The sequence below is a fragment of the Triplophysa rosa genome, linkage group LG23, assembly GCF_024868665.1.
Source record: "Triplophysa rosa linkage group LG23, Trosa_1v2, whole genome shotgun sequence".
NCBI classification, from domain to species: domain Eukaryota; kingdom Metazoa; phylum Chordata; class Actinopteri; order Cypriniformes; family Nemacheilidae; genus Triplophysa; species Triplophysa rosa.
Genome location: NC_079912.1, coordinates 17,641,336 through 17,763,231, shown reverse-complemented (window position 1 = coordinate 17,763,231; position 121,896 = coordinate 17,641,336). Strand labels below are relative to the sequence as shown.

General features: G+C 38.6%; 11 protein-coding genes and 1 long non-coding RNA gene across 24 annotated transcripts; 5 read left to right on the top strand and 7 right to left on the bottom strand.

Annotated features, from left to right (window-relative positions):
• Positions 1 to 578: 578 nt before the first annotated feature.
• Positions 579 to 8,254, top strand: chodl (chondrolectin). The gene is made up of 7 exons (XM_057322704.1): positions 579 to 898; positions 2,611 to 2,956; positions 3,107 to 3,264; positions 4,097 to 4,147; positions 4,253 to 4,342; positions 4,427 to 4,523; positions 5,546 to 8,254. Exons 1-7 carry the CDS (start codon positions 808 to 810, stop codon positions 5,628 to 5,630), a joined length of 918 nt encoding a protein of 305 aa, XP_057178687.1. The 5' UTR covers positions 579 to 807; the 3' UTR covers positions 5,631 to 8,254.
• Positions 8,255 to 8,353: 99 nt separating this feature from the next.
• On the bottom strand, positions 8,354 to 9,381 carry lyz (lysozyme). The gene is made up of 4 exons (XM_057322706.1): positions 9,178 to 9,381; positions 8,918 to 9,073; positions 8,715 to 8,790; positions 8,354 to 8,576 (listed from the first exon to the last, which is right to left on the bottom strand). Exons 1-4 carry the CDS (start codon positions 9,311 to 9,313, stop codon positions 8,507 to 8,509), a joined length of 438 nt encoding a protein of 145 aa, XP_057178689.1. The 5' UTR covers positions 9,314 to 9,381; the 3' UTR covers positions 8,354 to 8,506.
• Positions 9,382 to 9,509: 128 nt separating this feature from the next.
• abcc13 (ATP-binding cassette, sub-family C (CFTR/MRP), member 13) lies at positions 9,510 to 19,148 on the bottom strand. Its single transcript, XM_057322038.1, has 24 exons — positions 19,143 to 19,148; positions 18,971 to 19,044; positions 18,745 to 18,822; positions 18,547 to 18,661; positions 17,880 to 18,052; positions 17,550 to 17,727; positions 17,155 to 17,409; positions 16,876 to 16,941; positions 16,562 to 16,699; positions 16,066 to 16,212; positions 15,727 to 15,778; positions 15,551 to 15,596; positions 14,767 to 14,827; positions 14,462 to 14,681; positions 14,226 to 14,380; positions 13,818 to 13,973; positions 13,540 to 13,718; positions 13,187 to 13,307; positions 13,007 to 13,120; positions 12,669 to 12,812; positions 12,040 to 12,198; positions 11,629 to 11,795; positions 10,942 to 11,136; positions 9,510 to 10,853 (listed from the first exon to the last, which is right to left on the bottom strand). The coding sequence occupies exons 1-24, from the start codon at positions 19,146 to 19,148 to the stop codon at positions 10,769 to 10,771; spliced, it is 3,084 nt and encodes a 1,027-aa protein (XP_057178021.1). The 3' UTR covers positions 9,510 to 10,768.
• On the top strand, positions 19,143 to 22,564 carry zgc:112408 (uncharacterized protein LOC550260 homolog). The gene is made up of 7 exons (XM_057322705.1): positions 19,143 to 19,858; positions 19,933 to 20,039; positions 20,353 to 20,422; positions 20,514 to 20,596; positions 20,850 to 21,053; positions 21,222 to 21,356; positions 22,037 to 22,564. The coding sequence occupies exons 1-7, from the start codon at positions 19,771 to 19,773 to the stop codon at positions 22,223 to 22,225; spliced, it is 876 nt and encodes a 291-aa protein (XP_057178688.1). The 5' UTR covers positions 19,143 to 19,770; the 3' UTR covers positions 22,226 to 22,564.
• A 944-nt stretch (positions 22,565 to 23,508) lies between these two features.
• lipib (lipase, member Ib) lies at positions 23,509 to 28,436 on the top strand. Of its 2 annotated transcripts, XM_057322584.1 has the most exons (10): positions 23,509 to 23,585; positions 25,752 to 26,128; positions 26,236 to 26,344; positions 26,440 to 26,541; positions 26,640 to 26,729; positions 26,960 to 27,127; positions 27,275 to 27,364; positions 27,444 to 27,552; positions 27,636 to 27,809; positions 27,913 to 28,436. In XM_057322584.1, exons 1-10 carry the CDS (start codon positions 23,534 to 23,536, stop codon positions 27,986 to 27,988), a joined length of 1,347 nt encoding a protein of 448 aa, XP_057178567.1. In that variant the 5' UTR covers positions 23,509 to 23,533; the 3' UTR covers positions 27,989 to 28,436. The 2 variants fall into 2 exon arrangements, with proteins under 2 accessions (XP_057178567.1, XP_057178568.1); XM_057322585.1 differs by lacking the exons at positions 26,440 to 26,541; positions 26,640 to 26,729.
• A 545-nt stretch (positions 28,437 to 28,981) lies between these two features.
• zgc:112982 (uncharacterized protein LOC503771 homolog) lies at positions 28,982 to 36,684 on the bottom strand. Its single transcript, XM_057322583.1, has 11 exons — positions 36,464 to 36,684; positions 35,512 to 35,555; positions 34,864 to 35,409; positions 33,799 to 34,500; positions 30,682 to 30,851; positions 30,472 to 30,601; positions 30,220 to 30,277; positions 30,014 to 30,144; positions 29,719 to 29,815; positions 29,522 to 29,625; positions 28,982 to 29,402 (listed from the first exon to the last, which is right to left on the bottom strand). The coding sequence occupies exons 2-10, from the start codon at positions 35,547 to 35,549 to the stop codon at positions 29,527 to 29,529; spliced, it is 1,971 nt and encodes a 656-aa protein (XP_057178566.1). The 5' UTR covers positions 35,550 to 35,555; positions 36,464 to 36,684; the 3' UTR covers positions 28,982 to 29,402; positions 29,522 to 29,526.
• Positions 36,685 to 39,163: 2,479 nt separating this feature from the next.
• On the bottom strand, positions 39,164 to 54,319 carry map7d2b (MAP7 domain containing 2b). Of its 6 annotated transcripts, none has more exons than XM_057322780.1 (17): positions 54,074 to 54,319; positions 53,158 to 53,226; positions 52,701 to 52,864; positions 48,649 to 48,751; positions 47,431 to 47,523; positions 45,678 to 45,770; positions 45,432 to 45,562; positions 44,536 to 44,657; positions 44,215 to 44,438; positions 43,137 to 43,269; positions 42,877 to 43,057; positions 42,372 to 42,476; positions 42,120 to 42,170; positions 41,940 to 42,006; positions 41,187 to 41,298; positions 40,797 to 41,050; positions 39,164 to 40,399 (listed from the first exon to the last, which is right to left on the bottom strand). In XM_057322780.1, the coding sequence occupies exons 1-16, from the start codon at positions 54,114 to 54,116 to the stop codon at positions 40,798 to 40,800; spliced, it is 1,944 nt and encodes a 647-aa protein (XP_057178763.1). In that variant the 5' UTR covers positions 54,117 to 54,319; the 3' UTR covers positions 39,164 to 40,399; position 40,797. The 6 variants fall into 6 exon arrangements, with proteins under 6 accessions (XP_057178763.1, XP_057178764.1, XP_057178765.1 ...); XM_057322781.1 differs by having other exon boundaries at positions 45,684 to 45,770; XM_057322782.1 differs by having other exon boundaries at positions 45,501 to 45,562; positions 54,074 to 54,318.
• Positions 54,320 to 54,567: 248 nt separating this feature from the next.
• Positions 54,568 to 58,241, bottom strand: eif1axb (eukaryotic translation initiation factor 1A X-linked b). The gene is made up of 7 exons (XM_057322549.1): positions 58,078 to 58,241; positions 57,308 to 57,391; positions 57,104 to 57,207; positions 56,754 to 56,804; positions 56,456 to 56,537; positions 56,214 to 56,305; positions 54,568 to 56,037 (listed from the first exon to the last, which is right to left on the bottom strand). The coding sequence occupies exons 1-7, from the start codon at positions 58,091 to 58,093 to the stop codon at positions 56,032 to 56,034; spliced, it is 435 nt and encodes a 144-aa protein (XP_057178532.1). The 5' UTR covers positions 58,094 to 58,241; the 3' UTR covers positions 54,568 to 56,031.
• A 368-nt stretch (positions 58,242 to 58,609) lies between these two features.
• si:dkey-226l10.6 (zinc finger protein 850) lies at positions 58,610 to 61,464 on the top strand. The gene is made up of 2 exons (XM_057322303.1): positions 58,610 to 59,080; positions 59,166 to 61,464. Exons 1-2 carry the CDS (start codon positions 58,784 to 58,786, stop codon positions 60,279 to 60,281), a joined length of 1,413 nt encoding a protein of 470 aa, XP_057178286.1. The 5' UTR covers positions 58,610 to 58,783; the 3' UTR covers positions 60,282 to 61,464.
• A 1,664-nt stretch (positions 61,465 to 63,128) lies between these two features.
• rps6ka3b (ribosomal protein S6 kinase, polypeptide 3b) lies at positions 63,129 to 94,471 on the bottom strand. 6 transcript variants are annotated; one of them, XM_057322288.1, is made up of 22 exons: positions 94,112 to 94,471; positions 92,364 to 92,423; positions 73,910 to 74,026; positions 72,638 to 72,719; positions 71,054 to 71,134; positions 70,880 to 70,959; positions 70,629 to 70,735; positions 70,045 to 70,082; positions 69,645 to 69,787; positions 69,361 to 69,431; positions 68,272 to 68,360; positions 68,113 to 68,177; positions 67,914 to 68,016; positions 67,556 to 67,680; positions 67,281 to 67,406; positions 66,852 to 66,941; positions 65,849 to 66,007; positions 65,585 to 65,746; positions 65,422 to 65,498; positions 65,227 to 65,344; positions 64,682 to 64,822; positions 63,132 to 64,484 (listed from the first exon to the last, which is right to left on the bottom strand). In XM_057322288.1, exons 1-22 carry the CDS (start codon positions 94,172 to 94,174, stop codon positions 64,362 to 64,364), a joined length of 2,220 nt encoding a protein of 739 aa, XP_057178271.1. In that variant the 5' UTR covers positions 94,175 to 94,471; the 3' UTR covers positions 63,132 to 64,361. The 6 variants fall into 6 exon arrangements, with proteins under 6 accessions (XP_057178270.1, XP_057178273.1, XP_057178271.1 ...); XM_057322287.1 differs by lacking the exons at positions 92,364 to 92,423; positions 94,112 to 94,471 and adding an exon at positions 74,251 to 74,622 and having other exon boundaries at positions 63,129 to 64,484; XM_057322290.1 differs by lacking the exons at positions 92,364 to 92,423; positions 94,112 to 94,471 and adding an exon at positions 75,924 to 76,302 and having other exon boundaries at positions 63,131 to 64,484.
• Positions 94,472 to 94,880: 409 nt separating this feature from the next.
• On the bottom strand, positions 94,881 to 97,470 carry LOC130546832 (uncharacterized). Of its 2 annotated transcripts, XR_008961832.1 has the most exons (5): positions 97,357 to 97,470; positions 95,953 to 95,987; positions 95,716 to 95,793; positions 95,555 to 95,622; positions 94,881 to 95,459 (listed from the first exon to the last, which is right to left on the bottom strand). It is a non-coding gene; the product is annotated as an uncharacterized LOC130546832 (long non-coding RNA). The 2 variants fall into 2 exon arrangements; XR_008961831.1 differs by having other exon boundaries at positions 94,881 to 95,622.
• Positions 97,250 to 105,884, top strand: ythdf3 (YTH N6-methyladenosine RNA binding protein F3). Its single transcript, XM_057322294.1, has 5 exons — positions 97,250 to 97,597; positions 98,172 to 98,196; positions 98,925 to 99,004; positions 99,281 to 100,906; positions 104,368 to 105,884. The coding sequence occupies exons 1-5, from the start codon at positions 97,574 to 97,576 to the stop codon at positions 104,389 to 104,391; spliced, it is 1,779 nt and encodes a 592-aa protein (XP_057178277.1). The 5' UTR covers positions 97,250 to 97,573; the 3' UTR covers positions 104,392 to 105,884.
• The last annotated feature ends 16,012 nt before the right edge of the window (positions 105,885 to 121,896 follow it).

The window sequence follows — 121,896 nt, the reverse complement described above, 5'->3', positions numbered from 1 at the left end:
CCCAAAATTGGAGAAGCTACAGAATTGAGACAACATGAAATATGGTGCTATAAGTTGATCATCTGATACATTCATACTGATACATTTGGGTTCATGTTTTTATAATATTGGCTGTAATGCTTTTTTAAGCTCCGTTTGTGAGGTGCGGTTGGATTTTGGAAAGGCTCCAAGGACTCTGTGTCAAAAGGGTTGCCCAGTATGCCCATCAAACCTTGCTTTTTACTGGAGATAGACCTACAGACCATCTTACCAAGGCCACATCATGCAATTTCCAGAATTCAGCAAAACAGCAATTGTGTTTCCCAGCTGTGAACACAAACCTCACACAATAAATTATGGTAGGTCTGCTTGCTCCGTTAAATTGGATGCATAATATTCAAGAGCGTTTTCACTTCGGGCCAATAAATCACTTTCATAAACTCAAACACTGTGTTTGTGACCTGTCCCATCATCCACCTTATAACAGAAGTGCGCGTGTCGACCCCGAGACGTGTTTCTCGCTTAATAAAAGAGGTGATGAACATCTGCGCCCTGTTCGATCACCTGCAGTACAGCCCAGCCAGTCGCGCCGCGACGCGCGCTCCCGCGTATTGACAGCCCACTCGAGTGGAGGCGCGAGACGAGTCACTCTCTCTCTCTGTCTCTCCAGAATTCAGAGGCTTTGCAAAGTGTCCAGTTCAGCGTGGTGGAAATCATGTCTTTACAAACTGTAGGAAGAGGCACTGCCCGTAAACGATAGAAAAAGGCGCCCGAGTGGGACACAATTCACTTTTGTAATTCACTCCATCATTTTATTCAAATGCGAGTATGAAGCAAGCGAGAATGCGCGTGGTACTCCGGATCCTTTGTGCTTTGACGTTCCTCGTCTCGTGCGCCTGGGGCGCGAGAGTTGTGAGTGGTAAGTTTGAATATATTTGGTGGAAAAATGGATTCATTATTATCAGGCACAACAAATTTTAGATATGTTTTCTTTTTCAGTTTTAGAGTGATAATAAATGAGTCCAAATGTTTCTTTCTGTGTTTTGTTTTTGTGATAAATTAAATTCGCAAAAGTAGTTTTTATAGCCTAAGGGTTTTTTCTCGTGCTATTAAACTTCTAAAGATTATCTTTAGGTCATTTGTTACGCAGTAGTTTAACAAAAAGTGTTAATTTATTAAGATAAGTAAAATTGTATTTATTCTGCCTGTGAAAGTCTTTTGACATTTTCTTATTTCTGTTCTTGTAAGCCTACATAAATTCTGTTTTCTGTGCTCCCTATTCATAAATAGATAAGATGCAATCCTGTGGTTTTATGGGCGTGTGAAATCCATCACTAATTCTTCATGGGTATTTTTTGGAGAAAAATAATTTGGGTCATGAATTTTGACCGATTTTTTTAACTGTTGTCTTAAGATTCTTTGTTTTGAACAAATTTGAGCTTTCGTGAAATGTTGTGCAATCACACATTAAATTACTTAAAAACAGGGAGATGTAATCGTATGATAGTTTGAAAATACTATGAGAGAGAAAGAGATCAACAGAGAGCTTAAAGATGTGTGCACCTGAACTAAAATGATGTGCCAAGGGAAAATTGAAATACAGTAAGCAGTTCTATGTGAGGTGATTTGGGTTTATTGAAGGTGACAAGGATATAGCACTTTTGGAAAGCATGCTTGAAGGAGTAAAACTGTGTCACAAAGACAGGAATTGAGGATGAAAGCTACGGAAGTTGGTTGGGAAAATGCTGAGTCCAGTTTTCCCCCAGTTAATCTGGCCCATTACTGAGCTTAAATTGATGATATAGCAGATCTGGACCAAGCAATTATTTAAAGTACCTCCCGGGCAGGAAGCTAATGTTATTATTAGACTTTTAACAGTTTGTGTATTAATCACTGTTACAATTCTCCCCCTTGGACCCACAAGTGTATCTTAAGTTTATATGATGAGGATGAAGATACTTCTTTATGATTTCTTTCATATTTTCATTCTTTGCTTTAGTTTCCTCTCACCATGCAAACTTGTATTTGATCATTTTATAATTTTAACTGACCAAAAAACTGTGAACATTGTGTGAGCTCTTAAATTGTTTAAGTCACTGTAAGATTATGAGCGTCCGATTCTTAAAAATATTATAAAAAGTGCTCTGCTGACTACTAGATACAGTAACCCTGTTGATTTATAGATTCAAACCTACATGTGGCATATCAATTCATCCACAATGCATACAGGGAATAAAAAATACAATTTTAACCAAGCTCAATTTATAGTTGTTCAATATGGAAGTGCAATTATATGTACAGTATACAATATTTGTACAATATTTGAGTGATGATAAATGAGTCCAAATGTTTCTTTCAGTGTTTTGTTTTAGTGATCAATTCAATTCGCAAAGGTAGTTTTTGTAGCCTGAGGGTTTTTTCTCGTGCTGTTAAACTTCTAAAGATTATCTTTAGGTCATTTGTTATGCAGTAGTTTAACAAAAAGTATGAATTTATTAAGATAAGTAAAATTGTATTTATTCTGCCTTTGAAAGTCTTTTGACATTCCCTAAACTAATATAGTTTAGGGAATGTCAGTTAAACTGACAGTATAGTCGTGAAAAACAACCCAATATGTTTTTGTCTGTTCAGGTCAGACCGTGTGTCAGGGCAGTCCTGAGCACCCATGCTATAAGATTGCTTACTTCAGAGACGTGTCGAGCCGTGTGGCGTTCTGGGAGGCTCTGGAGGCGTGCAAGATGGACGGCGGTTCGTTGCTGAGCATCGAGAATTCAGCAGAGCAGAAGCACATCGAACATCTCCTGAAAGAACTGAGCGTTTCATCCTCCAGCGGTGCTGTCAGTGGATCTGGCATCACAGACGGAGACTTCTGGATCGGCTTGACACGTGTGGAGAACGAGAGCGCGCAGGAGCCCGGCAGTTTCGCTTCGTGTCCTAACCTGTACAGGTGGACAGATGGATGTGTCTCACAGTTTAGGTATAAGAAGAGACAGAATTTCGTAGCTTGTTGTTTTATGTTTCACGAGCAGTTTTACTTTACTTTTGAAATAATATGAATATTGAATATATATTATGATATGTTTGATTTTTGTGTGATTTAACCTACAGCATTCTGTTTGTTCTATAGAAATTGGTACGCTGATGAACCATCCTGTGGAGGAGAAGCTTGCGTGGTGATGTATCATCAGCCCACAGCTCTGGCCGGGCCTGGTGGGCCATACCTTTACCAGTGGAATGATGACCGGTGCAATATGAAGCATAATTTCATCTGCAAATATGAACCAAGTACTGGGTGATTCCCACATTCATTTCTGAAAAGAATGGCTTAGATCATTATACATTTTTAGGCTGGTTTAAGGGATAGTATCTGTTATCACTTATTCACCCTCTTGTTATTTTAAATCTGTATGACTTTCTTTATTCTGCAGAACACAAAAGAAGATATTTTGAAGAATGTTGGTAACCGAACAATGATGGTACCCACTGATTTTGTGTCCATACAATAGAAGCGAATGGGTACCACCGTTGTTCGATTACCAACGTTCTTCAAAATATCTTCATTTGTGTTCTGCAGAATAAAGAAAGTCATACAGGTTGACAAAATGTTGAGTAAATGATGACAGATGTTCCATTTTTGTGTGAACTATCCCTTTAAAGTTGTTAGAATTTTTTTAGTCCTTAGCACCTTTTCCAATATGCATTGTTGCAAAGTTCAGAAAACATACAAGTAAAGGAAAATGAGGAAAAAATAAGTTTTTAAAATAAAGTTGCAAATGCATAATGCTAAACTAAACTAGCTGGCTTGTATTCTGTGGAATACAAAAGAAGATATTTTGAGAAATGTCACAGTGGTTTTGTGTACATACAATGGAGGTCAATGGGGGCCGATGTTGTTTGCTTACCAACATCCTTCAAACAACATCCTTCATCCAATCTTCTTTCGTGTTCTGCAAAAGAAAGAAAGTCATACAGGTTTAAAATGACATAAGGGTGAGTGAAATGTTAAGGCTTTATGAAAACTAGTAGTAACAGGAATAGTGGTCTTGTTTAAACACGCCGTTTTCATATACTTAAGTGGATCAACTTAGAACTTAACAATGTTTGTTGTTGTGAGCAGAGAGCTATCTGGTTAAAGAGCAGGGAGACAGACCTGCAGGACGTGATTCTGGTAAGTGGCCAGGTGTCAGATCCATCATCATTTGTCTGAACTACTGACTTAAGACTGACGTAACGTCGACACATCACCAGACACCCTATTCAATATGCCCTCCAGATCTTTCCACTGAAGACCAGGAGGAGAGAAGAACGCCTCCCGCCAATCACGACGACGAAAACCCCCAATTTATAACGCCGGGACCCTCAAGTAACCTTTCCTTTAAAACTTACCTACACTACATCAATAGCAAAACATACTACTGAAAAAGATAACTTTGATGTTTCTTTCAAGGTATGCTGCTAATCTATGTGATCATTCCCACCATTCCTCTTCTGTTGCTGATCCTGGTGGCTTCAGGCACTTGCTGTTTTCAGATGTTGAGCAAGAGGTGAGCCATTAAGACCACATCACTGTTAAAGCTGACAGACTGATGCTAATGCGCTGTCCTATCACGCACAACATCATCCCTAGTGAAGATCTGACACGGTTTTGCTCTCGCTAACCTTAAGACTTCGCTATGATGAATTATATTCAGCTGTTTGTAACTGTGCCTTACAAAGCAGTTTAGTCCGTATTAGTCACCATCAACGCATTTTTATAGTGTGCTTTTGGCATATCTGTGAGTGAGGGGAGGGGAGGGGTCTGGGGTTGACTGCCGCAATACGTCACACTGCATTGAAGATAAAAATCAAGTTCAGCTTCTCGTACCATCAATGTCCAGATGGGCAGGGAACAGGCCAACAGAACTGCTGAAGCAAGCCTTTCCTATCCTCCGCTTCCACACCAGCACCTCAAAAGAGAGGAGACACAGTTCATCTCCCTTTAGCCTTCTTGGCATAATATTACATAGGGCTTTATTTCTTTAATTTATTATGTTTATGTGGCACTCCCTCCCACAGAGTGATGTCTTTTTAACATATGTTCGATCGCCGAGGCAGACTGAAGATTCACAGACAATGCATTTAATCGCTGGCAATGACTGAGTGTGCAGTATTCAGTAAAAGGCTTGCTGGAGTGGGTTCAAATCTTTTGGATAAACGTCTTAACTACTTAACAGATGATGCTTGTCGGTTTTACGATGTTTGCCACTTCTTCTTGTGATTAAATACGATCTCAGAGAATGCATAGCCTATAATAACTGCTGCTTCTATTTTCGTCTGTTCATTGAGTTTAATCTGTAAATGTCTAGTACATTACGTTTTGTGCTATAAAGTTCTCCAATAGCACATAAAGAAAGAAATTATAGCAGTAGGGGGGCCATTGCTTTTGAAAATATGTCTTTTTACTTTCTTTACTAATACAGTAAAGAATTGCATAATATTATTTTTTCACCATGGTCGCATTTATCAACAACCTGAATGAACTCGTTGATAAAGAGAGCTCGTCTGATATTCAGATTTGTTTATACAGCACACCACGGACCAAAACAAGCATCGACCAATCAACTCTCTGGATCTCCAAGACGCCAAAGGCAGATAGCGGCATGGAGGTTTAAGGAACCACGTGTCACCTCCATCATCCAAGCAGCTTGGTTTCTGGCATTTTTCACCACGTTACTCAGTAAGAGTGTTGTCTGATTGTCAGTTGTGTGTAAATCATAAGGCAAACTAAAACGTGCGGCAATGCCTGCTTAGTCACACATACAGTATTTCACTTTGCTGTACACGTTCGAGATGCTTGCCATTTTATTTCAGTGTACTCTGATGGTCTTTTTCTGCATTTCATGTTCCTGTCTGACCCGAGGGTGCTGAGGGGAGGGGGAATGCTAATTGGACACAAACACAGCGAGCAATTAAATGACTGTAATTAAAACAAGTGCAAGTGGGAAACACATAAAGAGGAATTAAGAGTTCCCACTGACAGCGAATAGGGTCACACAACTGAAGTCGGTGACACAGAAATGAATCACTAAAAAGCATCAATAACAGAAAATATCATACAGTATTAATACTTCAAAAGACTTCAGATGATTCAGTATGATTTTTCCTCATATAATGCATTCGCAATGATGCCACAATATCACATGCAGTTACATACAACTGCTCATAATAGCGTTAATCACATTAAAACGTGAAATTACAGAAATGACTGGAAGGATCGACTTGTACAGCATCTGTTCTGTAGCTTAAGCTGTTAAAAGAAACTTGAGGGATATAATCAAAAATGTACACACTTTTGTATGATTCAATTGCGAATCTTTTTTTAGCCGCCACTGTTATGCAGTTTTGTTTCGCATGTTAATATTTTATCATCTCAACATTTTACAATATTGCACATAGTGAATAAATAAGCAGGTTCTTGTGCTGTCAGCTTTAAATAGCTGGTTATGGTAATAGCATTAATGGTTTGCTTTAAAGTGATATTGTATCTGAAGTAACTCAGATGACTGGTTGCACAGTCTTCACTTTCTGAGTGTGGGTCTCTTGTGTGTTTGGATTTGAAACGTTCTATTAATACTTTTGTATATTTTTCGAGACCGGTGAATTGTGTACATGGATAACAAAATATATAAATGCGAAGACGTTTTAGTATGTTTGTTTTACTTGCATTGTGTAAACAGAAAAGCTCCATTGTTTTGAGTGACTAGAGAGATAGAGGGAATTAATTTCAAATGTAATATTTAGTTTTGCGATTTATCTCAGAATAAATGGTTTATGTGATCTTACTGATATGCCGCTTTTAATGTAAATACTGTAACAGAAAATTAAAGCATCAAGGCATACGAATAATTCACATCCTTATCTCTATTTTGCAGAAATAATACATTTGCTTACTCTGAGCAGTATCAAAGCTAAATCTACAATAATATCAAAGCGTTTGTTTTTATGTTTATGAGAAACACCTTAAGCATAATGGCTATACATTTCAATAGAGATAAAGATCTAAATGCTTTCAGGGGATCCAGCTGGTTGACAGAGTTATACTGTATGAACTGGACCATATTAACACCGAAAAGATGTGGTACCTCGTATGCGATTTACCCTGGCCTACAATTAGTGACAGCGTAGACTTTAAAGCACACTGCTAATTACAGAGCCAATTAAACGAATCAGTCCTCCGCTCCGACAGGAGAACCCACGTCACACACTCAGGATCTGGTAATTATAGATATGACTGTAATCACTAGTCTGCAGGCACAGGGTGGAATTAAAGAAACAAACCCATTTCCATCTGGAGGAGGGTGATTTTAGCTTATTAGCGATACACAACACAAGCATCTCATCCGACTAGATCCAAACACAAATTTGTATTTCTCTATTAAAACTGAAGTACAGTTTAATAATGATGAAAACCGACTGAGGTGAACGCTGTAAATCTTGACTGCGCTGTAAATGTCAAAGCCATCAAATGCTAATCAATGGGGTTATGGTAATGATAATCAGTGTAATTGCGTTCAGGTGGGGTTGTGAATATTTGTGATGGCGGATGGATATCATTGATTAAACTGATGTCTTTGGCTGCCAGTGCAACACGTGAGGCAGAGAATTAAATCCTATATTTAACCATCAACAAAACATTCCCTGGGATTCAAACCCATGACCTACACTTTAAAGCAGGGGCGGACTGGCCATCTTGCGTTCCGGGCGTTTTCTCGGTGGGCCGCTATCGTTTGGGGCCGGAACGGACACTTTGGTCGCTCAGACGGACGTATAAATGTGAATGCACGCAACGCGAATGCAAAAGACACGTATGCATTTCAAAGCTCCACTCCATACTTTTAAGCTGCGATATACTGTAAGGTCAAAGAAGCTTTTGTGACACCTCTGTATTAATCGCTCGACCTGATTTTGCCAAGTGGTTGATGTCCTCAGGACAACATATTTATAAATAAAACCTAAACCCACACCAAAGCCCAACCCTAACCATAACTTACCCCTAAAATCAGAGGGAAATGATAAGTGAAAAACAATGGTCTAGAAGCACCTAATCCTGGTTGGAAGATTAAATTTAAAATAAACTGCAAACTTATTTCTGAAATCTGATTGGTTGATTTAAATGTTGTCCCAGGGTCAACATGATGTTGCCTTAAGGATATCAACCACTTGGCAAAAACAGGAGAGCCGTATTAATATCAGTGCAACAGTCCTTATAACTTGTGAATTTATCTTTATGGATAATGTAAATAAAATCACACACTAATCACAAACATATCATTAACATATTGCATTTGACCCAACACTGTACAGATGGAAAAACATTACAAGCACAAATTAAAACTGAATTTGGGAAGATACTTTAATAAACTCAGAACAAAACAATGCAAGGTTACATATCTTATTGAGGACAATTTAGGTTTTAAAATTTAGCCAAAGAGCAAAAATGCATGATTGCATACTCTGAGGGCATTAATAAAGAGACACTAAGATCTTGTTAGTGCACACCACAACCTTTCACCCAGCGTGTCATCTTACGGCCATTACAGTAACTTTCCCAGGTGTCCCTGCAGACACAGATCAGAAAAACCTTCAGTGAAAATGCACACGCATAAATACAAAAAGAGCTTGAGGTCAAACAGCAAGTAACCCTGGTTAATGTTCATGTGACCCATAATATGCATTATACATATTAACATAAATACCATGATTTCAGTCCTTCCCCCTTCACAATCATCTTTGCACAGTCGATCGAAGCCTTCAGGTCATCATTGAGCAAGTCTATCAGAAACAAACGTTTACATACGATTGAAAGTTTTACACCAAGCATGTGCTCAACATATACTATCTCAATAGAAAAAAATTCTTCAGTATGTTTTGATCACAATTGTATTTGGATTTAGAGTACCTGCGCAGGACACTTTACACAGGTTCTTTCCGCCTGGAGTTCCATCATCACACCATTTGAAACTGTTTATCTGAAAGATTCCATAGTCTTTCCCAGTATCAGCCGTCCTCACTCTGTGGGTCTTAAACCTGCTTTCCCAGTAGGACATGCAAACATCTGTTGAAACATGGTTGAAAGTAAAAAAAACCCATAATAAATTAATACAGTATTACCAGGGACTTGACAAGCACAGAGCAAATCAGTGTGAGAGGTGAACTTACAGTTGCCAAGCGAGAATCCCTCGTAGCCATCCAGTCCCTGTTCCTTGAAGATCCGGGCAACAGAACATCGATCCAGTGTGCGGCTTTCACATGATGACAGCCACATCACACACAAGACAACAAGAGCCACCCTCATATCTGCACTGCTGCTCTGAAAGACACTGGTAATATCTGTCTGAAGAGGAGTTCAATGCAAGGAAGATGCTGGGAGGTTATTTATAGGCGAAGTTTAAGACTTGTGTTGCAACCTGTTTTCACAAGTGCATGCTGTTAGATTTCTACAGTAGGTGCTGTTGCTTCAAGTAGGGTGCTGAGGCAATAACCGACTTTGTATTAAGCTCTGTTTTCCTTTGCAAACTACACACAATACATATACACTTGTCTATTTGCAACGTCAACAGTAAATTGGGTGTCATTACCTTTGTTTTAAACAGGCATAATAGTTTAGGAAGAACAGGACACGATTATACATGACTAAATCTAAGTGTCTCACTTTACTGGTTATCATAGTCAACATTAATCAAGGAAACAGTGGAAGCATGTCAAGAACCTCTTAGTCATGAAATTTAACCACACCACTACCAGTATCCTATAATAATAGCATTACAAAAACATTCAGAGCAAAAAGCAGATCATTTTGTTTATATACATTTTCTATTAAAGCACCTTTTATATTCCAAGCACCTGATAGTCAGTCTAATGGCTAACATATATACAGTATATCAAACCAAATTATGTTTTTATTTTAGTGGTCAGCTATTGCCTGAACAGAGCACCAATGGAAAGATGTGGTGACGGTTGCAACTTGTGAAAGAAACTGCCTCGTGATGCAATTAAATAACAACGGTTGAGGAAATTGAGAGCATAAGGATGTGACAACAGAGCGCTCAAACACAACCAGCCCCTATACAGCCCTCAGAGAAAAGTACCTAGTAGTCCAGTGTGGTGGTTTATTTAGTTAAGAATATTGCTTGTGCACACCTTACATACAAATGATGTTTCATCGTAAAACATATTTAACAGCTTCAAAAGTATTGAAAATATGTTTTTCTTAATAGCCCTTTTCAGATTTTTTAAGGTAACACAAAATACAAAGTTATTGTGGCAAACTGTAACACTCTTGGAATGCGTGTATACATGTTTACACAATTTTTTGCTTCCAGCTTAGTGAAAGTGTAGAGAACTATTTCTGAAATTGTTTAAGACAACAATACAAATATTTAACCTTTAAAATGTAACCAAATTTAAAAAGCTTTCCTGTAGCTCAGTGGTTAGAGCATGGCGCAAGGTCATGGGTTTGATCCCAGGGATTGCACATGCTTGGAAAACAAATGTATAATATAATGCAATGCAAGTCGTTTTGGATAAAAGCGTCTGCCAAATGCTTAAATGTAAATGGTCCATAAACAGATTCTCATGTAATCTAGCAACGTTTGTTCTAACTTTTCATAGTATGTAACATTTTTATTATTCATAATATAAAATGTATATAAAACCTTCCATCATTTAATGTCTGAGTCAGTCCATAAACTGTACATTAAAAATCATAAAAAACACGTTCAGGTTGTAAAATCGTCTCCATTCAGAACTCCTATTGACTGAACAGCGACCCCTGCTCGAGGACAGTAGAAGTGGCGTCAAACGTCACAGCTTGGCCCTTGTTCAACACCAGCACCCTAGAGCAACAACAGGTCATAAATAACTTGAATACTTGACATTGAATGACAGAATGACTCACAGACTGCATAAATGATAGTTACGGACTTGTCTGTGTGCATGACAGTGGCTGGGTTCTGACTGAGCCACAGCACAGTGCAGTCTTTAAATCCTGTGTGGACCAACCGCTGGACCAGCTGCTCAGTTTCCAGGTCCACAGAAGGAAGTGCCTCTTCAACAAGGAGGATTTTGACCCTTGCAAGCCGTGCTCTAGCCAAACATAGTAGCCTCCTCTGCCCAAGGCTTTCACACAAAAAAAGATAAATATTTTATCCATAATTCTTGTGCCGATACATAAAAGGTTGCTATAGAGACATCTATATTGACTACTTTTATTGTGAGTGATTAATCACATTTGATGAACAGTATATGTTCCAATATTTATTAGCATTGCTACCAATAAGGTTTTGTGACTTGAGATTTCTCTCCGTTTACAATTTTGATTGAAAGTGGTGAATACCAAATCGTTGGCAGTTGAAAGACAATCCATGTTATTACTGTTTTAATCATCACCACGATTTCAGGAGTGACACCTATATTCCGTACACACGGAGAACTTTATTTAAATGCTTGTACAGACTTCCTGGTTTTTGGATGCACATAGCCACTGTTGCATAAACCATAATCCCTTAATCAAAGTTCAACTACATTTGGTTAATTATAACGCTTTGAACATTACATAAATATGCGAAATTGGCCGGAGGCATAAAAAGATTTACAATATTTCCCACACACCTCAGAGCGATGGACGTCCTTTGAACAGGGTGCAGCAGCTGAGCAGGCAATTGTCGAACCTGCTCCTTCAAATGGCAGAGTTCCAGAGCCAGCCACACCTGCGTGTCAGTATGCCGAGCAAACGGGTCCAGGTTGGCCCTCAGGGGACCCGAGAACAGCACGGGGACCTGCAGCACATGGTACACAGCAACTCAATGACTACAATAAACAAATAATCCCAGTTACTGGTGGAGCCTCGGTTAAACCAGTCTTGAATAGCGCACGATATTCTTTAACATTCTTTATACCACACCTATTGAAATTGTGATGTTACCTGTCAACACTCCTTCCCCTCCAGTCTTTGATCAGTTCTGTTCTGGCTGGATCTTGCAAGTTTCTTCTGTTTTGCAAATCTAATGTTGCTTGACAAACCTGAGAAATGATTTGCAGATGGCTCCTGAGGTTGTGCAGACCGACGCGGGCGATGTTTACGCTGTCGATCAGCACGGCACCATTGCTGGCCTCCGCCACCCGGTACAGACAGTTCAGAAAGCCTTCAGTGTCTGCCTTCTGTCTGCTCATAACCCCAATCTATGAACACAACAATTATGAGCAGAGAATATGACAAATGGGTACGAATAAATAATGTATTACACTACATTATTTATATTTTTAGCCTCATATTTTATATTCTTTTCGATTTCTCGTGTTATGTGTATACTGTGTGTTTAGGAGCTCCTGTCACCAAAACAAATTCCTTGTGTGTGCACGCTTGGCGAATAAAGCTTATTCTGATTATGATATAATTAAGTCTACGTGAAATTATGATAAATTAAATTTATATAGATCATATTTTGAAATTCTATTCGATTCATATTTTTTTATATTCTGAAAGGCGAGTTTGCATGCATGCACTAAAAATCTCTTCTGATGATAAAACGTGTAATAAAATCACTAATCATTTAAGTCAATAAAGACAAAGCATCTTCACTAAAGGCCTATTAAAAATACACTGTATAAAACGTATGCATCCTCACATAAAAAAAATACACTTAAAGTACCCTTTCTCCTTTTAAAATGGTAAGATTAAGACCCCTGAGAGCTGGTGAGAGGTTGTACAAGGCATCGCAATCATAATTTCTAAACACCACTTCCCCTCGCTGGGGCCAGTCAAATGGAGGTCTGTGGCTAACTATCCACGCGGCCTGTGGTAAAGACAGGAAGCCAAAATTAGTATAATGCATTTCCAGAATACTGTGTAAAATTCAATGACACCAAACAAATCGCTTTATATCATTCTTGCTACACAATGGCTTTGGCCATTATGGGTTAAGGGTGGAGTGACACAAACATACACACACAAAAGAAGTGCCTAAAAAAGTATTATGTTACCCCGTACCTCCTTCTCAATTCTGGCAATTTCACAAAGTCTTTGCATGCTCAACATGCCAGTGTTGACATCTGAGAAAGCCTGGGTGTACCGGTGAAGAGGTGCTGTGATCTGTAACAAAATCTTCAGTAATAAGTCAATAAGAGTTCATTATAGAAAACTCAGGGAAGGTCTCAGGACAGAACTCACATTTTGAGCACATATCAAAGCCAGAGCCACAATACCCGAGTCCAGCTGGGTCTCAAGCAGGATCAAACTAACCAGGAAGAGCAGAATCCCAGCAATAGCATCTAACCGCAGTGCAAACCAACTGCACATAGCGAAAAAGTGACAAAATCAAAACTTTAATGCAGAGCAGAAAAAAGATACAAAAAATAAAATAAGCAGAGTTACATGATTTGTCACAGTTCAGCCAGAGATCAAAAATGCATTCATATGGCGCCCCCTTGGGGTAAAATAATAAAATTGCACCAATGCTGCTGTGACACTAACAAAACCCTGTGAGCGCTATAATAAGCCTGTAGGTAAGCTGCATTATTGACCTTTCAGTGATGATTCTGTTGTACTTGACCAGCAGGTTTTGATTCAAGGCTTGGAGGTGGTGCTTCACACACACCTCCTTTGGCCCAGAAAGTGGATCTTCAACACACTCCTGAGAAGAAACTGAAACAACAGGGTTTGACTCCATGCGTCTCGTTTTCATGTGGGCCGAAAACTGACACTAACAAAGGGAAGAAGAATTAAAAAGGGATTTTTAATAAAACGAGCATCTACAAACGTAGCCTTGTGTAGAGGTGATGATTAGCAGTCAAACATCTACCTGAACACCGAGGAATAGCATTACGAGAGGACACACTGCCAGGCTGAAAACCGGCATAATGAAAGCGATCACAGCTACGGCGCTCAGTATTTCCAAAAGACTCTTAAGCCAGCCATGCAGATGTTTAGGTAGTTCTTCGTCAATCACCTGCATATCCTGAAAAAGGATGGATAAAAGATCATGGGTTTGATTCCATACGGATTAAAATGTTCGAATGCATTACAAGTTGCTTCGGACAAAAGCCTCTGCCAAATGTGAAATGTAATGTAAATGTCCAGGGTATTATGCTATAAGCTGGTCTTCTCAGCAGGGTTGCAATTGTATTGGCTTTGATGTCTAGCAGAAGTAATATAGGATTTAAAGATTGACATCAGACTTGCATTCAAGTAACATGAAAATGACATTCACCCTAGTAAAGGTCTGCAGTAGCTTTTTGAGATCTATCGTCTGGTCTACGCGCACAGGCAGGTGAAGTACATCTGACAGCAGCTCTGAGTGTAGAGCATCAGAAGCCCTGAGAGAGCCGCATGACTGACAGTAAGCAGCGCAGCACACAAGCAAGACTAAAACACATATACAATTATTAACAAAAGCACACAAACAAAAACACACACAGGATCTCAAATTTATAAACGGCCAATAACCTTGCACGAGTCCTAGCAGGGCGTACGCAGCGAGTCGTGAGTCCCGAAGTTCTCTCCACTCCTCCAGACCCTGAACTTCTTTGGCTTCCCTCGTCCAGACGCTCAGAACCACATACTGAGCCAAACACACCGCACACACACTCAGGTAGATCAGCGTGGACTCTGCTGCCCAGTGCCAGCCAAAAGCCTCGAGATATAGCCTGTGGGCCTCTCCATTGCTCTGAAATAACAAACCATGTCACGAGAAGATCTAGAGAGCAAAAAAGCCTTATTTAATCCATTAAATCATATTTAGTGGTGCAAACCTTTTGGAATAGACCGTGATCCTTTCCATCATTAAAATCACAGTGCTTGTCATCTACACACCTGTAAAATACAAAACAAACATTTCTCTTCACATACAATATTTTGTATCTCACAATAATAGTCATACATTCCAAATACTTTAAATGCCAGTGCATGCATAAAAGGTGCGTCTGCATTGCACACATTATTGCAAGAAAACCATACACAGGGTGGAGAAACAAGTTGATGTTGCCAAGCTCATGAATGCTGGATATAAAGAGAACGTCTTTAGCCCCGTTTTGTCAGTACAAAGAAACAAGCTTATGATTGTCCTTTCCAACAAAACTGTACCCAACCTTATCATCCTGTGACCAATGGCCGTCTTTCAAGCACTAACCCTTATCGGCCATAACACACTTTAGAACATTGAAGACGGAAAGAAACCCATGTTTTCTCACAAACAGATCAGGTGGATATTAAAAGCACAACTAATCTTCTTAAATGCACTGATGTTTGTCTTCGTAATTGTAATACATTAAAGCTGCATCTCCACTGCACGGGACAACAGTGACCTGGGGGTCAGATCACAGGCAAAACTCACTGTTCTGGACGCAGTATAATCTAATAACGTAACAACAAAAAACATGTATTCAATAGGAGGAAACAGTATTCCAATCTTTTAACCAAATCAGCTGCAGGGCAGATGTGAGATATAACCAGTCTCTTAGTCAATATAAAAACAAACAGACATCTGTAACGGCTTTCTAAGACTGTAAAAGGCAAAGCAAAAAATACAGAACTTGCCTGTCATACTTCTGAAAACTGTCAGGTAAAAGCTTTTCCACAGATCCTGAGAGAGAATGGGAATTTATAAGACTTCTTTTTCACAGTTATGTTTACCTATTAACTTATAATATTTATCGTGATCTTTGTTAGGAGAAACAAAAAACAGACCACCTTCTGTTAGACTAGAGCCCTACCTGGATCCTTTGTAAGAAACAACTTCTCCAGATGGCATAGAGACTGATATGCCTGTGTAGATCATTTTCAGAAAGAAAAACGCAGTAAACATCAATGTATCATAACTGCAAATTAATTTTATAATGAATAATACCACCAACCAAAATAATTGATGTTCCTTCCAGCATTGTATAATTGAACATGTCTTTGGTTTAATTAAAATTCTAAGTTTAAGATCATAAGTCTTTATTTGGGGGGGGCACAAAGCAATGCGACCCTCACAACGAACAAGTTTGAGAACCACTGAACTATGATTTATATAATAATTATATATAAATGTCACTTAACAAGAATATTACCTGTTCCAGGCCTGAAAATAGCCAACAGAGATCCATCACAGCGGGACGAAGCAAACTGAAGACAATGAGTGAGGTCAAAATCTGAGAGGCTGTGAGGACGTTTCCGTCATCTCCCAGGACAAACACGCCGAGGCTAAAGAACAAAACCTGCATAGACAGAATACACGCAGAGACGTCCATCTGGTTACATAAGGACTGATGCAGAGATCCACATAGATGCCCGTTCTGATGAGAGTAGCATCATAAGGACCTAGATGTTCCGACCTCAGGTTGTAATCTAAAATACACTTTCAGGTTTTAATCTCAAATCTCTGTGGATTTGTTTTGCTAGTAAGCCCCTCAGCATCTGGAGTAGGGAGGTTAGGTAATTTGCAGTCAAAATCATTGAGAGGATATTTAAGATGGAATTTTAAGGGTTGGAAGAGAAATACCAAAACACAAGCTTACAAAAGTAAATACATTTCTGGTAGTAATATTTATAATATCAAGCACTTACCAGGAAAGGCATACAGATGGAGTCAAGCATTGAAAACGCTGTCGGATATCCCAGAACCCTTAGCATCTCAAGCTCCCTGGCCCGTGACTTGGTAACTCTTTGATGGAACCACGGCTCCCACGCAAGAAGCTTTAGCGCCTACACGAAAAGGGATTATACGGAGAAGATCGAGAATGCATGAAACATGTTGGCTTTAAATAGAGGGAATGAATTTTACATTTGTGAATCTGGGCGAGATAGAAGTTCTACGTACTCTGAAATGTCCGACACTTTGACTATAAATAAAATGATCACTAATTTGGAACAGAAAAGACCTGAAATTTATGCAGCATTTCTTTGACTAGCTCTTCAGTATTTTCCCTGATGACCTGTTGAGTTGTCTGAGGGGAAAAGAAAGATATTATGAACCACATCACAAATAATCTGTGGGGGGATCAAAAATACAAATAATCTGAATGTAAATATCACATTCCGCCCTTGAAAAACAATAGATCTATTGACAAAGTGAATTGTCCTTATCGATTTTTACGGCATTGTAAATTTAAATGAACGCACACATCCAGGCAACGCTGCGGGCGACTGTCCCTACTGACCTGAAGCAGTTTGACTTTGCGCTGCACTGCTGAGTTGACAGGAATTAGAATCAACATCACGACCACCCCCACCAGCGCACCAGGGCCCAGTTCTCTCCATAGTAAACCCAGATATAGAGCAACTCTCAGGGGGGAAGACCAGAAACAGGCCAGTGAGACCACCAGCCCCCCAACACACTCAGCCTCCCGTGACGGTAGAGGGACTGTATCTGGGAGCTTGGGCTGCCGCTGAGAACTATGGGAAAGAGACAATGTCTTTCAAATGTAAAGGAGGGGAAATGGGGGGCATATGAACCATGGAAGACATGGACATGGAAGAGGTTTCAGTTTGATGGGATTATATTTAGAATCAGAACAAAGGCTTTCCGAAAATGTTGTAGATCCGTGCAAACTACCTTTCTGTAGAGGACACCAGCCATGACTGTCTGGATATTGGCTGTTGTTACCCCACCATGTCTCTCAAACTGCTGCCGAGAAACAGCACAGCAGCAAATTGCACCCAACACCACCAGGGAATACATGTATCCTGCCCAGTCAAACACAGGCTGACTCTCACAGAACAGGACGATCCACCTGATGTTAAAAGCACCATTCGTGAATTACATTTCTGTTCATTTACATTAAGGCATTTGGCAGACGCTCGTATTCAAAGCAACTAATAGTGAGGAAAACAACAAAGTGATTCATCTTTGAATATGGAATATTCATTAAAATAACGGTCATACCTGAGGGTCAAAGGACCGAGAATGCTTAGAATATCAGTTGTCAATCTCAGAAGCACAACTTTGACAAAGGCTGGACGAAAGGTCTTCCATATTGCATAGAGAAGACTGTAACCAGAAGTAGTTTTACTGGAGACCAGCAGTGCCTCTCTTCCAGAATCCTCCAGGTCTGATCCCTGTATTATTTAAATAATAACACTATTACACTTCAATCACAGCACAGCAATCCTTCTATAAAAAGCATGATGAAAATCAAGTCAATCCAGAATTAAATCATGTGAAAGACAGTCCCTACTTAAGAAACGGCATAATGGTTGAGGAAGAATTTCACTGCGATTAATCTAGAAAAATATCTTCATGTTGTTTCAGTTTTAGTTTTGTGGATGACGTCAGATTTGTAAAGGTAAAATGTAGAATTCACATCCCACATTTATGTGCATGTTTTTAGATTTCTTGCATTGATTTCTCTTTTTTGCATTTTGAATTGATGACTAGTATTTGTCTGCTGCAAAAGCTTTAGGCTAGTTTTTGTTCTGCTTCACCGTAACGGTTGCAGCTTCTTAAAAAGTTTAACTGAACATAGTAAGCTGTGAGATACCCCAGACCAGATGTCTGGCCATTGTGGAGAATAAAATAAAATTGTAAACTTGTTTTGTATCTTCACCATTACCTCACGGTATTTGTGTTGTTTGTTGAACTGGTGCTCAAACACTGAACACAGGGTCTGGAGTGAGTCCTCGTTATACAGTTTACAGAGATCACCCTTGTGGCCCATGACTGGCACCCTGTACACATGAAACAATGCAACTCTTAAAAATGCTTTAGTAGATCATGTATCATGGCTTTAACAGATGTACAAATGACTCACCTTTTAATATCCCAGCAGTTTATTCGGCTAAAAAGGCAAGATCCTCCTGGCACTGAATGCAAACCATTTTCATTTAAGCTTTCCGTATAACAATTGGTTTGAAACAAACGAATGGCGTAGTTTGCATGTTTTTTTATTCGAGTCTCGCGACATTTACTTAACTCGAGTGAACAGTAAGAGAAATGTAGATTGTAAACCCTAAAGGTTGTTGTTAACGTTAACTTACCTCAGTTCAGTAAGACTTGCTGCCAGTGAAACCATGCACGACTCAGTTTGCGTCTCGTGGCACTCCGCATACGGCTGAAACAATAACGGCGTAACGTTAGAGGAAAACAAATAAAGTACAGTGGCGATAAAGAAAACAGATAAATTAACTACATTCTCGTCGTTAAACTTACCGTCATCGTTGGTTGACTGGTAACTCTCCCTTTTGTGTGCCTGGCAACAAACAGAGTACGTTTTCTCCTCAAAAATTATGCGCATCTGGCGCGTGGAGCGTGAGCTCATAGCCAATGGAAGAGGCGCGTTTGGCGAGGGGCGTGTCTCACAGCTGTCAACGTTAAATATATATTTCTAAGGAATTTAAACTAGTGATTAAAACGTGTATATTTGAGTTAAACACGTAACTGTGGTTATATCACAAGGTTACATAAAGGTAAAAACAAAGATGCATTTTCAGGGGAAATTAAAAGAATGAAAGACTTCTGTCTTTGAGTTTCTTGTTTTTTTATTACATTTATTTAGTCTACTTTCTCTCACACTCTCATCCACACACACTGTAAACATATTCAGAAGGAAAACAATGTAATATGATGATGTTTGAAAGGACACCACAAGCCGAGATTAAGCAAACAAGCGATTGGCTTTCTGAATTGACACGCTCAGTTGTGTTGCTTAGCGACGTGCCACACAAAGTTTTACGTCGTGTTGTGTGTGAAAAGGGGGAAGGTTTTTCAGAGCCTATTTAATTTACCGTACCTCGCTAAATATTTCACAAAACAGGAAACAAATAGCCTAACGTCTATTATGATGTCTTCTCAGACAGAGATTTTCAGCAATAAAATTGATCCTGTAGCAAACGAAGAGAGTGATATGAATGACGTACTCAATTCAGGTAATTTGCTAACTTCTCCTGCATAGTTAGAAGCGTAATAAACAGAGATTAACATTGTATCTGTGTTTAATCAGATTCAGATCGTTCTGGCAGCTCTGGGATTTGTGGACACCTTCTTACTTTCTTTTCATTCCTTCTTATCCTACTTACATTTCCAGTCTCGGTGTGGAGTTGCATGAAGGTAAGACAATAAGATATTTTTATTATAGGTATTTACCTGCTATTTGATCCTTTAATGTCTTTTAACACGATAATTTGTAACATGATCATTGACATAGTGTGGATTAATAAATTTAGATATAATTTTAATATCTATATCTATTTGCAAGTAAAGTGTCAAATTAATATAAAATGAAATAAAAATCAATCAAGATTTCTATGCAAGCAGCCAACTTGGTTTATTAATTTTTAGTTTTTTGTAAAATGTATCAATCTAGATCAGATCCAACCAGATTATTATGCAAATTATCACCTTTTTGTCATTTTCTTAAAAGATTGTCCAGGAATATGAGAGAGCAGTTATTTTCCGGTTGGGAAGGCTCATTGGTGGTGCGAAAGGACCTGGTAAGTAAATTGTTTTATAATCAGACCATTTGTTAATGTTTGTTTAGGAAAAGCGTAACCAGAAGGACTGATTATTTGATTTGTTTTAAAGGTTTGTTCTGGATTATTCCATGTGTGGACACATTTCGTAAGGTTGATTTGAGGACAGTGTCTTTTGACATTCCTGCTCAAGAAGTGAGTAATTTACCTCACGCTATGAATCTCAGATACTGCCATTATCATCTCGTCTACTATCTGATTTATTTAATTTGTTTGTTTGTGAAAATGGCGTAATTTGGTAATATCACAACAACACCAAACGTTAACATCAACACACAATAAATGGCCAAATGTGACCATGTCGGCCAACAAATCACAGAACTATCCGATTTAAAAAGCAAATATCTTTTTAATCCTCATTTACCAGATTTCTGAAATTTCTCCTCAGGTGCTGACCAAAGACTCTGTGACTATTATGGTGGATGCTGTGATCTACTACCGAGTCTTTAACCCCACTGTTTCAATAACCAAAGTAGAGAATGCGACTCACGCCACACAGATGCTGGCACAGACCACTTTAAGAAACATGCTGGGTACCAAAAGCCTAGCAGACATCTTAAAAGACCGTGAGGAGATGTCAGATCAGATGGAGGTAGAAGCACATCTACTAAACAATGAATATCGCTCGTCCCTTTGCTTTAATGTAGTGCCAAAATACAATAGGCCTACGTTTTAAGTAATCAACTGTTTTGAAAATGTATGTGGGAAACTATTTGTTAAACAAAATGCATATGTCTGCTTTTCATTTTCTGCCTAACAGGCTGTCCTGTATGCTGCATCCAAGAATTGGGGAATCAAAGTGGAAAGGGTAGATCTTAAGGATGTCAAACTGCCCACAACCCTGCAGAGAGCTATGGCAGCTGAAGCTGAGGCTGCCAGAGACGCACGGGCTAAGGTGGGTGTGTCAACGCTGAAAGAATGCTATTACTCATTGACTATAGTCTGTCTGTGATGAGGAGTCTGCCAAGTGCAGTCTTATCAGCTTTTCAGCTTTGTGTTGTGTCTGAGAAGAAATGGTGCTCTCTGATTGGAGGGTGAACACCCGCAGCCCCCCGCACACGCTCAATGGGATAGATGGATTGTAAACCCCCTATAATTTCCATAGCAAGACCTGCAGACCAAGAAAGCATCACAGCCTTTGTTTTCAAAATGCCTTATTTTAATTTATTGGTTATGATTGGATGCATATTGCTTATGTAAATACATTTTTATTGAAATGTTTTTTCAATTACTTTGATAAAAAACCTTCATAGACAATTTGTACGTCATTATGAATTAATTTTGAATGCTTGTGTTGCTAATGATTACATGATTTTGCATAGGCATTGTTTATATTGTTGACTGGAAACCAAAACTTGCATGCAGTGGAAAAACAAACTGGATTTGTTGAATGGAAATTCCAGTAATTAGACGTGCAAGCCGACTGTGAATTGGAAGCGTGTTTGTGTGAAAAGTGAATGGAAATTCAATTCAGATGTCCACTGAACGTGTTTTGCCTGTGTAATTTGAGCACATTTAAATTTGTAGACGCTTTGATGTGCTCACCTGTAATGTGTGTGATGTTTTTCTTTGAAGGTGATAGCAGCAGAGGGAGAAATGAAAGCCTCTCATGCTCTGAAGGAGGCAGCGAATGTGATGTCAGAGTCTCCATCAGCTCTCCAGCTCCGCTATATGCAGACGCTGACGGAGATCGCCTCAGAAAGGAACTCCACCGTAATCTTTCCTCTTCCTATGGACCTTATCTGTCATTTCATGAAGAGGTGACCTCATTCTTAGAGATGAACTATAAAAATTAACAATAAAATGAAACGTTATTTCATTATTATTATTAATCCCAACGAACACCACACTGTCAAAAATATGTCTTGGGTGCACTATTAGTTTGTTTTGGATAAAAATGTCTGCTAAATGCATAAATGTAAATGTAATTATTATTGTTTAACTTACTGTATAAAGTAAAATGAAATATTTCAAATTCTGTACTGTTTTTAAGTCAATAATCAAATAAGATAATTTGTGTCATGTGAACTGTCCATATTATTTTGTTCATTCATTTCTAGATTATGTGTACTTTGCCTTAAATATCTCACTGTCTACCTCTAATCTGTCTGGACATTTTTATACAAAAGAGTAATCAATAAAAAAAGCAAAAAACAAAATGAAGTGTATTGATGTAATTGTCATTTGAGTAAAATATTTATATTTATATAAATATATTTAAATATATTTTATATATTTAAATATGTAAAGCTGAATATCATCATTATTGTTTTAGCAGAGCGTTGTTATCCTTCATCAGATAATCGGAAGTGATCTGAAGTGATCTGAATACTGGAGGACTGAACATCACCCATGCTATCTTAAACTGCACAACAGTCTATAGAGTATTTATTTTAAGGTTCTTTTGTTTTTTTAGTTTAAAAAGAAGTATTAAAAACAAAAAATACTGTATGTTTTCATCTCAGGCCCAAAGTGATCACAGCATATTCTGATTAATTTGCCTCAAATATTTTAAATGGTCAGTTCTTATTATCATTCGACAGGACACGAGGTTTCAAGGCACTCAGCAGGGTATCGGGAGAAGAAATACAAGCTTCCTGGTATAATGAAAACTTGCTCACAGGGTTACAACAAACCACAAGTAATGCCCGGTGTCCTATAAATATCTTCACTGATGTGGCTCTCTCGCAAAATTCGGAAAGTGAACCACTCCTTAAGTGACTTTTTGCCCTTGATGAACAGAAAGACTTGATGGCAGAAAAATGCTAAAATGAAAACAAACAAACAGAAGTATTCAAATAAAAGCTTGAAAAATATTGAAGAATTTTGAAGATGGATATGCTGTACCACTATTTGATTTAAACGTTTATGTTTCTTCTACTCTTCTGGAAAAACCCATAAGCTGCTCTACTGACTTACCACTCGGCTGTAGTAACCACAGAGTAAACACTATGATCTCGCCCAATCTCCTTTACTCCGCCCATCTTCCATTGCAGACATTTGCTTGTCAGTCTTATCAAGTCCTCAGTGTCTCTCCATCTCTCTACCTCTCCATCACTTCCTGTGCTGAGGATGTTACTTTGGCGTTTCCTAGGGTTGGTGAGCATCTTTATGCTCTGCGAAGGTAAGATGGGTCTCTGATCAATAGATAAGATTAAATGGCTAACTGTCTGATACATTGAGTATATCCTGGTCTGTTGAAGCTGTCTTGTTTTTAGAAAGATGTCTTTTATTTAACTAATGATAAACAAGGTCTGAACCATCATTTTCCAGTCAATTTAATAGGTTGTGAAACAATACTCTCAATTGGACGCAGTGCAGATAACCTTGATGGTAAGCGGGTCTCGCTGGTCGGTTGGCTCGTGGGCGGGCTTTTTCTTTCGCCTTGCCGTGCTTTTCCGGGAGAACGGAAAATAAAAGGAATATTTCGGAAACTTTCGGAAACAAGTTTGAGTGCTGCATGGGGGAGTGTATCAAGTACAGAAATACTACGTCATACATCCAACTACGTCTGCTAAACCAGTGGTTCTCAAACTTTTTTGTTGTAAGGTCCCCTTTGTGTTAAGTGCATCGCTTTGCGGCCCCCCATATAAAGACGTATAATCTTAAACTTAGAATTTTAATGAAACCAAAAACATTCAGTTATACAATGCTGGAACCTCAATTAGTTTGGTTGGTGGTGTCATTTTTCTGATGTTTGATTGCATAAAATCTATGATAAATTTCTATATTTCATAAAATGCCACAAAATCTGAGGCCCCCCTGGATCCATCTTGTGGATCCATCTTGGGGCCCCCAGTTTGAGAACCACTGTGCTAAACATATGCCTGCTAAATGACTATGTAACTAGGTTTTTTAACAAGTTGACCATGTTAAGCATGAGAAGCCAGCACGTTAAACAGTGTAAAGAAGTCAGAATGCATGACATAGCTTGATACCTGATCTTTAAACAAATTCAAAGAGAAAGAAAAGGTTATTTAAAAAGTTACTTTTTTATCATTTTTGCACATACATCCTTGGACCCCAAACATGAAGTCAGTAAAGTCAATCACAACACATCCTGAAGGTTAATATGTACATTAAATCAACTAATGTAATTGCTAGAGAGCTATGTAATCATTAACTCTTCAGATAGCAGACAAAACACAACCGTCAGACTGTATATACAGTGGCGGATTGAGGTCAAACATAGTACACCCCATCCACCTTATCTGACTTACAGCTATAATCATCTCACGTCTTTCTATTGGGGAAGGGGGACGGGAAGGAACGCAGGAACATTTGGAGTGGGATGATCTGCCTTTTTTAAGCATGATCCAATTGTGGCTGGGACACGTATGCCAATTATAACACAGATCACCTCTGCCGTAAAATCTCAGAGGCTGTGTGGTTGATTTTCTACAAAACAATGTCAGGTGGACAATTGAGACACAAATTAAGATCTGCCAGAAGACCCAAGAGGAGGTTTTGCAGGTTGATATATCAAATCTAAAATCCAAAAGCTAAATCTTTGACAAATGGTAGGAACAAGATGAAAACTGGGTCACTAGCCAGGCTTATTTCACTGCATCAGTTAGTGCATCCTAACACAAGCACACAAACTCCTGAATGTGCCAAACAAATAAATTATTCTCACATTGTGCAATCGAATAAGTGTATAACTTAAGTTATCACAATACATACTAGGAATCAAGACAGCAGTTTCATACAGAACAAGTTACATTTTATTCCTGTAGCACATTTGACAGTTTTTGCATTGTTGCAAAGTAGCTTTACAGAAAGTACATTTTATAACAAACTGTAGACCTAAAAACACTGTGAAAATAAATGAAAAAAGAAACAATAAAAAATTATAAAATGAAAATATAAAATACTTTTCGAACACATAGATAAAACACCAGTTTAAATGTATTGTAGAAGCAATATAATTTATAGATATACATTTATCAAACCAAACACAAAACTGTATCTAAAAAGACAAATATAACATACCATAATAATTCATCTTTTACACGGACCACAATCACCTATAGATTCATCAGACGCACACGCCTGGCCCGAAGTTAACTTTCGATCAGGGTTTGGTTATTATAGAACAATTTATTTTATAGTTATATTAATATTTGATTGTATATTAATTGTATTAAAATTAAATGACAACTACTTAACAGTTATAGATTCTTTGCGGAGGTCTACCAGACGTTAAGTTTGGTACAGACAACAAAACACAGAAAGTAAACAAAATACTAGAAAAGTCAGTCAGTTTCTTCTCTCTGTCATCTTCTGTCAGGTCAAGACAGTGAATGTGACAACTTCACCGATCTGGATTTCCACGAGTCGTTCATGGGAACCAATCTGTACGTGCGTCTGCTCCTCTACACCCGTGCCAACCTAGACTGCGGTCACAAGCTGCCCCACCATAACTTCACTCTGGAGGCGCTGTTCGATGTGACTAGACCAACTACCTTTGTCATACATGGATACAGACCCACCGGAGCATCACCTGTCTGGATCAACCACATCGTTCAACTGCTAGCAGCACAGGAAGATATGAACATACTGGTCGTGGACTGGAACAGAGGGGCAGCTAACCTCAACTACTTCACAGCTGTGGCCAACACACGCCGGACAGCTGCCAACATCACCGGCTTCATAGAGAGCATGGAGGTGAGCCCGCATACGCTCCATTCTGGGAGAGGGATGCGTGTCATTTAAATGTATGGAGCACATGGATTGTAAATGATGAATGACTGTGATGTTGGGGGTGTTTTTAGAAAGAGGGAACATCTCTTGACTCCATCCACCTGATTGGGGTCAGCCTGGGTGCGCACGTGGCCGGGTTCATCGGTGCGATGCTGGGAGGAAGGGTGGGCAGAATCACAGGTGAGACTTTGGAAAACCTATGAAATGAAAACCTATAAAACGAGTTAATCTTGTACTATAAATGTTTTTTTACTATATTTGCTGGATGACACTAGGTCTGGACCCAGCCGGGCCAATGTTCGCAGGCGTCCCCCCCGAAGAACGTCTTGACCCAACTGATGCCCAGTTTGTAGATGTGCTTCACACAGATATGAATTGTAAGTATTACAGATGTGAAAACACGCTTTTGTGTTATCACACAATAAAATAAGGATTTGTAGCTTGCCACTTGAACCATGAATGTCTCTTGTGACAGCCTTTGGCCTCAGAGGAACTCATGGACATATAGATTTCTATGCCAATGGAGGATTAGATCAGCCTGGCTGTCCAAAGACCATCTTCTCAGGTCAGTATGTTACAAGATTCAGGAGACATTGGGCTATGGAAACTTGTTAATGCGATCCAATAAATACCGAGGTTGGCACCACGAAACGCTGCCAGTCACAGTCTCTCTATATACTTGGCTTTGTAATACAAGTTCTGTCTTAATTAAATGATGTAATCTGCACAACGGGATTGATTTCATAACAAGGTTGTGTTAATATGATTTTATCTCTTTTGCTCTTTCCTCCACAGGGAAATCTTATTTTGTGTGTGATCACCAGAGGTCCGTTTTTCTGTACCTGTGTGCTTTGAATCACACCTGTAACCTCACAGCATACCCATGTTCCTCTTACGCTGACTTCCTCAATGGCCAGTGTTTGCAATGCGAGACTTTCAAACCCGCTTCATGCCCTGTTTTAGGTAAAAGCAAGTCCCCAAAAACAGATATAAGATTTGTTGTAAAAGTCTGTAAGAGTCATTTCCAAACAAAAAAGATTCTAGACCTTTGAATGATTTCAAACATATTCTTGAACACATGAACATATTCTTGTGCATGTTCTTCTTCAGGTTATAACATGAGCCTGTGGAGGGATACACTCTTGAGATTGGGTCAAACAAGGGTCTTTTTCTCAACTACGGCCGAAGCCCCCTACAGCAGTGAGTTTCACTACCTTTCATTACAGAAGAGATTTCTCAAAGACAGTTTGTGGAATATATTGATTTCTCACATTCACAGAGACAAGCTACCGAGTGGACATCGTAACCTGGAACCAGTTTCTACGCTGGGGGGTGGTCATACTTCGATTACACAATGGAAAAAATGTAATAGAGTCCAGGATAGACCAGTAAGTAAACTTTTAACCCACTGTCGTCATTGATGGCATTACATACAGTACAATCCACTAACAAATTTGATTTTTATACACAGCAAGCTGTTGCGCTTTGAGCAGTATACATCAACTCGATTACTGGCCCAGTTTGACATGGATCTATATCCAGTTCAGAAAATCTCTTTACGGATAGTCACCGGGAATGTTATCGGACCACGCTACAAGATAAGGCTGCTCCATATTCGGATAACACCACTGGAAAAGCCAGACAGGTGAATAACCACACACAACATAAAAATTATAATTATTGGGAACAAATGCTCGATCCGGAAATATTTGTCTAACGCTCATGTCATCTCTTTCTATCCTCAACAGGCCACTAATGTGCCGATATGACATTATTTTGGAGGAGAATGCCGAGGTGTCCTTCAGACCATTGCCTTGTAATTAATCTCGTCTGTGAGAAATCACTTTGAAACGCCGGTCACTTTAAAACAGCCATTTGAGTAGGTTTAACTAATTTCAACTCATCCGAGGTCTGTACTGGTACGGACTATGATGGAACAGACACATACTACTAGAAACATACTTAAAGGGATAGTTCACCCAAAAAATAAAATGATGTCATCATTTACTCAACCTCAAACCTGTATACATGTCTTTGTTCCGTTGAAAACAAACATAAAAAAACAGTTCTGGGGCACCATTGACTACCATAGTAGTTTAATTTGCTACTATGGTTGTCAAATAGTGACCAAGAACTGTTTGGTTACAAACATTCTTCCAAAATATGTTTCTTTGTGTTCTGCACAACAATAAAATATATACAGGTTTGAAACAACTCGAGTAAATAATAACAGAATTTTCATCTTTTGGTTAACTTTTCAAAGATACTTTTAGTGCCTTTGCTGTGAGATGATGTTTTTATGGGAAGGTGATTTTGATTTTTTTAAGCCGTAAACTAACTACTGGGGGTCTGCTGAAGTCCTCTATGATATAAATCTACTTTCTTGGTTATGGGACAGAGAGCCCACAAAAAAAAATTCTGGACCTTGTCAATTTTAAACAATTGCCTTGCAGACAATAGGGCTTTTTAGGGTAAAAGACCGTTTTCTACTTTTTTAACAATTTTTGAATAAATGTATAACTCCTATTAGAACTGTTAACTGCATTGTCTGTGTATGTCTTACACAGTACAACAAGATGAACCAAATGTTCCATGTAAAATGTTTTAAAATACAATAAACTGTGCAATAAGCCATTTTGGCACACAAAGGTTTTATTTAAAGGTGACATTACAGTCTGAGTTTAAATCAGCATTACAAACAGTATATGAATTTAATGTGTCATACCCAAATTACAACAATATAACCTGCATAATGTAAAGAAAACAGCTGACAATGTGCTATGAAACAAAATATGTACAGTATAGAAAGGACAGATCTTTTTGAATCAACACTTTATTTTTTATATTTACCAACAATGTGACAAGCTGGATGATCGGGAAGATAAGGCACTGATGTTATTTCTGCAATAGTTCATTAACTGCCACATTCATTGTGATAACTTGAAGTACACGTGAATCAAAATAATGTGCCTATGAAACAGATGTATTACAATTGATAATTATGAATCGTATTGCTGCCACAGACAATGAAGTGTGTTGTATTAACATGTTCCAGGATGACAGTTGGAAAAAAAGAGACAAACTCTTAATTTACATCATTCTCATACGTCCTCTTCTCAATCCTCAAAGCATATGAGCTTATGAATGAAAATCATAGTGATTCAAATGTTAAGTACAAAACCATGTGCAAGTGACCTCAGAATTAACCAGATCTCTCTCTTGACAAGCATGAAACCACCTGCAAGTGAAAAGATATCTTGATTTGCAACATAACGTTAAAAATCAAAAGCAAAAGAATAACTTGAACGGCTGCCTATGGATAAAAGATGTTTTCGAAGGTCACATCATTTTCCTCACCTGTTTCAAGTCCTCCGGTCACCTGCTCTGTTGTTGCGATTGAAATTGCCCCTCTGATTGAAGTTTTGTCTGTTAGGGGCTGGTGCTCTTTGACGGGGACCATTCTGGAGAACCGAAGAGTCATAAACATCACTTGAGCATCTAACTTTTCACAAAAAATGATGCATCCCACTTCACTAAAAATGGACAAAACTCACCCACTGCCTCTGTCTTTCAGGTTGCTGTACAGACCAGCCAAAGTTTCCTTCTGATCGGTCAAGATTTTCATTCGCATAAGGACGCTCACTTCCTTGGCTTTGAAAAGGAAGCAGTCATTTATATGACATCACTTATTTTAAAGGGAAATGCGGTTATAACTTAGCATCCGTTAAATGCGGCTAATGGTGATTGAGTGGCATGCAAACAATTCATTGTCTGAAAGTTTACCTGCTTAAAAAAACATTCAAAATGGTCTCTAAGAACAACGCTAACAGACACGCATTCAGTTTGTACCTCTTAGGAGCAATTTGAGTGAAGCTGCCCCCAGCTATGGTGATCTTCACGCCCTCAAGTCTCTGCTGTCTTCTGCGCTCCAGGTCGTATCTTAGGTCACCAGGGTCAGGCACAAGCTGCTGTGTTTGAGGCTGGAGGAAAAAACAAATGATTAAATATTAAAACAATTTTTTAAAAGTTTTTTTTACTGATAAGCATCTACTTACAGGCTCTGCACCTATCTTACAGAAGATCTGCGTTTCTGATAAAGGCCCTCCTAACTGCCTGAAGTGTACAAAAAGACAAACGTATAATTAGACCTTTCAAAACATAGACTTCTTAAAAAAAAAGAATGAAATGAATTTAAAATGAATTGTCCAAGAAATGAACAAGCCACGCTCTTCAAACTAAATCATTAGGACTCGCTGCACAAATATGCACAAATAAATTATGTATTGCCACTGGTGATGCATTTGTACCGATTCATGACTGGTCTGAGACTTTCCATCTCTTCATCCTCCTCGTCCTTAAACTCATTCTGAAGTGAATAAAACTGTTCACTTGCAAACCGTTCACTTAGTGTAATGCCTTGACCCTTAAAGTAATTTTCTGCAGAAGAAAAATAGATATTCTAATAATAGCATTTATATTTGATACAAAATATGCAACCAAGCAAAATCAATTAGTACCTTTGACCTGATGCACAAGCGTGATGATCTCCTGTGCAAATGTCCCAGAATGCACTGCCGATTCCCTATACGTCCCAGAATGCTCCAGCATAGGCAGGAAGTCAAGGCGCTGTCGACCCACATTGACCAAGTCCAGTGATATCTGCCTATCTGAAGAATATCCTGAATAGCTGAAAATATGGGTAACATGGTATAAAAAACAATTTCAGCTTTAAAATTCTCCATTAAAAATTCATAAGACTTAATATTCTAGAAAAGCGGATTATGTTTACACGCCCTGTGGAATGATGAATAAAGAATAACGATTAAAATAATAATCTGTAAACATATATTTAAAACAAATTTCAATGTTTTTTTAATTAAAAGCAATGACCACTTCTCACTACAATATTACCAGCGCACTTACATAAACTCAAGACATCTACCTAAGGGAAATTAAAGGTGTTACAATTACGCGAAAAACAACCTTATTGACTGGGAAAATGGTTGGTTTACCATGACGCAGTATATATTTAAAAAAACTCAAGATACTAGAATATAAATGTGTTCCTGTATCTCAATTGGTACAGCATTGTGTTAGCGTCATGAGTTTAATGTCCAGGGAACACACATACTAATGAAAACTATATCATATAAAATATTACATATGGAAAGCTGTAACTTATAGATTGAATGTAGTGCAAGTCGCTGTGGTTAAGTATCTTACAACCGCATAAACGTAAAATCATAATAATTCAAAACTTAAATCTGGGTCTTCAAAACAAAACGGCACTAAAACGAACATTTTCTTTTCGTAAGTGATTTTACCTTTCCTGGTATTCACTTTTAAATACCACGACGTAATATCAAATAACGGTGAATAAATATGGCAGGTCAAAGTTCATGCCTCTCCTCTCACTGTCATTAAGTGTTTCCATCCATCAAAAATCTTCACCCATACCAGCAAACAATCCAACGGGTGTTACAACCAAACTGATTGCATTGCAAAATCTTGATTGGGGATCTTGAGAAATCAGTGAGAAAAGCATGAGATGCTCTTAACCACACGATCAATGTAGTGAGTGTTTTCCCAATGGTTTGTCAAAGTAGAGGTAAGCCTGATTCCACAGTTCCTAGACTCTTCCGGGTGTAAGTACCTTAACAGCACCCACTGTTTTTTGATGAATAAAATATCCAATCTTTACATTCAATTGTGGTCACAAACGTTGCCTTGGTACTTTGCTATTTAAACCACTTTTTCTTCTGTTGTCAACGGATGAAAAAGCCAAAAGGCACATACCCTCTGCAAACAGTTCTGTACGGTTCAAATCGTACACATTAGCTGAACACCCATCCTTATATTGTGAAATCTGACAATGCAGTTTGATGTCCTCCATGTTCTCCAGTAATGCGCTTGCTCCCACCTTCAAATCCATTTTGCCACGTGTGCATTGGTTACTGGGAGAAATCCAGCAGGTGACGGCAATAAACAACTAGTCATGAACCATTGTCAGATAACGCGGCAATTTCAGACTGAACTTTCATCATTCAGTATATTGAGATGCCGTGAATTCATCAAATCCGAATGGAAATATAAGGCTCCCAACATCCCAGTTGCTCCATTATTTGAGGAGAGCATTTTGGAAACAAGCAGGTTGTGCTGTCATGCAATGGAAATGATGCTGTGCGTTTCCTCTTCAGCAAAAGGATCTTTGCCACATTGCTTTGCTTCATTCCACAGACCTTGTTCAAACCGTTGTCGATCAGTGTGTTGCAATGAAACTCACATCTGTGTCTGCATGGAATTCGCACATGACATCTGTGTCGCAAATAATGCTGAAGAGTAAAAATCAGGGGCATCCATGAACCTTCCAGAAGTGAAATGCCAAGACTGAGGACCACATTCCTTTCATCCATCCAATATTTTTTCTTCCCATTTCCTCATAAAATGATTTTGAATTTCCTCATGACTTTCTGGCTTCTTTCTGCTATAATCCTTCTCAAAATGAAAATGTGACTTACCTTTAGTCAACAAAGAAAGGGAAAATCAGAACTTTGACCCTGTGGGGTACTGGTATTTTGGTGGAGACATTGTCCTTAAGAGCAGAAAATTGGCTGTAAATTACTTTCAGCAGAAACAGAAACTGAGCCTTTTGCCCAAGTTGCCTTGATGGAGCCATTCTCCTCAAATCCTCAAAAACAATTCAAGATCCATGTGCTATGTCTTGATTTTACAAAAATCCAATGATTGATATGAAGCCAAGTAGGAGACCTTACTTTCAGTCTGGTTATTTAGACAGCATCATGAACTCTTCAAATGAAGAAGTGAATCCAAAGAGCAATTGAAAGCATGTCTTCCCCCGAAGATCTACTGTCCAACGCATGTCTGACACAGAAGGTCCAACTCCCAGATCAATGAAGAATAACACTGTATCTTGCGTCAATATCTTCACCAGGCTTAAATCATGTGATTCATCTTCTAAAATCATCTGTGGTTTTCAAAGTGTTTTAGGTTCAAAAGCAGGACTTCTTGGTTTAAAGGAACTCCAGTGTTTTAAAAGCGGAACTTCTTCAGTTGGTGTACTAGCCATAGATGGACGTCAGAGCCTTGAAGTCCACCTCATAAATTGGGAGCTTGGCTGGTGGCTTTTACGTTCAAAAGATTTCCCATGGACTGACATGCAGATTTTGTCAACACAAAACTCAGTCAGATTTATACAGAAGAAGAGTCAGGTTCATCTTAATTCCATTACTTGCTCCTTTGGGTAGCATGGTTGACTGAACTCCAAAGAATGTATCTTTAGAAACTGTAAATCGTCCTCTATTCAACACGAGTAGGATTTCTCCTTAAGAACGTAAGAATTCAATCATTCCATCAGATGAATAAAGCAGGGCGAAGTCCATTCTTGGGGTAAACTTATCCTGGTGTGGTCTTCAACACCCATGCGTATTAAAATGTGTAATAACATCTCCATGACCATTGCTCTTCATTGGAATTTCTGCATGCACTGTCACTCTTCTTGATGTTCTTCATTTTCATAGACTTTAGGTTTTTCTTCAGGATGTAGAGACAGTGGACAGAAAAAGAGGCATGAACATTTGACCAGAACCAGAAGTTGCACAGCAAAGATACTATACCTGCTATTCCCGACGTGACGACTCATGTCCACCTTGATCTTCAGGGTCTCCTGTTCACCAAAATCCATTCTAGACACATGACCACCCTTAGTGTTTGGATTCCTTTGATACGGAGCTCTTTGAGGAACCTCTGCTTGTTCCATCATTCTCCTATTATTCCCTCGAAATTCCTCGGCGTCCCAATCACGGTCTCTTTCTCTGCGACTCCTTTCGGTTCGCAAATCAATATCATTTATACCGTCCTCCTCCGTTTCCCGTCGTCCATCCAAATCTCTTGAGTGTGACTCCGTTCTGGTATGATCCATGTGACGTGATCTGTCTCTCACCTGACTTTCTCCTACATACGATGCGAAGTGTCTTCTTGAGTCTTCTCGGACGTTACTGTTTAGTGCTTTGCTGTGCCTACCTTGTAAGGTATGTGCGTGATGACCTTGATCTCTCCTATCTCGTTGAGGTTCCCGCTTCCTCTGGGCTTCATTTCTCCTAGGTGGATCTCTGCTCCTTGGACGGTCATTCGTTCTTGGAGGATCTCGGACCTGGTTTCTTGGCTGACGTTTTGAAATTCCGTGATCATGCTCCACGATGACAGGTGGGCGACGTTGGCTTAAGCCCCTGTGATCTTCACTGTACTCATTCTGCTGACCCAAGTGCGTAAAACTTTGAGAAGACAGTTGATGCTCCCTAAAATCTGACTTTGACGACCTGTTTTAAGAAAGCAAGTAACATTTGTTCAAGATCAGAATGAAATGACATTACAACCTAGTAACTAGCCAAAACACTGCAATTATCAGGAAGTAGAAAAATACAAAATACTTTTTCAAAATGACAATGACAACACACACAAACTAATTTTAAAGAATAAAAAAATTATCATTAATAAGTTACTGAATTACTAAATTGACTAAATTACTGACTGCCACGTGCAGGGAGGTTTACAACAAAACTACACCAGCGAATTAAAACGCATTTAGAAAATTTGTATCCATGATAGAAAGTGATGGAATCTTCTCTTCTTCGTTCTCTCCTTTCCATGTCAGGTGTATAGCATGTATGATATTCTTGTACCTCTCTGAAAAGGAGCCTCTTTCATGAAACTGATTGCCATGTTCTTCATCACAAAATTCAAATTCTGTCCTGTCGTATCTTCTTGCTTCTGAATGTCCTGGATGGGACCTGTCTCTTGATTCTCTTTGGTTCTGCTGTAAACTGTGCTCATGCCTGCCAAGATGTTTGTCTGATTCTTCACTTCTGTTCCAGTCTGGTGTTCCTGACATCCTATAACGCTCTTCCATATCAAAACGTGCATGATCAGGGGACGGTAACCTCTCCCTAGGCAGTCTTCTTGGAGAGCTGGGTGGCCTTTCTTCATTACCCGGCATGTGGGATGTAGACATAGGCAAAGCCTCTCTTTGTTGAGCATGCTCTATCGCATCAATAAATTTGGCCCAGTGGTCAACGTGCTGGTCTCCCTGAAATGAATCTTTGTTCCACTGTGTGTTACTTTCAGCTCTGTTGTCATATTCCGTGTTTCTCCATGCATCAGCCGCTACTGATGAATGTATCTGGCCACCAAAGAATCCATCTGCTCTTCTACCATGAAGGGTTGGTATTCTGTTGATATTCAAGAGGTTTAAGAAGCTGTTAATAACTACAACAGCAAACACAACTTAATTAACTTTTGAAGTGCAACATCAACCTAAATGGCTGGAATACCTTGAATATACTGGAGATCTCGATCGTGGACGTGACATTGTCCCCTTAAAAAACAAGAAACTGTTAGCGATGAAGCTGCTGAAGTCTTTTATTTAATTTACAATAGGTGTTATGTAACAACACATGTTTTTCCTTTGGCTACCATCATGAAACAACAATGTAATGGTATTTCTTAAAGTAGCCTGGCTATACACATTAACACACCATCACACTGAATAATTTATATAATTAATTATGAAACCTTGTAATCATGTACTTACTGTACAACTGCTTTGAAATTACGCAAAATTGTAAAAGCAACAGAATTAAATTTGAATTGAATCAAGCTAGGGTGTAATGGCATCAAAACAAATACAAACAATCCTTGGGAAATAAGCCATGATTTTATTATAATAAAAGTGTAGTAACCATGTTTACTTCTGTGTGGTATTACTATAAATAAAACAAAAAACAATTGATACTAAAGTTAAACCGTGGCTCATTTACATAAGAGCACTGATGCATTAAAACTGCACGAATAGGTGGTAAAAAAAAAGCTGCCGTAAAGAAATTCCGTTCAGAACCGTGTTATATGTAATTTAGCATAGCAGTCACACACACCACAGGACATGTAAACTGCGTAAAATAATTTATTTAACGAAGAGATACCCCATCCTAAACACGATATGGGGGGCCCATATTCCATATTTCTCTATGGAACGAATGCTCATATCAAATAAAATTATTTTTCAAAACGTCTCAACCTTGAACAGAAACTAATTTGCACACGTCCACTAATAATTAATCTTCTTTAGCAACTCCGTGCAAGGCCTGCGCAACACGACAAGCATGAAAGAAATGATTCAAGAGCACGTAGAAATGAACATACATTTCAAACATCACATTCAAAACAAACTTAATAAAGTAAAAGTGATACAAAAATAACGTTATGATTTGCGTAATCTGGACATACCCACGCGACGGCCTCCTCACACTGCTAGACAACGCGTCCACCAAAATACCAGTTTTTCTCAAAAGGAACGGCAAACTGTCATAAAATGAATTATATCACAGATTAAATGTCTATGAAAATCAATGCGATGAATCAAATATTAATAAACCAATGATGATTTTGTTATTCCACACGTCCAACTTGACCAAACGCGTCGTACACAAGAGCGATCCGGAAGTAAATCATCGTAGGATTCTTCAGTTACAGCTGCGTCGCTACCAATGCGCGTCACTGCCCCCTACAGGCCATCTCTATACTGTCGGATTATTTCAGTGTTGATTCCAGTCAAATTATGCGTTTGTAAAAATTGTACATACATAAATGTACAAATATGCATTAAAAAATATATAATAAAATAAATGTCTTACATATTCATATATAGATCTGTATGCTGTTAATACAAGCAAACATGGTAAACTTATTAAAGACAGTAATTCTGTGAAACAGAATGCCATTTCAATTTAGTTATAAATGGGATTTTGGGATATATTAGACTTTAGACAGCCCATCAAACAAAAACATTAGGTGATTTGCATTATCAAGCAAGTTATTAAAAAACAGATGTTTACTTTATATAACATGGAGGATGTTAAATTGTACAGTTAATGGATACAGAGACATTATTCTATATATTTCTGCACAGTTACGTTTTTTTATACTAAAATATTTTAAATATAATTTTTATGACTGGCCACACAGACAAATAAAAATGTATATACTTTATATATACTTAAGTTTGTAATTAACATGTTGCATTTCAAAAGGTAATTTTCATCTTTTTTAAACACAAAGTTTGTGATGCTACACACAGACAGGGTCATACCCTTGATTTAGTTTTATCAATGGGTCTGTCCATTAGTAATGTGATCATAGCGGACAACTGTATATCTGACCATAGCTCTGTTATGTATATATATTGATCTGCCAGCTGTTATTTGAAGAATTCATCTGTTGACTGTTATGTCCGTCCTGTAAATGAGAGCACAGCAAAGCGTTTTGCTGAGGCCTATGAGGTAAGCCCAGGGCCTGCTATCATTGAGGGTTCAGGGTCTTCTCTAGATACAGAGCAACTAATTGCTGTGTTTAATTCTGTATGTTTGGACATTATGAATGATGTCGCTCCACCCAGATTTAAAAGGGCTAAACCTCAGCCTCAGCCATGATTTAATGATGAAACGCATATTCTCAGGGGAAAGCTGAAAGCAGATGGAGAAAAGACAGATTACAGATTTCATATGAGATGCTAAAAGATACTCTTAGCACTTAACCAGCGGGTAGTCAAATTGGCAAGAACAAAATATTTTTCAGACTTAATTAAACAAGCCATGGCTTCTCCTTTAATGAAAAAAAAAACGGGCCTAGAGGCTACAGAGTTGAACAATTTCCGTCCCATCTCTAAACTTACATTTCTATCTAAAGTTTTAGAGAAGGTGGTTTGGACTCAGATCACCCCTTTTTGCAGGAAAATTGTCTCCTGGACAAATTCCAATCTGGTTTCAGAACGGGTCATTGTACGGAGACCGCTCTGCTAAAAGTGTTAAATGATCTATTGCTAGCGGCTGTTTCCGGGATGGTTTCGGTTTTAATTATGTGAGATCTCAGTGCCGCTTTTGACACTGTAGATCATTGGATTCTGTTAAATCGGTTGGAGTGTGAGGTGGGGTTCGGGGGAATTGCCTTGCAATGGTTCCAGTCCTATATTAAGGATAGAACATTCTTTGTTAATTTGGCAAATGTTTCATCCTCTATGGCTCCCTTAAAATATGGCCTGCCTCAGGGCTCGATTTTGAGTCCTATACTATTTTCACTATATATGTGCCCGTTGGGATCCATTTGCCGTCGCCATAACATTTCTTATCACATGTATGCAGACGACACCCAGATCTATTTTCCGCTTAAGGCTGGAAATGAACAGTCTTTGCAGGCCCTATTGCAATGTCTCGTGGAGGTTAAAGGTTGGCTCTCCAATAATTTTCTTCAGCTCAATGGAAAAAAATGATCGGAAATCATATTATTCGGCTAAAGAGAAGATATCCAACGCTCTTGCTCGCTTAAAAATGACAGTGTGAGAAATATTGGCATCATAAAAGATTCATCAGTCAGTTTTGACAGACAGATAAATAGGCGAGGCTTCCGACTGGCAGAAAAAAAGGGAACGTATTACCCCGGTGCTATCATCTCTCCACTGGCTTCCAGTCAAGTATAGGATTGATTTTAAGATTTTATTATGGGTTTTTAAAGCGATACACAACTTGTCCCCAAACTATATTAGTGATCTATTAGGGTCTTATACACCAGCTCAGTCGTTGTTGACTGTCCCTCAGTCAAAAAAGAAGTCAAACCGAGCCTTTTCAATAGTAGGGCCACAGTTACGGAACAGTCTTCCCCTGTATATTCGGAGGTTTTTAAGTCCCAGCTGAAGACACATTTCTTCAGTCTGGCCTTTGAAGTATAGGGAAAGTTTGATGTGGGAATCGTTTACAAATGCTGTCATACGTGTATGTTGTTTATATGTGTATTTTATTGGATTTTACATTTGTGAAGCACTTTGGGCAACAACGTTGCGTTTAAATGTGCTATATAAATAAATGAAGTGAAGAAAGGCAACGAAGTACAAACAAATGTTTAAAAAAATGGTGGCTCTCATTGAATGACTCAAGCTCAGGTTATGATACATCTTTTATTGTCATGTCAATAGTTCAGGGTTCTGCAACTTCAAAGCAACTGATTCATGCACCTTCTCTCAAATGTTATTTTGAAGTGCTGAATTACCAACTCATCACCCCGTTTCATCTAAAATGTGATCAATTTCCCAAGTTTTGTGACAGATCGGTCCGGAACCAATCTAGTGCATCAGGAGTTTACACAACAGCATCTACTTGAGACCACTAAAGAACACCAGTACTGACGCATTATAAATAAATTGAACTGAGCTCACATGCAATGCTCACCAGCACCCTGAGTATACAAGATGGTCCTTTTTTCTCACAAGGTAAGCAGATGGGATTATGAATGGGCATATTCGGCAAGTACAGATCTTTAGTCGATAGTTTCTGAAACGCCGTCCTTTATGTTACATTATTAGACTTTACGGTCGCTTAGTTTTCTGCATAGAGCACTGTGCAGTGATGACATAGCCACAATAGTGAACAAAACAATACAGAGAGAGTCAATGAAGAATTAAAAGCACTATACTATGTAAACGCAAAGAAGTGCTGCACTTTTTAACTTGCACACAGATTTCTTTAGAAGTACAGGCTTTTTATGTGTACACGCCCACAACTTCTAAATGCGTTTGACTAATAACACAATGATGCCAGTTTAACAGTGTTATGATAGAATAACATCACACTTTACATCTGTACTAAATATTCATATCCACTTTCACACTACAAAGCTCTGATTGCTCAGACAGTGTAAAGATGTGTTAGACTTATACAATATACTGTTTGCACACCCCAGCCATATAATACAGCACATTTAGAAGACTCAGCACATAACTGCGTGGTTTGCTGGTCATTTACGCTACCCAAAACAATTTACACGATGGAGCTGCTACAACTGTCACGGCGTATCACTCATCGATGCTACAGGTGTGAAAGACAGGATTAAGAAGACCACTAAGAGTGCGCAAATACAGTTGCTTTGTCTGGTGATAATACAGTAAAATCGTGTGATATATATCAGGCAAAACTTTCTTTTATGTGTAAGAAAAATCATCTGTCCCTTATTGACACATTTTAACATTCAGTGTGTGTTCTCCTGTCGAGAAGATGTTGTGGAAGAGGAGCAAGCTAATGAAACAGCTCTACAGAGATTGGACTGAGGCACACAGGGTTGGTTTCAGCATTCAACTTCAATTCATCAATTCAGTCCGGCCCCATTCTTCAGCAGTGTCTGAAATAGAAAAGACAATAATAATAAACTTAACATCCATTTTTTTGCGAATCCAGTGTTATGTTGCAAGGGATGAAATGAGATGCATTTCATGGTCAGACAGTAGAGTCAATATAAACATTGTTGTATGTCTGAAATGGTCGCCGTAGTAACGACACAAAATGTGGAATGGGTGAAGATCCAATAACAATCATGAATAAAATGAAATAAAGAATGATTCTAAATCACATGTGGATTTGGTTTAGACTGGGTTTATAATATATCTGGTTCTATGAACAGATTCAAATAAAATGTCACAAAATCTCCACAAATTCAATCAGTAATCTCGCTGTTTTTCGTTTTTTTCTGCCTATCTGAACAATTTTTTTTCTTTATTTCTGTAGTTTACAATATTCACCTTAGATGTTGAGCTTGTCTGAGGTTGTTCTAAGACTATGAAAAAGCGATGAGTCAATAGCAGCGCTGCTGCAGTCCTGGATCAGGTTCTTGTTGCAATCACCAAATGCTGGAGCAGCAGAGACTTTGGGATGTGAGACCTGCCCGGTCAGAACAAGGAAATCACCCAAAGCTACAGAACTCACGCTGTTCTGTGACGTCTCGCTGACGGGGGAATATTCGGCAACGGAGAGGAGCTCATCTCTGGAGACAGGACTGGAAGGAAAAGCGTATTTTAGGGATTGCCAGAATTTCAGTAATGCTGCATGTGCTCTAATGTTCTCCTATCAGTTATACTGTAAGTGGAGCATTTGTATTTGTATTTCATAAAAAAATTGAATGACTAGCCAACCTGACATCCATGGACTGGACCCCATCAGAAAGATCATCTGCTCCATTTCCCTTTGTCTCCAAGGGCTCGAGGCATATGATTGGAGATTCAGACATCGCCTTTGATGGAACACCTGTTGAGCAAGGTACAAAAACCTTTTAAGTAGTTTTATAAATGCTTAAGAGGATCACCTTTCTATTATCGTTGAAGAGAAACACTGACTTCAGTTCTTAACTACACCACATGGTGGCGCTTTTACATTATTTCCAAAACATTATGTACAGTCCACATGCTGAGTCATTGAGCAACAACAACAGTGTGTGTGTGTGTGTGTGCGTGCGTGCGTGCGTGTGTGTGTGTCTGTGTGTTCATGTTTGTATATCCCGGTGGGGACCTAAACCTGAATACACACCAACACATGGGGACTCGTGTCACCGTGGGGACCAAAATTGAGGTCCCCAGGGGCAAAAGAGCTAATAAATTGTACAGAACAATATTTTTTACAAATCTAAAAATGCAAAAAGTGTTCTATGATCTTTAGGTTTAGGGGTAGGGTTAGGGATAGGGGATAGAATATACAGTTTGTACAGTATAAAAACATTACGCCTATGGACTGTCCCCATGGGGATAGTCAACCAAAGCCTGTGCGTGCGTGTGTGTGTGTGTGTGTGTGTGTGTTGTGCGTTTTTCCAATGAAAAGAAAGGTTAAGTGTTTATATATTAAAACATCCCCACTGTAGAACTGGTGATGCGATTCACATCGTGAGTCAATACCTCCAGTTTCCAAGGAAGACGGTGAGACAGAAGTGTGGGGTGGAGCGTCTGTTGAGGGCTCCTCTTTCTATCCAAACACAAGACATGCAACATTATTTGCTAGAGTCTGTGTATGTTTGTCATCTGATATGAAAATCGGTCGGTCAGCTATTTCGTTTCGACGGACTGTATCAGCCTTACCTTCGATTCTCCGTCTGGTTTCCTTGTTCTTTTCATTATCTCTTCAATACGCTGATAAAATCACAAATGCAAACAACAACATTCAGTTTAATGACAAACATTACATTGACTTACCCTGAAGACTTCTATAATCATAATTACCACTAATCTGTCCTCTCTTATAATGCACATTACAAATAATTGAATCCTTTGTTACTACATTTTTCATTTGTTGTTTGATTGTGATTAATAAACAGACAGAAAGAGATCAACCTTCTTCCTCTGCAGCCTCTCCTGCTCCTCCTGAATTTTCAGCATCTCCCTCTCCTGACTCTTGCGTTCGGCCTCCCTGTGAACCCTCTGCACGGCCTCCTCTCTCTGCCAGACACCATGACACATCACATCTCTATCCACACACACATTCACAACTACAGAATGACAAATTTGTGCTGCACGTGCATTAGTGACTGGATAGATAATTGTTCTAAATGCGCTTTTATGAGTCCTGTGTGTCATATTGTCCTTTTTGTATTTATATAATGATGTACTTTGTGTAATTTCTGCTTTTTTTATACAATGGAATCCAAAGGAAGCATATGTTAGTATGTGGTATGTTTCCTTTTGCATGCAAGCTGGCATGGATGCCACTATTTTGGGCAAAATGGCCATCCATTTTTTTTTATCACGACACCCATTAAAAAGACACATAAATGACTCTTGGTGTGCTTCTCCTGGTAAAACTACTTTCATGAATAAATTATTGCACAACCCCTCTGACCTGTCTCTCCAGATCATCCTGGAGCTCCTTCCAGCGTTGCTCCTTTTGATGCTTATCCTCTTGCTCTTTCTGGCAGCGCTCCGCCTCCTGCCTCTCTCTTTTCTCCTCCGCCTCTCGGGCTGCCTGCTCCTGCCGCTGTCTCTCCTCTTCCTGCTGTCTCTGGAGCTCCTCAGCCCTGAGACTGAGATCAATGGAGAAGATGATGTATGATTCAAAAGCACACATAAAGATGACGCAGTGGAGACATAGAGCATCTGTACCGCTCCTCTTCCTGTCGTTGCTTTTCCTCCTGGTCCTTCTGTACTCTGGCCAGGCGTCGTCTCTCTGCCAGCAGCCTGGAGGCCTCTTCAGCATCAGTGGTACCTGCTTTACCAGTGGGAGTCACTGGAGACTCTAGGGACCGAAAACATGGTCATTTTATCTTTGTTTAATACTGTAATGATCTTATTTGGCAAATCTTCAGTCTTTAATAAAGGTGCTTCATGATGTGATGGAAGAACCATTTTGGCTGAATGGTTCTATAAAGAACCTTTAACATACGAAGAACCTTTCTGTTTCACAAAAAAAGAAAAAAAGGTTTTATGCTAAAAAAATGAAGATGGTTCACCTTTGAGCGAATGGTTCTTTGGGGAACCAAAAATCGCTGTTTTTTTAAAGAATATTTTTAGAATATTTTAAGTGCTTTGAGGAATCACATTTTAAATAAATAAGATAAAAAGATGATCCTGTTTGGCAAAAAAATTTTGTATCACAAGGAATACAATTTTCCTTGATCTATTAGGATAAGTGTCCATTGTATTATCTTTCAGAATTCAAAACTTGCTTCCCAGAAACACCATTTAATTGAAAGCTGTAAATTAGCCATCTGAAATCCTAGGTTTCCTATAAGAATGCTTATAACCAGACAGATTTAGCCTCCATTGACTACCATAGTAGGAAAAAATACAATGGTAGTCAAAAGTGCCCCAGAACTGTTTGCTGTCCTACATTCTTCAAAATGTCTTCTTTTGTGTTCAACAGAACAAAAAAAAAACAAAGTAATTTTTCCTACTATGGGAGTCAATGGGGGGCAAGATCTGTTTGGTTATAAGCATTCTTCCAAATATATTTGATACATATATTTCTTGTTCATCAGAACAAATACATTTATACAGATTTGGAAGAACTGGAAGGCGAGTAAATGATGACAGAATTTTCATTTTTGGGTGAAGTATTCCTTTAAGCACAAAAAACTTCACCAATATTATGCAATAGGCTACCTACTGACATTATAAGTGGATTTCAAGGGGAAAATGTATTGCATGACATATGATCTCTTATACTAAAACTTCTCATTACCTGCATTGTGTCCCAGTTCCTTGCTTGCAGATTTTGGCATTCTCTCTGTTCTAGAGGTCTTTTTCTCTAAAGTGCTGGTGCCTTTGCTCTCCAGAGAGCCTTTCTCCTCTCCTTCCAACATTTTGTTTTCTTTGCATGGAGTGGTAGCTCTGTGCCTCATTGGGGATGGGGGGTATTGCCCCGGAGAGGCTGGAGATTGGATACGGCTCTTACATGACCTTGATCTGAATTACAAGAGGAAGTCATAAAGCAGGTGTCAACCTCTAAACTCGAAGTGAAATGACAACATCCAGCTGTTTTTATATAACACAATAGTAAAACCTTTTCGGCGTGCTTGGGTTCTTGAAAGCAGGGTAACTTCGGGTGGGTGTTGTTGGAGACTCAAGTTTTTTCATTGGGGAGTCAACCAAGGCTTGGATGATGCTCTTTTCTGTTTTTTCAGTCTAAATATCAAAACAGAGATCAAATTAGGTTTAGGATCAACTTTAGGTTCTTTATGAAACTATGCAACCAAAAATGGTTCTTCTAAGGTAGTGGTTCTCAAACTTTTTCGTTGTAAGGCCCCCTTTGTGTTAAGTGCATCGCTTTGCGGCCCCCCATATAAAGACGTATAATCTTAAACTTAGAATTTTAATTAAACCAAAAACTTATTCAGTTATACAATGCTGGAACCTCAATTCTTTTGGTTGGTGGTGTCATTTTTCTGATGTTTGATTGCATAAAATCTATGATAAATTTTCATATTTCATAAAATGCCACAAAATCTGTGGCCCCCCTGGATCCATCTTGGGGCTCCCCAGGGGGCCACGGTCCCCAGTTTGAGAACCACTGTTCTATGGCATCGTCTACCATCTTTATTTTTGTGTCCCCTGTCATTATTATAAATTATAATGTATCATAGTTAGATTCTTTGAAGTATTATACAAAAAATACTATTTTTAATAACACCATATATAAAATAGAAGTAAAGTATATAAAAGTAGTAATAGAAATATAAAATCTCATGTTTTATTAAACTTTAGAGACCCTGGGTTGAAAACCTTGCTGTAAGCTATAAATCTATGACTAGACAACTGCACAGATTGGAGAAAATCTGTGTTGCTAGGAGACCAGCTCCTGTAAGGGCTGTGTCCCACAGTGCTGTGCACCAAAAATAAATGTCTGAGCTATCCAACGAAATTAATATTGACAAAAATGTTCATCACATCCATGCAGACCTGAGGGGTTTTCACAGTTGTGGCTACTCCTCTAGAATCATCCAGCGGTCCACAGAATGATGCACTAACCTTCTTCCGTTCAGCTCTACTAGGAGATGCTCTGTAAGGAGACCTATGAGGGCTGGAGGAGGCTAATCGAGAACAAAGACAAGAGACTGAGGGTCGGAGGTCACAGGAAGACAAAGGAGCAAATAGGAGCGGGGCAAAAAGTGGAATGAATTAAATAGCGAATCTAAATGCACGTACACTTGCCTTTTTCTGTCATATTGGATAAAGTAGCAGATGAAAAATTCCTGCTCAGGGAGTCTGGAGACTCGGGCTGGATCATAAAATCTTCGACTGCAGTGAAATGCATTTTGAGAGGTTCCAGGAAGAGATAAAACACAGGATACATGAACAAGCGTTTAGACAAGATGGAAATGATAGACATTAACCAACAGAGATACAGATACACTGCTTAAAACAATCATCAATCAAGTTTAGTTTTTCAATAATAAGTAAAAAATAAAAATATGAATATCCCCCCCAAAAGATGCATTTATTTTGCTTAAAACAGGAAGAAATGTTGCCAAGCAATACAAAGAACGCCAACGGGGTAAGAAAAATATTCAATGTTTTTTAAATTAAGTGAAGTTTTCTTTTTCTTTGCCATATTACTTTGGAAACATTTAAAACTTAATAAAACGTAAGCTTTTTTCAGCACATTTTAAAGATCAACACCAGAGGCTTTTTCTAATAAATAATCCATGCCCATTTGGGTATTACTATTTAAAATGATCAAAAACTTCATTTGTTAATCTCAGTACAGATTAAATAATGTATGAATGTAGGTGTGTGTTTTTGCATTTGCATGAGAGTTTGCTAAACTGGGATGTGGACCTGCATATCAAATCAGGTAACAGATGACACCCTCCTGTGCATTCTTTAGCATCTGTAATGCAGCTCCGGGCTGATCCTGACTACAGATGCTACCTAATGTGCATCCGGATGCGTTACTGTGAGGAGACTCCCCGGATGATAAATGTAACTCTATGTCCTGTTATGGGACCTGTGATAGGATCTAAATCCAAACACCATTTTCCTAAAAGAAGACAAACTAAAATTTATTAAAAGCTAAACATTTTTTTTTCAAGAAAATGTATTTGCCTATGGGTAATGTTATACCAGGGCATTGCTATATGGCTGCTATAGTGTTTAAGGGTTTTTATTGCATTGCTATGTTGTTGTTAAAGGAACAGTTCACCTTTAAAATGAAAATTCTGTCATTATGCCCTCTTGTCATTTCAAAGCTGTATGACTTTCTTTCTTCTGCAGAACACAAGAGAAGATATGAATTTGAAGAATGTTAGTAAAAGACTTGCATTGGTTTTGTGTCCATACAGTAAATGTCAATGGGGACCTTTTTTCAAAATATCTTCTTTTGTGTTTTGCAGAAGAAAGGAAATCACACAATTTTAAAATGACAATGGGTGAGTAAATGATGACAGAATTTTCATTTTGAATGTGAACTATTCCTATAAAGGTTCTGGGTTGTTGCTTATAGACAAATGTCAAGAATCGTAAGTAGTGTCACATTAATAATATTCTCTTAAAGGGGTTGTTTTTAGGTTTTTCACCTCCAGTTTTTTATTCTCAAATGTCAAAATGAGCCCACCCCAAGTCTCTAAGATATGGCTCGAGTCCTACTTCAATGCAGCTATGGGATTTAGTTTTATTGCTCACCTTGCAAAAAATGCGTAGAACACCTTCGATAAACTGTTCACTTTTATGTGTCAATAATATCGACATAACATACAATGCAGGTAAGTTACATGGTAAAGTGAAATACTTGGAATACCAGACAAACTATTTAAAAAATCTGGAAAAAAACAGCTTTCGGAGAGCGAGCATACAATTCACAACTTCATGCACATGCAAAACATCACAACATCATAATCACTGTCATGTAATCTTTAGGGAAGTGAAAGGGATGACAAACAAAGCTGCGTGATGTCAATACCGTTCTTAGATTTGCTTGCAGAAGGGAGAGCAGCAGGATCATTGGCTAAGGAGACAGAAGCAGGAGGAGAGGGCGGGGCTACCTTAGGATCACCTGCACGACAGGTGATGCAAAGCAGAGAGAGGATAAGTGCGTGAGCTTGGCACAAAGTATTTCACAAGATCACAGACTGTACAATCTAAAAAACGCCTCAAAACATTGTGTCCCTGTGAAATACTGATACACTTAGTCGGCAGTTTCGGTTTGATGGGGAAAAGCATTATTTCCAGCAGGGAGTTGAAAAATGAATTTAGTTGTGCTAATAAAAGCTGGATGGAAATATGAACTGCTGAAAGATGAAATAACCCAGAGCGCAGCATGCAGCTGATGACCGTGATCATATCAGGTTCTCGGAAAGCCTTACGCTCTCCAAGGGCAGATATAAGATGATTCTTAATCCCACGCCCTAACCCGCCACACAAAATCAAAGCATATTGTGCAGTTTTTCTAACCAGACATGTTACTAATATACCCTGGAAAGGGTCTGAAACATGATTACGGGGTGCCGTCCTGCTCTTGGACGGTGTAAATAATAAATGTAGTTATGAATGCACCACAGAATCTGGGTAGTGATTTTGCATGTCATTTAGGCCAAAAACAAGCCAATTTATCTGAATACCAGATTTAACTCCCAAGAGGCCTGTTATAGACTCGTATAATTAAAATGATGAATAAAAACACATTAAATATAGCACTGACACAGCAGAAAGCATCTACGTAGCTAGCTAACAGTGGCAGTACAGTTTATGGTGTTTGTTTCCAGCTAAAACAGCCCAATTTGCCCCTTGCTCCAAGCGACAGAGATATTGCCCGGACGATTTATAGACCCTCTTGGTCTTTGATACATATCAGTCAGCACTAACCTTGAGACTAAGCTTCCTCGCAGCTGGGGCGACTCCTTTAGCCGCCCACCCCAGTCAGGCAGATAACAGCAACAGAACGACGCCTTTGTGACACTGCAGTGGCCACAAGCAGCATCTGCATCTAATACAGATTTTCATCTCATCCTGTACATCCCTCGCCCCACTGCTGTTGTCAATATCCGTCCCTTTTCTAACAAAAGGGCTGCAATGCAGTTTCCACACCCTGTTTCTGTATCTCTTCATCTAATTCCCCTCGCCTCTGAGAACTCACACAAGGCACCCTTTCACACCCGCCCAGCATCTCTCCACAACTCACCCTCGCAGACTCCAGGAGGTCCGCCCCAAGTCCATCGTTTGGGCCTGTGGTCCGCCTGCAGGCTGCGCTCCACGGAACGTCGCATTAGGGCCTCCAGCCGCTCCTGTTCGTTGCGTTCCAAAACAGGGAAGAAAAGAGACTCTCTGACCGAGCTGTCGCTACGGCGCCTAGAGGATGGGGATGAGGCTGGCTGCTCCATGGCGACCACCTCGCCTATCCGTCTCTGACTCCCTCTCTCTTCCTGCTGTCCTCCTCGTATGCGTGCAAGCAAAATAAGAGGGCTTCACCCTCTCTTGCACTCAGTGACTCTCTCGCTCGCTCTCTCTCTCTCTCTGAGTATCTGTTTCTCTGCTTCTCCCAGGTGACTCTGTGTTTTAGAGCATATAGCCAGACAGAGGAGAGAACAGTCCGATCTAACTCCACCCACACCCTCCCCCCCAGCCGCTGACACAACTGGGTGAGCACACGCGCACACACAGCGAGTATTATAATGATACAGGTTGCATCAGTGATATCAGGAAGCTTTCATTAATTTTTCCTTTCCGCTTGCTCTCTTTTTTTTCCGTTCCACCCCGCCCCATTTTCTCCTTCATTCTCCTCTCTCCATCTCTTCTACAACCTGTACTGTAACCATGCTTTCAGCCTGACGTAACATCTTGATTGATTAAAGATAAATAGACTTAACCCTTTAAACCCTAAAGTGTTGTTGTTTACAAATAAAAATTACACAGCTTCCCAGAATGCAACAAATCTATATGAGCAAGCGAAATAACACAATCACTACGGCTCTCAGAAATACTTGATTCTGACTGGTCAGTCGCCTCATTCTGCAGTCAAATATTTTCAGATGAGATGTTTTTTGAAACAATTATGTTTGCATTTAATATTTATGTTTGCTATTATTTATATAATAATATAAATATTTCCAAAAAATAAGGGCCACTTTTCAATAAAATATTAATAATTAAATTAAGGATACACCGATATGTAAATTTTGGCCGATAACCAATAATTCTTTAACATTTGAAGCGATAAGCGACATATAGGCCGATATACAGTATCTAAATATTAATATTAAATTCCCTAAGACTGAAACAAAAGGCAAAAAGACAACTGCTTTTATTTGAAAACATATGTAATGTAAGCAGCGTGCAGCTGAAGTTTAATGATTTATCTGCTATAACATATCGGCCTAAATTCTATTATACCGATAACATTAAAAATGACCATTTATCGGTCAATAATTTATCGTGCATCCCTAAGTTAAATACAATAGTGATCATTTCAGTAACAATTTACATTAAGGTTGTATTTGTTAACAGTTTGTTAATGCTTTCGCTAACATGACCTAACAATGAATAATCCTTAGTCCATGTTAATTTCACTATTTACTAATACATTTTAAAATCAAACGTTGTAACTGTTAACATTAGTTAATGCATGCTGAACTATAAAATGAACAATTGTACTGAACTTGAAGATGCTTTGCGTAATTCTTTGGAGGATCTATTGACAGAAATGCAATATAATATACATAATTGTCTTCAGAGGTGTAGGCCTATAAAGACCTTTGTCTACATAACAAAATGCCATGTTGTTTCTACAGTATCCCTAAAACTGCTATACAGAGCGCATCTCGTAAATATGTTATCCCTTCAGCAAAGAAGTGAAAACGTAACAACGTCTTAGTTCTGTGTCAGCCACCGTAGTGCTTCAAAAGGGAGGGGTGTAGTTTCAATAGTGTACAACAATAAATGTACAATAATGTAGCTACAACAGTTTAGGTGCCATAACACCAACAGATCTTGCTCATAATAAAACTAGCTTTGTCGTAAGCTGGATACTATGTTGTCATCATTGCAAAATAAGACAGCCTCCTCTCTCATCTCATTATTTTCTTATTTGAACAATCTGATGAAAAGATTTAGCTGAAGGTGATAAATGGTTTCAGAGCTGAGAGTATGCTTCTTTATAAAACTAGGAGGCTTACACTGCAAACTGTCTGTGGGTGGATGTAAGGAGGGCAGGCTGATCCACATTTGATTTTACTGCAGATACAGAGGCGCAGAATTCTAACAGGCGATATGAATCAAGAGGATTGACACATGGCATGCAACCACACCCTGCACACAAAATCCTCCTCCATTGCTTAACAGCAGTAGGCATTTTAACGTCAGTATTATGCAGCATAATGACAGTTCCATTTTGGCTTCCTTATATACACCATTACTATGAAACACTGTCTTTGACAAGGTAATTTGATTTAGAATGGATATCGGGAATTGTGAGGTCATTCGACCACCCCAGAGAGAGTCACCAATCATTACAGCATCTGAACGGGGGAAGCTAGTTTACAATCAATATGGGCAAAGACTTTTCTTTCCTGTTGAGAAAAAGCTAAATGTCACAAAGGTAGGAAGTCTAGGAGGCTAATTACCACACATGCACAAATAACTAAAACTTCCTTTTATAAAAGAGACACAGTATCCAACCACACTGTGTGGTAATGGCATTGTCAAATATACATTAATGCATCTGATAGAGTTTGCTATATTGTTAGCATCATGCTCTACCATTTGAGCTACATGAATACTCATGTATCACCCAGTATGATGACACAAAAAATAGCAGGACATCTAAAGGAAAATTAAGCAGCTACTGCCTGCCTTTACTAAAAAAAGTACACTTTGGTACAGTGATGATATTAGATGGTAATGCCGTGATCCTTTGAGACAATATATACCACTCATGCCATGGATGACATCAGCCATAAAAGTAATTAATTTCATACTGTATATGTAGTACAGCAAGACCAGGAAATTTGACTTAATGTTGACTTTAAAAAATCTAAACAAACAATAAATGCTTCATATCTGTGCTAATGATGGACACTCCAAGAAACTTAAAGGTCTAGAGTGGGATTTGTAGCTGCCACTAGCGGTGAGTTTGAGAAACGCAACCAATCTCTCAGTCCAAACACAACGGTGGCCACCACAGTACAATAAGATGTCGTCGGCTGCGACAGCGTGTCTTCGCATGTTGACGCAGGGAAGAGATCATGCAAGCATTAGAAAGACTGTAGAAAGAGCGATGTCTTGTTTATTACATAAAATAAAGGGTCAGTGGATTTTAAGTATAAAAAGAAGGGTAAAAGTCTGGCAGGAGCTATGACCTGCGTTAATATTATAAAGAATTTCCAGCAGAGATGCGTTTGGACCCGCAGTACTAAGGTTTTTAGCGGAGATACTCGGAGCTATCTATGGAGATACTTTCCAGCAAAGAGACGTTAGAGAGAAAGATCGTCTCAAAATCACAACCGAGGAGGATGCTTTGATTCGGATCAGTATGTGAGTAACACAGTAACACACTGATCTTACAGCAAGAAAGCAGTTAGGAGTCATTTAGTAAATGTTTTTCCCCCCTTTGTAAAGTCAGGGACAACCGGACTACGTACCTCAGGGTAGAGGAAGAGGAAACGCGCTTTGTAGAGTTGATTGTCCTTTTAGGGCTACTGTACAAAACATGGCGGCTAATTCAATGTATGTAGGCCCGCTCTGTATGTAGATAGAAATAGTTTATTCTACGGTAATACAAACATAACGGTTCATTACGTAAGCTCTTTATACACCTCTGAAGAAATAGTTTTGTATCGTATATAACATTTCTGTCAATAGATCCTCCTAAAAAACCCACATTGCTCCTTTACCAAGGGTTCACCCAAAAATGAAAATTCTGTCATCATTTAGGCTACTCACCCTCAGATTGTTCCAAACCTGTATAAATGTCTTTGTTCTGCTGAACACATAGGAAGATATTTGGAAGAATGTCAGCAACCAAACAGATCTCATCCACCATTTGCTGCCATAGTAGGGAAAATAAATACTTTGGGAGTCAATGGGGGATAAGATCTATTTGGTTGCTTCCAAATATCTTCCTTTGTGTTCAGTAGAACAAAGAAATGTATACAGGTTTGGAAAAATCCGAGGGTTAATGATGACAGAATTTAAATTCTTTGGTGAACTATTCCTTTAAGTTCGGTTGTAACCCCTGACCTTTTCGTCCTCCTCACGCTGCCTCCTTTTCTCCTCCACGGCTGAGCGGCGGAGCATCTCTTTCTGCCGCTGCTCCTCCAGACGCCTGCCTCGCTCCTCTACCGAGCGCACATACTGCTGCTGGGCGCGTCTTTGCTTCTCCCCAAGAGCTTGTTCGCGCACAGCTAGAGACATATAGTGGGGGATGGACATGAATGACTCTAAAGATTGCCCTGATGCTGTAAAGGCCAAGCCATTCCCTGTCTGCTGACAATACTGATTTTGTTACACTAAGCACTTGGACATATTATAAGTAGTATGCTGTCCAAGTGCCATTGGATTCAGTGATGCATGAGCCTGCAGTCTATTGCCCTGGAACAACCCCATTCTTTGAACGTATCCAGCAGGAAGTGTCAGGGAAATCGCTTACAACTTTAATGCAAGCAATGTTTTTTTACAGATTTCACAGGCAGCTTACCTTTGCTCTTGTCTTTTTCCTCTCTCCTTTCTTTGGCCAGTCGAAGTCGGTCCTTCTTTGAACAGCCATCTTGCATGAGAAAGGAAATGAAATTTTAAAAGTGCATAAATATGAAGACACCCTAAACATGTGTGCAGTCATCTCACAAGTCAAGGTACTGAGCGAAAATGAAGACTGAAGGGACAAAATATGAGAATCTAAAAAATGGTCTTTAAATCATTTGTTTTAATTGTGTAATTGGGTATGCAAATACATGCAAAGTCGAAACGCTTGAGCAAACACCATCCTCTGATTTTCTGCGATTCTTGGTGGAGCCTACGGCACAGACTGTCTGTTCCTCACAAATCTACATCTAAAGCATTTTTAATGTAGCTGTTGGCAAAAATGATGAAGAGATATCATATATATTTATAGAAAACATCCTAATATTTATACCAGACAGCAGAGACTGTGTGTGGTAAAATCTTAAACAATGATCTTTGATATCATAAGGCAGATAAATATTGCCTGACCACAAAGAGTGCTAAATCAGATGTAAATCCAAAAAGGTAAACATATAAACATTAAAAGTCATACAGAATAAAAAGAACAACGCAACAAAACATTTCACTGCACCAGTTTGTTTTAATGGGTGGGCATAGATGTTGGCAGCATTACTTGTTGTGGATGGTGATATATTATTGGGTATTCAGATGAACAGCTTTAGAAATCATAAACAAAATATAATTATCTAACAAAATATCAATTTCCTTTTAAATGTGCAGCTTTGGTCACCTGCACAGGTCAGTTTTGTTTTACCCACCCTCCTCTCACCTCAGTTTCCATGCCAACGGTTTAAGATGCTCGTTTTTCCCATTTCTCAACCCTGTGATTTATGTGTGAAGTCGACAAAAGCAGAAATATGACAAAAACCTACCTGTCAGGTTTTCCACGACTGTTGCCATCTCCACGTTCTGCATGATGTAGTCCTGATAATCAATGTCCAGATAACATTCCGACTCCACAACAAACGGTTCCAGGATCAAACACAGACTGCATGAAAATCAAAAACGCGATGAGGGATAAAAATCCGTTTAGCCTCAAATGTATCTCACCAATGTGTATTAAGGCATACCGACAGTGAGGGCAGAACCAAAAGAGCGCAAGGCTCTAACGTGCAGAGCGCAAGCGCGCGCAAGCAATGCGCCTACGAGCAATGCATTACGTCATTGTGTATACAGTTCTATATATGGAAACAGGACAGCTACCCACGTGATGAAATTATATCATTTACACTGACTAGAGACGTTCAATTAAGTGAGCAATGCTTAGAAATGTATAAAGTTAGCCTTGCTGCATTTGTAAATACAGAATAAAATAAATGTCATTACTAGCATAACATAATGAGTTTGGCAAAGCATTTTAATTGTGGTCTTTATAATTTACATGTTGTTCATAATCTACACACAACTAACTAAAATGTATTACCTCTACATGCAGATTGTGCAGATTTAATATTTCTATTGGATTAATTTTATACTAAGTTGCTGATACACAAATGTGATTTGGTTTATAATGCACAATACAGCTGTTCTTACTTATAATAAAAGTAGTCTCATAAAATAATTATATATTTAACACAAAGAAAAAAGACTGCCAGGATTCCAGTGCTTATGCAGTATAGTTTTTAACAACAAACCAAAGATAAAATGCTATACAGGACCTGTGGGCTATTTTCCACACCACTCTTACTCCAAATCCTTTAAACATCTGTCGGAGCATGCTGACACACGTGCTATAGGCTACCATTGTTTTTCACAGAAACACACCATGGAGAGACTGAAACATACAATGACTAATTTTGTCAGGCCAGTGGCTAGACACACACACACACACTTACAGTAATTATAGCACTTTTTTGCTTGTCATAACCTGGAGTTTTAAATATAATTGTAATAAAAACAATTTCGGACAATTGCAGATATTTCCAAGGTTAACAATACAAATATTTGGAAGTTTGTCTTAAAATGTTTGATTTTATTTCAAAATCACAGGTTTCTGATCAGCAGCAGCAAAGGACAAAATCAAGAGCAACCATCATTATTTGCTCACCAAAATAATATATGTAAAATGAACCAACTTTAACCATCAACTGCTATGCAGCTAAGGACCAGTTTAGCGAGAATACAATTTATAAGCTCTCATAATTCTTGCATTGGTCTGTCAATTTGCATACAAAAATACTTCCTGGTTAATTGCTTTGTGAGCTATCATATCAGAAAGTTTTAATTTTAATTTTACAAACATTTCAGGCACTGAAAAACGTTCATAAGTTCTGCAGCCCTGTAAAAATGATGAGTATTCATTCATTCATTCATTCATTATTTTAAGTAGGCTAAAACAAAAAAAAAACAAGAACATGATGGATTTGTTTTAAAAAACACAGTTAAAAGAACAAGGAGCTAACGAGAGAGAGACTTCAAGAACAACAGATGCATTGGCTAATGCAATATTGTGTGATCGGTAAATTATTAATGGCGATTTGGGAGAAAAAAAACATTCAGAAATACAGAGGCATTTAGTATTAACTCCCCCACTGAGTTTCGCTTTACTCCACAAAACTTTCAAACATTTCTATTAGGATACAGACTGCAAGACCAAACATAAAATTGGTTATCTTTTTATTGCGAATCCAGAGATTCTGTTGTAGCTAAATTCCACTTGATGTGAAATCAATATAAATACATTAAAAGATAACAAAATTAATTGAAGATGACAATGCAGTCATGTGGTCAAGTCAAAGAAACCTAAAACTTGAACCTGCGTGTACATATTGTTGGAGATGTGGCTTCGGGGATGCTGCAGGCTGAGAAACGTTGTCTTCCCAGCATGATATTAGATCTGGAGAAGGGATGAATCATTGTTGACAACAGACATTACCACAACATTTATCAACACTTAATTCATATCCTTGCTTTACGGTGACAGAAGGCAAGGAAAACCTTGTTTTTAGCCTCCAAAGTTCTCTAAAAAATACACACCCTCTTCAAACGTCACACAGAGGTTTAAGCACTTACATCATCAATGTCCTCATCATCATCACCAATGTCATCAAACTGAATCTCATCATCATCACCAGGCCCGAAGGTATCAGTCTCGTTGATTTTGGCTGCAAGGTGCCAACAGTAAGAATTTAAAGTGACATGACATTTAATTCAGTGCAGCAAAAAGACTCACATTTTGCAAGTCAAGAACTATCGTCCATTAGGAATTGTCTATTACAAGTAACGTTTCCCAGATAGGGATCAAATATACTGACCGTGTTCTGGAAGCTCTCCATAGGCTTTCAGACTCCGAGCCTCATCAGCGTTATACTTCAAAATGACATCTGCTTTGTTATCCTGACAATACAGTTCATAATTAAATCACAGATATTCACACTTAAACACTTGCATAAAAGAAATTAGTTGTTTCAGAAACAGCATTACTTTAAAATGAAAAGACTAAAGGTTTTGAGTCCCACTGTATATTGTGTCTAGGCAAACAAAAGAATATAAATATCTCGAAATTACATAGAAGTAAAACAGCAATTTGTAAAAAATATTTAACAGACAAACCTGGTAATCTCGTAATCCAATGAGTATAATGTCTGATGTGTTAATCCAAACCTAAATTTACAAAAAGGTAAAAAGTGTTAAAAAAATATTTCTTAATTTCAGAGCTTTATTCTGCCCTATGCAGAACATACTTAAGAGAAAAACTGAGTGGTAATATTAATTACATAAAATTGAGTGGTAACATTAATTACATCAGTTAATTAGTTTCATCAGATGATATTGAATAATTGATCTAAATCCTTCCAATCACTCTCTTAAAATACAGCATTCAGCTCATTCACATAATGGATTACAAAATGCTGAATCTGCATTCAGCCTGGAGCTTTACAGACGGGAGCTGTAAATTGCACCTTTTTCCGGAGCTTTCCTCGAATGTGACAAAGCCGCTTGACTCCATCGAAGCACATGGCCTCTAATCTCCCATTTCCCAACATTTTAATGACCTGAGCATATTCTAGGAGATAAAACAAACAACAGATTTAAAGGTGAAATATGTTTGAGATAACTGTCCTACATCAAGAAGGTTTTGTATTAGTACAAGTCTCATTATGTACCTTGTCCGTCCTCTTTAAACACCAGCTCCCTCTTCTCCGATTCATTTTCATTCTTACCACGTCGCCGATTCTTTCCTCCCTTACCTGTACACACAAGAATATTGGATATGCCACCATACACATTTACATTATCATGGGGATAATCATAAACCAACCATGAAATAATTGTATGCACAAATATCCAATCTAGTCTGAATGATGTTCAATCACTTGCCACAAAACATGTTTCTTTAGTTGGTTTAAGGTAACATTACACTATTGTTAACCAATTGTTACAGCAGCCTTAGGCTAGAGATTCTTTCCCTTTATATATTTACTGTGATACAAAGTGAATAAAAAATGTAGTCAGCCTGGTTCATTGTAACCTATTGGGTGAGCAAAATACATCCATCCAGAAAAGAATAATTTCACTTTATCCTGTTAGTTCAGTAAATCGAACAAACTAAAACGTTGAACCTTTAAAAATGAGCTGTAACTGTTACGTCAATACAATAAACCCCATATCGTGCCATTATTACTACCAGTCCGTAACTGCGTAACTTAACATAATGCAGTAGCGGACAACATTCTTTTCTACGAGATGTATTTAGTATATCTACAACTTATAAGCGACAAGTCATGTTTAAAAGCAAACATATCAAAGGTGAAACTAAAATACTTACAATAAGCTGCTATCCTATTCCTAAATATCACCCTCACCAGCTCACGTTACCTTGTTTGCTAAATCCGAAGCTAACATCGCACACGCTTGTCATTAAACAACACCTTACCTTTGTTTTTCGGCATATTTTTTTCTGTAGGTCGACTGCTCTATGATATTGTTGAGAAATCACAGTGAATTATAACCATATGTTAAATATTTCACTTCTTAAACGAGCAGCTGTGAACTGACCAAAGCCGCAAGACAGAAAAGCTGCAACTGAGACATGCGCAAATCGCCACATTCAATATCACAAAACTTTATTCGCAAACGATACAAGAACAAAACTGATCGAAAACGTTAATTATATGCTTTTGTAAACATTATTTGTAATTTTAAACAGAATTATATGCAACGACGTATACTACTTTTTATAGTAATATGTTTAAATGACAACTTTACTGTATATAGCTATATAAACAGCAAACAATGATAGGTTAAATAATTACCTAAAAGAAAAGTCGAAGAGTTACACATTATTAAACATATTTAAATGTATTTATGTTCAAACAAAATGCATTTTATTTTATTTGGCCCGCTTCTATGTCCTCCTGTATAATAGGGGGCGCCAATTGCTTCACGAACACGAGTTACATCAGAAGAAGACAACATAGGGTATTGTTTTGTTTTCAGCATGTTTGCCTGAATGAAGTATTTTATTTAAACGTGAGATTGTCTAGTCTGATCAACCCACCAAGTGCAAATTAGTTAGCATTTACTAAGTAAATATACATACATTGAATACAAAGCACAGGTTCTGTTACATCGCAAACAAAATGCTTCATAAATGTGCTGTTGGCGGTTGTCCAAACAGATCGGACACGATTATACATTATATTTTACCCGAGGATCCAAAAAGACGCAGCGCATGGATGAAGTTTATGGAAGACACTAAAGCAAATGGGGAAAACGTGTCGTCTTCGTGTCGTGTGTGCGGTGATCATTTCTCTGAGGACTGCTACTTTAAACTGGATCTGGGTTACACCACTTGCAAGATATTAAGCGTGGACGCTGTGCCTACAATCCACTCTGTTAATCGATCATGTGAGACGGTAAACAGCATACAGAACGAGGTAAGACGGTTGTAAAAAAAAAAAAAGCATTTGCTGTGACTACAGTTATGCGCTTTGTTAATCCCTGTGTTGCTTTATTTGACAGGAGACCGATGACACATGTGCGATCACCATTGCTGAGACCATTTCACTTGCGTGTGTCAAAGAGGAACCTCTTGATCTTGATTTGAATTGCAGCATGACACCCCAAGATGACCAAAACTCGTCGCTGGAGGATAGTGTTAAATGTGAGGAAAGTGAGCTGAGCATTACTGAAGATATGGACATAAAGAAACGTGACCAAGGTCAAGATGTGAAAGTAAAGAAAGTTAGAAAAGGTGGTAGACTCAGAACTTTCAATTGTTTAGCTTGTGGGCAGAAGTTTCGCGGTAGGGGTGCACTTATGCAGCATCAACGGGAAAAACACGTGAAGCAAAAAAGCGAATCAGTGACTGAAGAGAAGATTATTGTTTGTTCAACTCCTGCTGAGACGTTTCCTAAAATGGGTCTCTCTATGCAACATAGTGCTACACACACTGCTATAGACACTGAAGGGATTTCTGATAAAAAGCACTTGTGTGATCAGTGTGGAAAGCGCTTTGCTTATGAAAGTTTTTTGAAAGCTCATCAGAAAGTTCACGAGTATGGTGAGTCCATACTGCCATATGTTTGCCACTTATGTCCCAGACGCTTTGGCTACAAAGTAGCCCTCGTCGCTCACCTTAGACAACACATGCGGAAAACTGCAAGCCCTTGCCCAATCTGTGAAAAGAGCTTCCCGTCCAAGAGTTTCCTCGCTCAGCACATCAAAGCATTTCATGCTACAAAAAAACTCTTTTGTAAGACTTGCAATAGTAGTTTCAAGCTCAACGGCTATATGAAACACATGGACATGCACAACAAGGTGACCCCGTACTACTGTGAAATCTGCAAGATCTATCTCACGCAGAAAGACCACCCAGGGCACATGCTCAACCATGAAAAAAACAGTGTGTCTGAAGAGCCTGTTGCATCCTTCAAAAACATACCAAGAAGAGGCAGAAAGAAGTGTGCAGGTGTATCAGAACAACACAACAACTCTGAAGAAGGTTCAGCGCCTGGAATCGGGCCAGACGGCGAGCCTGTAACCGTCAGGCAGGAGGAGGCCGAAATGGAACTGTCTGGTGAAGCCAACATTCTGGTTAAGAGTGCAGCAGATCCATCAGAAGGCGGTGGAATCTGAAGAGGCTCAGATTGTTCTGGAAAAGGAACTTACCCAAGATAATCATGAAGAGGAGAAAAGTATGGATGATGCTCTTACTCAGTGAGCCAATGAGATATCGGTTTCATTACATCATCATTTATTTCTTCTAGAAACATAATGTATGAAAGGTTAAAATGTCTTTTTATAGTTTGAACTTCAGTTTTTTTTTATTGAGGTTACTCCATTTGAACACTGTTTGTCTTTAGGCAGATTTGTAGATGAACCTTAAGTTACTCTGTCAAGTAAACGAAATATTGCATATTTTAGGTAGACTTCTGTTTGTTACAGAACACATTGTGTATACATACATTTTGTCTTTTTTAATCATGGTAGGAAAGGTAAAGTGTTAGTATTGTGTTGCCGAGTTTAAAGATAAATGTGTACACTGAAAGAGGAATTTCATAAAAATGATGTATTTTTATTACTGTAATGTCTGATGGTTGTGTTTCATTTCCCTCTAAGCTTCAAAAATAAAAAAGGCAGATGCATTCGGGTAATGATGGCTAAAAATCCATTCTCTGATATATCAGTCTTTCTATATCTTAAAGGAACAGTTTACCTCAAAATAAAAATTCTGTCATCATTTACTAGGAGGGAAAATTACAATGGTAGTCAAAAGTGCCCCAGAACTGTTTGCTTTCCTACATTCCTCAAACTATCGTATGTGTTCAACAGAACAAATAAATTTATAAAGCAATTTTTCCTACCATGGTAGTCAATGACAGCCAAGAACTGTTACAAGCATTCTTTCAAATATCTGTATTGCGTTCAGCAGAACAAAGAAATGTACACAGATTTGGAACAACCTGAGGGTGAGTAAATGATGACAGAATTTTCTATTTTTGGGTGAACTGTTCCTTTAAAGTTGGCATGAAATAAAAAATGATCATTCTAATTGTTTTACACCATGGTGAAGTATTTATTATAAATGATTTATCGCTGCACATCATTATTAAAAAAAATATTTGCACTTGTAATCTTTAATCAAAAACATTAACCTCCTCCCCCTCGAAAGATTGTTGCTAAAAGTGATGCAAAATCTCGCCATAAAATTACAATAAATTACATTAGCTACTGCCTAAACCTAACCTTACAGTAATAAAAAATCGTAATTAACTGTTGTTATGGTGGTTTTTCCATTACAGTATTAAGTTTTTCTATTATTTTTCTTACAGTATTTAGTTTTTCTATTATTGATTGAGTTTTTATATGAGACAATGCATTTAAACTAGTTATAGGTCTCGCACACTTCTCTAACACAGAAAAGACTATGAGTCTCATGGCAAAAAGACCATGATCTCATGAGTCAAAGGTTACAGGCCAAGTTGAACATCAAACAGCACCATAAGACATCCTTTGCACTCAAACGCTTTGAGCACACACACAATATGTACTCTTCACACGAGATCTGGTCAAAAGTACATGGTAGTTTTTGAAGTACATGTAAGCTAGGGGTAGTAAATGTCAATATGACATACATTCTCATTTCAGAGATGGATGTGTTTGTCTGTCATACAGTAGCAACTGACAAAATGACATACATCTACATTGTAAAGATGGATGTATGTACATATATTTTTTAATCCTTTAAAAGGTTTCGCCACAGTTAAAAGTTAACGTAAGCAGTTTGATATATAACTGTGGAAAGTCAAAAGAGGATGGGCAAACAAATATAAGTGAGGTCATGTAGAACCTGATTGGGAGAAGATGATGTCAGGTAAATATGATTGGTTTAAACTGTGATAACGACTTGAGAACAGTGTATAAAAGATGGAGTCAGAAGTGTAATTGTTGGGCATCTACAGATGAACTCTGTGTGTCTCACTTTGCTTGCTCGAGCAAATAAAGATTGAAACCTCTTGAAACCTGGCTCTCTGGTCTTCGTGAATTCTTTCAACATTGGCTGATCAACTTTTCGCCACGACATTGTCAGCGTGACAAAAAAATTATACGGTATTGAAGTGCGCATGCCCAGTGGAGGTAGCTGTAAACGACCTCTATTCACTTCTGGTCACCAGGAATGGTGCGACGGCGGTGCTGCAACGGACAGATTGCAAACTGGCGTTCAAATCTTTCACCTTTTAACGATCCAATCAGTTGTCGGTCGGGAAAAACTATATACATAAATGTAAAGTTATAGGCTCTAGCCCTAATATTATTGTTTTCTGTATTGAACTAAAATGTTTTAAAGAAATCCTTTGTAAAATGAATAAAAACACACTGCTCCAGGTGTGCGTGTGTTCACTACTCTCTGGATGGGTTAAATGCAGAGGTCACATTTCGGGTATGGGTCACCATATCTGACTAATAGGTCACTTTCACTTCACAAAACTCTCAAAATATTGAATGTAATTATTAACTCGCCAAGGAACAGTAATACTATGTTTAATTGACTCTGTCAGAAACCCACTATCTGCTTAAAAGCAAAGCTGGTTTGGTTATAATTTCTTTCTCCGTTTGTTTTTTTCTCGTGTTGTTTATTATTTTATTTGGGTTTTATGTTATATTGAAATGTCTCCATGATAACTGAAATTTACGCTGGACAGTTCGTGAACGTAATGTCATTTACTAAGAGATATTATTCTTTGTACTAAATTACTGTATTTGCATATATTATTTGTATTATGTGTGAAGCAACAATAAAAAAAGTTGTCGGTCGGACATTTTTTTCTCATTTCAGAAGTCGTTTACCTCGGGGATACCCCACGATACGGAAAAACACAATCGCTACATCCGTTTCATGGCGATTTTAATATCTGTACTGTGCCATTACCTGCTAAACCAACACAATACACCCAACCTATTAAATCTAAACGTACGGCAGATTAGCAAATATATTTTTGTAAAAATGGCAAACCTTTATTTTCTATCTGTACAAAAAGAAAGAACAGCATAGCAGCTCGTTTACATGGACAGCAACATTTTTCCAGCACTCGTCCGAGACAACTGAGATGAAAAGAAAATGTACAACAAATGAAACTTGATCAGGAAAAACAACCGTAAGCCTGCAAGGAATAAGGTTCAAAAAGAAGGGTAAACATCCTCAATCATGCTCACTTCCACAGCGCTAGTAGCTAATACAGCATCTTGGCCATGCACATTTATAAAAAAATTGTCAAGGCTATAAGTAGTCACCTGATAGTCACTACATATCTCTGAGCAATTCAATACTTTTCTACGTACAACAAATACACAGGTCAGCAGGTAATAGGTGCGGGGATGCAGCTGTATATATATATCCCAGGTTATGGTTTGTTTTGTATTGCATTTCACCTGAGTTCTCAGTTAGACATTCTGTGCAGCTTATATGTGGGCCTCCACTGCAATGTTGTGCTTTGGACCTCTTTCACGTGTAAATGTGTATAAAGAATGTAGGGCTAACACTAGCAGCTACAACCATTAAAACCATTTAGACGTCAGCGGTTGCTCTCATAGTCTTGTATGAGTTTTTTTTTCAGATGGTTCCCAGTTAAGAATGACTGAAAAAAAATTCCCAGGTTTGCTGAATAAATGGTTCAGCGTATGTAATCTTTGTACAACATCAGCGTATGATGTTGGTGGCTTTCCAGAGTTTAGATAAGGGGACAAGTGCAAAAGACTTAAGTTAAGAACACAAAGTTTTAACATTCAGTGTTGACCTGAAATCACAGAACTTATACGTTATGTAACAACCCCATACAACTGGAGCTTTATTCAACTAGATCCACACTAAAAAGTGTGTCAAAGATCCCCCACGTTTCCTAAATGCACAGATTTCCTAGCTTTACAGAACAATTGAGATACAGTATGTATACATGTTTATTATCACGCATCATACTGTATACTCAAAAGTGTTTGATGCTCATTCTTCAGCCGTTTGTGTTTGGAGACAGCAATGATTGTACTGGTGTTCAACGTTTTCGGTGGCCCATGTAGAGAAGGAAGATTTTCATTGTCCACCAGGGGTCCTCAGAATCAACGCTTGGCTCCGGGGCCTTGACGCTAGGTGGGCAGCAAGCAAACCGAGGCTGTGCTCGAACCAAGCTGGAGGTCACAGGGTTGGAGGTGGCAGGTATGTGTTCATAGAGCAGTGGAGGTCAGTTTTTTCACCCCTCTGCGTTGGGCAAGAATAGAACAACCCACGGGTTCCAGTACTGGAGGAATATTCCTATTCAAGGCAGAGTAGGTAGCAGCCATCGCCCCCTGCAGGAGAATAAAATAAAGTAACACAAACTAATATTTAGAAATAACAGATAAAACACAACTTGAATAGCACTGTAAGATACATCACATAGCCAAAATTTTTATGCAAAGGCATACATCGACATTCTAGACAATTGAATTTGTGGCAACAGTTTCAACAAGACCCTGTGTAGTATTTAGGATTAACAGGACCAAACCTTAACCAGATGAGGGGCGTCCTGTCTATTGAGCTGGTATTTGGGGAGGAGCTCTTTGTGAACAATCCAGGGATGTCTTAACACCTGTGCAGCTGTTAGTCTCTGATGGGGGTCTACGTGCAACATCTTAGACACCAAGTCCTGTGAAAAACATAAACAGTTGCGTGGTTTCACAATTTGATCATTTTCTTTAGCCCTCAAGGAGATGGTCCTATGTTAGAGTCAAGTGGTGAAAACGTGAACATTTGCAAGCCATTCACTTACGGTATATTCTTATGTATATAAACACTGTTTTAGTTCATTCTGACCTGCAAACTTATATGATGAATTATATAATACATAATTATATGATGACACGATTTTTTGACCTTATGCGAGCACTGAGCAGGTCTGAAAAAGGGGCAGGTGGAATTTTGAACTAGTGATTTGTTTATTTAACATTTAACACAGTGCCACATCATATCCTGTTAATTGTGGCGTCTACAAATATTTTGCATGTTCGATCTACCGAAACGGCTAAAACATTTAGGATGCTCCACACACACCTTGGCTTCAGATGAAACTGAATTCCAGTATCCTCCTGTGAGGGAAAACTTCCCACTGCCAATCCGAGCCAGAATCTCCTCAGGTGTGTCTTCTGGTCCGTTCGCAAATGGAGTAAATCTGAGAAAAAAGCTCAGCATCAAAAACTTGAACACGTTTTGAAAACTCCCAATGTCAGACCAAACTTAAATACTCACCCAGTCAACATTGTGTACAGCAGAACACCTAAACTCCAGATGTCACAGGCAGCATCATAACCTTGTTTCTTCAACACCTAAAGACCAAAGGGATTTGCATGAGAATGAAGAATCTGCTTTTAAAGAACTGTGACATCATCACATGAAAAACAGAAAACTGTACCTCTGGAGCCACAAAGTTAGCAGTGTAACAGGGCGTCATCAGTAGACCGTTTTCTGCTCTCAGCTGCTTAGCGAAGCCGAAGTCACAGATTCGGATGGATTCTGGATTCCCAGATTCATCAACGTAAAGAATGTTACTGGGCTTCAGATCCCTGTGAACCACCTGATGAGGAGATGCATAGAATCAAAATAAACTGACGCTGATGCTGAAGCTTAATTTTATATCTCAAAGATATGCTGGTCTCCACCACAGAAGGTTACGTACGCCTTGAGCATGCAGGTATTCCACAGTTTTTGTGATGGTATAAAGCACAGCGCTGGCTTCTCGCTCGGAGAAAAAGTTCTGTCTGAGAATCTTATCCAGTAGCTCTCCGCCCATTAGCAGCTCTGTCACCAGATAGACTGAACGCCCATCATCGTAAACCTGCAAACATTGCCATAGGGAATAGCGAGTTAGTATAATAATGCTATCCTAATGCTACCATACGTGGATGTTCATGTTTGCGATGAGATGCATTTTGTATCCAAGCCCAATCAATACGGCCAAGGAACATGGATGTTTTTCTTTTAGGCAATCCTTTCTAGTGTTTGGAAACACAATACTAATACAGCGCTAAATGAATAGCAATGATGGACATCCTGCTCAGAGTCATTTTCAAAAGACAACAACAGCAGGAACTTATTAGGGTATTTGCTCATTCTAACAATGGAAACGTCGGAGCAGAATCGGTTTCAGGTAAACGCATCGATGCTCTTTGGAAAGAACAAGACATTACGTTAATATAATTGTGTTCAGCCAAAAGGACACTGGCAGCACACAATGTTGTCCGTCATCCTTAAACAGTTGCGCTTATAATATCACATACACCTTGCAGATGTTTTTCATTAAACAATGAACATTAAAATATAAGAAGCATCATAACAATTGCATTTATTTAGTCGTGTCCCGAATAAGCTATTCAACAGATGTATGCAGAACATGCTGGACAACTTCATACTGTAGCCTATGTCGTACCAAGAGGATTCTTCTTAAAAACATCAAACAGCTTCACTGCTCCAGACAAACCAAGGTTTCATGCACAATAATCTTAAAATATAAATGTTGATCATGGAAAAACACACATTATTTATACCAAAGGGGATGTAAATATTGAAATAGCTTGTTTCTGGTAGTAGTAATGCAATTTTTGTGATGCCTCTTGAAGACTCTGCGATGTAAACTGTAGATGATAATGAACGTGACTGTGACCTTGTTTGAAATGACTCACGTCTTTCAGTGTGATTATATTTGGATGTTGTCCATAGCGTAACAGAATTTCCACCTCCTCCGTTGGGTCCCTTTTAGCTTTATTGATTATCTGTACATCAAATAAATATAGATACATCACAGGCTTCCAGGAAATTCACAGGACAAAAAAATCAGTAACGAAATTATCCTAGAAAATGCAAGAGACAGTCAAGTTAGAGTTGAAAATATGCACTCAAAAGTGAAACTAAATATAAGACTCGAAACGAAAACCAGCCTAGATTTTTACATTTTCTAAAGGAAATAAATGTCAATCCGGGGTGTTGCTATGCAGTTGCTTATTCTAAGCGGTTGCTTACTGGCCCAAGACAGCCCACTCTAATTCTCCATGATGTTCAGGGGGCTAGATGTGATTTGGCCCTTCCTTATGATTTCTCCCATCCATCCTCACCTTCACTGCATACTCCATGCCTGTGCTCTTCTGTATACAGCGTTTGCAGACAGAATACGAGCCAACTCCGATATCCTCCCTTACCTCGTACGCATCATTGAACTGATTCACATTTCTGTGAAGCTGCTGTAATATAGAGAGTGGAAATACCCATGTAATGCTGATATAAATCCTGACCAACAGACATTGGCAATGCAGCATGCATTATGTGGAAAGACGCTTAATCTGCAGTTTAAATGCATTAACAATGGGTTTGGGTTATACGGTGTATATACCTGAACTATTGAAGTCATACTGTTGCTCTGCAGGGGCTGAGACTCCTCCTCTGAGCTGATAGCCACAAAACTAAAACCTCTGAAGAGTTGATTGGCATTGGCACTGGGGGGTACACCTGGCGAGTCTAAACAAATACACACACGGTGTTTTTGATCTCATCCTTAAACACACCATCAAATAATCTAACACAGATTTCAAAAAGGCCTAGCGGCATTTAATTAAACAGGTTTTCTATTCAGCAGGCATTTAATTCAATAGACACATTGTGTGTTCGTCTGAATGCGGATTAGTGAGGAGGTCTACCTGATCTAAAATCAGACATAGCAGGTTATACAGAACCGTAGGTGGCTGATGTACCTTTGGGAGTTTTTGCTGTGAATTCTGGGTCGAAGTAGAATGTGTCATCTGGTCTGCCAGAGGCTGGTTTAAAGGGTGGATAAATCTCTCTTCTGAATAATTTCTTCAAGAAAGAGGGCATAAAGAACATGTTTCAACTCGCATGTAATGATTAACTCTAATTGCTACATTGAGAATGAATGTTTATTTGCATACTCACATTCCAATCAATGGTAGCATAAAAGGGATGTCTCTTAATCTCTTCAACACCATCTGGACCAGCACCTGCGGTTACCATTTTGAAAGCGTTTCATTTAAAACAAATAAGTCAATATACAAAAAGCATTCATTTAGACTTGTGTGTGTGTTTTCTGCTTACCAAATCTATTGGAAGGATTTCGTTTGAAAAGACTCCGGAGGAGACTCTGAGCTTCGGCACTTAGGAACTGTGGCATTCCAAGCTTGGCCCTACAAGAGAAGAGGTCAAGAATAAAGCTTCATTTGGCACGAACAGTTGACATACCGCCAAACGCATATCAGAATCAAAATGGGAAGCCCCAGCCTCCCATACAACAAAGAAATGTATACAGATATGGAACAAATAGAGGGTGAGTAAATGATGACAGAATTTATATTTTTGGGTGAACTATCCCTTTAACATAATATCATATGCGTACTGTATATTTTAACATGACCATGTCTATTTTTCTGCCAAGCTAGATGCAGCTAACTAAGCACATACATAATGCTCATTTAGTTTCATCAATTTTCTGTATGCCTTTCTTTTACTGTAATTACTTTTGCATTACATCAACCTCATATAAGACAATCAGGTTAATTCCTTTCTGTAAAATCTATATTGGCCATTAAAAAAACTCATATCGGTGGACCACTACAGATTTCATAGAGCCATTGTCATGCCAAATGTAAAAAATCTCTCTACACAAGTGTAAAGGTTAGATAACAGAGGGGCAAAGACCACATCAGTTACTGTTGTCTACAGGGATGTCTCTGGCCATGGCACAGCCCTTATCAGCCTCTCCAGAAGCCTCAAATGACCTGTGTCGACAATTACAGTGTTCAAACTCTCATCTCGTCTGAGCTCTGAAGTACCGCCGTCCATTGAAACCACATTACCACAGCTTATCAAAGCTGTCACAGTCTATGCAGACCTTTGATTATTATCATCCACCACAGAAGAGAGCCACTGTGGAACGCCAGGCTTTATTCACGGCACAGCAGGCTGTTTTATGACATGAAGGGTGTTTTGTGTGGTTCCTTGTTTGCCCAATGGTTAAGTGGTTAGTCTTAAAGCTCAACAGCACTGTCGGCTGAACCAAGGGCACATCCTAATCGCTACGGCACTTACAGCATCCAGATGTTTTGCAGACCTACTCCGCAAGCTCTTCTAACTGCGTTAAGATTATAGAGTGAGGTGAAAGCGGAAGGATCAGGCCCTCATCCTTACTTTAGAATCATGGTCATGGTTTCCTTGCGGTCCTTGCCTTGGAAGGGCAGCGTTCCGGTTAGCATTTCAAACTAAGAAAACAAAGAGATTTTCATGAGGCTGGTTCTTCGTATTTAAAGGTGCAGTTCAGCTGAAATGTCTTCATGTCTCAAACGTTTTGAACTTATTGCGTTTGGATTGACACGAGGGTTATAAACAGATTTTATTTTTAGCTAAAATATACATCTACTGGAATAAATGGAGAACGATCAATGAAAATAAAGCAGGAAGTGCCACTCTCTCACCATAAGCACACCATAGGACCACCAGTCAGCGCTGTATGTATGTCCTCTCCGGTTCACCACCTCTGGGGCCATATACTCCACCGTCCCGCAGAAAGAGTATGCTTTGTTTTCATGATCAATCGACTCCTTACTGAGTCCAAAATCTGCACAAAATACAAACGGTCAGATATCATCACTACCTTCCAAAGCAAAACTTCCTTTCACAAACATTAATTCTGTCACGTCAGCCTGTCATATATTAAAGTGTGGTTTACACGGTCATAAACCTCCACAGAGGGAAGGTTAAATCGTCCGTCTGGCCTCCCATGAGGCTGCAGCCAAACGGCATCGACACAAAACCCTAAATGGTCAAGGTGGCACAATGCTGACGCAGCTATTCCAACAATATGAAATTACCTACCTGTCAGCTTTATGTGGCCTTCCTCGTCCAGGAGTATGCTGAAATGACATAGATCCTCAGCATTAGAAAGACATTAAACAGAGCATGAACACAGTCACACAAGGGTCTTCCTACTGTCTGAAACACAAGGACATTTCGGTCTTTTCCACCGTTACCACTACAATCATTATTTCCTAATTCTCTCCAGACATAAATGTGATTCATGGAATACCATCGGTGTGGAAAGATGAATGTGACAGAAACAGTGTGATAAAAATTGAGAGCCCCATACTGAACATACAGATCAAATACACGTTCTTATAAGTAGTATATACTGTATAAATGCAACATATGTACACCTAAGTCTTCATTAATGAACAATAATTGTATTTATTTTAATTAGGGTAAATTCACCTCAATTACAACACTCTGAGTGTTCATTGAGATCAATGTCAAAAGAGTTTTAATAAACCTGAATTCACACTATATAGCTGATGTAACGCCATCCCTATAATCTATAATACAGAAGGTCATATGTCCTTCTGTAATCTGACTGTGTTTTAAAATGTACTCTAAATTGGGTTTATATTGGGAACATTCTGTACTTCTCTGGTTTCAGATCTCTGTAGATGATGCCGAGTCCATGCAGATGGTCCAAAGCCAGAGCAAGTTCAGCCAAATAAAACTTCACGTCCTCTTCTGTGAACATCACCTGAGGGAGGACAAAACATGCTTACCGCGTAATCCACAAAGTCACACATACACGGGTCCCAAATGTTTGTGGGCACTTGAATTACCCCAAATGGCTTTCGTGTAAAAAAAAGTTAGTTTTGAAAAAAGCAGACAGTTTTTTTACCTCTTTTGACAAGCGAGTGAAAAGATCCCCTCCTCTTAAAAAGTCCAAAATCAGATAGAGCTTTCCTTCGGTCTGGAATGCTGCGAGAGAGAGAGGGAATTGTGGGTAATTAGTCTACAGGACATTAAAATGACAGCTGTTCTCAATTCTGATTGGCTGACAACCAGCACTCACCATAGTGTAGCTTCACGATAAAGGGATGGTTAACCTCCACCAAAATATCTCTCTCCATCTTAGTTCTGACCCGATCCCGTACTAAGAACACACATGCAAATAAGAGCACATAAGTAAACAGCATTTCTATTTAGATTACATTAACTGAGTTCAATAACAACACTTTCTCTCCCCTCCAACAACACTCCCCCCGCCAAGAAATCTGGCATGACAAAATCACGCAGATGGCAGCGAATGACTAATTAAATAAAGAGGGAAAAATGCAGCGCAAAAGAGGCAAGCATGTTCACTCATGTGGACATAGATGTGTTTATTATACAGAGGTACTGTTTTCTCATTGCTGAATCTATCTACATTTAAAAACAGCTACATCTGGGAATTAAATAACCAAAATACTGGAATACACGGATGTGGTTGCTGTGGAAAGAGTGAATGCATGGGGAAGATTTCCGAGTCATTTGGAGTCCCATGTGATCCTGGGACTTTTTGAACTGCCTACAATATCTCGCCTCGCACACCTGCAAAACTTCCTGTCGGGGGTAAAAACAATTCATTAGCTAATTCAGCTACAGGACTTAAGCCAAAGAAAATGAAAACCATACTGATGTAAACATCAAGCCATGTATTGCCTGTGTTTTGACACACAGGTTAGTCTTAGACCGACTAATATATCAACATAGTTTGAGAGCACCAGTGGAAGAATATGTCTAGGTTTTAGTGCCATTTTAAATAAAAGCAATGTTATACTGTATATCACAATTTAAAATGATTCTTGGCATAAATTCAACCCAAATATGCTTTAAATATTACATAACAATCGATTTTTGGATAATCCAATAAAAAATAAATAAAAAATGTATTTTATTAATTCCTTTTTATTAGGATAACAGCTCCTGCATATTTTACAAGAAAACTTGGTTTCAAAATATTATAAAACATAATAACTCCGAAATAATCATGCACCAAGCTGTGATGTTGCTTGGCAACCGTAAACAAGCAACAGTTACACTGTGGCTGCGACTCAATCTCACTTCACATTGCGACACCGTTCACTTATTTTCCTGTGACGTGACTGCGTGAGCGCATTGTGATACTTCACTCTTTTTAATAATGGTTGAAATACATATGAGAAACACTTTAATTATTTTGTTACACAAATTTGGTCTAATATTAAATTCAGCTGTTAAGTAAATTGTGTTCCCTGCCTGTCTAGCAATGTGTGTTTATACATAAAATACTGTAAATGTATTTTTAAAAGTTCTGTCAAGTTTCATTAGGTTTATTAAGTTGGCTCGTGCAATTTCGGTTAAACGGATTCGAAAAATGTCACGTGATTTCCGGTAAGGGAACATAGTGAGCATGGATGCTCCCTGACTTTTGCGTTGCATTGTGGGAATTTATAGGGAACGTAATCAGTGCACGGGAAGGATTTTGCGAATGAGACAGTCCTTAAAATGGCCGACTCCCTGATCTGTGCCCTGACAGAACAAGGGAGCTGACTGAGACGCACCCAAAGTCTACACTAGATGTCTGTTTGTTGTTGTATGCTACTGTCATACTTCCCAGTCATCCATAACTTGATACCTTTCAGGGTGGCTTTCTTCAGCACTTTCATTGCGTACAGCTGTCCTGCATCAGGGCCTACAGTTTTCTTCACCAGAAATACCTGTAAGGGTACCAGAGAAAAACAAAATCAAGTCTTTGTCAACAACATCAAAACCCGTTTGAAACAGGATGTATTTCACCTCAAGTCTTCCTGGAAACACAATTAGTTCATTTGTTATACCAAGCAGAGCTGATGAGGTAACTATAGTTACCGTGACCTATGAGTGTTCTATGCGTAATTTTACAAAGATTGTCCTTGGAACATGAATGACTGTTTTGTGCACGGGCACCTACATTTACTTACCTGTGCTGATTACATCGCAAAAAAAGGATAAAAATACACCTGTGCTACCATCCAAAACCTAGCACGCCGACTACAGAGGCAGTGTTTAAAAATATCGTAGGCACGTTCCTCACACAAACACTGCTCTAACAGGTCTGAATTTTAGTTCTGCATCCTGAGACACCTAATTTGGGGCAAATTATAGGGATACAATATTTTTATATATAAAGGTATAAAAAAGAATAGTACAGACGGTTTCAAAATGACAACATAAACAAACGTTACTGCGCATGCAAGCGTTCATAGACTGCCCTTAACTTCCGGTACACATTTGCAAGCAATAAAGCGCCTGTAGATTATTTCTGATAACAATCAAAAGAAACCGAGAAGAACCGTTACTTGGCTAAACTTGTCTCTCCAATATTTTGCATTTAGACTGTGATACCAAGCTCAATCGCTAGATGTCAATGTACCACACGGTTTCTTTAAATGCGACCAAACTACAGGACCCATTCGACAAATTGTTTATTTAATAAAATGAACATACAACAAAATTCAACAAATGGTTTATTTAATAAAATTATTATACAATAAAATAATAATACAAATTAATATTAACATCAATTAAATCAAATATAAACAGTTATATTATAAGACACTAGCCAAACACAGAGCGGATGCAGACCACTTGCGCGCGTCCAATGAAACGGTCTACAGGGAAACCAAAACTTTAAAAATGGAAAAACTATCAGAAAATTAGCATAAATTAGCATAATTGAGCATCACATCCTTTCACATCTTTTCAAAATGAAGTGCATTGAGTCTCTTGTGCGCCTCATGCGGCGAGTTATATTTGACAGCACGAAGTTAATGTCCATGTGAAATGTTTCTATTTTATTTAGAATGCTAGGATGACAGCTGCGTATGTAGCACACTAGGTTTTCGAAGTGAGCTTAAATGTAACATACCTTTCCGAAAGAGCCCTGTCCGAGCACCTTACGGAGCTCAAACTGTTCTGGGTCTGCCTTTTCTGAGCCCTCTTTAACATGATGTGTGATGCTGATCTCTTTGACAGACACTTCTTCCTGGAAAAGAGATCAAAACAAAAAATGACTTCAACAAGACTCGTGCAAAACCTAAAGTGCACCGCAGTAACATGCAAAACAAACATAATCCGAAGGAGGTACTTCAGATACATTTTACAACCCTAAACTTATAAGCCTGTAAACACACCGTAAAAGTACACATATGGAACATTTCTGCATGCAAACGGTGAACTCCAAAGCGGTCGCAAACGCATCACTCTCACCCACGCCACGCACATCACAGCAGCACCAGGTTTCGTCCCACGTGCTCCCTGGCTTGACCTCGGGCTCGGCGCCCTGCTCCATGCCTGAGGGAGGAGGGGTTGAGCCCCAGCGATCCCCCCGCAGCGCACGCCTGCTGCTGGGTTTGTGATAGAGACAGCAATACCACAGTCTGTAGAAAGCTTACGTGATGGACAGCTTCCCACATGGTTGCCATGACGCCGCCCCCAATCCTCCTGCTCCATCACAGCATCGGTAGGCGTGGAGATGGGTGACTAAAGACTCAATGCTCCTCGTTCCTCACTCTCTTCCTCCTACTCTCTCTCTCTTTCCATCCATTTCACTTTGTCTCCCCCTCTAATCCTTCAGCTTCCTATCTCTATATTGTGAGATGATGTCATCCTACGTTGGCTTACCGACCAAGTGGCTCAAAAGTGATGAAAGTTTATGGGCACAGACACACAAAGTCCTTCAATACTCAACGTACAAATGAGAATGAAATGAAAATAAACAAACCCCTCATGTGTTTGTAGATTCTGCAAATGCAACAAGTGACAAGCAAAATTGTCTGTTCACAATGCCGCAGAACCAATGTAGGATGTGACACACTCACAGCGTTACATGAAGGGGGACTCTGGACCAATACGCTTTTAAAAGGGGTGGGGCTAACTGGTGTGACACTGCAGAAATAGAAGATATCAACAAAATGTTCTGTCACCATTGACTACCATAGTAGGAAATATTACAATGGTAGTGCCACAGAACTGTTTGCTTTCCTACATTCTTCAAAATATTTTCTTTTGTGTTCAACAGAACAAATCATTTTTTCAATGGTGGCCAAGAACTGTTGGTTACAAGCATTCTTCCAAATATCTGTCTTCACAAAGAAATGTATACAGATTTAGAACAACTCGAGGGTGAGTAAATGATGACAGAATTGTCATTTTTGGTTGAACTGTGTTTTTGTTTTAGATAATTAAAGGGATAGTTCATTCGAAAATGAAACTTCTTTCATCATTCACTCACCCATGCCATTTCAAAACCGTATGACTTTCTATCTTCTGCAGAACCCAAAAGAAGATATTTTGAAGAAAGTTGGTAATTAAACAACACTGGACCCTATTGACTTCTATTATATGGATAAACAGAGAGACATTTCTCAACATATCTTTTTTTGTGTTCCAGAAAAAAGCACACAAGGGTGAGTAAATGATGACTGAATGATTTTGATACTTTTTGGGTGAACTAGAAAAAAACAACAATTTAAAGAAAAAAAATGTCTGCATGAAATAGCTAAACAACTTACTGCTAAATTCCACAATGCAACAAAGTCCTTTTGTGATCTCGACCTACTTCATGGCTGATTTGGTTAGATTTCCAAAATTCAGAACCTTCTTATTGAAATTCTGATCAAAATGACTCTTTTTTTTTTTTTAGGTAAGTGAAACATTACAGTACTATGTTGTTGCAAACTACATTGTTCACAGCACATAGTATGTTAGTAATCCACTCCAAACAGACATACAATTCCTTGTCTAAAGGTCACTGATGTAAAGATCCCTAAAGTCCACCTGCATTAGAATTACGATCTACAACAGTACACGTGGATCCCCATCGTCCCTCCCACCAATCACCAGTGTTGTCTCTACAGTAAATCCGACAGAACCATAAATACCTCAGAGTCCCATGAAAAGTGATGTGGAACCGAGGCCAGCGAACAATCCATCATCATGGTCCAGCCGAAATCAGTCTGGCATTTTTTCAGTCTGGGCTCTCTCAGAGCAGAAAGCATCCCGCCAAGAGGTGCTAGATCTCAACCCAGGCAGTGTTTCTAACTTTCCAGTCACTTCCTGAAGCCCTGATGGTTTAACATACGACAGCGTGTCTGCCTCGATCCAGCCCAGTCTGACGAGTTCGCTTCTAGTATGCGATCTACAGAAACATGGTTCTGTTGAGGCAGACCAGGAAACAATGAAACCAGTTGCCCTGCACATCCAGAGCTGTCACGCAGAGAGCGCTTCTGAACCAAAAGCAAGAGGAGAGAAAAGCAAGGATGATCTACTGATCACCTGTGGCACATTAAGCACATACGTAAATGCAAGCAGAAGCCCCTCCCCGCCTCTCTCCTCAGCACTCGCTGAGCATAATTCACACCTCGTCTCAATGTCGCCAAGAATGGAAACGGATTCTTCCAAATTAAACGAGGCTCTTACGCTACTGGGTTTAGTTGAACGTCAGAGGAAGATACAAGACAAGAGACTTGGTCTGGATGGTGATCGATATTTTTATTCATAAAAACATGACTGTAAAATAGAACTAAATAGTTAAATGTGTAAAGGCCAGATTGTAAAGTTCAAGTTCACTGTGTGAGAGCAGAGTGTGCATTATTCTGTCTGATGGAGATCTGAAGTCCAGTGTGTGTGTGTGTGTGTGTGTGTGTGTGTGTGTGTGTGTGTGTGTGTGTAGTGGCGGAAGTGTTGGTGGTGGTATTTTTGAGACTGTGATTCAGAGTGCAGATGGTGGTGAAACAGGATGAACATGAACATGAAATCACCCATCTAAAAAGCACCTTTATACATAACACCTTAAAAATGAATGACATCTTTACTAAAAAGCATCTTTATTTTCGTATTTTTAATGCATACCTTTAACACAACATTGCAGACTATTTGTAATGCATACTTTAATTAAGCAACACATATCACAACTTGTGATGTAGGCCTAATCTAAGTTTTATAGTGCATACTACTAGACTTAGTGCATACTAGCTTTGCAGTGCACAGAGTTAAAGGCATAGTTCACCCAAATTCTGTCATCATTTATTCACCTTCAACACCTGTATATGATTCTTTGCTCTGTGGAACACAAAAAGATATTAAAAAAATGATCTGTGGTTTTGTCAATGCATTGGAAGTCAAGGCGAGTTTGGTTGTTTGGTAACATTCATGAGAGTATCTTCTTTTGTGTTCTACAGAAGAAGTGAAGTCATACAGGTTTGGCATGATGGTGAATAAATGATTAAAAAACTGTCACTTTTCATCCTCAGGAAATGTTTTTTTCATAAATGTGAGGCACCAATCTACAAAATAGAGAGGACATAATGACACCAATATTAGCAAATCGGTTACTTTAAACTGAAATTGAATGAAAATCCCCAAAGGATGATCGACACGCTGACATCTCAGAAAGTTCACCAGACAATTCACATCAGAAAAATCTTCATTTACTCACGCGAATACAATGCCCTAGATTACAGCGTTAGTCTTACATATTTATTCAGATTGGAAGAAAAACAGAAAACCGAGATGCAAATTAAAAACACCATTATGTAATAACCTACAGGATAAACAAATAACAAAACTCCTCCAACAATAATAATCCTTCTCTGTTGTCCATAACCCCAGTGGCTTCACATGCCGCACAGTGAGTGAGTGTCTAATACATGCCTTCCGGAGATACACGTCAGCTTTAGAGCCAAGCGGAAACCCGATCACCATCCACGGTGCGGTACTCACAGTTTTGAAGGGGAATCTTTCCGGCTCCCTTTGAAAGAGCCTCCGCAGAACCTTCAGGCTACGCTGTAGCGCCCGGATGATTGGCTCACCGAAAACCAGAGTCCAGGCCTTGGTAGCCGCCATACCTCTCTGATGCCCGACTTCTGCCTCCGATCTGGAAGAGTGCTATCCGATCTGGAAGAGTGCTATCCAAGTGCGTGTTTGTGCCAGGATGTGCAAAAAGCTGTGTGGAGTGAGTGTCAGTACAATCGCTGAGGGGGATGCCCAGTTCGGAAGGAGGCGAGTGCTAACCCTAACCGGGAGATTCCCCTCTACGAACCCACCAATCGCTCCAGTACAGATTCCTAAAAATCCCTACACACTCCTACAGCTGACCACTCACAGAGAAACACATACACTCGGACAGAGCCTTGCTTCAGGATGTCAGGCTGCAGATGAGATTAACAACACCTGTTGTGTGAAGTTTGTAATGCAATGCAAGAACTGTCCATACGAGATCATAGGTGTGCAGAACACAATGAACTTCCACTGAACTTCGTAAACACATACGCATGCTTACATTATAATAACGGTCAACCAGTTATGGGTTTTTCATTGCCATATGTAGATCATGGGGGTCACCATAATGTTAGGGTGTTGTGGGTATTTCCAGTGCTAAAATGGCCCGAAATTCACTGGGGGGACTCTAGTTGGGGACATTTTTTATATTTTTAAATTTGCCACTTTATGCAAGTATGAAATTTGCATAGCATTTTGAGTTTTTTATGCATAAAAGATGGAAACCCTCTACATGTCCCCCCTTAAAATTCACTCCCTGGACCCAGTCCCCCGTACTGCCCCCATTTCCAGCTCTGGGTATTTCCCAGGATTATGCAATGGATAAACGGTATGGGATTTTTTTGCAATTTTTTATCATCCTCAGGTGCAAAAAAAAACCTGTACAAAGCTTCACATACAAGAAATCCAGATAAAAATCGAATTAAATGTTATATAATTAACAATACATATATTATTTATTTATAGGTGTATATAAAAAAAACATTATACATATAATATAATATAATATAATTTACAAAAACAGATACAAATTTTCAAAATTCATGTTTTATTGTGCATTCCAAGTAATATCAATCAAACTGCAGTTGGGTTTTGATTAAGTAATACTAAAAAATGTAGCTAACTAACACAATAAACCACAACAAAAACATTATAACGCAATAAAAACATGATTTTTGAATAAAAAAATGTAATTTTTCTTGCAAATATAATAATTAATGTAAAAATAATCAAATTGATCCATTCCAAAAAATTACTCAAAAATTTACTTCTTTTAAAAATTATTTTTTATAAAAACAGAAGATTTTCCACATCCATAGGCGAGGTCAGTAGATTTAGAAATTTAGAAAAGAGACAACCAAATCCATGTGGACACTGTTGTTAACCATCATTAAAAAATTTGTCCAAATATAATTTATATCATCATCTGATGTATTAGTTTGTCTCTACTTTAAATTACAGTCAATATCCTCATTATGTCACTGATTACTAGAGAGGACATTGCTTAGGGACAATACGGCCTCCAAAGAGGAACACACAATCCCACCCTAATTGTATTTTCCACCTCTTCATGCTGACAGATCCGCCTGCATGGAATTCTGGGACAGGGCTGTATTAAAGCCACTTGCGCAACACAATTAACAGCTCGACTGGCCAGGCTTTGAGGTCCTTGAGTCAGAATGGTAAACTCAAGCTATGCACCTTTAACCGGATGCCACACTCACTATTTTCCACTCAGATAACACAGGGTCAACAAACAGTCCCTAAAAGAGATTATTATCAGATGATGAGAGTATCCTGAAACAATAAGTCAGGTGCTAACAAACGGAAACAAAGTGTGGCGAACTCTGTCTGATTTGGACTGTTTGAGCTTTTGTGTACGTGTGCCAGTGAGTTATGCAACTCAACAGAGGAGATGTGAGGGCCTTTGAGGATCCAGTTTCTCTCTCTGTACTGATGCATTTCAAAGTCAGTTGGGTTTAAGGATACATATGTGAATCCGACACTCTATTCTAGAACATCCCAATCAGACATTTTGACCACAACTGTCTTAAAACTCAAACACATCAGAGGTCAGGTGCATTACGGGAGTTTGAAGGAGGTCCAACCAAATGCTGCTTTGGAGCCAAATAAAGCACAGCGTGACAGTCTGAGCATTTCAGACCTCTGCCTTAGCAGTTAGCATACATGCTCACACACATTGAACTGAGTACACATACTACACATGACTTATTTAAAATGATTAGAAGCTAAAAACAAAATTCCAAAATTCCAGGAAATATTGTAAACGTAAAGATTCGAGCTTAACAGACATATGGCTTAAACGCACTACATGATATTCAACAGGAACCAATATGCTTAAACCAAAACAAAGCGTGTGCTTTTATTGGAGACTAAAAGAACTCAAAATGGACGCAAATGGAAAAGAGATGGAGGCATAATTTATTCATTCATTTCCGAGGAGGGACAGGAAGATCAATAGAGCTAATCAATTATAAGTGAGCTAGTGTACTGTCCTCAACACGGTCCGACTCTGTTCCTCATAGATTTCTCCATTTTTGCAACTGAGCACAACATTGAATAGCAGAATATCTAATCCGTTTGAGGACCTCCTAAGCTAAGGACAATCAGACCATATGTTTTAGGTTTGCTTGTTCCTGCGGTCTAATTCAACAAGATTTCGAACCAGACTCTGTGCCTAATATACAATAGAGTAAATCAATTAAATAAAACTGAACTATTTGCATATTTTATTTTTGTTTGTCCTATTATAATTCACACGTTTCAACTAGCACTCTTAAGTAAAGGGAACTTAAATATATCAATTTACAAACTATAGTTCATCAAAAACGATTTATTTTGTTTAAATCCCTCATTTTTAAAGCTACAATCCGCGATAATTTTGGGGTAAAAACCATTAGAAATCAATTATTGAGTACATGCATAGACAGATCAGTGTTCAAAACTTAACTTGTCTTATTTCATTTAATTTTTGATTCACAACGGTAAGCTTATAATAATGATTTATAATTTGCGCTGTCGGGTCTCCCATGCAGCAAATTTGAATTTGGGGGAGAATCTCTTTGGGTCATTACATCACGTCTGTATACACAGAGGAGAGGAACCGGCTAGTTTATCACGTGTGTGGATGGTGCTGCAGCGACACGGCTGCGAGTGACACAGTTTTGTTCATTCTTATAAAAGTAGTTTATAATCATCATTCTCTAGATGGCTGTGTTTAAAAGCGATCATCTAGGGAATATGTCATGTAAACATCTCAATTTATTAAGTTCTGAATCACGTGTTGTTAATAACAAAGTATCCTCACGCTCCGGAGAGCTAGAGTAACGGCTTCGTCCTAAAGCAAAAGCTGATATTAACAGGGATTTTGAGAGTTGGCTCCGACAGATTGCATTAACAGGTAGGACGTCACTATTGTGATTTATTTTGTAAATTCTTTGTTTTATTTAGTCAGAAAAAACGCGGCAGATATGGTATGTGTTCAGATGACATGTTTCAGATATATTACTTGTAGGACGTAAGGTAGGCGGTATTTTCTATGTTATTACGAGTTTTTGTCTACTTCAGGAGGCGCGAAGCGATAACCAACGGTACAATTGATTCTAAATGAGTGATGTTTTAAATGTTTCGCGTTCCGGTCATCTGTTACGGTCACGTTGACGTGACAAAGCACAACCCACGTAAAGAAAATAACTCCGCATATAACTGCAATTTTATGTTTCAAACTGAGAACAAAGAGGCCAAACTTAAGGACTGCAGCTTTAAGTAGTCTAATATTTACAATTTCACATTTCAGGCCTGGTCCATTGCAGATCACTCACAAACACAGAAGGACGAGCTGACCACAGCACAAGCCTTTCCGATTTTACACTTATTTAATTCATTTTTACACTTACACATAAAGCAATATTCATGATTGTTTCCAAAAAAAAAGCAAAATAGTAATCTCTTGAAACCACCAACATAACAAAAACTCTTTTAATAACCATCAGAACAGAATACTAAACATAAATACGTCTCCTCCTTTTGTTTTGATTAAAAAACACATTAGTAACACTTTAATTAAACATTTACTCCTATTATTCAGTCCCAAAGCATTCTGGTTACTCGAAATCCTCTGCCCAATCATGTCTTTGCATCTGATTAGTCTTATTAATAAATTTAACATAAATAGTAAGGTACAGACCTAAAAAGCCTTGCCAAGTTTACTCAAAAGGTGTGTGCAACCACAGATATTAAGTTACTTTTTTTTATATAAGTTTTTTCTTTTTTTTACCAGTGAAGTCACAAACGAAAACCTGATCATCTGGTTTTAAGGCACCGCCGGGGTCATACGCAAATCACAATAATGTTGACTGAGTTCACACAGGCTATTTTTAAAATGTTTCCTCTGTACTTTGCGTCTGAAACGAATTAAAATTCCTTTTGATTTCTGTCCCCTTGTGAACTTAAATCGTAAGAGAGCAAAAGTAACATATGAAAGGTTAGATAAACACAGACCAGAAAAACAATAAAGGCAAAAAAACGGATGAAAAAAACTAACCGAGCAGTCACAAGACCTGACCAACACACAATACCAAACAACTCATAGTGCATATAATACTGGGTCTTAACCACAAATGCACTTGTGATGCACTCCTTTTCGTCTAGAAAGAATTGTTGTCAAATCGTCTAAATATGAATTTCAGTACGTTTCATAATTTCTGTCTAAACAGCCTAAAGTCATTGCTCATTCGAGAAAGAATGGATGACAATACATTACAACAGCGAACAAATGCTCAATGTTTCACCCACGTGAGCAGAACGTACTTAAAAATAAACTTCAACCACGAATTCCTAATATCAGAATTCGAAGGAAGCAACTGAGTTCTTCCACAACCAGGCGCTGCACAATGTTGCATGTTTGTTGCTTGGTCGCTCTAAATAAAAATAACAGTGAAAGAAGTCCTCACTTTTGCACATACGACACGGGGCTAGCCGCCCTCGAGAGCCCTTCGCTAAAGTGACAGGGTTGCCAGATCTTCACAGAAAAAATAAGCAAATAAAGACAAAAACAAACCTTAAAATGCAAATTGTTTATATATTTCATAAGACCAAAAATTCTTAAAATCTGCAACAGACCATTTATTAAGACCTAAGTGCCGAGGCTTTTTGATCTAAGACCAAACAATAAGCATAAAAGCAAAAGAGCGCTGTGTGATGTAGCCTTCCGAGCATAAACACAACACAGTTTAGTTTAAACTGACGGACAAAACGAATCTTTAGCCGAAAAACATGTCGCTATGGTTACCAGTTTGTCAATCATCACAAATGCGGGAGTGTGTACTATGTGTGGCTAAAGTCATTCGCGAACCAGTGGGCGGGGCTAGAGAAGTAGTCGTTGATATTTTTCTGTGGAGGCGGTGTTCAACCTATCAATGACGTCATAGATACCTGGCGTTCGCTGAGCCTGGCGTCAATAACAGTTGTAATTTCAGTAACAAGGGCGTTTTCAGTTCTGACACTTACAGGAAGTTCGCTTGAATACGATTCCCTCTTATATAACAAAAGCTCGGGTTAAAATTGAGGTCTTAATTCATCGCCCCTTTAAAAAGCTCGCAAAGAACAGAAACAATGACAAGAATGTGCAGATCATGTATTAGGGAGATTCCTAACAGTTCACTCCAAAGCATTCTTTTGAAAACAAAGGTTTCTGCACTTTGATGTGGTTCTTCCCTCTAAGAGTGCAGACAAGCGAAGAATCCTCTACAAAGATTCATATAATCTAAACTACGTTGACAGCTTGCAAACGACTCCTTTAGCTCCGTAATTCTTTTACAAAACATCTCTCTCTATTAACGGTAGGCTTAAACGGCCACTAGTTTTTATTACAGCTGCAATTCACTTTTAGACAAGATTTCTGATCTACATACCATCACATTTCTCTAACTGGATCAGAGCCTGTATCTACACGAATATGTCAATGTTTACCGTACGCCTCTAATATTACAAGCTGACAGTTCCTACCCGTGCGTTTCTCTGCTTGATTCGCAGAGGAAACATTTTCAGCATGGTCCCGTCGGCATGTCAGCCCCTCCACGCTATGGACGACTAAACCAGAAGTGTTGTCCAGCGTGGCAGGAGTGGTCTGACTGTGGTGTGGTCATACATACAAAAGAGCAGCTGAGGAAACGCCTGCCCAGGAAGGGCCTACAGCTGCCGGTCAGCACGAGATTAGAACTGATGTCCTGCTCTGGTTTCCCTGGCAACACCTGAATAGGAAGAGGTACATCTTTCCAAAGAGAGCATCTCTGATATAAGCCACATGCATACACACCCCAATTTATACATTCTCCCCCTTACACACAAGTGACAGATTTATAAACTCTTTCTAAGAAAGTTTGTTTACTTCATAAACAGCAGAGGTAAAATCTTCTCCATAGAAAATAAGGTATGCCCATTTTCTGAGCTAAAGTTTGTTGTGCGGCGCCAAATGGAGTTCAAAGGTGGGGTATTATTTTTTCATCTGCCTCGCTTGACTTCCTGTGCTGAATGACAGAGCCGGAACCCTCCCATCAGCCCCCTGTTCTTGGACAGCTCTCAGGAAGCGAGGGGCATTACGTCACCCTCAGATCCTGACCTCACAGAGATCTAAGTTCCTCCTCTCACACATGGAAGAGAGCCAAGACGTCCTCCCAAATGTGGAAAAATACTGTCTATCTTCTCACACAGGGAAATGTAAAATCAACAATGTTTTCCTTTCTAACGTTGTAAATGTTAAGGAGAACAGACCGCAGGCATGTGGGCGTGACATGTTGCGGGGGGGGGGGGGGGGCAGTCCTAAAACTCTTGCCCTTGATGTGCCTGATGATCTTCTCCTGCATCCTTCATTACAGCGCAGTAGATAACACTTACTCATCCTGACACAGCACAGACTTCACAGTTCACGCCGCAGAAAATATCAGCATTTTCTCACCCATTCTCTCCTGCTGTTTTCCAAAAGCTCATGTCTTATCAAAACACTCTCTGGAGTCATTCACAATTATTGTCGTTGTGGCACCGATGTATAGGAGATGGAGGGCGTTTTAACTGTGAGTGCTTGTGATGGAGACATTTGCATTCAGCCAGCAGAGACAAGATTAATGGATTCTTCTCTCTAGATCTCAATACTATTATAACAACCACTTCCCTCAGCAATCTCTCTCATAAAACTGCTCTATTCTTCTGCCTTCAATTTCCTCTATGGTTGCCTTTTTTCCGCTTCATGTTTTTTCACTTTCCTTCGTTTTGTGTTCATCCTGGCAGGACAGTGGAGCCCTGCAGAGGATGGCCCTACCTTTTGGGGGCCAGATGACAACGTTGTCACTCGTCCTGAAAGGGCATCCTTGCGTTTCAGGGACCTTTTGTTGATCACGCAACGCGTGTTTATACTGTAAGCCATTCAAACATTAACATATGTTTTTTTTGTGATTTTTTCCAGAATTTATTTCAAGTTTAGCATTTTCAAGTGATGACTCGGATGTAAAGAATTTGTAACAAATCAGTAATGTGGCACACCGTGTGCTATAATTGAACAAATTCATATTATTATTATTATAGTAATTTAATTGTCTCCCTCACACTTCAACACCTCGCACGCGAGCGGCGCTGTGCGACACGACAGAAACCATTAAGAACAAGGCGTTTGTCACGTAGCATTCAGTGGGGATGGAATTTCTGTATATAATAGGTTCTATAGTCTTTTGTCACGTCGCACCGTGAGATTGCGTCTGTATTTACAGTATATGCTTTTTGTAAAAAAGCATAAAATAACAACAACACTTTCTGTTTACAATAAAACAGTGACCACTGGCACATATGATGCTTACTGTAATTGCATGTTTTAATAATCGATTGTTCGTCTGCATCGATGCTGTAATCGATCACATCTGCATCGCGATGCAACGTAAAATCGATTATTTTTGACAGCCCTATATTTGTGGGTGACCTATCCCTTTAAAAAATAAAATATTCTAAATGCAAGAGATTACATTTTAATGACATTTATATTGTCATTGATACAGCTACAATCTGTATGTTGCCAACTCTGTTTGAAACATAAAATTGCAGGTTACGTCAAGTCAAACATCAAACTAACATTTCTCGCAAAATTATACCCATGCATCTTGAATGAAAATATAAATTATTATTATTATACGCCGTTGTGAATCATGGTAAACCAAGGAGACAGTTTTTATGCACTTTTTATATTTTTTGTTTGTTTATTTTTAACCAAACTGTTATTGGTTGCAGCTTTAAAAATGTTTCTGAAAATCAAAGGCAAATTATTTTAATGGTGGGGCCGGTAAAAAGGCAAGTGCCAGAAGCAGAACAAATAAAAACCGGATGTACCAGGCCAGCAGAAGAAAAACCCTCATTGTTGAGCCCTGCAGACTGAAGCTTTGTTGCACAATGTCCCCTCTTCATCACCCCTGAGATCTAGAAAGACCTTCCGAGTCCTGACCGACCTCAACCCCCCTTTTCTGAGGCTCTGAAGCTGTTGTACTAATGAGAGCCTGTCCTTGTAACTCTTTGGTGGAAAATGATGATGAATCAACTCTCCCACACTTATTCAGGTCAGAACAATACACAGAGAGTTTAACCAACATGAATTCCGAGGGTCTCAGACCCTTCCACAGTCACACGCCGTATCTCTGACACACACCCACCCACACTTGTTCTCTTACACATACACGGTGCTGTCACAACACTTTCGCGTTCAGGTTATGTAGGATGTTAAAGAAAAGAGATTCACAATGAGAGCTTCACAGGAAGCCTTTATTGAGAATTAATGCCATTACTCAGTATAGCCTGTGTGCGCTCAAAAATGAGCCTCTGTGTATGTATTACAGAGACCAGGGGCCCGTTTCAGAAAGGAGGTTTAGTGAAAACTCGGAGTATATTAACCCTGAAATGAGGGAAACTCTGGGTTTTCCGTTTCAGAATGCGAGGTATGTCAAAGCTGAGAAAGCGGGGTAACTCAAGCCTAAAGGAGAGGTAACTTATACTCCGAGTCAGTAACCGTAGTAACTTACTCTGTGAACCTAACCTGGTCAGGTTTTCTTTCCATCTCCTCCCCCTTTGTAAAGCGCAAGTGGCGTAACTCATTCATTCATTCATACAGTCATTCATGGCACACATTTTGATCACACCGAGACCATCTCAGTTACTAAAATGTCATATGTGCTTTTATAGAGGATTCAGAAGAGGCTGCATTCATTCATTAGGATGTTCTTTGATTTCAGGAGAGGAATTTAGGAGCCGAGTGATATTTTGTCTTTTTATTAAAACCGTACCATTTTTCTTTACAGTGAAATAGATATATCAAAACACATCATCCATCCTTACATCAATACCATCAGCCATCGTGGCCGTGTATTACATCAGAGCAGATTCTTTCCCTTACATGGTCTCACAAATTGTTGTTTTCTATGGCTTAATAAAGTGTATAAATAAAGTGCACGAATAAAGAAATGAATAAATACAGACATAAATGCAGAAATGAAGCGATAAAGGTAATAAACAAGTAATTTAGACGTGCAGCCATTCACACTAACAAATGTCCTATACGCCATGACGACTCACACTCATCACTAGGGCACTGATGGGGAGTGAGAACATAATATTTTTTTTTATTTCTGTTGTTTCATTCACTCATTTACTGATTCATTTGTTTGTTTATTGGTACATTTATCTATTTATTAATTTAAACTTAAGTCATTTTCAGCACATTAGTTAATCCACTGTATGCAGAGTGGAAAGTGTGCCTCGCTCTCAAGCGCTTTCTGCCGCCGTGTTGCTTTTTTGGTGCCGTTGCCATGGTGAATCGTCATATCGGGCTCCATTGATCATGGCTTGTCGTAGTTGTGGTGCAAGCACTTAACTCAAGGTAAGTCTACCCAGAGTTGATAGAACTAACTCAATCAGCTGTTCTACAACTCAAAGTTTCGCATCTCGGTGTAGATCAACTCAGAGTTCACATTTTAACTCGGTGTTGGTTGAACCTCCTTATTGAAACGGGCCCCTGAGCTGAGGAAATCATTTAGCTTTAATTTCTTTTAGCTTTTTAGTTTATTTTAGCCTTACGTTTAGCCTAACAATCTGTTTTATTTATAATTTATAAACTAAAAGTTTACAGAACAAGAAATATAGTGAAAAAGTAAATTTGTCAAATTTTAAAGGAAAAAACCATGAGGCTGCACTGCAGTAATATTAACAAGGTTCATAGTTCAAATCAGAACATTAAATTTGTGTTCATCTTAATTTAAAGTTACTTTTAGAGTCATGGATCTTTTTGTTTCATTACAGTTCTTCCAAATATTGTGTTTATTAAAAATGTATTTGTGTCTGCAATTTGTAACTTTTCCTCTACATTTTCCATCTATATTGACCCAACTTGCAAGTTAAGTTGAACAAACAAAGTCAGGCTGTGTCAACATAAAACATTACATTGAAACAGCTAAACTGCCAAACCATTTATTTTACAGTGTACTGTACATGGGCTAAAAGCAAATGACGTCAAACTGACATTTCCTGCAAAATCGTACCAGACAGCTCATCATATAAAGCATTATTATAAGTTAACCATTGTGAATCAGGGTAAAGTACTTATACAGTTTTGAAAACTGACTTTTTATTTACTTGCTCAATAACGTTTTTTTTTTACCAAATAAAATGACTTATTTCATTTTAGTTTAGTGTTATTTAACCACACGCGTAACAGGTCTTAACAGACCCATCAGTAAACAGGACTCAGAGAGCATTACTGGTATTGTATAATGCTTGGTGTAGGATCACACAGCCTTTGAAGATGGATGCATGGATTCCGGTGGGAAGCAGGAAGAAACTCTACAGAGGAATGTAAATCTTAAAAGCCAAAGGTTTACAGAACATATACAAACACAGTTCACTTAACAGACATAGAGTTTGTCATTTCTCAAACTATATGCGCGGTCAATAACAAAGAAAATCTCCACCCATTTGACCAAAAACAGTAAATCTGACTGCTTAGAAAAGCAATAGCACACATCCCTCAGGTATCAGTCATATACGTTACACAAACAGTGCTACGTGTCAACGTTTGATACTTAGTGGTTGTTCATGTCAATATTAAAATAGCATTGCTTGCCTTGGCAAAGATGTCAGATTTTGCTAATTGGCATGTGCGCTCTTTTCAAGAAAAACACACTCAAGTTTGTTAACCACAGCCGGACAAGTGCTATGAATCAGGTGTGCAGGGCCATGCTGGAGGAGTGAGTCAGAGTAGATACAAGACAGCATGATGCCTCGCCACTCTTACACCGCAGAAAAAACACACAGAGAGAGAGAGAGAGAGAGAGAGACGGAAAGAGAGGTAAAGAAGAGGCAAGAGTGGGTGTCCGCAAAGAGAAAGAAAGTCAGTCCAGATGGTCAGAGAAGATTAAATACCATCTGCCCGAGAGATCTAGAGACATAGCCAAACATTAGCACAAACAAGCACAGCACACCCCACACGCCCCGCACACAGACACAGATGAAACTCGTGCTGTACACATGCATAACCCTGAAATGAGACAGTACATCAGTGTCTCTCAGGGTCTCCGAGTGGAAAATGAAGAATCACTGTTATCTGATTAGGAAAGATGACACAGAAATAAAGCGTATTCAAATGAACTTTTCAGTGATATCGAATCACGTCGACGGTTCATTTTCATTGTGAGATTAAGGTCCCTGTTGTCTCCTCTTGTCTGATGGAGCTGTGTTGGTTGAAAATAAAAGTGGTAAGTTTGTAGGTCGTGATTTAATAGCAGGTTTTCTATATTCAAAAAATAAGGGCTATTTAGTTCTGCCAATTAACATTTTTGGCTCCAAACTAGAAATTTTCAGGTTTGAGCCGCAGCAACTTATGAGCTAACATCACCGTTTCGCAGAGCCACAGTTACTTGTTTCTGTAAGTGACCGAACAAGCGTAATTGCAATTAATGTCAATTTAATTGAGATGAGGAACAAGCACTCACCAGGGGGAGCCACTGAGCTCACTGAGAGTGAGAGTTTTAGATAGAATGATAAAAACTCTAAAATGGCTTCCAGGTAAAGTTAATTGGCTGAGTGCAAACTAAATATAACAAACACTTTCCACTCTTCTTCCTGTTTTATTGTTCCGTCACAGCTATTCCAAGACCACCGAGCACATGACTAATGCATTCACACACACCCTCCAGCTCATTAATTCTCATCAGGCTACTGAAATAGTGTTTACCGTAACACACCACATTAAACAGGGATCGGAACATGGCCAGGTTAGGGCACATACATTTACCAACACACAAACACAACAAATGCAATAGCATTCATTACATTCAGATCCCTTTGAATGCAATGACCAATAAGAGAAGTAGTAATGTGTACTGATCAGATTTTGAGAGGTCTTCTGTATTTGGGTGAATCTCGGTTAAAACCTCTGAGAATATATTTTAACCTAAATAAACAAATAATATTTTGCTTTAAGAAATCCAAGCATATTTAAAGACCATTAACACTAGCATTTCTATATTTTTATGACTATTTTAAATATTATTTCCTCTTATATACATTATATACATAACTATGTGATTTGAAAGGGAGGGGAGAGGGTTGGAGTGAGCCGTTGGTTGCAATGCGCAACTTCACCGATAGATGCTGCTAAAAATTACACAATGGTTCTTTAATTTATCTTATGATGTATATTATTACTTAGTAGGGATGCAACGATATGTACATTTTGGCCGATAAAATGTATTGATAATTCTTTGACATTGGAAGCCGTTAACTGATATATTGGCCGATCTTAATGTTAATATACTCTACATTCACTGCAAAAAATGACTCTCTTACTTAGTAGTTTTGTCTTGTTTTCCAGTAAAAATATCTAAAAATTTTGAATCAAGATGCATTTTCTTGATGATCAAACTGACCTAAGAAAATAAGTCTTGTTTTTAGTCAAAAAATATAACATTTCAGTGAATTTGTGCTTAAAACAAGCAAAAAATCTGCCAATGGGCTTGAATCGAGTGACTAAGGAAAAGGTAAACCTTAATTCAAGATTATTTTACCCCAGATTTTTTTGCTCATCAAGAAAATGCATCTTGATTCAAGAATTTTTAGACATTTTTACTGGAAAACAAGAAAAAAAGACCAAGTAAGAAAGTCATTTTTGCAGTGTTTTTCTGAGCCTGAAATTAAAGGCAATAAGTGGACAGCTGCTTTTATTTTAGAACATTTACTACAAAAAACAAGGTAACATTTGGTCATGGCTGATGATATACCATTTGATAGGGATGAAAATATATCGTGCATCACTATTACTATGTAAAATATTGATAGACTGTGGCAAATTGGATAAATTTAATTAAATTAACATAAAAAAACTAAACAAAAAACAGAATAACAATAAACAAGAATATTAAGAGTAATGGGAATTACAAAAAGCAAAATGTCTGGACACTTTATTTTTTGAGTGGTTTTAAACTTCATTGTCAAAAAGTTATTTCACCATACAAAAGAAATGAATGGTCTTTATTTCTTAATGCAAATTTTTCCATTTTGAGGTTAAATATGACTTTTCCCTTTCAAGTTAAACGTGTGGACCAAAGCATTGATGAAAAAATAGTGAACTACTTCTAATCCAAATCTAGCATACCAAAGTTGCAAAGCAGCAGCTTTCAGAAACTTTACATCTGAACATGTGCTCATGTGTGGGGGGGGGAGTTCAGAGGGGAAACGAATCCTCAAGAGAATGTTTTAATGACGGGCCAGCTTTCCTCGCAAACAAGATCCATAGGTCCATCTGCCCTGCATTTAAAAATCAATGCTTCTCGGCAACAGCTAGAGAGGAAGACGAGGGAGTCTTTTAGTGGGAGAGGAGACCTAGAAAGTCTGCTTTGCTGTTTCCTGTATGAGGTCAGACTCTATGATGTCACAATGGTGCAGATACATGTTACAATAACTCATTAATGCCATCTGAAAGAGTGTAGGAAGAAGCTTCCCTGAACTAGAACAACCATTAGCTCTTATACAGATACGCTCCCGCAAACAACAACAATGAGCACTTTGTTGTCCAGCCTGGAATGCTGGCCCCCACACAATGAGGATGGTACATTCTAGACTGTACAATGTCGTTCAAAGGGCGCCTGTGTAATATGCTGGATTTCTAGTTTCCCCGGCATGCATACGACAATCGGAGGCCTAATCAATAACTTAGATTTATCACCAGATCCCCTTTACAGGAACACACGCACATGTTGAGGAGGTGGTACCACCATCTCTAGTGTACCACGTCCAAAGAAGAGCCTCTTGTACTGCACCTTTGAGACTAAGCTTGTGAGAATCCTTGACGAAATGTCAAGTGTTACAAAACACTGAACAGCAATATAATAAGGAGATCAAAGCCCATGAGAAGACATGTCTTGAAATGATGAGAGGTAGCGGGAGAGAAAGAGAGAGAGAGACACAGAACAGTGTAACAGAGGGGGAAACACGGCACTCACTTGACATGATAGGTTTTCATCGTCTCCTGTGGAGTCCTCCAAGACGTGTTGAGGCTCTGTCTGTCATGCAAAAGAAACGTGAATACGTAAAATAAGTGTCTCAGGCACAGCTTGGCAAACCATTGTGGATAGAAAATACAATACGTGTTAACAGTCTGAGGTACGCTGTACATTGTCTTGCGTATTTAGACCTTTGACTGCCAGCATAAGGTTTGGACACACTGCAGCTTATTCTGGCCAAATACCGCCAATTTAGGCAAGAAGAGATTATCTGACTAATGGTGTAAGCAAACAACCACACGTTTTATTTTTATCTTCTGTTTAAAGGCAAATTAGTCTGACACTGATGATACCACAAGAAAACAGATATTATGTATGCTGTACTTTTTCATTTTTCCTGCACAATCAAAAGCGGTTCAGTCCGAGGCTGAGACCACACTGAGACTATACTGAGACCATAACTACAGTGTGGATCTGTATTATGAGTTTCTAGGAATGACGTAGTCTTGATTACTACAGCAGACTCATGCCAGTATAAATGGTGCTTCTCTGCACCAAATGACAGTGGTGGAACTTCTTGGTCAGACAGCGCCCGCAGGCTGTCATTGACTGTTTAGGGTTAATTAGTTAGGGTGGGGACACAGACGGACTAATCTGTCAATGCATAGAAGTGAAACTGACAGATAACCCGTGAGAGGGCCTGCCTCTCATTCAGTCTCGTAATAACATCTCGACAGCTTTTACGGCATACTTTATTACATATGGATCAATGGGGTTTCAATGAGCTGTAATGTCTGAACATTGTGTCATATCAGAATAGATGACCGAGCAGTCTGGAGTACAATTTATGAGTGATTCGCTAGATGATGATGTCATTTACATGTGTGTGTGATCGATTGCATGGTAACGAAATCCCTGTCTTAGATCTGTTGTGGCATTGAAAAGGTCAAAGTTAAGGTTATTACATTTTTAGAAAATCTGTAGTGATGTATCCGTTAAGACAACAAATGCATGGATGGTAAGAGATGAAGAATTGGGTGTAAAAAAATGTTGAAATGTTATTATGTGTAAAGACAAATTGTTTAAAAGACCCTCCAGCCTAAAAAAAAGAACAAAACAGTTTGCAAGCAACCGTATTTTACAACCCATGATGTATTTATGTAGAATTCTTTGGATTTTTTTATCCAAAATTCTGAAATTCCATGTTTAATATTTTGTTCCAGCTCCAAGTAAACTCTCTGCCCTCGTGACTCATACACTGTGAACGAAAACGTTTGCATCAATTCATCATAATTGACACTCTACAGATTCCCATAAATAAATCGAGTTTTACTTCATCATCAAAGTGTCATCATCATCATCATCACCGTCACAGCACCGGTATGAATCAGAGGCTCAACGATTCTTACGCACTGTCTGATTCACACATTACACAGTGTTTCATTAAAACTTCAGTCTCCATTAACAACAAAAAAAGATACTAATCTAGGTGCCTATTCTTTTTCCAGTATTTACACATTCAACTTTAAAATGCAAAATAAGCCTTTTACAAAAGGATCATTTGAAAAGTACGCACAGCCATAACGCAGGTCGTACTCTTTAACGGGTAATCTCCTAATATCAGATATTCAGATAAAGATCTGGAACAGGTTGTACTCTAGGAGAATACAGAAACGGTCTTTAAAAATAAAACTAATGCGGCTGTATTTAACATATAATGTTAGGTAGTATGAACGCTGGAGACTCACCTCGCTCGCCGCGCTGCCGATTGCCATCTTTCGCCAAGGGTCAACTAGTTGTGCCAGTGGCATCTCCACTTTTTGAAGGTTCTCTTCTTGAGAAATCAGCTTCAAAACGATTTCGAGCTACTTCGTATATACTGTGCCTGATTGTTTTCGCGATCTTGACATAGAGGAACGAAGATGGGAACCCAGGGCTCGTGCGCGTAACGCATCCAAATACGCCGCCACCTTTTCCTCCACTCACCTCTGTCAGTCAGCGCGGCGTTTCCATAGAAATACAATGACCGTGCCCCTGATCTCACGCCACTCGCCCTCTCTCTCTTCGCCTTCCCCTTTGATAGAAAAAACACGTTCACGCTCTATTCACTTCCGCTTCTCGAGGTATGGCACATCGGATTGGCGGATCTACGGGTCAGTCATATAATGCGGGCGGGGCTGAAGCTGCGGACTTGGAGCTCACAGACGGACAGGTGAGAGCACGTCTGGTCTGTGATAATCTTGTATTCATTTATGCCTGTATATTATATATACGGAAATATATATATATTTACAAATGTTATTATTTAATAATGCATTTGTTTATTTTATGTCTATATATTATAGGCCAATATACATAAATATAAACCTTTGTATATTTTATTATTTAATAATGCATTTATATATATATATTTTTTTTTTTCCCACTTTTTTCATTGTCCCAGACAGTTCTAGTCTGCCTCAGATAAATTTGTAACTTGTAAACTGTGATTTGACACTTGGTTCAGGCAGGCGGACAGCGCGACCTCTGCTGGTGAGTGTATGGTAATACGTGTGGTGTGTTTCAATGACGTCTACTGTACGCCCATAATATGGTAACCACTACATATTAATTAAAATAATAAAACATACATAAGCTAAATTATTACATTATTTATTTAATCTGGTGAATAATAGCAGGGTTGTCTAGATTGGAGTTGATCCAGTGGATCATTGGAAAAAATCTTCCAGTCAGGGCTCTGAGATGGACAACTGTGCTGCATCAATGACGTGTCAAGGTTCCACATTTCCAACACATAAATGATTAATTCTAAAAAACAAGAAGTATTTTTATGTTTAAAATCAATGTAATGTCGCATGACATAGACTACATTCTTTCCAGGTAAAATAAATGGTACAGTAATCAAAACTGATAATGCCTCCAGTAGTTTGTGTGTATATGGTTGTTGCTCGTGCAGTCCTTCAGCAAAGTGATGGGATCACTCTTACTACGTACTCCTTGGATCTCGCATGAGGTCAGGAGGACTGATTGACAGTACAGTGTACAAAAAACAGTGAAATCGACGAAAAGAAGAGAACTATCTAAGATCGATATTGCCTGGAAAAGAAACAGGATGATGGAAGGGTAGTGGACGAGGATACAGTTTTAAAAACACTGAGAAGGGTTGAGGAAAGGTGGAAGGTTAATCTCACCTGACATCAGGATCGCTCATGCTGTACCCATGGAAACGATTTGTCTGGAGCTCCATTAGTATAAGGCCCTGGGCAAGTAAAAAAGGCAAGTACTGGGTCAATCATTTACCCATAGACAATTTAACAGTTGATTGGAACTTTTGTTAGTATTTGATTATTACTTGTGATAGTCACCGTTTACTGTGACAAATTTTATGTCAAAGCAGGCCGGCATGGATTGTGAAGTCAGCAAACAAGCCCTGAAGAAGATAACACGAAAAATGACAATGAAACATTTGGTTTAATGTCACTTATACAGCACAAACAGGCACTTGGGGATTAAAGGTTAAACATATGAGATTATAGTAACTCTGATATATAAAAATGTCTAAATACACCAGGCTAAAATCCAGACAAACCTCTAAGGTATTATCTCTGACACTGTTTGGGCAACCTATGAGAGAAATCAAAAGAGAGAAGAGGAAGACATCAAGGAGGTAATAGTCAACACACTAAATGACACACTTAATTAAAGACAGAAAAATTTAATTCCATCAGATTTGAGAGCGGAATTGCACAAATACTGCGTGTGAGAATTTGCATTTACAATAAACTATCTACAAATTGCATTTCATATAAACCATCTACAAGGTTGATGAAACTGAGGTTTAGTTGAGCCTCATCATTTAATGCCTATAAACTACACAGAGCTTGAACCAGCCTTTCTGCCTCATTAAAAGTAATATAACCCATTGACACATACTGTATGATACATTAATTCTAACACTACCTTTGAGAATTTTTTTATAAAAGTTATATTAAAGGAATAACATATGCTATTTGTTGGAATAACAAATTGTGGACATTTGTATCTTAAAATAATAAACATAATAAAATATACAAACAGAAGATATGAAAGGCCACATTTTGTTTACTCCATCTATGTGAATTTGGAAAAAACCTGTTTGCTCTGGTATGGTAAAAGAACTTTTATTTTGATGACAACGCAATCTGCGGTAAAGGTATTTTTATGAAATGGACGAGCGCCCCCAGGCGGTAATGGGCGATTGGACAAAACTGTTTTCTGTATTTGAAAGAATGGTTATAGATAAATCTATATACTATCTATATTCTACTTATCAGCCTTACCTGTTTGATAGTATGTCCCACTTCTTGTGAATACTAAACAATACTTGTATCGTAGCCTAATGTGTTTGTAATGACATGTTAAAAAAAACAGATGTAATCATTTTTGTACAGATAAACATATAAAACAAGCAATTTTTAGTAGCAAAGGGTCATAAACCGGTATCACCGTTGGGATATTAAACTATACAAAGTATAAAAGTATGTATAAAAGAAGCATTAAGGTGCTGACTGTGTTTAAAAAAGCCTAATTAACATTCAAGTTCACACGAAGTAAGTTACATCACATTAATGAATTATTAAAAGATAACTGAATAACGAACATGATTACTCTAGCTCTTCAAATGATTTTCTCGCTTGTTGTATGGCACAATTATCATTTATGATACCGTTATCATTCATGGTACGTCTCATCGTAACATAACAAAAAGTACATTTCTTATCACTTTTTTTCATCATTACACTTTCTCAAACATTTTCCTAATGTTATCTAACTTTATAATCTCTTTTTATTCTTTAGATGATAAACCAGGCGCACGTCTTCTCCCAGTGACGTCACCGGCGGAAGGTCAGCGCTCAAACGGAAGTGAGAGTCAGAGCCCATCCGCCATTGTGGAGTAGAGCAGGGGTAATATTTTCTCCAAATATAACATAGGGTGTGAATGTTTCGGACTTACTTGAACACACCGCACCGCCACCGATCTCTTCAGCCGTTTGACACTCGCTGTCTCCGCCGCCCGAGAGAACCGCTGCCGATCATCTGAGACCGGGTGAGGAGATCAACGCCTGCGATTATAGGGCCAACTCGGAGAGAGGAGGAATAACGTGAATCCGCAGAGGTGGCAGGAGAGATCGTGGAAAGTCGTAACAACGATCAGTTCGGGCTCCTGGAGGATGTCTGCGACAACTGTCGATCAGGTACACGAGGCAGATCATCTTTATTTACATAACAGATGAACGTGATGGTTCGCGCACAGACTGTGGATCTGTCTCGAAACCTAGTGAGCTTTCTACCTAGACAGCATGTTTTGGGACGGTTGAAACATTCAAGGAAGGTTCCGATACGAAAACACGTTCGAAGGAACGTGCGTAAGACGCCTACAAATGCTGTCTAGAAAGGCAGCTCACTAGGGTTGAGACACAGCCAATGTAGTATATAAAGCTGTATATTTAAAGGCTTGACATACAGGGCAGAATCCTGGGCGAAATGCCCACAAATGTTGTCTTGTACTTAGGCCACTTACTCTGTTTTGAGACGCAGCCAGTCTAGCCCATAGAGTCTTGTATATTTGATAGCTGTTTTTGTCGGCCAGAATCATTGGAGGTCGATTCCTGATCATGTAATGCATAGTTATGCTTTAACAAATATTTGTTGTATATCAAGAAAAAGGTGTTTGTAGATCGATGAAACTGATGAGGCTTGTTTTGCTTTGTTCACATTGTGAATATTCGCTCTTTGACATCTGATCGCACGCTTTGAACACAACATTAGAGACCTAAAGGACAAGGAAACAAAGGTAAGTTAAGTGTTGCATTGACACATTTTCTTTAGGCATGTCCACTTATGTCAGTGTTAAAACTTGTACCTGTCAGTATATTTTCTCAATGAATTGTAATCCATATAGAAAGTTCATCCATAAATAAATATTCCGTCATCATTTATTCAGCCTCATGTCATTCAAAACTTGTTGTATATGACTCTTTCTTCTGTGGAACACGAAAGAAGATATTTTGAGAAATTTCTCAGTGGTTCTGTGTCCTTACAGTGGAAGTTAATGGGGTCCAATGTTGTTTGGTTACCATCATTCTTCAAAATGTCTTCTGTTGTGTTCTGAAGAAAAAATAAAATCATACCGGTTTGGAATGACACGAGGGTGGGTAAATTATGACACAATTTTCATATTTTCCCATTTAGGCGCCTTTTATTGTATCAACAACGTTATCAATTATCGCAAGTATGACTTTATTTACAAATGCCAAACTGTAGATTTATGAATTGTCACTAATGAAAATTTTGTTTATTATAAGGTATAGCTAGGTACAGTGTTCATGTTAATATGAGACTTGTAACATTTTTTGCGGAAATTTGTTTAATTATAATAAATAATCTACACCAGTGAAGAAATGTTGAACATTAACTGACTTAAATATGTAAACAACTGAGCTGCAAAATGTTAGCGGGAAAAACGAGTTGGCAAAATAAACTGACAGACTGTCTGTCTTGCTTCGGTTTAATTTTGTTTAGTGCAAAACGGTTCGATGCATCAGAAGGATGCTGTGAATGATGATGACTTTGACAATTACCTGAGCAGCCAGACAAATCAGGTGAGTTTCTCTCTGTGGGCTGTCATATTAGATGTCTATTCTCCTAAAATAAAATCCATATCATTTGGATTCTTCCATTTCAGTATAATGCTACTTTACAACATAGACTCGATCTATATGAGACAGCATTGTGAATGAAAATTGCTTTGAGCCTAAACACATTACAGTATCTGTTTGTGTATAGATAACGTTCACATTTGGTTGTTTTGTCTTTAGTAGAAATCAGTAGACATGTAACCTAATCATTACTGACTTATTTTTAATTACCTTCAACAGAGTAATAGCTACCCACCAATGTCTGATCCCTACATGCCCAGTTATTATGCCCCCTCCATCGGATTCCCTTACTCCTTGGGAGAGGCTGCTTGGTCCACCGCGGGAGACCCCCCTATGCCCTACCTGACCACCTATGGACAGATGAGCAATGGCGAACCTCACTTCATTCCAGATGGAGTCTTTAGCCAGCCTGGTGCTTTAGGCAACACGCCCCCTTTCCTCAGCCAACATGGATTTAACTTCTTTCCCGGAAATGCAGACTTTTCCACCTGGGGCACCAGTGGTTCTCAGGGACAGTCTACTCAGAGCTATGGGTATCCCCCCAGCTCACTGGGTCGGGCCATTGCTGACGGACAGGGATTTGGCAGTGACACACAACTTAGTAAAGTTCCAGGGCTCAGTAGCATCGATCAGGGTATGGGCGGGCTCAAGCTTGGTTCCGACATGTCGGCTGTTACGAAAACGGTGGGGTCTCCTTTAGGAGGGACGGCAGGTCTGGGCGGCATGGGCGCTAACATCATGCCAACCGTGAGCTCCTCCGCTCCCAACCCCAACTCTTGGGCTGCCATCGCAAGGAAACCTGCGAAACCCCAGCCCAAGCTGAAGCTGAAACCCAACATGGGTTTGGGGGGTGGGGCAACAATCCCTCCTCCACCAATAAAGCATAACATGAACATTGGAACGTGGGATGACAAAGGCTCCCTCACCAAGCCTCCTCTTGCTCAGCAGATGTTGCCCCCGCAGCAGCTGGTGCAGCAGCAACTCTTGGCCCAACCTCAACCCATGTTGCAGAATCCGTTGCCTCATCAACACCAACACCAGCAGCTCCACCTACAGTCTCCACAACCCCACCAGCAGCTGCCCCCAGGTCCCCCCCACCATCATCACCACTCGCAACCTGGACCCCCCCAGCCCCTGCACCCATTGCAGCAGAACCCACCGCCCCAAAACCGCTGGGTGGCCCCTCGAAACAGAGGAGCGGCCTTCAACCAGAACAGCGGAATGGAGAACTTTGGCCTCGGGACGGGAATCCCCATGAACTCGTCGCCGTCTTCCGGCGAGGTTCACCCCGTCCTGGAGAAGCTCAAGGCCCTCAATAACTACAACCTCAAAGACTTCGACTGGAACTTGAAAAACGGACGGGTCTTCATTATCAAGAGCTACTCGGAGGACGACATCCATCGCTCCATTAAGTACTCCATCTGGTGCAGCACAGAGCATGGAAACAAGCGCCTGGATAGTGCCTACCGTTCGCTTGGTGCCAAAGGTCCGCTCTACCTACTTTTCAGCGTCAACGGCAGTGGACACTTCTGCGGCGTGGCTGAAATGAAGTCCACCGTGGACTATAACGCCTACGCCGGGGTCTGGTCCCAGGATAAGTGGAAGGGCAAGTTCGAGGTGAAATGGATCTTTGTTAAGGACGTGCCCAATAACCAGCTGAGGCACATCCGTTTAGAGAACAATGATAACAAGCCTGTCACCAACTCCAGGGACACTCAGGAAGTGCCCCTAGAGAAGGCAAAGCAAGTGCTTAAAATTATTGCAACTTTCAAGCATACCACCTCAATCTTTGATGATTTTGCACATTACGAAAAGCGGCAGGAGGAAGAGGAAGCCATGCGACGGGTAAGTGCTGCTTTCTGCCACTCTTGGACCATAGCAGAAAGCAGGCACTGCAACTTTTAGATCAAACCAATTCTAGTTCTTATACATTAGAATAAAATATGGTTTTAATAGCAACTTAGAAGAGTGTTTCTCTTACATCTGAACGTAGGCAGAACCAAGCATTGTTATTGGTCACGTAATGTCAAAAGTGCAGTCAGTCTTCCTTAGGAATGCACTTTTTGATGCGTTTACCATTCGTTCGTGTATAATTGCATGGCTTGAGCAATAAAAGAAATCTCTGCCATCTATTGACATATGACCGGTGTTGAGCAGTGACGCCAATCAAACAGCAGGCAGATGTCCCATGAATAGATTTGACTTGCATCATTTCCTGCCACACAACACAAATAATTGATGCCTGTGCTTGTTACCTCGGCACCAGCTGCTTTGACTTTGTCTGCGAGTTATGTTGTGATTGCACAACATTTTAGATCATATTTCACATGATTATGAGGATGTATCAGGCCCAAAAGGAAGGATGTGAATTTAGCATCTTGGCAAATATCATGCTTTGCCATTTAAACTATAGTTTGGTCCATGTATTGGGTTGTTTTTGTGTTTTACCAGTGCCTTTGTAGAGTGCCTAATACAGTTATGCTCATATAGTTCAGTTATGAAAACATACTGTACATAACTGTAACTGGTTCCATGAAAGGGACAGTTCACCCAAAAATGAAAAATCATTTACTCAGAACACCAAAGAATATATGTGGTGCCATAACAAAATCGCAGAGATATTTGTCAAAATATGTTTTTAATGACATGAGGGAGAATAAATAATGACACAATTTTCTTTTTTTGGGTGAACTATCCCTTTAAAAAATGAATGCAAAATTAACCTCAAACTGAATTGTAGTTTTATTTAACACAGTTATTTACTTCTTACACTAAAATAGTGACATATTTAGACATTTATAAACGGGATGATGTGTCATCATTTGTTGGCAAACACATTGTCATAAACCGTAATCATAAACTAGCCACTGACTTGCACTGCCATCCTATTAGCAGGTGTAGTCACGCATGTACTCCAACTTTTGACTTGTGTCCACTTCAGTTACTTGTTTGTAAATTTAACAATATACAGTAGGTTTGCCAAGAACATGCATATAGTAAAAATACTCATTATCAGTGGATCTTTAATAGATTGCAGTTTTGTAATTTACTTATTTTAACTTAATTTCTTAACGTATTAGAAAACGTCACAATAAATGTATATTCAGAATCTTATGTCAGTTTGGTTGTCTTGCCAATCCTTTGCCTAAGTGAAATGTCTTATGTATGAAATACATTTTTGTAACATATTTAAAGGCTTAGTTCTCTCAAAAATGAATAAATGTTTTGAAAAAAAAGGACAGTGCCCAAATGATAACTGAACTATAGCTCTAAGATTGTTTGCCACTGTTAAGTTAAAAGGGCACTAATGCATTTTTTTATCAGAAATGAGGTAATGATTTATAATCTATGTGTCCGCCTATGTCATTGAAATTTTAACGTCTCACTCACCAGAGGTTCATCTTACTAAACAATGCAGTAAACACTTTTTAATAGAATCACTAGCGCCCCTCAAGTTTAATCAAGTCCATTAAAGCCCTGTACCTGCATATGGTTTTATTTTGTTTGTAAAATTGAATAGTGCAGACATGGTGGTGGTTGAGGAGATTCCCCCCTTCGATGTAAAGTGATTTGAGTACCCAGAAAAGCGCTATATAAATGTAATGAATTATTATTATTATTGTTATGTATTAGGGCAAACAGGGTCATGTGGCTTATAATCTAGCTAGCTATGTACACTTTGTGAACAAGAATTTGAGGTAAGCATGAGGGTTTTGCAGAATATAAGATTAAGGAAAAACAAAATGACTTTTGTTTTAAAGTTGGGTTGTCAAGTTGAAACCAAGTGAAATTTCAGTATAAATGATTGAAAATTGGGTTATTTTACAAAAGTACCAATAAACAGCAAACCCATACATGGCATATAATGTATTTATATGTATTATACATATGGACATTTATGCATATGCGGCCCATTATTGCATCCAACAGCCATTGAGAAACTTTTTAAAGGAGTAGTTCGCTATAAATTAAAAATGCCATGAAAATTCACTCACCCACATCACACAAGCCGTCCGTGTGTTTATTTATTCTGTCGAAAACAAATTTAAGCTTTCCAGCGTTCTTAATCTTATTCATATATGAATGCACTTGAATGGGGGGGCTGTTGGTTAAGGTCCAAATTTCAGTTTCATCGCAGCTTCAAAAGGCTCTACACGACACCAGCCGATGAATAAGGGTGTTGTCTAGCGAAACGATTAGTCATTTTCCAAGAAAACAAAAAATGATATACTTTTTAAACATAAAAAGTGGCTTGCACTGCCTCGGAGGTCCTCCAGAATGCGTGTTCACGACTTCCGTATTACGCAATCACGTTGGAAAGGATACGTCCCCGTTTAAGTGCATTATACGGATAAGAACCCTGGAAAGCTTTCCTCATAAACCTCAATTTGATTTCGACAGAAGAAATAAACACACGAATGGCTTGTATGACATGTGGGTAAGTGAATTATCATGAAATTTTAATTTATTGTGAACTACTCCTTTAATGTAATATGGCCAAAAATGCAAGACAGACTTGGACTATGTTTGGACATTTAATTGGTTATTGGCTGATGTCAAAACTTTTAACAGTTGTAAATTCCAATTTTTTGTCTCATTTGCTATTAATAAAATGTATTATTATTTTATAATCTGCCACTGGCCTCCATTACATTTTGGGGCTAAAACTAAATTAGTGCATCTTTAAAGGTTTAAGAGTTTTTTCTGTAGGCCTGTCAGAAAGATCTAATCAGTTACCGCTGTTTTGAAACCACTAGCTGTCTCAGCAGGTCACATACTGTACAGCAGACATCGTTTTACTGTTACATGCATAAATATTGCATGCAGTTGTTAGACCCTCACCTTCAGTTAACCGAAGACATTTGAAACCTTGTTTTGTCCGAAAAATGATCAACATTATACAACTGCCTCATCAGCTTAGTGGCAGTAGCTGACCTTGTTCCTCGTACAATAATTGTATGCCCTCTGATGCAAAAAGATCACAAAAAATATTAATTAGTTGTTGATTTTATGGCATGATAATATCTGGTAAATTTCAGTGCAGTTATGCAGCTTTGGCACGTTTCAGATTTGGGGAAATGTCAAATGTGCTTGTTTAGGGGAAAAAGAGTATAGACCACGTCTCGTAGACCAAGATTTTATTGCTTTCCTGAGCAACTAACAAGGAAACCACAAATGTATTTAAAGAAAATAAGTTTCATGTGCGTTTGCAAGTAAAAACCCAAAGACTAAGATGTTGATAATTGTTATCATTTTTTTTGGTCTATTCAATTATATCTGATTTTGTCTTTCTCTTTTTTTTACAGGAGCGAAATAGAAATAAACAGTAGGTTTACAGAGATCTCCCACGTAGGATGTCAACACTAATGACGTAGAACCTTAAATATTGCATAACCTCAGAGGAAGAATGGGGTTCTGGTGTATTTTCTGCTGAAGATGATGTATGAACACTTGTCACGACAGTGGACTTTCCTGTGTCAACCTCTGCCCTTTTGCTCAAGTCACGCACGAAATGGACAGAAATAAGTAAACTGTATCTTAAAGCACTTTCAGCCCTTCTAAAAGCTTCTACCTGTTCAGATTCACCTGTTCGTTGATTAACTATCAATGGACATCTGTTCGGTATTAACTGACTAACCGTTGTAGTTGGTTCTGAGGATTTCAAATGTATTTGTAGTCTTATTGTTTTGTCTTTATTTTGTTTGTTTTGTTTTTGTAACCCCTTCTTCATATATTAGCGCTCTATCATTTTGAACACACTCAGAGGAGAAACACTTTTGTGAAAGAAAACTTGAATCTACGTGAAGCTGTAAAACCCGTATTCGTGGCGCAGACCCAGTTTGCGTCCCACCTGACCCGACCCAAGTCGGAATAATCACGTCTGTTTGTTGTAGACTGACCGTCTCGGCATATATTTCTGTGCACCAGAAGATGATAATTATGCAGCTTGGTGGCGATTGACACCAGCCAATGCACATTTTGTTTTGTTTTCTCCTGCAATTTTGTCATTCAGAAAGTGCATTTGTTTTAGGAGAAACCTGCTCAGAAACACCATACGTCTACTCAAGTCAGTGTTCTTCAAGTCAGAATCTGTAATGCATCTGCTGCTATCGGAATTTAGCAAGAACGTGACGGTTTTCTCCTATAGGTGACTCACTAGCTAAAATAAACATGATCCATGTTTAGCGACCCCACGTTTTGAGTTTTTACTTTCAGAATGTCCCCTTATTTTAATGGCGTGAAATATAATCCGTATCGTCCAAATTCGTATTGCATGAGAACTTTCGGTTTTGCTGTTTGCAACTATATACTGAGCATTATTCTGAGGCCATGCAAATGAAACTATATAGGTCTTGATTATTTTGATTGAATGATAAAGTTATATTATTGCTATGGACTGACCTTACAGTCCAAATGTACCCTGTTGGGGTCCGGTGCCACGGGCTAGTGTCTGAGATCAAACCCTCCCAAAAGATCTACACTTCTCAAACATCTGCGAGTAATGCAAAGTAATTACAGTCTCTGCTATTTCCTGTTTGTTCACTGGAAGCTGCCTTCTCCACAAACCAAGTAAGGCTGCTCTTGCTTCGTTAGACTGTGGGTATCAATCGGCCCCGCTGGCGGAACGGACAGCAGATTTGGGTTAGCGATCTACGAAATCAGCTGCAATGAGAGACACCTTTCTCCCCTTCCTCTGTGCGCTTTTATTCAGGCCATGTTTGTATGGGTTACTGTAAATCGATGCTTCTCAATGATGCTGATGCTAATCGAGGTATGATGTGATTGATTAATCTGATTTGAAAAATAAATATAGATTTATGGAAACAGACTGCGAAAATTGTCTTGACTGTAGACGCTTCTGCACCTCACAACAGTTACCAGATTTGCTCATTAAGATGAAAATTCTGTCATTTACTCTTCCTCTTTATCATTTCAAACTTTCTTCTGCAAAAAAAGGAAGATATTTTGAATAATGTTGTCAACCGAACAACGGCGGTACCCATTGACATGCATTGGTTTTGTGTCTGTCTATACAATAGAAGTGAATGGGTACCTCCATGCATGCATGTTCGGTTACCAACATTCTTCAAAATATCTTCTTTTGTGTTCTGCAGAAGAAAAAAAGTCATACAGGTTTGAAATGAGGGTGAGTAAATGATGACAAAATTGTCATTTGTTTCATTTCAACTGCAACAATATTCAATTATTATGGTAGAGAAATAATTTAACGGCAGTTTTGTGCGAGAAATATATTTAATTCCTCTAAAAATAGTATAAATGCAAAATAGTCATAGAATGTATCTATTTACTGCGTCGTAACACTAACAATAAACGGCCACATGGTTCCAACAGTCATTTGTTTTCTGTTGACTTCACTATTGCAGAATTGTTTTATGGCAAAATTCCGGCAGATGGCGCTATTGTCCAGATAAAGAATTGCCTCAACCCTATATGGTTTTCTCTTGTATTATGTTATTTTATTGCCTCGTGTTATTTTTGAGACGCCCCTTTAGTTAAACATTAAATATAACACATATTGATGATTTTGAGAATCAAGGTAGAAAATGACATTAGACAGATTTTTACCTTATATAGCCTTTTTAACTTTTTTGACAATCAAACATATAGAAAAAGCAAAAGCACGAGTCTATCTGTTGCGTGTTTTTACATGTGCAACACCAGTAAAATGAATCATATTAATAACAAGTGCTTATAAAACCTTTAAAAGAGTCATCTGCAATTACGATGAGATGTTCTGTACAAGAATATAGCAACCTGCCATCTAATCCGGTCAGAAAGGCTCTTTTCTCTCCCAGAAATGCCATCCTTAATCAGACAATTACGGCACAAACATGGCACTTGTTGTCCACCTTTGTAAAGTCAATTAATGGTGGCTTGCCAAGTGTGTCCCCTGCGTGACAGAGGAATTTCCTCTTTGTTTGAGGCTGCATAAAAAGTTGTAATTACTAGGAAGGAGGTTTGAATTGAGACTTTACTGTCTCCTGAGCTTATGTATTGGTACACCCATCTGGTACAAATGGCCTAAACTGACTTAAGTTTTTTTTTTAGGTGAGTTTGTACAACACGGGCTACACTATTAATAACCTTTGCTGCATTCTCTCTAATTGCCAGTTTGGCTCACAGGCATGAAAGGAACAATGAATATGCAAATGATGGTTTTTATTTCATCAGCCTTTGTGCTGGTTGGAGGTTTCCTGGCTCTTATTATTGAGAATCACTGCAGGCCTTTACATTTACATTTAGTCATTTAGCAGACGCTTTTATCCAAAGCCACTTACAAATGGGGTAAACAATGGAAGCAACTGGAACAACATAAGGACAACAACAAGCATAAGTGCAGTAAAACTGGTCTCATATAGCCTACCACAGTATACAAAGCTAAGGTTTTTTTTTTAAGGATAGAAAGAGTAGAAAAGAGATAGAATTTAGAATTAATCGGTAAGGTGCTGACGGAAGAGATAGGTTTTCAGCCGATTCATAAAGATGGCTACAGAATCTGCTGATCTTGTAGCAGTGGGCAGATCATTCCACAAATGTGGAACAGATCCAGAGAAGGTACGTGAGCGTGATTTCTTCCCTTTTTGGGATGGCACTACAAGACGTTGTTCGTTTGCAGAGCGTAGGGATCTGGTGGGTACATAAATCTGTATTACCGAGTGAAGATATGGGGGTGCCGAACCAGTGGTGGTCTTGAAGGTCAAGAGCAGAGCTTTGAATTTGATGCAAGCTACTATAGGGAGCCAATGTATGAAGAGAGGAGAGACGTGTGCTCTCTGTGGTTCATTGAAGACCACTCTTACCACTTCATTCTTGATTATCTGTAGAGGTTTGGCTGTGCAACCTGGAAGTCCAGCCAGTAGCGCATTGCAATAGTCCAGTCTGGACTAGGACTAGGCGTAGCATGCTCGGACAGGAAAGGTCTAATTTTCCTAATATTGTAGAGGATGAATCTACAGGACCGGGTGATGTTGGCAACATGATCCGTGAAGTTTAGCTGATCATCGATTACCACTCCCAGGTTTCTGGCCGTTCTGGAAGGTGTGATGGTTGATGAGCCCAGTTGAATGGAGAGGTTGTGATGAATCTTTGGGTCGGCCGGGATTACAAGCAGTTCCGTTTTTGCAAGGTTCAGCTGCAGGTATTGGTCCTTCATCCAGAGCGAAATGTCACTCAGGCATGCTGAAATGCATGCAGAAACAGTCGGATCGTCAGGCTGAAATGACAGGGGGAGTTGTGTATCATCTGCATAGCAATGATAGGAAAAGCCATGTTTCCGAATTACAGAACCTAGGGATGTCATGAATACTGAAAAGAGCAACGGTCCAAGCACTGAGCCCTGAGGCACCCCTGTATTGAGATGGGATTTAGATCCAAACGCATTTTAAGTGTCATACCAAAAGGTATAGAGACCTAAAAAACAGTGTTGTGGTACAGTATACGTTTGTAAAAATGGTTTTAAAATGTCCATATTTTATCACTTCCAAAGATTAAAACAAGTAATATAACATGCACTGTGTTTAAATTACATCTTACAATTTCAAAAGGTTGCAAGTGACAAGCAATGAACAAAGTTCACATTTTTAAAGTATGCATCTCAATCTCAGTTTTATAATGGCAGTAAGTGACACTTCACCGTAGTACCGGTTTACAGATTTATGATGGTTTTGATTGTATCATATCATTCCAAAGTGTAAAGCTGGAGTTCAGATGGGTATGATGGACAAACTGAGTGAGTGATGGTTTGTATTGTTTTCATCAGAAGTAGCTGATTCATTCTGATGCAGCTGAATAGTGTTCTGTTATTCTACAGATGTTCTTTTCGAAAGCTTGGCATTGCCAATTAGGAAGAGATGAGAGGCACTGCCAAAGGCCTTTGATTCTGCTTTCTTTGAAGTAACTGTCGCATTTAACTGCCAAGAAATGGAATACACCAAGGTTAGATGGGAGCTTTATAAGGATGGGTGTCTGTTGAAAAATTATTTTACTTATTTTGAAACAATGAATAACGTGTAAAGTATATAGGTTGAGTGATGATTTTCTGCCACAAGTCACCATACTAGAATATTTAAACACACCTCTTATTATATCTATAGAATATAATCCTTATAGTATGTACAAAATACATACATATAGAGTTTGGTTCCAAAATGAGATAACTAAAATAATGTTTTTTTTTATTGTGCATTCCAATTAATATCAGTCAAACTGCAGTTGGTTTGTTTTGATTTAATCTGTAATAACAAAAAATACAGCTAACTAATACAATAAAACACAATAAAAACATGATAACGTAATAAAAAACACTATTAAACGTTATCTCATTTTGGAACCAAACTCTTCATATATACTGTATAGCTTTTATGATATATAAATGTAAAATACTGAACTGTGATTAATGCTCACAAATGCAAATAAAAACCTTTGGGGTTTACAACGACTAGGCTGCATACAGAACAGAAACTAATTTGTCAAGCTTAAGAGGTGCCAATAACTCCTAACAATACAGCTACCATTACATGTTCTGCAAATAAGTTTCATGACCAGGTCTGTCAGAAACATAAACTAATATTTGTCAATAGACCTTCCTTCTCTCTCTAGGGATCTTTGCTGCATGTGCAGTTTCTATTGATCCCATCGACTCAGCTTGTTTTATCCAATGATCCGATTACAAATGCTGTCACCCTCCTCTACCAAAGTTCTCTGTTACGCCATAAGAACCATATGCTGACACGTGCATTTCCTAAAGCTCTCAACCTCAACCAGGAACTGGACAAGTAGGCTGGACATAAGCTCTGCCAAGCTGGTTCAGCAGGCCAGAGAAAAGATCTGCAGATAGGCAGGGAAAGGAACAGAGCTGTGAAATTACAGTGGTTTCGTTGATCTGTTTTCATTAGGATTAACAGAGGTTTTTGTTTTTCTGTCTCATTTTAAGTTGTAATATTAACATTTGAAGCCTTACTGTAAATGCCAAGCATTACAGTGAAACAGAAGTTGTGATGGTGTTTTCTTTGAAATGGTGACGTATACATGAATTAAATGGCTTCTGGAATGAGGAAAAATGTAGGCAAGGCTTGATTTCACCCTTCAGGATTTTGGGACGTTGGAAGCCTGGCTATTGGACAGTCAGTATAGTTCCACCTCCAGGCCGAGACATTCGTCATGCAGAGAAGAGATGTCATTTGCAGCAGCGTTAGGCCTACTGTAGTTTACTAAATCTGAAACTATTAAAACATATCTGTTCATTGTAATAAGATAAATCATCTGTCTAAATACACAAAAACTACACACAAATTAGAAAAGTTGCATCAACTGAAATAAGTCTGAGGCACAACAATTATTAAATATAAAACTGAAATAAATTTACTTTACACCAATATAAAAATAAGCAGATAAATAATAAAATGATGAGAGCACATAAAATTACTTAAAATTTGACACAAAAACTAAAACTAATTCAAAACATGAACAATAAAACTGAAAGAAGTAGCCTTATAGTTTTTGATGAAAGATGGCACATATGAAAAATTATGTAAAAGTACAAATTAAAAACACTAACAAGTCTGTTTATTGTAAAGCACACAAAATAACACTTTCACAAAAATTACTCTCCGGATACTGTTGCATGCAAAGCATGCTGGGAACTCCAGATCCATACTTATTTAGAGACATTAACAAAAAGAACTTACGTAGTCCCACCACAAAATAATTAGCCATTAAAAGTGCTTTATGCAAAGTAAGTGGGTTGACCATGATCAAATTAAGCTGAATTCACTCTTTAGTTCTTTTTTAACCCAAAATTTAAGTATCGCTTACTCAATTAGTCTCATTAAATCTACTACCACACAGAATCATTTCACAGTGCATTTTTAGAAGTAAACAGTAATGTTCTGGGTGGTTTAGTGATGGGTGTGATGTGCACCTCCTACCCTCTTACGAGAAGTAAATCTACGTGTTTACCTGTTTTCTCCTTTGCCAGCCAGACAAACAGGTCCCATAGTTATGAAACCATTGTAAAAAAAGTAATGGTTGCTTGTTTTTGCAAACACAACTAATATTATTAGTGAACAAGTTGAGTACTCTAACCAGATTCTACATCATGATGCACAAGCTAGCAGTTCAAATGTGTTTCCTATCCTATCATTAGGGACAGAATTACAGACTGCTCTCCTTCTGTCTGGGCCTGAAAGTCTAGAAGCCTCTGTAGTGCTCATATAAGCTTTTCTGAAGGAACTCGTGACAGAACTGGGTCTGATTCCACAGAGTGGATGGTGCTGGTGATTACCACATTCTCTCTGTCTCTCTCGCTCTCAGCTCGGCTCTTTCTGTTTTTTATCCTCTAATCTGTCACGTAACAGACATGTCATGATTGACAGATCCAGGACAAACAAACAAAGTGCCAAATAAACCCAAAAGGTTCAGAAAAATCTCAGAAAGTTTTCAGAACTTTAGTTGAGCACAGCAGATTTGTCTCAGCGGTGGATGTCGAGATGAAGAGAATTTTCCCGCAGAGGGTCACTTCCGGAGTCTCGCTACAATGGGATTTGTCAAAGAGTAATACTTTTATATGTGGCCTTATGTGCTTTATGAAATTCGAGACTTGTTGATGTCGAAAAAAATAATTCAAGTCGAAGCAATGGGCCAGTGTGCAGTGAGCCACAAGTTTTAGTTTGTCATGTCATTTTATTGTTGTGAATTTTAGATGTGTAATGACTGTCCCTCATTACCTCAATCTGATATTTATGAATAGTCAGCTTGTGTATGTGTTTTGTAGGCAGATGGACGCAAAGAAAGCCATATCAGGTCAACAAAGGGGGGTAGTGAAGGGCTGTCTCTGAATACGAATGCTACCCCAGCTTCGTGTTATATAATCATCCTTTCTGGAGCGTGAGTCAGAAGGACCCTCGTCCAATTTTAGCACCGAGAAAGCACATTTACTCTCTCGTGTCAATGCACAAGCTAAAACGCAGATGGGTGTGGATGTTCCTCCTGTTTTATTTTGTATTAGATGAACTAAGCACTCAGCACTGCAATTACATCACAGAGGAGGGCTGCCTGCACAACGGCCATAAATATTCATGCCAGAGCTGGAGGCCGAATGGACACGTTTGATTCGTCAGGATCTGAGCCCCTCATGCATCACGGACGGCTGCAGACACAGAGAGCATATAATGGCTTTCCGCTTCAGGATGGGACCCCGTGTTTATCCTCCGATCGGGACAGAGCAAAGAGCTACACACGCCGCTAGCAGGCCGCTGACAGAAAGTGATGCAAGTGATGGGGGCTGTGAACGAGAGATTGAAAACAGAGAGGTTTTACAGGCAGGTAATGAGCAAGGCAGATGCAAGCTGTGTGTCTTTAAAGATGATACGTGGGATGGTTTTATTGGCATATCTGTTGCTAAATTATGTAGGCTGGTCAGCTAACCCGGTGAATGGGACAGGGCTTTTCTAGTTACACAGTTTACCCAAAAATGAGAATTCTTTCCTCATTTATTGACCCACATGTCATTCTAAACCTGCATGGCTTTCTTTCCTCTGCGGAAAACAAAAGAAGATACTTTGAAGAATGTCGGTAAGCAAACAACATTGGCCCCCACTGACTTTCATTGTGCGGACGCAAAATAACATTTCTCAAAATACCATCATTTGTGTTCCACAGAGTCGTATAGAGGTTTTGATTTTTGGTGAACTATCCTGTTAGGCTTTTTGAACTCAACTGTATTTTATTTATTTTGAATAGAAAACACTAGCTTCCTATAAGTCACTAGTTTATTTTCTAACTCAGAACCGACAAATCAGAATATTATTATCACTGTCAAATTTGGTTTCCATGGTACATAGAATTAGCATTTATAATGAAAATTGGCAGATATGTGTGGGTTTTCCCCACCACCGCAGTGTAAGTGCTGGATCTTGACCAACAGAGGTCCTCCTAGCTTTGAAGTCTGTTACCGAGGACCATGTGCCTGCTCTCAAATAAATACTCTAGGCCTGGGACTCAAAACAGCTGTGATACATGTATTCTGCACTTCAAGGTGACAGCGTGGTCTGATTAATCACCTGTTGCATGCTCTACAATAGGGAATAAAGGAAAACTCAGACCAAAGTCTACCTTGTTTTTTTAGCACGTCATAGAATTATTCATTTTATTATTATTATTTATTATTATTGTTTGGAATAGAATAGAACTTTATTATCATTGTGCCAGCATAACAAATTTGCACGTGTCAGCCTCTGTTGGTGCATTCTAAAATGAAAGGGAGATGCTTTTTAAACATTATTGTAGGAGTCATCTATTTCCAAAACATTTAATTAAATACAATTTTAGTTTGTAATGAAAAAAGGTTCTATTTTTGTCTACATAACACATTTCAAACATTAAAGCATACACTTTCAGATCAAAGCCTTTTTAAGATGATGAGAAACATTTCACTCAAGTGTTCTAAAGCTTTTGATTGGTAGTGCACATATTTAAAGGAGAAAAAATAAGCAACATAAGAATATCAAATATGAGTATAGAATTGAATAGAATATAAACAGTTTCACATGAATAAAGATTATTATGTAAAAGCATCAGCGGCTATTTTGTAGGCATATTTAGTGATGCAACAAATTTGAGGAAAGCCGAAATTGTCAACATGTAAACTTTGTTCTAACATTAATAATATTGTTCAGTATATGATGTATTTGTAATTTATATACAAACACTTTCCCGTCCAGAATGTTGATAAAAATCTTGTGAAAAACAAAATGATATCTTAAATTTGCCAGCTACACACACCTCAGTTACAATCAAGCTGTCAAAAGCTGCGGGCAGTTGTCCAGCCCACCAATAACATTACAGCATCCAGCAGCAAGAACGCCCTCTCTACAAAATAAAGGTGCTTAAAAGGATCTGCACAGCGATGCCGAACCATTTTTGGTTCCACACAGAACCATTTAGTCAAAGGTTATTTAAAGAATCATCTCTTTCTTACCTTTTCATAATCTGAAGAACCTTTTTTCACCACAAAGAACCTTATGTGACAGAAAGGTTCTTTGGATGTTAAAGATTCTTTATGGGACCATTTAGACAAAAAAGGTTCTTCTATGGCATCGAAGAACCTTTTGAAGCACATTTATTTTTAAGAGTGTAGCAACAAACAAGACATTGCCCAGGTGACGTCCAGTCAGTGTGAACGAGGCTTTACAGGGAAGTCGCCCATTTAGGATGCAGCGTAATCCCAGATCAGAAAACAGACACTGCACCAACTCCAGTCGTCATACCACTGTTTACACTGAACCTCGATTCATTACAGGAAGGGTCAGGAAAGACATCACTTTCTTGTTTTGGACTGTCAGACTGTAATTTCATACTGTGTTGTAATCACAACACCTTGCACTGATCAAATAGCCTTGTGTGTGTGTGTGTGTGTGTGTGTGTGTGTGAGCAGACCACAGCGATACCACACAGTGTGTGCGTTTCATTAGCGATTTTTTCTGTCCTAATTACTGTAAAATGAACAAGACTCCATCTGGCTCCAATAACACTTAATAGGAAATATTTAATCTAATCGCAATATGCAGCGTGAGAAAGGGACATGTTTTAACAGTCTGTTCATCTGATGTTTTCACACAAGATGCACTTCAAGATCACATCTGCTTTTGGGATTATTAAAGGTGGAGTGTGTCATTTTTGCAGGATCTGCGATATAATATACAGTACATACAGTAACTATGTCTTCAAATATGTATAAGGACCTTACATAATGAAGCATTTTGTTTTAATTACCTTAGAATGAGCTATTTCTATTTCTATACACCATGGGTCCCCTTGCATGGAATTCACCTTGTTGTTTCTACATAGACAAACTGCTCTACAAAGTGCGTTTCGTAAATATGTTATCTCCTTCGGCAGAGAAGAGAAAACGTGACGACATCTTAGTTCTGTGCAGCCACTGTAGTGCTTTGAAAGGGGGGGTGGAGTGAGCCGTTGGTTGTAATTCTCAATAGCACCACTAGATGTTGCTCAAATCTCCACATTGCCCCTTTAAGGTATACTTATTTTCTGAAAGGACAGCTCACAGCAACGCTCGGAGAAAAAACACACAAATATGATCAATTCAAAACAATCAGTAAACAAAGAGGGCAAAGACACAATTAAACAATCAGGAAATACATTAAATCTCGTCAATACTGCAATCTCTGAGCTTAAACAGAGAGTAAATTTGTGGTTTCACAGCTTCCTGCGAGTCGCCCACTGGAACATAGATCACGCTGTGTGGACTGAGCCTCTGCCTGGTCTATCGATCCAAGCCCCTTATTCAATTCATGTTAAGTATTACAACCGCCTATCCTAAATTACCAGCACAATCCATTTGCTTTCTAAAAGGCTGCTTTAGTCTGAAGGGGCTGCTTTAAATAAAATAAAATAAATGGAGCGTCGGGCTACAACAGTTGCGCTGGATGGATTAAATTGCCTATTTTAGAAAACACATATGTGAAAGTGTGATTTTTGAATATACAATGCCTATGTGCAATGTTACATCTAGGAGACAAAAGTACATTTTGAGCTTATTTAAAGGGACGGTGCACCTGAAAAATCTTTGTTATTCCAAACCTGTACTACCATAATAGGAAAAATGACAGTGGCAATCAAAAGTGCCCCATAACTGTTTGCTTTCCTACATTCTTCAAAATATCTTCTTTTAGTTTACACAGAACAAAGACATTTATAAAGCAAAATTTCCTATATGGTAGTCAATGGTGGCCAAGAACTGTTTGGTAACAAGCATTCTTCTCTGCGTTCATCAGAACAAAGACATTTATACCGATTTGGAACAACTTGAAGGTGAGTAAATGGGAACAGAATTTTCACTTTAACTTCCATAATTCTTTCTTAAAGGGACATTTCACCTAAAAATAAAAAGTCTTCAAAATCTGTATATCATTTTCTTCTGCTAAATACAAAAGAAGATATTTTGAGAAATGTTTTTGGCCATATGGAAATCAACATGTTACCAGCATTCTTCATACTCTTTTGTGTTTTGCAGAAGAAAGTAATACACAGGTTTAAAATGACACAAGGACGAGTAAGAAAGAATTTATTTTGGGTTAACTTTCCTTTTAATGAAACTAGACTGGAATCATAAAAGTAGTCCAAGTCTTATGATGCCATACAAAACCTTTGTTTGAGGTCAAGATTGAAATTTAATCACACATTGAAATTCATGTTTGACAGCCATGGTCACCATTTACTTTTATTATATGGAAGGGTGAAGATTGGACGTTCTGTTATAAATAACTCCTTTTGTGTTCTGCATATAACACAAGTAAAGTTTGGTGAGACTTAAGAGACTAAATGATAACAGAATAGTAATTTCGTGGTGGACTATTGACACAAAAGACATTAGCTATCATTCAAGAGAAATAAAATCATTGACATAATCTCCCCCTCCTCACCATACAACACACGCACACACACACATGTGCACACGCGCATACGCATGCACGCACGCACGCACACACAATAGCATTTACATACTGTCGTAAATGATGGGCAATTAACTCTGTGGCTTTGTCTCTTACTGCTCAGTTGACACGTATGGACATTTTCACAGAATATATGCGGGTGAGATAACAAGGTAGATGCACTGGTGGAGAGACAGAGAGACATACAGTAGGAAAGCGAGTGATGGAGAGATGGCGTACATACTGTGTACAACTAGTTCACTGTGCATTTTGTGTAGATTGTTGTATTGTTTATATTTTTATATAATTTGTGTTTTTATAAGGTATACTTGTGTAATGTCTATCTTGCTTGGTATGTATATTTTATAATGTGCTTTATTGATATTCTATAATAGGATGTGAATTAGGGTTAATTCATTTAAATAATGTATCATTTATATCTTTATAAAAAACAATAACAGCATATGGTGTGCAATGTATGTGTTGTGAACTATATGTACTGTATGTTTCTTTAATACATGCCTGTGGCGACACAAAGGTGAGGTGCCGAGGTAACAGTACTGTAATAGAAAGAAAGAGAGAGAAGGAGAGGGACAGACTCTGTATTTGTCCAAGCATGCTGGAGGTATTTCCTGCGAGTTTTATGTGGTAATTATGCTGTGTAGATCTCTAACCTCCAAGCAGCGGTGAGGGAAACTCACCAAAATCCATGGGACTTCCGATAACTCTGCCTCAGACATGTGCCAGAAAGAGCAAAACCTGCCATCAAACTATTTTGTATATGTTTATCCCGCTGGTTTCTCTGAGTCATACACATTTTATTGTTGTCTTTTCTTCCTCCATTTATTCTGTAAAAGCTAGCAGGTTATCTGTGTGCGTGAAAAAGGTTGCTGGTTAGCAGACAGCATGAATGTTGGCCCCTGCTGTGCAGCCCCACAGAAAAGAAACAAACACTGTAATACAACGGCCAAAAACAAACAAACAAACAGTGTTTTTTTGGTAATGGCTGTGATTAAGAGATAAAAGAGGTAAGAGGGAGATGACCTTCAGAAATGGCACAGCTCCACAGCCTGTCGCCCTTCACACGCTCTCAGCATGCAGAGTCGAGATTAGATGCAGGTCAGACCTGCTTTCACTGACTGTACATGCAGAAATCCAGCAAACATCTTGATGCACTTAAGAGGGTCAGAAGTTTCAACTGTTTGTAACAGATTTCTAAATCACAGATACATATCTGCACCTAACCTAAAGGGGCTGTGTGTAATGTTTTGGAGGATCTATTGACAGAAATGCAATATAATATACATAATTATGTCTTCAGAGGTATTTAAAGACCTTACATAATGAAGCGTTACGTTTTTATTACCTTAGAATGAGCTATGACTATCTACATACACAGCGGGTCCCTTTGCGTGGAATTCGCCATGTTGTTTCTACAGTAGCCCTAAACGGACAAACTGCAGATCTCCTTTGGCAAAGAAGTGAAAACGTGACGACATCTTAGTTCTGTGTCAGCCACTGTAGTGCTTCAAAAGGAGGGGTGGAGTGAGCCATTGGTTGCAATTCGCAACCTCACCACCAGATGCCGCTAAATTTCATACACTGGACTTTTATGACTCTTTAAAGGAAATTAGTTTTACACAGCTTAAAAACCATGTTAAATTTGTGGCGTTATTGTACAATGACAATCCACAACAATTTAAAGCAAAGAAATTAAAAGGTTTTATATGAAGATATTATTTCATTAACTAACATTGAACAATGCTTTTGCCACATTTATTCATCTTGATTTATGTAAAATTCTTTAAAAGGAAAAGTTTACCCTCCTGTCATGTCAAACCTGTATGACTTTCTTCTGCAGAACACAAAAGTGGATATTTTGAAGAATGTTGGTAACCAAACAACGTCAGTTCCCATTAAATCTTGTTGAATGGGTACTGCAATTGTTCGGTTACCAACATTCTTTAAAATATCTTCATTTGTGCTCTTCAGAAGAAAGAGTTATACAGGTTTAAAATGACAAGAGGGTGACTAAATGATGACAGAATTGGCATTTTTCGGTGAACTATCCCTTTACTAATATTGTACTTCAACATCCAAATTGATCTGTTAACATCAACTTAAATAAACTTACAGCCCACAATCGTACTCAATATACAACATACATTGAACACATTAAAAAGACATAATCAAGTTTTTTTTCTGCGCAGCCCTTTCTTTACAGTATATAACTGAACTGTCAGAAATAATATGTGCATATTAATAATAACATGCTACCATACTTTTTCCGCCGTGTATTGTATAGTGTGTTCAGTATGCAAATGTATGCATGATGCCTGATGTACATTTGCCAAAAATAGGAACAACACAGGTGTATTTTGTATGCCATAATGCAATGTAATGACCTCTCCAGTGTAATGAATGAACCAGAAATAATATGAGCCAACTACAAAGACATTTGCCAAGATACACATACCAAATACAAAATAACGGGACAGCCGTTTGTTGAATGAAACACGTCTGCTCTTATACAATTGTATTCTGTGTATATACAGTATGTTAGCATAGTCCTTCAGCACACAGCCAGTGTCTCAGGTCAGATGAAATATACATCCCATGGCATCTCCCCCAAGCCTTGATTGTAAATTTTTAAAGCGCCCTCTGCTCCCATGATTATCCACAAATCAATATGCTTCCCATGCCTCACAAAAAACCAAACAGCCACCGCTATCGACCCGCCGAGTCATGCGTGCTCACCACATCTGGAGGGAAAGAAGCTGGACTGTTTCACCACTGCAGCAGATATCATAGATTACAGTAGGACTAAGATAAATCTACGTGCATGTCAGAGAAAACTTCTACATGCCGTTGATCTGTGATACCAGAGATGTCATGTTGCAGTCATGTGAGATGTGATGATAAATCAATGTAATGTTAGGGGGAATCTGATGGTTTGATTGACAGCTGCATATATGTGTATGATGCAAAAGATGGTGCGATTTTGTAGCTGAGAGCAAAAACTGGTTAAAAATTAATTTATTAGCCAAGAGTCAGAGTTCCACAGAAACAGCAATCTCGAGTGAGTTCTATTGATTTTTCTTTTCAATTATGTAGTGAAAGGTAAATCTCAGTCTGTGGCAATTAGAAATCAGCCGTATGAAGAGACGTATGAGAAGCACAAATCTCAGTGTCACTAACAGTAGCACACACTAGAAAATTAACATTATGCTTTTTACCGGGACATTTTTCTCCTATACATTCTAAAAAAAACCCTAAGACAACATTAAATTGGTTTTGTGCCATAGATTATTAATAATACATTTTAATTTATTAATATACTTGTATTATTTTAAAAGCTACTGTATTTGATCTCCAATGTATTTGTCTGGACTTATACTGTGCAAGTGCACCATAACACCATATCATCTGGGTGTATGTCTCTACATCTACTAATGCATTTTTTTATGTAACCTGAGCACAGTAATAATGCAAAACACTCTGCAACAAATATCACCAAGCATTGTTATTGCAACATCGGAAATGCTTTAAAATGAAGCACTTCATTATGAATTAAACTGGTTTTAATGCTTTATTCTCATTGTCCTAATGGGTTCATTCTGTGTATCAGATAATGTGGGTGGATTCAATAAACAGCTCCAGGAAAACAGGATGAGTGTTTGTGAAACGCTAATAAGAATTCAATGAGGAATTCTAGTCATTTTGATAATGATCACAGGCAACACTCAACCTTTCATTTTTCAATTCTGTGAGTCAAACAAACATCATTTGATTAAAAAACGAATGCCATGTAGGCTAGATATACATTTCACACATTTGGTTTTTAGGGCCACAATTTTAACACACTTTATGGGTGCATGTTCACCTGAAACCAGGTGATGGCGCTCTTTTCTCTAACCTGGCTGGAACAGGCTGTCCCCATTCACTGCTAGTGCCAAACACAATTATTGCACCAAAATATTTGTTAACATCCTTTTAATAGTAAAAACATTTTTTACAATCGTATGGGCCACAACAAATTTCCTTTTTTTTCAAGTTTGTCATCTTGGACTAAGATAGCACAGTCCCCTGGATTTAGACGTTTGATGGCTGTATTCCTATAAACAACATGCTAAATCATGTCACTCAGTCTCAGAGAGCATCACGGGACGATCAGATCTAAGTGAAGAGCACAGGAAATCTCACAGTGGTGCCTTCATGTTGATGGACTCACAAGTCTCAGCAGATGGCTAAACCTCAAATAGATGGCTGTGGAGAAGCGGGTAATCAGACGCACACAGCTGTCCCAAAGGAAAGCTGACAAAGTGAACAAAATTACAATGTGAAACACAAAAAGATGGTAATTAGTCTAACCAACACACACCACAGCCCAACAGCAGCAGAGATGAACCAGGGCACGAGTGAAATCTGTTGTCTGTGATCTAACTTTTGATATATTCCATTCATTGCAATATTGTTTAGAATGTGTTTGAAGTATCTGACAAAAGGTATAATTAAATATTTAAAAAATTAATATACCCTTTTTATTTATACAGCATTTCTAGATGTATTGTGGTCATTCCAGTCCAGTGTCTGTTAAATTTAAACAAAATTAAACCTCAGGAGTGACAAAGTCATCCAACAGCAACGTGAAAGACTGACAGCATGACAAGACACATGAAAACTGTGATAAAAATGGTTAAAAAAAAGGTTAACTCATAAAAAAATACATTTGAACTTTTCCTAAATACATTTACAAATATTACTGTTATAATAGTGAAGATGAACCTGTTTTCCTTGCAGTATTTGAGGTCTGAAAAAAACACAGAGCATCTTTTCTGTTCTTCTAACCTGTTTCTCCAGTTTTCATTTTCTGCAAATAAATTTAAATAGAAATAATATTTCTATTTGAAATTTGGGAGAAATATTGTTAGTAGTTCACAGATTAAAACAAAAATAATCATTCTACCAAAACAAATACCTATGAATTGCATTGTTTTAAAACATTTCTGCGGGTGTGTATTTTTACAGTGTTGCCCACACTGTTCCGATTTTCAAGTCGCAATTACATTTCAGAATTCAGCATCGGTTTCCAACATCCCCCACCCAGACAGAAAACCTTGTACCTCATCCCATTTGTGGGTCACTACAGGAGAGCTGAATTATGTCTCATGGTTCAGACTGTCACTTTCGCCCTCGATTGTCCCCCAAAGACAGAATCGTAGCCTTTCACGTTATCATGCCATGCTCAGTTAATTCCTGCAACCCACACCGTAGCCTTCACGCCGACTGGATCCCCGCAGCGGCCTTGGCCCCAATGAGCCACAGGAGCGCAGCGTACAGTGACAGAGCAGAGCCTGCTTCGTT

Bases quoted from the DNA above. Each gene is read 5' to 3' on its own strand.
- chodl (XM_057322704.1), top strand. From the start codon at position 808: ATGAAGCAAGCGAGAATGCGCGTGGTACTCCGGATCCTTTGTGCTTTG. The intron at 899-2,610 runs GTAAGTTTGAAT...TTGTCTGTTCAG, and splicing joins GGGCGCGAGAGTTGTGAGTG to GTCAGACCGTGTGTCAGGGC. The intron at 4,524-5,545 runs GTGAGCCATTAA...TTGTTTATACAG, and splicing joins TTTCAGATGTTGAGCAAGAG to CACACCACGGACCAAAACAA.
- lyz (XM_057322706.1), bottom strand. From the start codon at position 9,313: ATGAGGGTGGCTCTTGTTGTCTTGTGTGTGATGTGGCTGTCATCATGT. The intron at 9,074-9,177 runs GTAAGTTCACCT...ATGTTTCAACAG, and splicing joins GGGATTCTCGCTTGGCAACT to ATGTTTGCATGTCCTACTGG. The intron at 8,791-8,917 runs GTACTCTAAATC...TGTTTCTGATAG, and splicing joins GTGTAAAGTGTCCTGCGCAG to ACTTGCTCAATGATGACCTG.
- abcc13 (XM_057322038.1), bottom strand. The intron at 15,597-15,726 runs GTAGGGCTCTAG...ATTCTCTCTCAG, and splicing joins GTTTCTTACAAAGGATCCAG to GATCTGTGGAAAAGCTTTTA. The intron at 10,854-10,941 runs GTCCGTAACTAT...TTGTTGCTCTAG, and splicing joins ACTGTCATGCACACAGACAA to GGTGCTGGTGTTGAACAAGG.
- zgc:112408 (XM_057322705.1), top strand. From the start codon at position 19,771: ATGATGTCTTCTCAGACAGAGATTTTCAGCAATAAAATTGATCCTGTA. The intron at 20,423-20,513 runs GTAAGTAAATTG...TTTGTTTTAAAG, and splicing joins TGGTGGTGCGAAAGGACCTG to GTTTGTTCTGGATTATTCCA. The intron at 20,597-20,849 runs GTGAGTAATTTA...ATTTCTCCTCAG, and splicing joins TTGACATTCCTGCTCAAGAA to GTGCTGACCAAAGACTCTGT.
- lipib (XM_057322584.1), top strand. From the start codon at position 23,534: ATGTTACTTTGGCGTTTCCTAGGGTTGGTGAGCATCTTTATGCTCTGC. The intron at 27,553-27,635 runs GTAAGTAAACTT...TTTTATACACAG, and splicing joins ATAGAGTCCAGGATAGACCA to CAAGCTGTTGCGCTTTGAGC. The intron at 27,810-27,912 runs GTGAATAACCAC...TATCCTCAACAG, and splicing joins CCACTGGAAAAGCCAGACAG to GCCACTAATGTGCCGATATG.
- zgc:112982 (XM_057322583.1), bottom strand. From the start codon at position 35,549: ATGTCACGTCCACGATCGAGATCTCCAGTATATTCAAG. The intron at 35,410-35,511 runs GTATTCCAGCCA...GAATATCAACAG, and splicing joins AGATCTCCAGTATATTCAAG to AATACCAACCCTTCATGGTA. The intron at 34,501-34,863 runs GTACAAGAATAT...TTCTTAAAACAG, and splicing joins AGAGGCTCCTTTTCAGAGAG to GTCGTCAAAGTCAGATTTTA.
- map7d2b (XM_057322780.1), bottom strand. From the start codon at position 54,116: ATGCAGAACGTGGAGATGGCAACAGTCGTGGAAAACCTGACAG. The intron at 52,865-53,157 runs GTAAGCTGCCTG...ATATGTCTCTAG, and splicing joins GGAAAAAGACAAGAGCAAAG to CTGTGCGCGAACAAGCTCTT. The intron at 43,058-43,136 runs GTACAGATGCTC...CATTGATCTCAG, and splicing joins CAACGACAGGAAGAGGAGCG to TCTCAGGGCTGAGGAGCTCC.
- eif1axb (XM_057322549.1), bottom strand. The intron at 57,208-57,307 runs GTACATAATGAG...TTTATCTCCTAG, and splicing joins GTTTAAAGAGGACGGACAAG to AATATGCTCAGGTCATTAAA. The intron at 56,538-56,753 runs GTTTGTCTGTTA...CTGTATTGTCAG, and splicing joins TTGGATTACGAGATTACCAG to GATAACAAAGCAGATGTCAT.
- si:dkey-226l10.6 (XM_057322303.1), top strand. From the start codon at position 58,784: ATGCTTCATAAATGTGCTGTTGGCGGTTGTCCAAACAGATCGGACACG. The intron at 59,081-59,165 runs GTAAGACGGTTG...TTTATTTGACAG, and splicing joins TAAACAGCATACAGAACGAG to GAGACCGATGACACATGTGC.
- rps6ka3b (XM_057322287.1), bottom strand. From the start codon at position 74,493: ATGGAGCAGGAGGATTGGGGGCGGCGTCATGGCAACCATGTGGGAAGC. The intron at 71,135-72,637 runs GTATCAAGTTAT...GTGTGTTCTTAG, and splicing joins GAAGAAAGCCACCCTGAAAG to TACGGGATCGGGTCAGAACT. The intron at 68,178-68,271 runs GTAAGCAGAAAA...TGGTAACCGCAG, and splicing joins AAATCCTTCCAATAGATTTG to GTGCTGGTCCAGATGGTGTT.
- ythdf3 (XM_057322294.1), top strand. From the start codon at position 97,574: ATGTCTGCGACAACTGTCGATCAG. The intron at 98,197-98,924 runs GTAAGTTAAGTG...AATTTTGTTTAG, and splicing joins TAAAGGACAAGGAAACAAAG to TGCAAAACGGTTCGATGCAT. The intron at 100,907-104,367 runs GTAAGTGCTGCT...TTTTTTTTACAG, and splicing joins AAGAGGAAGCCATGCGACGG to GAGCGAAATAGAAATAAACA.